General features: G+C 41.7%; 1 protein-coding gene and 1 pseudogene across 1 annotated transcript; one reads left to right on the top strand and one right to left on the bottom strand.

Moving 5' to 3' along the window:
- Window positions 1-6106: 6106 nt before the first annotated feature.
- LOC125169554 (gametocyte-specific factor 1-like) lies at window positions 6107-6605 on the bottom strand (annotated as a pseudogene).
- A 20089-nt stretch (window positions 6606-26694) lies between these two features.
- On the top strand, window positions 26695-126747 carry PRTFDC1 (phosphoribosyl transferase domain containing 1). The gene is made up of 9 exons (XM_047868616.1): window positions 26695-26870; window positions 36539-36645; window positions 42666-42849; window positions 107428-107493; window positions 119273-119290; window positions 120647-120729; window positions 121190-121236; window positions 124230-124306; window positions 125469-126747. The coding sequence occupies exons 1-9, from the start codon at window positions 26823-26825 to the stop codon at window positions 125514-125516; spliced, it is 678 nt and encodes a 225-aa protein (XP_047724572.1). The 5' UTR covers window positions 26695-26822; the 3' UTR covers window positions 125517-126747.
- The last annotated feature ends 1228 nt before the right edge of the window (window positions 126748-127975 follow it).

The raw sequence follows: 127975 nt of genomic DNA, 5'->3' as shown, positions 1-127975 counted from the left end.
ATCTTTTTAAGCTATGTTTTTCTGGGGCACCTGGGTGGCTCAGAGAGTTGAGCACCCAACTCTTGATCTCAGCTCAGGTCATGATCTCACGGTTCATGAGATGGGGCCCTGTGCTGGGCTTTGCACTGACAATGTGGAGCCTGCATGGGATTCTCTCTCTCCTCCTCTCTCTTCCCATCTCCCCTTCTCTCTCAAAATAAATAAATAAACTTAAAGGAAAAGATACCGTTTCCTAATCTATACGATGGGGTCGATAACCCATAGCCATGCTTTGCGGAGTTGTGATGAGAACAGAATGAAACAATACGTGTATAAAAGCATAGTCCCTGGCATGTAGAAGGATAATACATTTATTGCTAAGATTTATTATTAAGAATCCTTAAATTCTGTAGTACTTCTGTCCAATTGGTTCTGGGTCCATTAGTATACTGTCAATAGCATTTCCCAAGCTTATAAAATCCAGTTGCTGGGAAGGACCTGACTGAACATTTTAGAAGTCCTGAAATTAGCCTAGTCTGGCTAATCTCTTTAGTGGCACATGCAGATGATAACTGTATTTGGAAACTGCTATCTTTAATAACTGGCAAAATTTGGCAATACTTCCTGAATTACTCAGCACAGATATTCCCCCTCAAAAAGATAAGCTTAAATCGTAAGGCTGCCAAGCATCACTAAGGAAAAAGATTTGCAAGGCTATCTCTAACAAAGCCTCATGGGTTATATTTATTAGTGAATTAATGTGACCCAGGGCCTGACCCCAAGTCTGAGGTCCCACAGGTTCACTCTTCTCAGGACCTCAGAGACTGATGCACATGAATGAAAAGGTACATGAGTCTGAGTTGTCATCTGAAAATCAATTTTTTTTACTGGAATCAAACACATAACAAAATTCACCATCTTAACCATTTTGAAGCATACAGTTCAGTTGTATTAAGTACATTCAATATGTTGTACACCCATCACCAGCATCCTTCTCCATTAATATTTTCATCTTATGAAACAAACTCTGTAGCCATTAAAGAAGAACTCCCCATTCAGTCCCTTTCCCCCACCCCCTGACAACCGCCATTCTACTTTCTGTCTCTATGACACTTAAAAATAGTCTGAAGAATTAATAGAAGTTGGGAGAGGTGGGGAAGAGAAAGGTTGTAGGAGGAAAAGAATTCCAAGCAGAGAGAATAAAATGTGTAAAGAATCTGGGGCAGGAAACCCTCAACCCTTAGGAGGAAGGCAGCCATTGGAGCTGGAGTGTACAGAGAAGGGAGAAAGATTCAAGCTGAAGATGAAGAGGGAAGTGATGGGCATTAGTGTGTTCTAAGCAGGGAAGTGGCATGATCCAGTCCATTTTTTTAAATTTATTTTATTTATTTTTTTTTAAATTTTTTTTTTCAACATTTATTTATTTTTGGGACAGAGAGAGACAGAGCATGAACGGGGGAGGGGCAGAGAGAGAGGGAGACACAGAATCCGAAACAGGCTCCAGGCTCTGAGCCATCAGCCCAGAGCCTGACGCGGGGCTCGAACTCACGGGCCGCGAGATCGTGACCCGGCTGAAGTCGGACGCTTAACCGACTGCGCCACCCAGGCGCCCCGATCCAGTCCATTTTTAAATGATCATTTGCTACATGGATTAAAGTAGAATGAATGAATGAATGAATGAATGAATGAATGAATGAGGGAAACTAGGAGATTATCCTAATCCTGCAGGTAAAGAAAATTGTGGTATAAAATCAGTGCTGTGGTAGTGAAGACAAAGCGTAGCTGTTGGCTTCAAAGAAATATATAACAAATAAAAATATAACTTTGTGATGGGTTGAAAGAGGAGGAAGAGGGAGATTTCAAGGACGACCACCAAATTTATGGTTTTAGCAGCCAGTCAGTGGAGGTGCCATTTTCTGAGTTGGGGAAATGCAAAGGTGAACCGGATTGGGGAGAATAGGTAAAGAGATCATGAATATAATTTTAGACCTCTGGTATTTATGTCAATCTTGTGATTTCTAGTTGGAGATAAATGATGACAACGGTGATGATAGACAGAATTTTACACATGTATTTGTGACAATCCTGTGACATCTAGTTGGAGATAGATTAGATAGATAGATAGATGATAGATAGATAGATAGATAGATAGATAGATAGATAGATAGATAGATAATTTGAGTCAGAAAAGAGATCTGGGACAGAACTATAAATCTGGGGATTCATCAGCATGAATGAAATCACCTTGGGGCAAAGTATTGAGTGAGAAGACAAATACATGTCAATGACTCTACCATGTAGAAGTCAGATGGGAGAGCAGGAAGGAGCAAGTAGATGACAGAATGAGTGGCCTGTGAGGTTAGAAGAAAACCAGGAAGCCAAGAAAATCCAAAAAAGGAGCACCCTTTTAGTAAGGGAGAGCCTTGACAATGGGAATGAAACTCTCAACATCCCAGCTGAGAGGCTTCCCTCTCCTCTGCTCTGAGCAGGATACCGCTCAACTCCTACATTGGCTCCTCTCTTTCTCTTTTATATTTGCAGTTCAAGCTCTTATGCTGAAATCCTTTTATCTCTCTAGATACGTTAATGTCATTGGCCAATGTCACAACATTAGCAGGTGACTTACGTGTCTATTAATACAACCCACATTAATAGTTTGACCACCAAAGCAAAGGATACTTTCCAACAGCTCAAGGAAATTTTTCAGGAGGTAAGAAGGCCAATGCTAGTTAATATCATAATCAACTCTTAAGAGGGCAATCTAACTTCTCTCATTTCCACATTCCTAGGAACCCATAGAATATGATTTGTTCATAAACACTGGTGATTCCAAGCAGAAGACAAGCATAGAAGGGACAAAAAAAGGGCAAGATAATTTTTCTGGAGGGTTTGTTTCTTCCTGACTGAGATGTGTTATGGTGAAAAAAAAAAATCAGCAAGTTTGGCTCTGACAGTAAGTTATGCAATCTTTGGGAAATCACTTAGTGTCCCTCAACTTTAGTCTTCTCATCTGTAAAGCAACGAAACTGAAGTCGATTTTGTTCAACCCTCCCTCTGGTTCTAATGGTCTGTCATTCTAAAAATACATGACGATTAAAAAAAAAGTAAATGACCGTTTTCAATTTAGCTTAAGCAGAAGTTTGGTCTCTAAATTCATCAGGACACAAAAAAGCACTAGAAGACCCAGAGCCAATGATTTGCAACAACACTTATCAGCCCAATCTGCCATTTGCCATACTGGAAAGAGTGTTAAGTAAAGCAAAACTCTCACTAGTTTTTTGGTCTTTTTAGATGTAAGCTTTCTTAATAATAGTCATTTGAGGTTTTCAACCACAGAGTGTTCATCCCTCTAAGGATTTTAAATAGACGGTCTCTCTAGGACACTAGTGCAGCAAGAAAGAAGAAAAGGAGGGGAGAACAAAAAGAAGGAGGGAGGGGAACAGGGACAGAAGGAAAAAATTTTTAAAAGAAATGGAGTATGTCCTATTAACTAGAAAGAGTGGTTCCCATTAGAAAAGAACATTCTCTTTGACTGTATCACCGACTCTGTGCTCTTAGAACAATGTGGCAAAAAAATTTTAAAAAGGAATTTTGTCTTCATGATAAAAGATTGATTGATTCATTCATTGGTGAGTGACATCAAAGGTGGCAGCATTTTTTCTTCATAATGTACTTGGTGAGAAATAACTGAAATTAGCAACAGACTAAGTTAATGCTAATTATCCCTGGAAACTGAGCATACTTTTTTTTTTTTTAATTTTTTTTTCCAACGTTTTATTTTATTTTTGGGACAGAGAGAGACACAGCATGAACGGGGGAGGGGCAGGGAGACAGGGGGAGACACAGAATCGGAAACAGGCTCCAGGCTCTGAGCCATCAGCTCAGAGCCTGACGCGGGACTCGAACTCACGGACCGCGAGATCGCGACCTGGCTGAAGTCGGACGCTTAACCGACTGCGCCACCCAGGCGCCCCAGAAACTGAGCATACTTTTAACAAGCCATGTAAAACAAGCCATGTAAAAAAGCCATGAGCATATTAATTTTTTTAAGTTGCATATGCAGATATGGCCTTTAGAATCAGACTTATTATTCCACAGGATGCTGCCTATATAAAGAAATGAGGATGGATGGGTGATATATATATGATACATACATTTCATATATATATATATGATATATATACACACATATGCAAACACACACACACACACATAGACTTTTTATTTTTATTTTTTTAATTTTTTTTCAACGTTGTTAATTTATTTTTGGGACAGAGAGAGACAGAGCATGAACGGGGGAGGGGCAGTGAGAGAGAGGGAGACACAGAATCGGAAACAGGCTCCAGGCTCTGAGCCATCAGCCCAGAGCCTGACGTGGGTCTCGAACTCACGGGCCGCGAGATCGTGACCTGGCTGAAGTCGGACGCTTAACCGACTGCGCCACCCAGGCGCCCCCACATAGACTTTTTATTTTTTAAAAAATTTTTTTTTTCAACGTTTATTTATTTTTGGGACAGAGAGAGACAGAGCATGAACGGGGGAGGGGCAGAGAGAGAGGGAGACACAGAATCGGAAACAGGCTCCAGGCTCCGAGCCATCAGCCCAGAGCCTGACGCGGGGCTCGAACCCACGGACCGCGAGATCGTGACCTGGCTGAAGTCGGACGCTTAACCAACTGCGCCACCCAGGCGCCCCCCACATAGACTTTTTAAATGCCTTAACTTCAGGCACTCAAATGTAGTCTATGAAGCAAGCATATACACTTATCTAAATGTTATTGATATGGAAATTTTACTATCTATGGAATTCTTTTTTTTAAATTTTTTTCCAATGTTTATTTATTTTTGAGAGACAGAGAAAGAGTGTGAGTGGGGAGGGGCAGAGAGAGAAGGAGACACAGAATCTGAAGCAGGATCCAGGCTCTGAGGTGTCAGCACAGAGCCCGATGTGGGGTTTGAACTCACGAACCATGAGCTCATGACCTGAGCCGAAGTGGGACACCCAACTGACTGACACACCCAGGCGCCCCTCTATGGAATTCTTTTGGAATAAAAACTATCTATCCCACCCATGAACCTCTGCCACCAAATTCTCTTTTCCTGAAACAGCCAATGTTATCAGTTTTTATGTACCTTTCAGAAATATTTTATAAAAAGAAGTGAATATATGTATGTATATGTATACATAAGACATACATAACTTACATACATATAGACATATGTGTATATATGTATAAACATATATATATATATATATATATATATATATTCCTTTCATTTTGTTACCTCAAAGGAGAGGATGAAATACTTACCCTCTTCAGTTAGTAATATTGTAGAGCTCATTTTTTATCAATACATAATGTTCTTCATTTATTTTTTGTGGATGTGTGGTATTAAATTGTATGGGTCTATATAATTTGTTTCATCAGGGCTCTATTGACAGACATTTAATATTTCACTTAAGCTGTTTTCAATATTTGCTATTAAAAGCAATGCTGCAGTGAATGACTTTGAACATATATCATTTCACACATTTGGCTATATTTTCAGGGAATCATTCCCAGGAGAGAAATAAGGAGGTCAAAAGGTATGTACACTTGTAATTTTACTAGGAACTATTTTCTACTTTGCTGTGTGTGTGTGTGTGTGTGTGTGTGTGTGTGTGTGTGTGAGAGAGAGAGAGAGAGAGAGAGAGAGAGAGAATAAGCGATGTATATACAAGGACCAATGATTTACCCAAATGGAAGTTGGGGAAAATAAGTCTCCCACATACCTATTTCTCACAGTCACTGAATCCCCCAGAAGAAACCATTGTGACCAGTGTCTTGTGTAAGTTTCCAAATAATATTCTATGCAGATATATATCTATAATATAAAAACAATCATATATGTATCTATAGGAGAATTATGACAATTTGACAGATATGCACTTTTCTTCTGTTAGTTTGTGGGGATCAGAAGACTCTTGCCAAGAGAGGTTTTTGTTTTTGTTTTTGTTTTTGTTTTTTAAAGTCACAGACAGTTAATCTTTCTACAATGAGATTAGGAAGGGAAAAAAATGAACCCACTGGTAGCAGTAGGAAGCAAGAGCCTTCTAGGGTCTGGCTTTTGATGAGATAGATATTCAGTTATTGTGCATTTCCGTTGATTTTACATGGCGGAACATATGGCAGAGATTTGGGAACATGCATGCCTGAAACCAGGTTACTGTTACGCTCCCTAACTATGTTGCTTGCAGGGCTGTTGTTGCCACAGTAGTTGGCTGTGCCCACGAAAAATGGGGTGCTGGTCTGTTCCCACAGATTGTTATCCTACTCCTCATGGTAAGGAGGGCACTGCCATGTGTTCTCAGCCAGAGTCTCTTGTCCAAGGTTCCTGGTTTGGTTGACAACATCCTCCTGTTCGATACAACTTTTATCATCACAGTTTGAGATATGGTGGCCAATTTCAGCCTGAGCAACAAGCATTGAAGGGAGAAGTGGCCAATTTGTTTGCGACATCGGGTTATTTCTTTCTGCACTTGATAAGATGATAAGGAAACCTGCAGGCCCTGATCTGGTGGTTTTTGTCATAGGGACATTGTAATAGCTTTTCAGGGTCCAGGCAATCGATGTAAGTTTCTTCCATGTTGGAAATGGAGGAGCTAAATCCAAGTGCTTTTCCCTAGAACTAGACCGCGATGAAATGGACAAATTACATGAAGCAGTCAAGTTTGGGGGCTGGATGTATCTCCTAAAGCAACTGGTTAAACACTTAACAGAGCTGAGGTATCCGTAAAACAATTGTTTTTCTTCCTCCGTGGAGACGCGCTCTCCTTACAGTCGCTTTCTCCCCACACTGGCGACCCTGCTTCTGGCTTCAGACATTAAGGGGCGGAGACACCCCACTTCCTGTGACGCTGGTCTTGGCTTTGCGGGAGCCTGGGCCTCCTGGAGCCTCCTTCCCCTTCGAGGGGCACACCACCCTAGGCCCTTCCCACTCTTTAGGTTTCTGTTTGTTTGTTTGTTTGTTTGTTTGTTTGTTTAATGTTTATTTATACCTTTTAGAGAAGCGGGGGGGCGGAGGGGGGGCGGGGAGTGGTGGCGGGCACAGTGAATCCCAAGCAGGCTCCATGCTATCAAAACAGAGCCCAACCTGGGGCTTGAACTCAGTAAGCATTAAATCACCTGAGCCGAGATCAAGAGTCGATGCTTAATGGACTGAGCCACCCAGGTTCTCCAGGAATAACTTTTTTGTTGTCTTGTCATTCTTTATCAGCCCACACACCAACAACATTGTGGATTCCATCAGGAAAGCTATGGTTCTACTGACCTTTACTATGCCTATATGTACATTCTGGATGGAAGAGGGGCCATGGATAAGGGTTGAATTTTCTAATCTGTATTCGCTGCAAACATCTGAGATCTTTCGTCTTCCCAGTGGTAGAGGCTGCGATGGGTCTACTGCTCCCTTTGTTTTGTGTTTTTCTCTTTCTTTACTGGTTTGTTTTTTTTTTTTTTAACACTAGAAGGCTACACATTTGGATTTTAAATTGCAACCTGCATTGGAAGAATCTCTCCTTAACACAACTCTGTTCACTTCCATCTCTCTGTGCAAACTGCATGGCCCTTGCCAGAGCTCTTTTCTCCCATTATGTCTTGCTAAAAGCAACCAAGAGCAGTCAACCCACTGTAATATTCTCAGTTTATCCAAACAGTTCCCTTCGAGGGGGTAGATAAGCAGATGATTTCTTCTCTATGACAGTTCAAGTGACAATTTTACCAAATACTTTAGCCATGGAATAACAAGGTCAACAGCTTTCCAGTCTGCCCAAGAATCTTGCCTATAATGTGTATGTCATAAAGTTCAATCACTATTAAGAGGAATCAGACCTTTGTAAGGTACAGAAAGCCTGTCAAGTCTTACCTTTCATAGAATTCTGTTCCAATGATGTGGCTGTATCACCTAAGTGCCCATAAGCACCAGAGTTTGCTATCACATGCTCAAGGACCCCTGTTCACCAATAGAGTTAATCAAGACAAAGGTAACTGTCCAAAGCTTCTCATCAGCAAGGAAACCAACAGAACAGAGGCACTCAGCAGCTGTCTACTTTCCTTTCTATTCCCTGGCTTTTGTGAGGCCAATACAGAGGACAAACCCTAATCTTGTGCAATTCCCACACATGAACTGTGCTGGTTTGGACTAATGCAGGTTTCTTTTATCTTTCCTGGCTTTGAGGAGACATCGAATTTTCTTCTGGATGAGCTCTGTGGCTCTGCATAGCCAGCAGGCTTAGGCGTCAGGCCCAGAGCACCCTGGAGGCCACATGTGGCTTCATCTGGATAAATACTTTAAAACAAATTCCCTGGCTTTTCTTCAGAGTTATAGAGATGACAGGCAAGTGCCACCCACGTAGTAAGACGGTGTCCAGCACTAACCTGAGGGCCTTCTAGGGTATGGGTAGTATAAACAAGTGAGATGGGTGAGTTAAGCCTGAAATTATAACATTATCGTAGAATTTGGATCACCATCTTACTATAGCATTGAACTGCTGTAGTTCTTTTGTAACGCATCTAGAGTTTGGTTTTTTTTTTATCACTTTGACACACCCTTTGGAGAATTAAAATACGGTAGTAAAGCCTAAAAGACTCCGTTTCTTCTAAGTATATTTCATAAAATAAAAAGTAAAATAAAGAATGTGCCAAGATTCTAAGTGTTCAAAATTTCTAATTACTTTAGTACGAGCCAGGAAATTGATGGAAACTGACCCTTATGCTTTTAAAACTTTAAATAAAATGGAGAATTCTAAAAAAGTAAAATGTAAGCCAAGGGCTTTAAGCAGAATATGCTCTTTGTAAAAGACGCATTATTCTATCAGCATTTACTCTTATGTTTCTAGTATTATCTCATAAGTTTAAGTATATTTTAAGTAATAACCTGGCATTGATTCATCATCTGGTATTTGAGGATTTTTTTTAGACTTTAAATGTCATGTAAATTCAATTCAATTCAGTTATAATGAGTCTTTAGATTGATACTTTATTATTACAATCATTTTAGTACACACATTGAGACCTATTTTCTGAAAAATGTTAGATTTTAAAACTATTTTAATTTGTTAGATTCTTTCACAGCTCACATCAGAATTCATGTGTGCTAGATAGTTTATTCAAATGTTTAAGAGAAAACTAAATCTAAAGTTATTATATTTGCTAACTAGTATTTTTCTGGGGGTCTTATGTTGTATGATCTTTCACTCCACCGCCACCTCACATATTGAACTTCTGATTTTTTAAAATATTTATCGGGGCGCCTGGGTGGCGCAGTCGGTTAAGCGTCCAACTTCAGCCAGGTCACGATCTCGCGGTCCGTGAGTTCGAGCCCCGCATCAGGCTCTGGGCTGATGGCTCAGAGCCTGGAGCCTGTTTCCGATTCTGTGTCTCCCTCTCTCTCTGCCCCTCCCCCATTCATGCTCTGTCTCTCTCTGTCCCAAAAAATAAATAAACGTTGAAAAAAAAAAAAAAAAATTTAAAAAAAAAAAAAAATATTTATTTATTTATTTATTTATTTATTTAGAGCCAGACTGCATGGGGAAGGGTTAGGGAGAGAGGGAGAGAGAGAGAATCCCAGTGCAGAGCCTGATGTGGGGCCCGATCCCACAAACCATGAGATCAGGTTATCATGATCTGAGCTGAACTCAAGAGTCAGATGCTTAACCAACGGCCACCCAGGTGCCCCTGAACTTCTGCTTTTCTACCGCGTATTCTCAAGATCAGATTTTCCTTATTCATCCTTCTCCCATGCCCATATCTCATTAAATCTATCATCATAGATATATCATTTTACATACCATTAAGAAAAAAAACCTTAACATACTGTCACAATGCTTTCTTATCACTCAGAATTTTTGTTTAATAGGAAAAGAACCCTTTTCAACTTAAGATGCATATTTCTCCATGTAGCCTTATGTGAAATAGAAAGATCAAGGTTAAGGTAACCCTAAAATGTCTTTGCCTTCAGAGCTGCACTCCAATCCAGCTCATTTTGGAAGCATCCAGAACTGTAACCCCATTGGACACTTCCCATTGCTCACGGAACCCTATGAAGCTGCTTACGTGGTGCTATTACGTTTGCCCTCTTTTTCAGGATAAATTCTTATGAACCATGCTGTAAGAATCCTCTCTGATATTGGTTAGCACAGCTGCCAGCTGAGAGTTGGGGTGATGCCCTTCTGGGAAATTAGAGCAGAATATAAAAGCGATGGGCACTAAGGTGCCTATTTTGATGGTCTGTTTATCAAACCTGGTTTGATCATTGGATGTGCAAAAATTTTTCCTTATAGTACAGTTCGTATCCTTTCCCTCTAATGTCAGTCTAGTAAATCCACAATCTGTTGGATTTGACTCCCAACTGATGCTCAATTGATGTAGCTCAGACATTTGTGTGGAAATTTACTACAGTGACTCCTCTTCCATCTAATAGGGAAAAAGTTTTGTTCCTATGGTAACTGTTTCAGAGCAACGCATACTTACTATACTTATAAAATATGCAGCCCATCCTTATGGGAGTACACATCATCTTGAAAGATTTTTTACCCCTTCAACAAACATTGATTTTTTTTTCCTTTTCACCTGATTTCAGAATAACATAAAGCTTTGTTTGTAAGAACTGCTAAGGAAGAGCTTCAGGAAATAAGAACTACGGATGAGACTGGCCCCTGGCAGCTGTTGTGGGAGAGCAGAAACACAGTCCTCAAGTGATTTCTGGGAACCCACGACCAGTCCCTCCATAGCTGTATTTCTACCAGACTCTTTCTATTTTCCATGCATCATCATGTTTGCTGTGTTTGGGATGTTGCTATGCAAAACGATATAAAAGAGTGGATTTTTTTTCCTGAGGCAATTAAGTTTAGCAAATGCTACTTTAGCATGATGCAAAAGTTCCTTAGAAAAATTTTAGAACTCCTTGGGGAATGATCTAAGAATGTTCATGATAAGAAAGGATAAATTTCAATAATGGCCTAAAATGTCATTCTGCGTGATAAAATTCATCAGTTCCAGGGGCTTTGTGACAACTGACATCACTTAAGCCACAGTTTTCAAAAGGGTTCTAATTTGTATTTTGCAAACAAAAGGCCCTTGCCATCTTTTTCTTCAAATTCATTGGCCTCTATCAATTTTTCCCTTTAAAAATTATATACTACAATCCTGTTATACCCAAAAAATAAAAAATAAAAAAAAAGGGAAGAAAGAAAGAAAGAAAAAAGAAAGAAAGAAAGAAAGAAAGAAAGAAAGAAAGAAAACACCAAAACTACAACTTATAGCATTTGTTAGGAAAGTTTGCATCATGGGGTGCCTGGGTGGCTTCAGGCAGTCAAACTGACTCTTGGTTTCGGCTCAGGTCATGATCTCATGGTTTGTGAGTTCGAGCTCCACATCAGGCTCTGTGCTTACAGCACAGAGCTTGCTTGGGATTCTCTCTCTCTCTCTCTCTCTCTCTCTCTCTCTCTCTGTCTCTCTCTCAAAATAAATAAACATTAAAGAAAAACTTTTTAAAAAGTGTGCATCATGGTCTCCTTTTCATTTTATCTTTCTTTTGTGGGTGTGTGTGTGAATCGTTTTCAGAGCTCACTCACAGAAAGAGGGGTGTGGATTCTGTAGTTCTGTGATAGAACATGTAGAAGAGGAGTCATAAAGCATGTTCATAGTATCTTAAGCCTGTAACCACCCCCCCCATCCTCAGCAAACATGGCATATGGACTCTAAAATAGTGAGTCTTCATAACTAAAGGGGCAGCATGAACTTACCCAAGGTTTGGCAGCATCATCTTGCTGCTTATAAAGAAGCCAAAATACAAGGGTTGGGAGAGTAGAGAGTGAGTGCTTCTACATGATCCAGCTTTGGGGCCTCCATAGACAGCAGTGCTTATGTGCAGGTCAACCCAGAGTAAGATACAGAATTCCTAGGTAGATACTATGGGTTTCCAGACATCCTGCCTGCCCTCATCGACATGCTACAGTACTGGAAAAGTCTTATCAGGTCCTCTGGAATTAGATTATCCAAATAGGTAGAAAGGCCCCAATGGAAGGAGTCAGAGGGCACGTAAGGGAGTAGGGGCAGTGCAGGGACTGAAAAAAAAGCCATGGGCATGCAGTAATATTGTCAAGGCAGGTCTAGGGGGCAGGACCCTGGGGGAGCTTGGACAGCAAAGGATATTGTGAAGGACAGTGGCTGCTTAATGAGTGAGGGAGTGTCAACACCTGTAAGAGGAGATTGCTGAAAGACCTAGAAGCCTTTCCTTCTTGCTAAGTTTGCCTTGCAAGACACTAAATTGGTGTCATCTCATACCTCGTGGGCAGGAGTGCCTCAGCATGACTAGGCTTACATTTTTTTTTTTTGCCTTGTTCATCAGCCCTGGAAAGGATTGTTGTTAGGGAGAAAGCAAACAGAATTCTTCTTCTTGGGCCTAGGAAAACCTCACTTCCTGTATCGAGATCAGAAGGAAGAAGCAATGGTACAGCGAACATCTTACTTGCTGATAGGCTTTTAAAAAATCTACCAGGTAATGACATTTCCTACCATTATTTTCCAGTCCTTTGGTGTCCCAATGATGATTTTGTTGATAACCAGAAACACCAGAAGCCTAGACTGTGGAAATCTGTTAAAATATTCTTTAAAAATTATGCATTGCGTTACTACATTTCCTTTTATTTTTAAGATGAGTAACTTCTTAAAAATTACTTTTTTTTATGCTTATTTATTTTTAGAGAGAGAGAGGGAGAGGGTAAGTGGGGGAGGGGAAGAGAGAGAGAGAGAGAGAGAGAGAGGGAGAGGAAGATACAGAATCTGCAGCAGGCTCCAGGCTCTGAGCTGTCAGCGCAGAGCCTGATGTGGAGCTCGAACCCACAAACGGTGAGATCATGACCTGAGCTGAAATCGAGAGCTGGACACCTAACTGACTGAGCCACCCAGGCACCCCGAAGATGACCAATTTCTTTCAGTGTTGGGTGTGTTAGGCCAAAACTATTTGGTCAAAATAAATATATATCTATACTTTTTACACACATATATACATATAGGTGTCACCACTGTCCAAGTAAGGACATAAAGAAAGGTCAGGATCATGGTGAGACTACTGGAAAGTCTCTTGTAGAATTTCTATTCAAGGATATAAATATTGAATTAAGCAAAGAATCATGCAATGAGAAATACTAGGGCTTAACTGAATGAGAAAAAAAAAATACAATTTGTCAGCTTTCCTGCCCTACCTCCATGGTGAGTATTCAGCTCATTTGGAGGGACATTCTCATTTGTGAGAGCCAAAGCTTTTCATCATTTCTGGGCATGGCATCCATTAAAAGCAGGCCAGGCGGTGCCAGCTGCGTGTGCTGAAAGAAATCACACGGTTTCATTATGTAGAGTAATGACAGAAGAAAGGACAGTCTGGACCAGCTGGACCCATCTCTGCCACTCTCTCAGTGTGTGTGAGCACACACACATGCTCACACATGCACATACTACAGAAAAAGAAGGCTCTGAAGCTCTGAATTTGTGGAGGCAGAAATTGAACCTGGTACTCATGGAGTCTAAAATCTTGTGATCTTGGGGCGTCTGGGTGGCTTAGTGGGTTATGCCTCCGGCTTCCGGTCAGGTCATGATTTCACAGTTGGTGAGCTCAAGCCCCATGCAGGGCTCGCTGCTGTTAGCATGGACCCCGCTTTGGATCCTCTCTCTCTGCCCCTCCCCTGCTCATGATCTCTCTCTCTCAAAGATAAACATTAAAATAATTTTTAAAAAATACAATCTTGTGGTCTGTTATGATGAGCAAAGCAGTGGGTCTTGCTCATAGTGGGGACTAAATCTGTTTACTAAATTAAAGAAAAAATAACTGAATTGTTATATAACTTTTTGAAGCCACAAATAGCCAATAAAATGATAAACAGAGACATTGCCACATTTTCTTCTCCGTGACAGTAATAATATCAAACATCTACAGTAGTTACAGCATCTGTACTGTTCTAAGTGCTTGACTTAAATAAACTCACTTAGCCTTCATAAAAACCTTATGATGTAAGTTTGATTATCACCCTCTCTTACCAATAGGGAAACTGAGGTGTAGATAGGTGGTTAGGTAATTGTCCAAGATCCCACCATTAATGGTTGGTTCCGTAAGGGTTGATATCAGAGTGTGGATGTCCATAAATAAAGGTATATATTCGAGCAACTGAAGGAGGCTAACTGAAGGACATCTTACAAAGCTTTCACTTCATCTCGAGCATTCTTCCCGTACCATATTCCATTGACTTCAATGCCTACGGATGCAGAGTGGCACGTTCTAACAGAGCGAGATTGCAGAATGGAAAAGGCATTTGGGAACCGGGCTGGCAGCACGGGCTGCTCAATTGACACTGGAAAGTGACTCAGAGGAAGATGTTTTGGGTGTCTAGAAAAAACCCTAGAACATTGGGAGAAAGGATGAAAGGAAACTGGCCAGGGGGCTGGGGGGAGGCGGCAGGCATGGGATCAGGAAGGGGTGTTATGGTCCCAGAGAATGTCAGCACTGCTTTCAAATTCAGTGAGAACGTTGCACACACTACATGTAATGGGGTCTTTCCTTGATTAGCCGCATTACTGTTAAGGCCTTTTCACATTATTTTTTTAAGAGTGTTTTTATTTGAATATAGTTCACACACAACGTTACGTTAGTTTCAGGTGTACAACACAGTGATTCGACGTCTCCATACATTATGCGATGCTCACTACAACTGCAGCTACCGTGTGTCACCCTTACGGTGTCATTGCAATATCATTGGCTATGTTTGCACATATTTCATTTTTCTTCTCCAATTACAAGGGTGACATACATGCAAATTGCATAAAAGACATGTTCTAGTTTCTTTTGCTATTTTCTAGACATCCCTGGGGAGGGGGGGTGTTCATTCATACTCCCTTGGGAGTGTGTTTGAAACTTATTCTGGAGAAAGAACGGTGAATCTGCATGTGTTCTGTAAACCTTTTATCTGAAGGTTCCGATCACTAGGAGTTCGGGCACCTTCCAGTTGATACAATTCCCACTAAATGCAAGAAAGGAGACTAGGTTTCAGATGGTCGGGTGGCTGAGGAATTAGTTTCTTTATTTTGTATCTGGTATGTTCACATATAAAGCCATTAAATGCAGCAAACGTATACGCCCATAACTTGCCAGTGGGCACGCAGCTCATCAGTGAAGGAGGAAGAAGATGAGGAAGATTCATTAGTGAAGGAGGAAGAAGGGTTGTTCCAGAAGAAAACCCAAAATGTACAAGGTAGGGCAGTAGCAATAATTAGAACTTATCTAGATGGGTCTGAGCACCTCTCGGTGGAAGTATCCTGACCACCTGTCAGGAACCTGCCCCATCCTAGATTAATTTCACAGAGAACCTAATTGTTTATATGCGTAGACATCTAAGCACTTGGCAATTTAATGAAACCACTTCAAGTAGTGATAAATTGAAAGACCACTCTTAATTTTTTGGAAACATGTGAACTTGGTTTTCTAAAAACCTGCAAGGTGGTGGTGATCTTTCCGTAGTGCTGGGACTCAGCATTGGGGCTAAGCAAGTATGCGAGGGCTGTGGCTCCAAAGAGCCTGGGCGTGTACAAGGAATAGACACAGCAGAGGGAAAGAAAAGGGAGGGAGGAAAATGAGAGTAACGTGAGTGACAGTGATCACGATGCTAATGTAACCATCACAACAATCCCATCAGTAAATCATGGTAATTCTCATTTTTCACTGGGAGGAACGGAGTCTTGGGCTCATGAGTCCAAAGGTCAACGTAAATTGGCAGAGGCAGGGCACAGGCTTCAGAGCTGTGACTCCTGATTCCAGGTTTGCCTGTGAGAACAGGTGGGCTCACCCATGCAGGGGCTTGTTCAACATGGCCTGCACAGCTCTATATTAAAGACAGGTGTAAGAAAAGAAGATCATTTCAAGATTCTGCTGTAAGCCTTGTGAATTCAAAGTATTGGTACTTTGGGAGTGTCTGGTGGCTCAGTCGGTTAAGCCTCTGGCTCTTGGTTTTGGCTCAGGTCACGATCTTGCAGTTCATGAGTTTGAGCCCCGCATTGGGCTCTGCACTGACAGCCCAGAGCCTACTTAGGATTCTCTCTCTCCCTCTCTCTCTTCCCCTACTCTGTTTGCTCTCTCTCAAAATAAATACATGAATTTTAAAAAGTTAAAATATTAGTACTTTGGGGGCACCTGGGTGGCTTAGTTAGTTAAGCATCTGACTCCTGATTTCTGCTCAGGTCATGATCCCGAGGTTCGTGAGGTCAAGTCCCGCGTAGGGCTCTGCGCTGGTGGTGTGGAGCCTGCTTGGGATTCTCTCTCTCCCTCTCCTTCTGCCCCTCTCCTGCTTGTGCATGCAGGCTTTCTTGTTCTTTCTCAAAAATAAATAAATAAGCTTAAAAACATTAATACTTTGGACAGTCTTGAGTGTATGGGTCATCCTCCCCCTGAGACTCATCTTTCTTTATATTAAATGGAAAGAATTCTTTAAAAACTTTTTTAATGTTTATTTTTGAGAGAGAGAGACAGAGAGAGAGAGACAGAGTTCAAGAAGCACAAACTGCGAGATCATGACCTGAGCCGAAGTTGGATGCTTAACCAACTGAGCCACCCAGGTGCCCCTCAAGTGGAAAGCATCTTAATGAACCTTAGGGCTCTATTAATATTATAAACTCAAATTCCTATTTTGAAGGACTAGGAGAAAATGAAAACTGATTGAGTCAATGAGAAAAATTGTAGAAACCAAGTTTTGGTTTTGCTTTTTGGCCCAAACTTTGATGTGTTTCTCTGTGTTGGAGACATAGTCAGTGTTTTCTTGATGTCTGGTTATGTTTCTCTATTCCAGGAAGCATGAAAGAGAAAAAACTCTCCCTCAAACTTTTCTCACATTATGCCACAGCCAAGAGGACTATTAACATCCATGGGTCTGTTGGCTATCGGCTACCCATTTTCCTTTACCTCTTCAAAATAGAGTAGGAGACAGTTGAGGCCAGTATAAGAGCAGTTCTTCTAGGACATTCCTCACCGGGAACAATTGGGCTCCCACCCACTGGGAGGGGTGTTTGTTACTCTCTGGAAATATTTTTAACTACCACAACTGGGACTACTACATCCTACACGACGCAGACTGATTCCTCCTCAATGTCAATATTGCTAACGTTGAGAAACCCTGGTCTAAGTCCAGATAAAATGCATGAGAGTTGACCCACCAGGACACTGCCACTGGTGGAATCTTTTAGGCCTTCAAACCTAAGGAATCTCACTGCAGTGGAGTTGCCTAGAGCTTTCTGACAGGTGGAGAAGGAACATCTTTCCTGCATTCGCCATTAGTTTTCAAAGTTCATCGAATGAGTTTAGATCATTACTTCTACCATCTCCTTTCTGGTTTTCTCATTACACGAAAGTAACCTGGCTTTTGAGAAATTTCGCTACTCTGTTGTACATCGCTTTTCGTAGTCTGATTGTAAAGCCAGAGTTTCCCTTTTATATATATATATAAGAAGGAGAAAATGTGGAAGAAGATTTGGAGAAACTTTTCCAAAAATGTCCCATCTCTCTAAGAATGGGAGAAATCATTGAAAACCTATGTTTTAGGTTTTCTGTATTAATACAAAGAGGGTTTCTAAATAAATGCCCAAATGACAACTTCTGTACCAATTCTCAACATTTATCATTTTTAAGAGTCTACTATTTTTAAAAACAATGCAATCCAGGGGCACCTGGGTGGCTCAGTCGGTTAAACGTCTGACTCTGGCTCAGGTCATGATCTCGCAGTTCCTGAGTTCGAGCCCCTCATCGGACTCTGTGTTGACAGCTCAGAGCCTGGAGCCTGCTTCAATTTCTGTGTCTCCCCATCTCTCTACCCTCACCCCCTGCCTCAAAGATAAATAAACATTAAAAAAAATGCAATCCAGTTGATTAGACCACTGCACCAGGCCCAGGATATGTGCCTAAATCGAGAACTTAGAAACACAGATTACTTTTAAGACTTAAAAAAAAATAGTGAAAAAGAAGGCAAAAAGGTCCCAGATAACAAACAAGTCATAACATACAAGGTAACACGACGTGGCTGTCAAGGTGAAAAGGTAATGAGTACAGAGTTCAGGTGTGACATTTATCACATTGAAGACTGTCTACACCACTTAAGATTTGGCAGAATCCCCAGACGGTCAGAAAAGCCTGACTCACTTATCTCTCCTTCCTGTATTCTCTGTAAAAGGTGACCTGGTTGTATATTTTGTGGCCAAATGTGCAGAACGCACTGAGGAATCTGGGCTTGAAAGGCCAGTGACGTCAATCCTAGGTTGAGAAGGAAATTATTTCTCAGGTAAGCATTTGGCCTTTAGCATACAAACTAGATTCTTCTGATCTCCAATTCCTTGGAATGGCCCTAAGTTAAAGGTGTGTTAAAATGTTTCACCTTTGTGACTTTGAGGACTTGTTGGCATTTCTGTGTTTCGTATGAACCGAAGAGAACCTGAAGGTTATTTCTCCAGCCAGGAACAAAGTCTGATAATGTCCATGTTGGCCTGAGCTTTGAGTTTAAGAGGCTCCTGATCGTTTGGCTGAGCCAAGAAATAGTGGAGAATTTGGGGTAAAGTGAGGACCAAACCAAGAAAGCCACTGGCCGCAGTAACTGAATAGCATCTCAAATGGCCTACAAAAACAGAGCTCTGCTTCACCCAAGTACTAAATGCAAATGCCCACTTCTGCACCAAGGGACACCTTTTCACTATGAGACCTTCCCGGTTGTTCCTTACAGAAACACTGTGAAAAATGGTGAAGATTTTTTTTTTTAATTAAATAGGCTCCACACCCAACATGGGGCTTGAGCTCACAACCCTGACATCAAGAGTCACATGCTCTACTGACTGAGCCAGTCAGGCATCCCTAAATGATTTTTTAATTTGGTCCATTTATACTTATTCTTTAGATATAAACTATAGATATTGAGATTAGTGATGCATTTATGTGTGAGAAAAGCTTATTCGAAGTATATTAATACACTTTGAAGTTCACTTTTACTGTTATCCTTCATATTCCAAAGATTAAAATCATTAAATCAAGCTAATTGTTTTCTTTCTAATGTAAAATTTAAAAATATAAAAAATAGGCTTCTTAATTAAGAATCCATCATTCTTGGTGCTCATTAAACAGAAGCTTTTCCTGTAGGTTATTTTTGCTTCACACACACACACACACACACACACACATGCACGCACACACACACAATACATATGTAGAACAAATTGATAACACAGTTTTGAAGGAAAATGTTAGCTCATTTACATGAAGAAACTTTTATAGATTGTAGGTTTATTAATTCAAAACTCTTCAACTGATCCATTTATTAATGTAGAAGTTCCACTGACTAGAAATTCCATTTAAAATTATTCTATTTTGATAATAGATGAAATGTCCTAGGCACTCCTGAGGTACTCAGTATTTTGAATACCTTATTTTATCCAAGCTTCACAATGACGTTAAGAAGTAGGAACTAACATTATCTTCAATGAACAGATGCAGAAACTAAGGCAAAGAAGTTAAGAAACTTGCCCAAGGTCAGCCGGTAGGTGGTGAGGTATGATTTTAAAGCTGACTTTGCCTGACTGGGAGCCAAAAGCCTGAAACAGAGCACCATAAACTTTTCATTAGTCTAGGTATTACTTTATGGACTATGACAATAAAAGCACCTTGTTTTAAAGTAATCTTTAGTTAAAAATTAATCACAAATTCAAACTGACTTTTCTCATTAGTTCTCATTGCTAAGCTTCTAACATATGTTAACTAACACCCTTTTCCTCAAACCTCAAAGCGTTTTTGCAGTAAAATTTTACTCAATTTCAGTTAAAAATTGTATAAAGCTTACTATAATTTTCCATCGAAGAGAGACATTAATATTGGAAGCTAAATTTAGCAATATATGTCAAGAGCCTTAAAATATTTATACCTTCTAACTTAGAAACTCCATTTCTGGAGAATTTATCCTCCAGAAATAGTTAAAATGCATATAAATGTTTTATTACAAACATATTTATTTGTATATACTTATGAAATCAAAATTTGGAAGTGATAAAAACATATTGGAGAATGGCTAAATAAATGTTGGCATTGCTGTTTCAAGTGATGTTTACACAGCATTTGTTAGACCATGGAAAAATACTTGTGTTATGTGTTTATTTTGCTTCGAGTGTAAAACAGAGAAGTGAAGTGTAGAAATACAGAGCAAACATTTAGCCACAACTATGTCAGATACTTTCTAGAGTCACAAATTGGAAGACCCCAGAACATGTTTAAAATGCCTTCATGTTTTACTTCTATTCTTCCAAATGTTCTGATTTAAAATTACTTGCACATACTAAATTTGAAATGGAAGAATGTATTTGAATATTCTTTTTAAAAAGTTACAGGTCAGCAAGATGGCAGACTGGGAGGTCTCTTGCTCATAACCCCCACAACGACAATAATTTGGCAGATATCCTGGGATACAAACGCCTCTGTGGAAGCTCTGGATCCAGGCTGGAGGTTATGAAGCCCTGGTGGAGCCCAAGACCATTTGGAGAAAGCAGGCCGACACCCACAGGGCAGACTCAACAGCCATGTACCTGGCTACAGACCCAGAAACAGCCCTGTGGACTTGCTACAGCCCTGTTTGGGGCTCGTCCTGCCACCAGCGCCATGCCAAGGGACACGGGAAGAGTCACACCCTCTGGGAATCAGATTCAGCTTGCCATGAATCCTACAGGTACAGCTGAGGCAGTGAGTATAGTAAAGAGATTCCTAGTGAGAAAACAAAAAGAACTCAGTGCCTTCAAGTACAAACCACAGGACTATTAATGTGAGTGCTGCAGTAGATGTCCATTGTCCTGGATACGATAGAGACCTCCTCGGAAATACCAAGAGCCCAGCATGCCCACATCCAGTGTAACTTGCTATATCCCATGCCAACTTTGCTTACTGGTTCATCTGGATAGTCTCTATGCTGGCAATGTCAAAAACAATTGTCTTTGAAACCCACCACACTATCGTTAAGAGAGACCAAAGGGAATTGATGCGGTGAGATGGCGTTCTCTTTTCGCTACTCAGAAAGTTGATCTTGTTCATAAGCTGGGGGGAAGAAAGAAGGCATGAATGGGGTGGGGTAAGTTCCTTGTCTTGTAGGACTATGCAGGGTTTCGTGTCAACCTGAAAGGCAGTACAGAGAGGCAGCCTTGCGAAAGGCCTCAGCCATGTCTATTTAAGTTTTTATTGCATATTTTAAAAAAGAAAAACATAGCAATAAATAGTTTCAAAACAATGCTGTACTGAAATACTTCGTTCTTTCAGTGTATCTTTAAGACCACATAAAACCTCTTACTGAGAGATAATATTAAACGTATCAATTTGGGGCACCTGGGTGACTCAGTCGGTTGTGCTTCCAACTTCAGCTCAGGTCATGATCTCGTGGATTGTGGGTTTGAGCCCCCAGTCAGGCTCTGTGCTGACAGCTCTGAGCCTGGAGCCTGCTTCGGATTCTGTGTCTCCCCGTCTCTCCTCCCCTCCCCTGCTTGCGCTCTGTCTCTCTCTGTCTCTCAAAAATAAATAAATCTTCAAAAAAAATTTTTTAAAGCATGAATTTAAATATTTCATGATAGTGTAATTTTAAAAACCTTTTATAAAACACCCCTGCTAAGGTTTCCATGGTCAAAAAAGTTAGGGAAACACTGCATTTTGCTAAAGTCTTCTTGAATATTGACAGTACGTGTTGGCATATTACAAGCTCTGAGAAGTTCCACAAGATAGAAGTATGTTTAACTTTACTTGTCTCATTATTTCTCCAGCCTAATGAATTACAACCTCATCTTTTTCAAATATAAAGACAAGCGACACAAAACACACCTTGGGAGGTATTGCTCTAGGTACGCCGGTGTCCAATCTCTTTTTCTTTCTCAGTCTCCTCCCTCCCATGAGAGAACTCCAGGCCTCAAGCCACACCTTCCCAACCTCTTTCCCAAGCTCCCCCTACTTCCTTTCTAAAATACAATCCAGAAACTGGCGATAACTGGAGTAGTTCCTGGGATCTTGCCCGTGAGTATAAGACATCTATGCTGATCAAAAGAGGGTCTACGTACAGTTAAGAGAATAAACAGCTTGGTTCCAATTCCAGGTGGTCTTCAGCCTCCCCACATGAGCCAAAGTTTAAGGAGATCTCCTTGGTCTGGGGTTTTTTATTTATTTATTTTTATTTTTTTTGAAGTGGACTTCTTTTCATCAGAAACTCAGCACTGGCTGAGGCACCAATTAATTTTGCATAAACTGCCACGGCACCATCAGATGCTAATCCGTTCATTCATAACCACAAGGTATTGTGTTAGGGTCATGTACATGACTTGTGCCTCCAGCCCTGTGGATTTATTTAGTGCTTAGCCTCCAGTTCCTGCAGCTGTGTCCTTTCAATGACTGCTTTATGGTGGCCAAGAGAGTTGAGGTCGGCTGCCAGGACTCTGAGATCTGGAAGGACACATGGACACATTATTCTTTTACTCTGAAGCTATCCGATTCCTGTTCCGGTCAGATGGGGAGATAGTGGGAGAATATCTCTGAGGCAGCCCAGCACTTAGTGTTGATGATATTACTCATGCCTGACATTATTGCAAAAAAAGCAGACTTAAATCTACCCATAGTGGGTTCTTCCATGGAAGGTTAGTTACTAATGAAAGTGTAATCATACAAAACATAATTCTGAATGTAGCTCCTGGCTTTCTTTGTAAGAACTACTATGGAGCCATTATTTCCTTTACTCTAAGACTACACATTGGATCCAGTCTGCTTCAAACAAGAGGCCATGAAAGAGGGCTTACTATGCTAATTGAATACTAATGAAGCTCTTGCTTAAGTTGTTTTGTGTTACAATTATTTGCAACTATATTTCTTCTGGATTTATGTAAAGGGGAAAAATAGTCAAAGGTAGCAAGATTCTTAACTTAGCCTGAGTATTTGGGAGAAAGTATCTTGCCACTTTTTCTTCTGTTCTTGCAACATTTATAAAGGGTTTTGTGCAGCACTAAGGAAAAGCAAAATATCATCATCATTATTACTGGCCTTTGTCCACAGTGGATTTCATCCAGATTCTAACCAGTGACTCTGTGACTAACAATCTGAGTCACTAAGTTTCATATGTTTATGTATTTCAACACAATTCCCAGGCTGAGAGTTTTTTTTTTTTAATTTATTTTCATGTTTCAGGGCTCAGAAGAAATAAATGCCATTCTGTATTTTTGAATCCAGGGTTACTGAGCGACAGACTCTAAAGCAACTCAGTGCAAGGATTGAATTGCTCCTTCCGTAACAGATTAGTATTGGCAAAAGTTTAAAAACCACCAAAGTGTCAAAAAATCAGTATGTACTTTTAGGACAAAAGTCTTCTAGCCTAGTGGAGAATTCAGGTGCCTATAAATATTTGTGTGTTTACCATGGTAGCGGTACAAGATAATCTCAGAATTTAAAATGCAGGGAACATACAACTAAAAGGTGATACAGAGAATGACAGGCAAACTCAAGTTTGGTCACTGGTTGTTAACTTCGCAAAGATGTACCTCTTTAATCTTACAGCTCCTTCAAGGAAATACCAGAAAATGGACAGTCCGAGCTAAAAATACCCTTTTTGTGTGGAAAATTCCATTATTTTAATAATTTTCTCATTCCCTTATCCATTCGCACACCAGCCCCAACTTCTCCGGATTGGTCATGTCACACCCCTCTAAAAAAGGCAAGTACCTTGCCATTTCCAGATCAACCGACTTTACAAGCATTTGCTCATACATTTTCACAGCATCTCAGATCAATGACACCTTACAGGCTCATAAGATTTGTCTAAGATTCTCTTCATGTCATCTTAGGTTAATCTCATCATTATATGCAATAGAGCAAATGATGCATCGCCCTCTCCTATAGATGAGCATATTAAGGCATATTATATTGATGTCATTGGCTCAGCCTCACTGGCTAAGATCATAGGGCTTATTAGTAAAAAAACAGAATCTTATTCCAAAGCTCTTCCACTCGACATGCAGCAGAAATTTGAGATTTAAAAAGAATTTTTGCCTTCAAATTCTCATAATGCAAGATTGAGAATTAAGCCTGGACGGATGAGCTGTTATTCTTGGATATCGGTCCTTGCAATTACTATTTATGATATCACATATTGTATCTTATTACATTAAGGCTGTCCAAAGTACCAAAGTATAATTAGATCACACAAAATGTTATCAAAATATAACAAGATAATAAATTTACTTTTTGAAATGATTTGTTAAAAAAATGGTACATTTAAAAACCGGAAGAAAGAAATCTAACCAGTTTGTGTCAATTTTTATATTGCTTATTATAATTTCTCCCAAGTTCTTCCTGGAAAGTTCATTAATCAATTATATTTGAAATCTCATCCTCTTCTTTTCTACTCCCTTTCACTTTAAGTCAATGCAATACATCCTGGAATACTCTTGATTTGCAATAACCAAGTCTGGAAACCACTAACCACATGTGGCCATTGAAAACTTTAAATGTGGCTACTTCAAACTGAGATGTGCTGTAAGCACAACATACACACTGGAGTTCAAATATGAAAAAGTGAATAAACATGTCGCAATAAAGGTTGAAGTGATGTTTTTTCTATTGATTTAAATAAAATGACTTGTTAAAATTAAAAAACAATGATTTGTTCCTCATGCCTCAAAAAAATAATTTGGTCTTCTTAGAATGGTCCTATACAGGTCTATACAGCAAGTTCTTGAGCGTACATTCATAAGGTTCCTGTTGTCATTCAAGCAAGTTATATTTTTTTCACTGTGATCCTCTTTGGTTTTACATCTGAATTAATGGTCTTTGTAAGGAAAGATTTATGGACAGTTTTTCTTCCATCTTCCACAGTGTCTGAGCTGGGCTCAGAGTTGTTCCTTCTTGATTTCTGTCTAGCAGCTACACCTATCATTTGTTTTCAGGTTCTTGCCCCTAATCTGGCCCGTGCACCCACACTGAGCCTCTTATGGGTGAATTTGATTTTGACTTTGCAGCAGTAAGAGACCAAGTGGGATACTTTAAAGCATGCTTGGAGAACCACCTGCATTACATTCATCTGACAGCCTTAGTAAGCATGGATTCTCACCCACGGCTTCTCCAGATAACTTGCCTGGTGGCGGTGGGGGCGCTGGGGGCGGGGGGGGGGGGGGCGGAGAAAGCGGGGGAGTGCTGGTGTGAAATTGCCTTAACTTGCTCCCCAAGGGAGTGTTGTGAACCCTGAAGTTTGACCACACCGTAATGATAGTACCTTTCAGTTTCCTGAAAGGTTTAGTGACGTTGGTTGTGTAGATACTTCCTGGGTTTGGTTTTCGACAATGCCAATGCAAGGTAGACTTTCACCTTTGGGAAAAGAGGTGAGAGGCACACTATAAAAAACGGCCCTGAACCAGGACCGCTGACAAGTACTGAGCGGAAAATGGTTACCCATGCGCTAGGAAAAGGTATCACCCAGTTCATAGGGGCCAGTGGGCAAGCCTGGTGCCCAGTCTTGGGGACCCAGGGTGCTGTCTTCCTTCCTCTGCGCTGGCATCTGGGAAAGCCTAACAAACAGTGCTCAGCACGGCCACGTCTGAATGACTAATAGTTTTCCAACCTAGAGCGACATCAACTGATAATTATTTTCCCCTCAAACCAGGCAAAATCAGCATTCCTCTCCCTGCCGTGTGCCAGAACCCGAGCATGAGCAAAATAGTCTTTTGGAGAGAGAGGGCTGAGTCTGAGAACTGTGTCCAGCTCAGGGCTTCAAACCCAAAGAGGGGCTGCAAAGCACGCGACGGGACTGCTGAGACCAGGGGAATGAATATATATATGCAAGGAAAGCGGAGACTCTGAGGAATGGACAAAGAACCGGCACATTCGGTTGTGGGGAGGCTGGAATCAGGGGTTCAATTAACAAAAGATTCATAAAAGAGGCTGTCGAATCTGAGAGCGATTGCTGTTAACCGCAAGCCGAAAGCGTTAGAATCTGATCAGATGGTCTCACAAAAGTGGCAAAGTGGATAATCTGTCAAGAATCTCTCTTTTCCGCATGAATGCGGTGAAGGAAAGACCCTACTTGGAATTCCAGATCCCAAACTTTGGGCTCTGGCCGGGGTGAAAACAATCACAGGGCTCTTGCAAACTCCGGGCTTGGCGGTTCGAGGATTTAAAAACACACATTTGGGTTAGTTTCGTCCACAGCCATGCTTGGAGAACATCCCACATCGCAGACTCTTTGACGGATTCGCTTGGGATGAAGAGCGCGTAAAAAATTAGCAGGAACGATTCAACGACATTGTTCGCTTGAAAGCTGGGACCGCAGCCTTGGGGAGCCGGGGGCCATGAGAACACTTTCTCTTCCTGTAAAATTCCAGCCGCGGGCAGCCGGGTCCGCCCGAGTCCCAGCGGGGAGCAGGCGGCAGGGCTCCGGGGCTCGCAGACGGGCGGCGGCCGCGAGGGACGCGCCCTGGGCCCGCGCTCAGGTGGAGCGCGCGCGGCTCCGCAGCTGCGCCCCGCGCCGCCGCCCTGCGCTCCCCGCCGCCGCCCGCGCCCCGGGACCCGCCGGGGAGGGGCCGGGCGGGGGGGACGCGGCGGCCGAGGCGCTGGAGCCGCGCCAGACGCGGGGTCCGCGGCGCGCGGTCCTTCTCCGCCGGATGGCCCGGGGCGGGGCGGCCTCGTCCCCGTCCCCAGCCGGGTCCCTAGTCCCATCCCCCTCCCAGCCCTCGGCTCTCCCAGATCCTTCCCCCGCGCCCTTCTTTGCTTCCCGCTTTCCCCGGGAGAAACATGGCCGGGAGCAGCGAGGAGGCGCCAGACTACGGGCGAGGCGTCGTGGTAAATGCAAACTCCCGATTTCTGGGCTGAGTCGTGAGCTCCCCGCTCTCTCCCCTCCCCTCCCCTCCCCTCCCCTCCCCTCCCCTCCTCTCCCCTCCCCTCCCCTTCCTTCTTGGCTCCCTCCTTTTAGATTAAATGCTTGAAATGCATTCGGGTGAAATGCAAGCGGGCCACGGCTTTGTTCTCCCGTCCCGGCTCGGATCGCTTCCATACTCTCCTCCCAGCCGCCCCTCCCCGCGCCCGACCTGACCCCACACTTAACAGCCCTTCACCCCGCGTTCTCAGTGTCCCCCCTCCGCGTCCCCTCCCCTCCACCCCCCAACTCGGGCCAGGAATCCAATACTCTAGCGCTAAGGCTGTGCGGTGCCGGGTTCCCACTCCTGCTAGCCACCAGGAGTCACCTTTGGGAGCAGGGCGGGTCTGTGAAGACCCCCGCGTGCTGCCCTTGTGGGCCCCCTTCCCTTTGTGCTTCCTCCTGACCCTTCCACGGCAGGCTTTAGGTTTTGTTTTCCAAAAGGATACCGAGGATTCTCGAGGGCAGCTAGGAAATAAAGTAGCTCAAATGGACGGAATTTGAACTTTGAAACGTGGGCTGGGACGCTGGGGTCTTTGCAGGAGCTTGACACAGGCTAGTGCCTCTGGAGCGTCAGTTGCCTTGTCTACAAACGGGAGACAGGGCATGCTGGACCTTTGAGCGAATTGGAGAGGTTGTATGCAAAATATCTATCTAGTAGTGTGTCCGTATGGGAGGATGTGGGATGATGGGTTCCCAGACTAGAGCCTCTTTATGCCTGGGAATCCCTCCAAAAGTCCATCAGAGGGTACCCATCTCTCAGCGCCCTGGAATCAAATCTGGTCTTACCCTGAGGCCACTGGCCTCCACTCCCACATCCTGTCCAGAATGGTTTCTATAGAAGGTGGTGGGTTTTACTGTATCAGGTTTAACAATGGTGAGGGTGGAGAGTGGGCCTAACTTGCTACATTAACATTCCCTTTTCCCCAGAAATCTGTGGTAGTCACAGATAAGGCATCTGTGACTATGCATGGATCCTTGGAGTAAAGGGGGTTGGGGAAGGAAACCCCACATGCTCACATAGAACTTACCAGGCTGAAATGTGTTGCTCAGTTCTTAATTTAGCAGCAGGACTTTTCCATCTTATTTTTATTTTTTATGTTTTTCAAGTAGGCTCCATGCCCAACATGGGGTTTGAACTCACAGACCCTGAGATCAAGAGTAAGATGTTCTACTGACTGAGCCAGCCAGGTGCTCCAGGACCTTTCCATCTAAGGATGAGGAGTTCATTTATTTAATCACTCTACACCTGTTGACTGTCCTGCAGGATTCCAGCCGGTGTTCTAGGCTCTAGGGATACAGCAGGGAACCACACAAAGCCCTGTCTTCCTGGGGCTCACATTCTAGAGAAGGGACATAAGTAAGCAAATACGTAAAGAAGATGAGCTCACCTAGTGACTTGTGCGATGAAAAGAAGAGCGGGTAATGAGACACAGAGTGATTGGAGGAGAGCTGGGGAGCACTGCTTTTGCTCAGGTGGTCAGGATGGCCTCTTGGCAGTGATAGTTGAGCCATGACCTGAAGGGTGAATAGGAGGTAACCATGTGAAAACTCAGAAGAAGAGATACAGGGCATACTGGTTGCAAAGAAACCATTGTGTCCTGACAAGAAATCATCACACCCAATTTATGCTTTAAAAAAAAAAAATCACTCTGGTTGCCATGGAGAGAACAGTCAAGCCTGGGGTGTGGGGAAGGAATGAAAATATAAAAAAGGAAATAAGTTCAATTCTGGACAAATTGAGTCTGTAAGACCTACAGGTCAAGATGCACTGCAGGCAATTTAAAATTCATTTTTACAATTGAAGAGAGTGATTGGATAGACTTGGAAATCATCAGAAAATAGAAAAATATCTGATGCTTGGAGTGGATAGGGAAGCCCCCAGAAAATAGAAAAAACATCTGATACTTGGAGTGGATAGGGATGCCCCTTGAAAATGGGGGGAAAAATCATAAACTGTTGTTACGGGTAGAAATCTGGAAAGCCCCCAATGTAAGAGGCAGAGTGTCCAGGAGAAGTCCGATAAAGAGACCAAGAATGAATAGCAAAGTCCGAGAGAACAGAGAGGGTGGTAGGTGTCTAGGGAACAGAGTTTTTTTTGGGGGGGGGGCAGGTAGGGGGGCCATTAAGAGTGTCAGATACTGCCGAGAGAGCAAATGGGATAAAGACAGAAAGAGGCCATTGTGTTTAACAATGACAAAGCCATTAGCAGTGAGGATCATTTAAACAACCATCCCATCAGTTAGAATGGCTACAATATAGTACTTCTATTTAATAACATATACTCTTAAAAAGGAATTAGGTAAATTTATATGACTAATAAGATAGGCAGATTGTTTAAATGTAAAAAGCAAATGATGGAACAGTATAAAGAGCCCATTCTCTTAGTATCAGAAGAAGCTCTCTGGGAAGCAAGATAATCTTGTGAAAGCTGGAGGGAGGCAGTGAGAGGGTCTCACGAGAGGTTGGAAACGACATGTAATGGGGATAGCCCTGGCATTGATGCCATTTTCTCCAGTAGAACTCGGGATAGTTAGATTAACTCAAGTTGGAAACAGGTAGGGAAGGCAAATTCAGAGTGAGTTCAATGTGCTGATGAAGCCCATGATATCTAGGGTAGAGAGGAAAGGCAAAGCTCAGAAGAGTATAGATACAGGAAAAAGAGAGCCCTCAGGATGATTGCAAAAAATAAAAGGGAAGATTTAGTACTAGTGAAAGAAGAGGGGGCAGGTATTAGTAGCAAGAATTTATTGACTTTATAAACTTACTTATTGACTTTATAAACTTATAAATTTATTGAATTTATAAACTTACTTTGTAGTTTTCCTGTGTTATTTGTTTGCTCCTTGACGATCTGTGACATAGGAGTATAATCTCTGTTTACAGAGGAGGAAATGGAGGCACAGAGATTAGGTAAATCAGTCACGTAACTCGCAAATGACAGAAGCAAGATTTGAAGTCAGGTTTTACTCACTGTGCTTCATAAAAAGCTGTGATTTCAGTGAAGTGCTTCAGAGGTGGGATTGGTCTGGAAGACTGGATTATGCTAATCTGGAATAAAGGTGTAGTAATTTGGGTTAAGGCAGGTGAAGGAGCCACAAGACAGAGTGGCTAGTAGGATGATCAAGGCAGGTTTGGGGGCTGTCTGGAAATGAGGTGGACGAGAAAATTCTCAGTTGGTAGAAACTGTGATAAAGATGACAAGGGGCATAGAGCCAGATGACTTAAGCGTAAAAGAAGTATGGTTTGTGCAAGAGAAGGGAATATTAAGAGATTTAAGATGCCTTTTGCCTACAGATGACTTTCAGGTGAATTGGGGAGATAGGACGTTAGTAGATTATTAACAATAAGTGGTAGTGGGGCGCCTGGGTGGCTCAGTCGGTTAAGTGTCCAACTTCGGCTCAGGTCATGACCTCAGGGTTCGTAAATTCAAGTCCCGCATCCAGCTGTCTGCTGTCCGCACAGAGCCCGCTTCAGATCCTCTCTCTCCCTCTTTCCCTGCCCTTCCCCCATTCACTTGCAATCTCTCTCAGAAAATAAACAAACATTAAAAAACAACAACAATTAGTGGTAGCATATGTGAAGCCAAATAAACAATATAGACCCTGAGTTCAGAAACTTTACTCAGGAGTGACTGGTCGCTTGATCTGGACCTAGTAAGGTCACCCGCCCATGGTTGGTACATCCTTGTTACTTCGCAGGGAGAGATAAAGATCTCTACCCATCTGGCCTTTTGAGATCAGGTTCTTAGATAGGTTTTGTTTTTTACCAAAGCATTATTGAGAGAATCATAGTACCTACACAGTGAGTTTGGAAGGAATAAGGAGAAGAGAAAAATCCAAAATGATTGTGGTATTTCTGTCATGGGTGGCTCCCACCTACCCCACCCCACCAAAGAATGGGGGCAGTATTGGAGATAAGTAATCAGATAATCCATCTACAACACAACTTGACTAGGTCGGGGCCAAACCCCCCACAGAAGAGGAAGGCAATGCGTGTGATATAAGGTATGAAGGTATTATTTGGTCTGTCGAGTCCCGTTTATTCTTCTGGTAGCAGAACCTGGAGCTCTTCTTTTAGGAAACTGCTTTCACACATTTTCTCCGTGTGTGTTGTGATGCCTCCATCACTGCCCGACTCCTTCCCTGGACCGGTCAACGTTTGTGTGTGAGATTCTTGGAAGCAGAGCGGAGGGATGAGACTCCTTTCCTCTCTGACAGTCGAGGGGTAGATGTGAGCCTAAAAATTGGCAGCAACCATGGTCACTGCCTGAAGGAGAGAGTGGGGCCTAGGGTGTGGGGCTCAGAGGCCGAGAGGAGCAGGGATTTGCTTTTTGTATATGTTTCCAAACTATTTTTCTCCCTGGGGGAGAAACTTGAAAAATGGTGCAAGGCATGTTTTCGGCAAAAAGTTATTTTTATTGATTTAGAAGTTTCTCAATATATCTTCAGATGAGAAAAAAGAGAACCCAAGTGAGTTCCGGGTTTAAATTTTGTATAAAATGGCTCAGTTAGTGTGTTTGTCGCTTCCCCAGCTTAGCCATGTTTTCTGCCTTTGAACAGAGAAAGCATTGTTCTGAATAAACTTAGAGCATATTATCTGCGATACTGAAACTATTTAAAGATTTCTTGTTTTGATTTTTTGAAAAGCAGATGAATAACATAATTATCTGCAGTTCGTAGCAGTCTCCATTCCTTCAGATTTAGGACTTCTTTGCAATGCAATTTGCATGCACCATTAAGAATTACAAGGGATAAGCCAGTAGTTTCTCTCTCTCTCTCTTTGTAAACAGCATATTACTTTTTTTTCCCCATCATAAGTGTAGTCTTTAATCCCCATCACCTATTTCACCCATTCTCCCCACCCACCTCCCGTCTGTTAACCATCAGTTTGTTCTCTATAATTAAGAATCTGTTTCTTGATTTCTCTCTCTCTCTTTTCCCTTTGCTTGTTTGTTTCTTAAAGTCCATACATGAATGAGATCATATGGTTATTTGTCTTTCTCTGACTTATTTTGCTTAGTGTTATACTCTCTAGCTCCATCCATGTTGTTGCAAATGGTAAGATTTCTTTTTTTTTTTTTTTTTACGGCGGAATAACATTCGTTTGTATATGTATATATACCTCATCTTCTTTATCCACTCATCTATTGATACATACTTGGGATGCTTCCATAGTTTGGCTATTGTAGATAATGCTGCTATGAACATCGGGGTGCACGTATCCCTTTGTTTTTGTACTTTTTTGGTAAATACCCTGTAGAATGATTCCTGGATCCTATAGTATTTTTAATACTTTTAATATTTTGAGGAACTTCCATACTGTTTTGCACAATGGCTGCTCCAGTTTGCGTTCCCACCAGCAGTGCACGAGGGTTCCTCTTTTTCCACATCCTTGCCAACATCTGTTGTTTGTACACCAGTAATTTCTTTATCTCTAGTTGCCTTTTATCTCAACAAGGAAAACACACTGAGACGCAGAATTAAAGCCCCCAAGGTCTCACAGCTATACACCCGTCCTCACATGTACAGGACTTCTAAGTCCATATGCTTGACCACTACTCCATGCTGCCTCTGAGCTACGAATTATCATGACAGCTCTTATGAAAAGGTTGGTTTTGTCATTTGCTTATCATTATTTTCTCCTCCTCCTCCTCCTCCTTCTTCTTCATCTTCTTCTTCTTCTTCTTCTTCTTCTTCTTCTTCTTCTTCTTCTCCCTCTCCTCCTCCCCGTCTTTCTCTCCCTCCTCCTCCTTCCCTTTCCCCTTCCTCCTCCTCTCCTTCTCCTCCTCCCCCTCGTCCCCCTCCTCCTCCTCCTTCTTCTTCTTCTTCTTCACCACCTCCTCCTCCTCCCCACCTCTTTCTCCCCCTCCTCCTCCTTCCCTTACCCCTTTCCCCTTCCTCCTCCTCCTCCTCCTCCTCCCCACCTTTCTCCCCCTCCTCCTCCTCCTTCCCTTTCCCCTTCCTCCTCTTCTTCTTCTTCTTCTTCTTCTTCTTCTTCTTCTTCTTCTTCTCCTCATCTTTCTTCTCCTTCTTCTTCTTAAGTAGGCTTCAGGCCCAGCACAGAGCTTACTGCAGGGCTTGAACTCACAACCCTGATATCAGGACCTGAGCTGAGATCAAAAGTTGGATGCTGAACTGACTGAGCCACCCAGGCACCCCTTTTTTGATCTTTTTGGTATCATTTATTAGGCACTTATTCACCAGGAAATGTCCTAGGAACTCTAAGATCTGTTCTATCTTTCTTTCTCTCTCTCTCTCTCTTTTGTTTTTCTTTATTTGCTTTAAACAATAGACATGTATTTCTCATAGTTCTGGAGGCTACAAGTCCAACATCAAGGTGCTGCCTGATTTCATTCCTGGTTAAGACAGTCTTGCTGACTTGTATGTGGCTGCCTTCCTATTCATCTCTTTGTGTCCACACATGGCAGAGAGAGAGAGGTAGAGGGAGGGTGGGAGGGAGAGAGAGAGAGAAAAAAAAAAAACAGAGAGAAGAAGATCACTAGAGATCTCATTATTTTTCTCTTATAAGAGCACTGATTCCATCACAAAGGCTCCACCCTCATGACCTAATGGCTTCCAAAAGGCCCCACCTCCTAATGTCATCGTAATGCTTCAACATATGACTTTTAGGGGGGCATAATTCAGTCCATCGTCTCGTAGAGGCAGCTTCTTTGCAGTAACCTTCCAATGGGGTTGTTCCTACCTGCTTTGGAGACTCTCCGTTCTCTGTTAATCCTCACCCCAGCCCCGTCCAGAGGTTTTATTGTGTCTTATTTAAAGGAAGCGGCAACAGAGTCTCAGACAGGGTGAGTACTTTCTCTAGCATCACAGCCGAGTAAGCGTCAGAGCTAAGGTCTAGAACACAGAGAGGAATGTAGGCTCTGAGATGCAGCCAGACCAGGGGGCAGTAAAGGGTTTGCATGGTCGGAAGAATGGGCTCTGAAGACCACTAGTGAATGATGCCACCACCTGGAAGGGTTCCAGGGAGTGGAGTGGGTAAGCATGTGTGGTCTGGAAGGGGAGCCGGAAAATGCCGTGCACTTGAATGATCACCCTGGGGCCTCATGCTGGTTGGGGTTCTTTCCTGGCCTTTACTGTGGCTTGCCAGAGGATCTTCTGGAGGCTCCTCGCATACAGCTGGTGTTTAGGCTCTGACAGGGACCTGTGGTGTTAGCGGTTACAGCAGGCCCAGGGAGTTCTCAGGGCTGGAAAACAGAGCTGCTGTGTGCAAATTCAACAGTTGCACGCAGCCAATTTGCTGATAGAAGCAGAGCAAATGTGATACTTTTCAAATATGCAGATGACACACACCATTTGGCTAACAATCTGCCGGTGGTAGATGTGAATTCCCAGAGCCTTGAATAGTGGTGCTCTGTATTACAAGGAGACAAACCAAGACAAATCAGTTTGGGCTGGAGCTCAGGTAGGATTGGGTAGTCTGCGGGTGGAGAATGTGTCATTCGTTAACTCGTTGAACATTTTTGAGCACGTACTATATTCCAGATCCGTGTCCTGAGCACTGGGGTGCCAACAGTGAATCAGACAGAGTCTCTGTCAGAAGGCACTAACGTTCTAGTCGGGGGAGATAAGACAGAACACAGAGAGACATCCATGTGTCACATCCAGTGGGAATATGTGCTGTGAAGGAAAGTAAAGCTGGGTAAAAGGGATACAGCGATGAGTAGGAAGGAAGGGGGTGCTATTTTATGTAGGTGATCAGGTAAGGCCTCTCTGTGAAGGTGACATTTAAATGGAGACTGGAAGGAAGTGAAGTGTAAACCACGTAGAAATCTGGGGGAAGAGTACTGTAGGCAAGAGAAATAGCAGGTGTTGGTGCAGGAGCATGTTTGGCATTTTCAAGGATCAGCAAGAAGAATGTGGCTGAAGCAGAGAGAAGGAGGAAGGGAATCCCTGCAGACGAGTCAGAGAGGTAGCTCCTGTGGGCCACAGTGAAGACTCTGGATTGTGCTCAGAGGGAAATGGGAAGCCCTTGGGAGAAGATTAGCAGAAGACAGCCATGATATGATGTGCATTTTTAAATGAGCGCTCCAGCTGCCATGTTGGAATGGGGTGGAGGTGCCAACGTGGAAGCAGGGAGGCAAGCCTAACAACTATGGCAATGGTCCCGGAGAAATGATGGTGGCGTGGACCGGGAGGCAGCAGTCGGGATGCTGAGAGCTGGTCCTGGTTGAATTTTGAAGGAATTGATCATGGGATTTGCTAATGGGTTTCGTGAGGGAACGAAAGAAAGAAGCCAACAACAACTCCAACATTTTGACCTAAGCAAGTAGGAAAATAAGTTGTCCTTTGCTAAGATAGGGAAGGGATAAATTTGGAAGAAATGCCATGAGTTTGGTTTGGCTGGCATTCGTGAACCCAGAACTGGAGTGGGAGTGGGTGGGGGCTGGACCATAAGTTGCCCTTTCAAAACCTGAGTAAAGTTTTGAGTCTTGGATGAGGAGGATGGAAAGTAGGGGGACATCCCAGCATTAAATGAAGTAAATGAGTTCTATAACAGGTAAGACCGAGTGAGTCAGAGGCTAGAAGAGGCAGGAGTCTTCTCAAGGAGCCTGAGTGAGAGCCTTTAAAAAGACAGAGAGCTACAAGGAGCCCATTTACAAAGAGTTTGGGAGAAAAAATCAGAGAGCAGGCACAGTCAGAAAGGCTTCCAGAAGGAAGTGGGGCCTGACCTGAGCTTCTGTGGAGGAGGCTGAGCTTGAGATACAGAGGAAGAGGGGGAAAGAAAGGGGCATGCGGGTGCAAGACAGACACATGCACAGAACCCAGAGAGCTGCGAAGGGTCACAACTTGATAGAAGACCACTCTGAGGATGGGAAGGCGATGGTTTCAGGCATTGGGCTGGGAAATTAGGATGGCTGTGCATTATGAAAGCTTAAAGCTGAAGAGAGGAGTCTGACAGAAACGTGCAGGAGTCATTCAAGAATACGAACCTGCAATACAGCTATGGAATGAGTTGAGTGCTAACACGTCCCTGTTGCATCCTTTCTCGATGATCTGAAAGTAACAGTAACTCACTCTTCACCTTCATTTTCTCTCCCACATCTTCACTCTTCTAACCATACAACTTGCACAACCAGTGCTCAGCAAGAGTGGGATTTGCTGGCACTCTGGCCACTACATGAATAGGCAGTTTCTGGAGCAGTTTTTCCCGCTAGGACCGGCTGGAGTTCCTTATTAATATAATTCTGAACATAGTGTTACTTATAGTCATACACGATGTAACGTAGACATAAATTATGTATTTACACATATCCGCTCTTACAAACACTGCTATCAGGTGAGCCGTAAGACAGTAAGTTGATACTTCGTCGTATAACCCACCAAAAGTTAGGAATGGAATTCTCCGTTCATTTCAGGACTAGATTCTTTATCAGTTTTCGTGAAACAAATTTCCCACTGATCTTTTCATAGGTTTACAGAATGTAATTTAATGTCATATTGATCGTCAGACCTTTTCTCTGTTTTCAATATTATTCTTTTTGTTCCAAATGATCCTCTTTTTTTTGTTTAGTTATGCTTTAAAAATAAATTTCCAATGAAAAATATTGTAACCGAAGTAATTTGATTTGCAGATTACGGATGACTGGCCAGGATATGACTTGAATTTATTCACGTATCCACAGCACTATTATGGAGATTTGGAGTATGTCCTCATACCTCATGGCATCGTTGTGGACAGGTGAGTGTTATTTCTTGGCGTCAGTCTCGGTCCTGTGCTGGCTGGCCCTCTCTTGTGTGAATCATACAATACACTTTACACCCCTCCTCCTGAGTCTCTCTCACATAGAGGCAGACAGAGCTTTTATAGGACAGAGCATTTGGAATAAAATGAATCTCTACTTTGACTGAACTGTTTACCTGGACATTTCAGGGGAAATGGTAAGAATATATATATTATAAGTAGCAGCCTCAAAATAACAATGTCTTGTGCAAACTGGTAAAAAAAAAAAGGATTTGGGAAAGCATTGCTCTTTTTGGGGGAGGGAAAGCATTGCTCTTTACCTGAGGACCTCTGTCTTACATTTTGTCACAGACTCTTGAGTGAACCTGGAATAATTAACAGGTGAACTTTGCCTTCGTAGGACACACCCTTAAAGCCCAGGCTTTTCCTGCAACTGCATTTAGCTGGGATCAGGCAACGTATCACAGATCGGCCAGTCTGTGCACGATTATGTTTTCCAGCCAGTGGTAATATTTTGGGAATAGGAATATTTTCAGCTTAAAAATATCTGCACAGCACTATTTCTAGAATACTATTTCCAGTTCTTTCTGACCATCCTGTATAGATATCCTTTAGCCCCTTCCTAGCCAGTTGCTTTTCCAAAAGACAACATTTTCTCTCCTGTTCTAAGCCCCTAAGTCACCATTTGTTTCTTGGTTTTCAGAGAGCCTCCTCCACTTGAGTCTGCCCTAAGCATCAGGATTTAAAGGTCATATACGCCGTTTCACAGAACCGCTTAATGCCCAAGCTATTACCTTTCCATGTACCTCTCATTTCTTGTGCAAAGATCAAATACATAAGCCTTCACATGTATATGGAAAGCAAGCTTCATAGATTTCACGGTGCACTCCCAGGAACACAGAGGTTCTTCAGACACCCAGAAATGGGGGTGGGAGAGGCACCAGGGAATAGGAGCAAATTGAAACTTTGGACTCCCCACCCCTTATTTTTCCTTAAACCAGAGTACTTTTGCCTCTATTTTAAAAAATCTGTTCTATTCTTCCGAGTTAATATTTAACTTTATGAAATAAGTCCTTAGCCAAAGTAAAGTATGAAAAACACAAGACAGTCACATTCCCAGGATATTATCTTTCCATCAATTCCTGTCTGTAAGCAAAAGGAAATGTCATTTTTTTCTACAAGATTTTTCCATTGGATAAGACCTGCATATTGCATGTTCTCTCAAACTATAGTATTTTATTAAAATAAGGTCTAGTTTGGAGTTTCTTGTGGCCTAACAGGGCTGTCCGTGGAGTACAAGCCCCAGTCTTCAGAAGGAACAAAATGTTCTGTGATCAAATAAACTTGGGAAATTTTGCATCTCCTGAATGGCCAGATCTCCCTGATGGCAATTCACATTAAAGATATGGAAATTCCTGCAAAAAAAGAAAAAAACAAAAGGGAAGGAAACTTGCTCGACTTTAACAATTACACCAACTTCTGTTGTGCAGTAAAACACTTGTATTCAGTTTCCCTCTTAACAATTCAGAGCCATTTTTCCCTTAACATGGGTTCGAGAACCCTCTGGTTTAAACAAATTCCTGCTTTTCCCACCTTAATTTTGTATCTTTAGTTAATTGCATCCTGATCTAGTACAAGATTGAGTCCTGGTAAGGTTACCCAAAGCCAGTCCCCAGTACAGGAGACTTACCCAGTGAAGTCGTTAGATGCAATTTCTTGAGGCACCTGGGTGTCTCAGTCGGTTAAGCATCCAAGTCTTGGTTTTAGCTCAAGTCATGATCTCGTGGTTCGTGGGATCAAGCCCCGCATCAGGCTCCCCACGGCGGTGCAGATCCTGCTTGGAATTCTCTCTCTCTCCTTCTCTTTCTGCCTTTCCCCAACTCTCTCTCTCTCTCTCTCTCTCTCTCTCTCTCTCTCTCTCAGAATAAATAAACTGAAAAAAAATCTTTTAAAAAAATGCATATTCTTACGTTTTATGTCTGGAAATTTTGCTTCAATGGTTGGGGGTGGAGCCCAGGAATGAATTCATTAAGATTAATTTACATATTGTAAAGTTTACCCATTGTAGATAAATGACTCAATGATGTTTAGTAATTTTTTATAGTTGGGCAAGCACAACTATCATTTTATAATATTTCTAGCATCCCCAAAAGTTTGTTGGCTGTCAATCCCCATTCCTACCTTCAGCATCAGGTGGTCACTAGTCAGATTTCTTTCTCTATAGATTTGTCTTTTCTGAACATTGCATATAAGTTAAATCATACAATACCTAATTATTGATTTACCAGTCGATAGTTATTTGGATTTCTAGTTTGGGGCTTCTAGGAACATGTATCTATGATCATTCACATGTAAGTTTTTGTGTGGATATATCTTTTCATTTCTCTTGGATAGATTCCTTGGAGTGGTATTCTGTGTTTGATAGTTAAGCTTGAGAAACTGCCACTTATTTCCAAAGTGACTGTACCATTTTACATTTCTACCAGCAAGGATGAGGGTTCCAGTTTCTCCACATAGTTGCCAACATTTAGTATTGCCTGTCCTTTTGACTATAGCCATTCTAGTGGATATATAAAAGTATCTCATTGTGATTTTAATTTGCATTTTCCTAAGGATTCATGTGCTTATTTATTTATTTATTTATTTATTTTTTTTTTTTTGGAGAGATGACTATTTAAGTCTTCTGCCATTTTTACACTGTGTGGGTTGTCTTCTGATTGGGTTGTAAGGGTTCTTTATATATTCTGGATACAAGTCCGTTTGCAGATATAGGATTTTTGAATATCCTACCACCTTAGCCCGTGGCTTGTCTTCATTTTCTTACTTATATCTTTTGAGAAGAATGTTAAAATTTTTTTTTAACGTTTATTTATTTTTGAGACAGAGAGAGACAGAGCATGAACGGGGGAGGGTCAGAGAGAGAGGGAGACACAGAATCCGAAACAGGCTCCAGGCTCTGAGCAGTCAGCACAGAGCCCGACGCGGGGCTCGAACTCACGGACTGCGAGATCATGACCCGAGCCAAAGTCGGCCGCCCAACCGACTGAGCCACCCAGGCGCCCCAGTTGAGAGAAGAATGTTAGATGCAGTACTCTATAAGTGCTAGTTAGGTCCAGTTGATCTATGGCACTGTGTGGTTTAACTATATCCTTACTGGTTTTCTGACTGCTAGATCTATCAATTACTGAGAGAGGGGTATTGAGGTCTCCGACTGCAAGAGTGGATTCATCTATTTTCCATTGTAGTTCTGTCAGTGTTTGACATTCTGTTGTTGGATGCATGCACATTAAGGATTGCTCTGCCTTCTTGGAAAATTGACCTCTTTATTGTTATATAATGCCCCTCTTTATTCCTGATAATCTCCTTGCTCTGAAATCTGCTTTATTTGAAATCAGTAAGTTGCTCCTGATTTCTTTTGATTAATGTTAGTATAGTATGTCTCTCTCCATCTTTTTACTTTTCATTTATGAGAGTCTTTGTATTTATAGACAACATATGTTAGGGTCTTTTTTTTTTAATCCACTCTAACAGTCTCTGTCTTTTAACTGGTGTATTTAGATCACTCACATTTAAAGTGATTATTGATATAGTTGGTTTAATATCCACCATATTTGTGATGATTTTCTGTTCACTGCCCTTGTTCTTTGTTTTTTGTTTTCATCTTCTACTCTGTGGAAACTGTCTCCCCCACAGTGTGTGGACTCTGATGACATGCAATTTATTTTTCTTGTTTTTACTTGTAAGTCTCACTTACTAAGGCTTAACCCCTGTGTCTGAATAGCCTAGTCTTCAGTCTAAGATTGGTTAGAGATTGTACTCAAATACCTCAAGCCAGTAAAGCTTCTGCTTTCTGCTGATGAATGTGTGTGGAGGCTGGCAAGTACGTTCAAATTGCCAGCATTTTTCAAGTTTTCCCTGGTTCTTATTTTTCACCGTCCTTTCTTGTACCTCTTCTGCCCATACTTATAGGCTCCATCTTTCAGGAATGTATGGGTAGCCTGGTCCTATGCTTGTTTCTGCTGTGCTTATGTATAGCTTCTGGTCAACTTGGGATATGTGAAGAGTTTATTGTCTACCCCTCTCCCATGACCCTAACCTTCCAAAACTCCCTATCAAATCCTTGACTAGACTAGTCTGCCAGTTAGTTGCTCAAAAAGGAAACTTTGTGATAATGGGGCCATTGGCTTTCTCTGGTCACATGCTACCAAGATGGCTGCACTAACTGATAATGCTCCCGGCCAGGTGAGCTCCCTCTGGCAGTGCCCCACCCTGACTGAACTACCTGGTTGAACAACAGAGCTAACATGGGGCTCAGGGAGATGGAAACATTATTTATACCCATTGTTCAATGTTTTCATGAATAAATGATTCTCAGTTTGTTATATGCCTCTAGTTAACTTCCAGAGTGGAGAAATGGTTGTTTTTGACAGTTTCATCCAGCTTCACAATTGCTTTTTTGTAGAGAGGATGTGTTGACCACCTTACTCCATTATGCTGAAGACAAATGTCCCTTTGAATATCTGGCATGCTGATATACATTTTCTTGATGATCATATTTTGAGAAACATTGCCTGAAGCCTGGTTGCCATTTTATATGTATATGTGTGTACATATGTAAGCACACACACATACATATAAGTTATATAATATAAACAATATATAATATATTAGATATGTAGAACATATGTAATGTAATGCTTTCTGCACACACACACATATATATATGTGTATATATATATTCATATATATATATATTCAGATCATTCAGTTAACTCATTTTATTTTATTTTTTTAATTTTTTTTAATGTTTATTATTTTTGAGAGAGAGACAGAGACAGAGACAGAGAGCAAGCAGGGGAGGGGCAGAGAGAGAGGGAGACACAGAATTGGAAGCAGGCTCCAGGCTCTGAGCCATCAGCCCAGAGCCTGACGCGGGGCTCGAACTCACAGACCGCGAGATCGTGACCTGAGCCGAAGGCAGCCGCTCAACCGACTGAGCCACCCAGGAGCCCCCAGTTAACTCATTTTAAATCTAATTCTGTCTGAAGTGTCAGTAGGAGTTTTTTGTTTGTTTGTTTGTTTGTTTGTTTGTTTTCAAGAGAGTGCACATGTGCATGAGAGTAGGAGAGGGGCAGAGAGAGAGGGAGAGAGAGAGAATCTCAAGCAGGCTCCACACTCAGCACAGAGCCTGATGCAGCGCTCAATCTCACAACCCTGAGATCATGGTCTGAGCCGAAATCAAGAGTCAGACACTTAACCGACTGAGCCAGCCAGGCACCCCAGGAATTTGTTTTTTTAATATGCACCTTAGATCCTGCCTCCATTCAAGGTTTTAATGTTGTATGCATGTATTGGTAATGGACTTATAGACATGAAACAATTAGAAAAAATACAGTGACCGTTCCAAATTAGGCATTGGGCGCCAGCCCAAGGCTGCATCACTGCATAGCTCCAGAGAAACCTCATTCACATGGTGCTCCATGGAAATGATGTCTACTGGAAATTGCACTCCGGGCACCCTTCACATAGGTAATGTGCCACCTTTGTGAAATAGGAGACAGATGTTATTCTTTTGATAGTTTCTATGGGCTTGACTTTTCTTCCCGTGTCCTCTAGTGTTATAAGGTGGGTGAGTCATTCTCCATTTCCTCTCTCTCTGCTATAACATCACCAGATACTTTCACAGCATTGTTGTTAAGGTTATCAACCAGGGTCTGGAGTGATAAAATAATAGCATTCATGATCTTTGACATATATTTTACATCTTACTAATTTTTGTGACACAGAGAAGCAAAAATGTACTATTGATGATGCAGTTATCAGAAATGTGTTTTGAATACTCTCTCTTTGTCCAGCTTTCACAAAGCTTCTTTATCTGTAGCCTTCTGTCTCCCAACGTCTTCCACCTTCTCCTGCATAATCTAATGTGTGTAGTGCATCGTGCATTTTTTTTTTGAAAGGAACAAAAACACTCAGAAGTACTTATGCTTTAATATATCTTGTAATCCCTCTTTCAGAACTGAGCGGCTGGCTAAGGATATTATGAAAGACATAGGAAACTGTGACATTATGGTCCTGTGTGTGCTTAAAGGAGGTTACAAGTTCTGCGCGGATCTTGTAGAACATCTTAAGAACATCAGTAGAAATTCGGATCAATTTGTCTCTATGAAGGTTGATTTCATCAGACTGAAAAGTTACAAGGTAAGTATATTTATTCCATTTTCATTATACAATGTTTAGAATAGAGAATTTTCTAGAATAAAAGAATTGACAGTGTGATGAAAATGAAGAATAATTTTTTTTTAATTTGCTGTATGCAATCTGTAGTTCAAACAATAATGTCTGTGGGGAGAAAAACCCTCTTTCTGTTTTCACATATATGGAAAGTTGCTTGAGGAATGATTCATGGTTTCTTTTATGGTTATAAAGCTGAGTGGCCATTTCCTGGTGACTAGCCTCACAAGCGAGTGTGTTAACAATGAGTGTTAAGAAGGTCTGGTGAGCACTGACGTGTTTCCGCTCTGTATGTCACCGTTGGTCCTGGAGTTCTGTGAGAGGGCGTCCAGCCGCAGAGGGGACAGTATTAGTACTTGGGTGACAGCAATCATGGCCTGGAAGTGGAGAAGGGAAGTCTGTAGGGACAGTGGGTTACCAGGTGCAAGGAGACAAGATCAGAGAACCTCCAGCAGAAAGCCCCTCCACCAGTCTATCCTGGGCTCTCTTGGTCAGCACTGGACAGAACCAAGGGAGATTTTTCCCCAAAGGTGTCATCCCTTTCGTGTTCCTCCTTCTATGATGTTACCTTCTGTGATGCTTTTTGATTCAATGGATAGTAAGTCACTAAAACCAGCCTACTATTGGATCACCTGGTGGCTCAGGCAGTTAAGCATCTGACTCTTGATTTCGTCTCAAGTCATGATCTCACAGTTCATGGGATTGAGCTCTGCTGACAGTGTGTTCGAACCTGCTTGGGATTCTCTCTCTTTCCCTCTCTTTCTGCTTCTCTCCCCCACTCATTCTCTCTCTCTCTCTCTCTCTCTCTCTCTCTCTCTCTCTCTCTCTCTCAAAAATAAATAAATAAACTTAAAAAACTAGCCTACTATTTGGTGATGAACTCTTGGAGTCAAAACCATGAAATTATTCTCATTGATTAAACTGGCTTGACACATTTTATTTCACTCTTCAAATTGGTTTCTATTGCTGTGTGACAAATTCACTACAAACTTAGTGGCTTAAGCCAAAATGCATTTATCATCTCAGTTTTTCTAGGTCAGACACCGGGCGTGGGTTCTCTGCTCAAGAGTCTTCCCAAGTCCAAAGTCAAGATGTTAGCCGGGGTGGGATCTCGGCTGAGGTTTGCAGATGAGTGACCTTTCCACAATCACTGGCTGTTGACAGAATTCAGTCTCCACTTCCCTGCTGACTCAAGGCTGGAGATGCTTTCAGCTCCTGCAGGCTACTTTCGGGTCTTTGCCTCATAGTTCCCGGCACAGGAGAACCTTTCCATCTTTTGAGGGCCTGGCCCCTCTTTTAAAAGCTGACCTTGATTAGGTCTGGTTTACCCACGATATGCTCCCTTTGAGGAACTCAAAGTCAACTAACTAATCCCCTAATCACGGGAATGCCTTCCCATGGTTACTAGTCTCACCCACACTCAGTGGAGGAAATGAGGCACAGTGTATACACCAGGGGACAGATAGGCATGTGTCTTGGGTTCTGCCCACCACTCTCTGTGATTCAGTTGCTTCAGCTCTTGAGCAGCTGGCAAATTGTTTCTCATTTCTTAAGACGCTCTGTATTCTCCCGATGACCTCTCAGGCCAGAATAAAGCGGTTTTTGAGGCGCCTGGGTGGCTCAGTCGGTTAAGCGTCCAACTCAGGCTCAGGTCATGATCTCGTGGTTCCTGAGTTTGAGCCCCATGTTGGGGCTCTGTGCTGACAGCTCAGAACCTGGAGCCTGCTTTGGATTCTGTGTCTCCCTCTCTCTCTTCCCCTCCCCCACTCACACTCTGTCTCTCTCTTTCTCTCTCTGTCTCTCTCTCAAATGATAAAAATAAAAAAAAAATAAAGCTTGTTTTTGCAGACATCTTAACCTTAAATGGTTGGTTTCATCTTCTCCTGGAAACCATTCCTTTAAGTACCTTTCATCTTAGATGAAGTCACTGTGCTTCTTTGAAAAAATTTTTTTTCTCATTTACTTGGCTCTGATACTGTTTTTTTCCCGGGGAAAACAGGTTTTTAAGCTCTTTTAAAAACTTAAAGTCGATTTGTTGAGGTATAATTTATATGCAGGAGATTTTATCTGTTTCAGTTTACAGTTCTGTAAGTTTTGACAATTGCATACAGTCATGTAAGTCGCCACAATCAAGACATAGGTCAGTTCCTCACCGTAAAAAATGCTGTGTCCCTTTGTGACCAACTCTTTCCCCAGATCCTGGAAACCACTGATATAGGTTTTCTGTCCCGAGAGTTTTGCTCTTTCCGGAGTATCATATAATGTAATCATATACCACGTAGCCTTAGTAAATCGTAGCATATTTCATTTGAGATTCATCCATGTTGTTATGTATACCAGTAGTTTATTTCTTCTTATTGTCAATTATGGTTTCATTATATAGATACATCCTAGTTTTTTTTTAATTTTTTTAACATTTATTTATTTTTGAGATAGAGAGAGAACATGAACAGGGGAGGGTCAGAGAAAGAGGGAGACACAGAATCCGAAACAGGCTCCAGGCTCTGAGCTGCCAGCACAGAGCCTGACGCGGGGCTCGAACCCACTGACCGTGAGATCATGACCTGAGCCGAAGTTGGACGCTCAACCGACTGAGCCACCCAGGCGCCCCGATACATCCTAGTTTTAAAATCACTTATCAGCTGAAGGATATTTGGTTTGTCTCCTTTTTGGGGTGATTATGAAAAAGCTGCTCTAAGTATTCACGAAGAAGTTTTTGTCTGTACTTATATCTGCATTTCCCTGGAGATTCCTAAGTCGTATAGTAGTGTATATAAGAAATCGTAATGTATATAAGAAATCACCAAACCATTTTTTAGATGGATTGAATAATTTTGCACCTTCACCTGCAGCAGATGAGAGTTCTAGTTGCTCCATATTTTCAACACCACTTGGTTTTGCAATGATTGTTTGCAATGATTATATATCATTGTGGTTTTAATTTGCATTTGTTTCTGTGGTGAAGTGTTTGTTCAAGTATATTTTCAAAAAATTGGGTATTTTGCTTTCTTATTATTAAGTTGAGAGTTCTTTATCTATTTTGGCCACAAGTCCATTATTAGGTACGTTGTTTCACATATATTTTCCAGCCAGTGGGTTGTTCTTCATTTTCATAACAGTGCTTTTTTTTTTTTTCAAAGAGCATAATTTAAACATTTCTACAAACTCCAATTTATCAGTTTTTTTCTTTTATGGATCATGCCTTTTGTGTATCTAAATAGTCTTTGCCTCGGGATGCCTGGATGGCTTAGTCAGTTGAGTGTCCGACTTCAGCTCAAGTCATGATCTTACAGCTCGTGAGTTCGAGCCCCTCGTCGGGCTCTGTGCTGACAGCTCAGAGCCTGGAGCCTGCTTCAGATTCTGTGTCTCCCTCTCTGTCTGTCCCTAACCCACTCGCATTCTGTCTCTGTCTCTTTCAAAAATAAATAAACATTAAAAAAAAATTTAAATAATCTTAGCCTCATTCAAGTTCACAATTTTCTGTTCTCTTTAAAAAGTTTCACAATTTTAGATTTAAATCTAGATCTATGAGCCATGTTGTGTTAATTTATTAATAAGGCACTCCTTTTTGCAAGGACTATCCACTCGTTTCAGGATCGTCTGATGAGAAGACTGTCTTTTCCAATTGTGAGAGACCTTTGCTCTTTCACTGAACACTTGACTGAGTAATTGTGGGTCTATTCTGGACACTGTATCTAGTTCTATTCATCTGAAGGCTTATCCTTTCATCAATACCACACTGTTCCAATGACTGTGGCTAATTAGTCTGGATATCAGGTAGCATGTACTCTTCCAACTTTGTTCTTTTTCATAAGTGTTTTAGCTATTCTACTTCTTTGCCTTTCCATGGAAATTTTATTTTATTTTTTAAATATTTGTTGTTTTTTTTTTTATTTTGAGAGAGAGAGAGAGAGAGAGAGAGAGAGCACGTGAATGGGAGAAGGGGCAGAGAGAGAAGAAAGACAATCCCAAGCAGGGCTTGATCGAACCCCACATGGGGCTCAGTCCCATGAACTGTGAGATCGTGACCTGAACGAAAATCAGGAGTCGATGCTTAACCAACTGAGCCACCCAGGTGCCCATCCATATAAATTTGAAAATCATATTGTTGATTTCTACAAAGCAACCTGTTAAAAATTTTTTTTTAATTTTTTTTTCAACGTTTATTTATTTTTGGGACAGAGAGAGACAGAGCATGAACGGGGGAAGGGCAGAGAGAGAGGGAGACACAGAATCGGAAACAGGCTCCAGGCTCTGAGCCATCAGCCCAGAGCCCAACGCGGGGCTCGAACTCACGGACCGCAAGATCGTGACCTGGTTGAAGTCGGACGCTTAACCGACTGCGCCACCCAGGCGCCCCAACCTGTTAAAATTTTTATTGGGATTGTTTTGAATCTATAGATCCATTTTTGGGAAAATTAACATCTCAACACTTTTTAGTCTTCCATCCATGAACAGGATATATTTCTTAATTTTTTAGGTCTTATTTTTAATATCCATTTGTCTAGTTTTCAGGAGTCAGATCTTAGACATCATTGGTTAGATTTACACCTAAATGTTTAAAATGTTTTTTGGTCCTATTATATTTGGTAAGTTTTCTTTGAATTTAAATTTCTAATTGTTTACTGTTAGTATATAGAAATACTACTGATTTTGTATATCAAATATTATGACTTTTCAAAACTCTTATTAGTTCTAATGGCTTTTTTATAGATTCTTTTGGAATTTCTATGTTGACAATAATTTTTTTCTGTGAACAGAGATGGTTTCACTGCCTCCTCTCTAATTTGTAGACTTTTTGTTTCTTCTTATTGCCTTATTGCAGTGGCTAGGACTTCCTGTACAATTCTGAATAGCAATGGTGAAGGAAAACATCTTTGCCTTGTTTTCAATCGGTAGGATATTGACTATTGCATCTCCCAATTTTTGATACATTGTTTTCATTTTCATTCAATTCAAACTATTTTCTAATTTCCTTTGTGACTTCCTCTTTCACTCATGAATTGTTTCTTGTTTAATTTCCAAATACTTGGGGATTTTCCGGAGATAGTTGTGTATGGTTTTCAGCTTAATTCTGTTGCAGCAACTATACTTTGGGTGATTTCAATTCTTTTACATTTGTTGAGGCTTGTTTTATGACCCAGAACCTGGTCAATCTTGCTGAAATTAACAGGGTTGTAATCCATGTGAGATTAAACAATATTGCTATCTCGCATTATCCATTTCTCTGAACATCTTATCCTTATTTGACCAATGTTTTAACCTAGAGGCACATATCTTAACACTTACATGGCCTGTTAACTCATATTTATGTGATACTAGTTCAGAACATTTGCATTTCTAAAACTCCAGTAGCGTTGTGGGCATTCTTGCCACATTTAGAAAGATATTTCCAAATCAATATATTTTTCCTAGTGATAGGGATATGGCGGTTCCTGCCCAGGGTTCTGATGAAGGAGGAAAGCAATGGTTTTTTTACATTTTTACATTTTACATCTTCACCATCTTCATCCATTCTCACACACTGTGTATTTTAGCTTGCATCTCACATTTACATCCTGTAGGACCCTAGAACGATTGCCATGTTTCTTTTCTTACTAAATGTTCTTCTTCATATCTATCAACAAGGTGATACAGATCATCTCCTGAGAAATTAACTCACATAAAATGTAAAAGCCTACCTGCTCACTCAGAGCAAGCTTTTCCCCTAATTAGCCTCAGAAATGGATGGAAAAACCATATTCATGGACTGAGGTGTGATATGAATGGTTTTCTGCACGTAAGCTGTCCCCATCCAGTGATGAATTAATTGCTGTGTCATGTTGGGCTTGAGCTGACCATCCCTGTTACATACTTGGGCTCTTTCAACATTCCTGAGGGCAGAGATGTATTTTTAAAGAAACCAAAGACTAATAAACACCACCAAATAAGGGGAACAGGACCAGCTCATTTTCCTCTGAGGGTATTTGGTGTTCTCACATACCTCTAAACCTGTTCGTAGGGAGCAGACATCGTGAAAACATCTCAGCAGAAACAGTGACCACGAAAGTGTTCTTTTTATTCCTTTCGAAATTTCTGGAGGGAGAGCAGGACTTCGTAGAGTTCTGAGTGCTGGTCAAAAGCGTTGTGTAGTTTTACTTCCTTCTAGCCTCTTGCTCTGTGATTCTTTGTAGGTTGCTTATTTGGGGCAGAAAAGTTGAAAGTCCAGTTTGCTCAGAGGCAATGTTTCTTCTCCCTGTTATAACCATTGGCATTCAAAAGTCACTCGAGGGGCTCTCATTGTTTGATGCCCTCCACTCTTTGCTGAGGGACCTTCCTGAGGGGTGGATGTCTCCAAACATCTCAGATTCCAGGCAGTCGGACTTGTGTTTGTTGTTACATGAAACTTTCCATAAGACATGGAATGAATTTGCATGAATGATAGCCATCTAGCCAAAGATTATTTGGAAATTAGCATTAGGCTAATTCATTGGAGAGCAGGGCCAACATAGTCCTGTTCTTCAATGAAATGAGGAGCACTGGCAACCTCCCTTCCTTAACAGTTCAAGTTTTTCCTTCCTTCCTCCCTCCCTTCGTTTTCTCCTTCTGTCCTTCCTTCTGTCTTTCCACCCAATGTTCATTCAGCACCTGCTATATGAATTTATTCTCTCATTGAATTCTGACTGCAGCCCTGCTGGGCATCTCTCATCTCTGCTTTTATTGATGAAGAAAGGGAGGCCCAGAGAGGTTCATTAACTCATGTAATGTTACACAGCCAGTAACTAGTACAGATGGCATCAGAGCCCAGGCCTTTTGGTCTTTCAAGCCTGTGCCCTTTGCAACTTATCAACATTTTCTGCAAAATTTTCCGAGGTTTTCCACAAAACTTTGTTGTTTCATGAAATGTGAATGTATTTGCTAACGTTTATGAAGGAGTTAGCTATCTTTTTCTCCTAAAATATATGTCAGATCCATGCAAAGTATATGTATACAATTATAATCATTATGCAATAATGTGCCTTTAAGAAATGGGGGCCTTGCTTGGTACCATCCGGAAGTTGCATGGGAGAGAGAACTAATTACACATATGACATCCCATATGCACACGGGTGGCTATACTTTGTAGCTTGTCTTGTAAGATCAGCAAAATTTGTGGAAGTATTCAGTGTTTATTTAATCAAGAATCAAATATCAATTATTTCTCACAAGAATTTATTCACCCCGAGGCCTAAGTTTTCAGCAGATCTAATCCAAGGATATACCGCATCTTCACGAGTATCTATTTGTATTATACCACCACATGACACGTTTGAAAAACATATTCTTTGTCTCAAAGTAATACGTTCAAGGAGGTTAACAGACCAAACAGAGAGTTTGGGTGTGACAGTTTTACGGACTAGGCAATCTGAAAATCTCCTTGTTACAACCACTTAAGAATGCTAAATGAGGGGTGCCTGGGTGGCTCAGTCGGTTGAGCTTTGGCTCAGATCACGATCTTGAGGTTTGTGAGTTCAAGCCCCGCATTGGGCTCTGTGCTGACAGCTCAGAGCCTGGAGCCTGCTTCAGATTCTCTGTCTCTGCCCCTCTCTGCACATCTCCGGCTTGCACTCTCTCTCTCTCTCTCTCTCTCTCTCTCCCTCTCAATAATAAATAAACATTAAAAACATAAATTTAAAAATGCTAGATGAAATATAATAATATATACTTTTTAAAGATTTTCAATGTGGGGCATGTGGTGGCTCAGTCAGTTGCGTGGCCAACATTGGCTCAGGTCATGATTTCCCCCTTTGTGAGTTCGATCCCTGCGTCGGGCCCTGTGCTGACAGCTCAGAGTCTGGAACCTGCTTCACATTCTGTGTCTCCCTCTCTTTCCATCCTTCCCTTGCCCACACTCTCTCTCTCTCTCTCTCTCTAAAAATAAGGAAATATTAAAAAAAATTTTTTTTAAAACAAAGATTTTCAATGCTTCCTATAGCTCACAAGAAGGTACAGGGCACCCAAGAGGCAGAAATGAAAAGTCTAAGAATCAAACCAGAGATGAACTGGGAGCTGGGGTGCTGGAAGAGGAGTTATCTCAGCATCTGATTTTCACACCCATGCAGAGACAGATGATAAAGCCTTGGACCAACATGAAGTGGGAAGCTGGATGAAACCCTCCAGCAAAGCCACTGCCCTCAAAGGTGCATACCCTTGGCGAAAAAATCCATCCCTTTTTAAAATTTTTTATTTTGTTAACATTTGTTTATTTTTGAGAGACAGAGAGACAGAACACCAGCGGGGGACCCCGGGCAGAGAGAGAGGGAGACACAGAAGCCAAAGCGGGCTCCAGGTTCTGAGCTGTCAGTACAGAGCCTGACATGGGGCTCGAACCCACGAACCATGAGGTCATGACCTGAGCCAAAGTAGGATGCTTACCTGAGTGAGCCACCCAGGCACCCAGAATCCACCGTTTAGTAATGGGAGATCTGAAGAAACTAGCTTGTCTTTCTTGGCCTGGGCTGGAATGGTAAAGTAAAATGTCCTGTGGGAATTTTTCAGTTCAGATCTGTACCACATGTGAGTTAAAGGTTTTCATTTACTTCACCTGCATTGTCTGGGCAACTCCAGCCAGAGAATTTAATATTAAAATTGGTCCCAGACCGCAATGCCCCCAAGGTGCCTGGTAGATGCAAGCTGAAAACCTCAATGGAGGGAGTGCCTCAGCCTAGGTGGGATTCCTCCAGGTAAGCTGCACTTAACCTGCACAAACCCAAAACACAAAGGATAATAATCCACCACGGGCAAGGTCAGCTGGTAAAAATAAATAGCAGAAGTAGGCACACAAACTGTCTGAAAGAGAAATATAAAAGAATTATACTTAAGATGACTAAAGACGTAAAAGAGGGGTGCCTGGGTAGCTCAGTTGGTTAAGTGTTGGACTTCAGCTCAGGTCTTGATCTCACGGTTCGTGGGTTCGAGCCCCATGTCTGGCTCTATGTTGACAGCTCAGAGCCTAGAGAGCTTGCCTTCGGTTCTGTGTCTTCCTCTCTCTCTGCCCCTCCCCTGCTCATGCTCTGTCTCTAAAAAAAAAAAAAAAAAAAAAAAAAAAAAAAAAAAAAAAAAGACATAAATGAAAGGATTTAAAGAAAAGGTAAGACAGCATGAGAAGGAAAAAAAGAAATGAAGTAACAGGAGGTCTAACAGCGAAAGAGATTGTAACTGAATAAGATAGTAGCTCGGGTGACAAGATAATGTTATTATGGATGTGAATTCTGAACTGGAAGGTGGATCTGAAAATAATTAGCCAGAAGGTAGCATGGGCTAGAGATGGAATATAAGGAGAAGTTAAGAGACCTGAAAGAGTCAATGAAAAGACCCAAAATACATCACGTAGGAATTCCAGAAGGAAAGACTGTTCCTGAGACAGAATTGAGTAGAGGGAATTTCCGATAAGATAATGCCTAATCTTATTCTAGAGCCGTGAAGGAACGTGTCTGTTCAGATGTAGGAAGCACCAGGAGACCACACTTAGCATGCCTAAGTGAAACTGAGAAGCAAAGCACAGGAGACAAAGAATAGATTGTAAAAGCAACTGAAGAGCAAAGAGAAACTGTCACCAAAGGAATCACCACTGTCAGATCAACAGACTTCTCAAAGGCAACAGCAGAAACCATAAGGTCTGGAGTAGTGTCATCTGAGAGAAGATAGATGACTGTCAACCGCGAATTTCATTCCCGGTTAATCTGTAAGTCAAGTGCGAGTGCTGGCCTGAGACATCAGCAGCCACATGCTGGAAGTTTCCGGGTAACAGATGCTGGGCTGAAAGCATCTCTTAAAGGGTATATTCTAGTAAGAAGGAAATCGAACCCAAAAGAATCATTGTCAGGTGAAGAAATTGACAAGGATGTCGGTAAATCAAAAAAGTTACGATTGGTTAAAATAAAAACACTGATGATGACGCGTTTTGGTGCTAAAACAAACAAGATGGACTTCAATGCCAGTCCGCATTCAGTCGTAAATCACCAGTGAAAGCATTCTAATGTTGTGCCTTGTTTAGGAGAAGCATGGAGATATTGATAACTGGCAAACTTTTAAGTTAGCCGTGCCTATTTAAAAGTTAAGGAGAACCATTGAAAGAATAAGAATATTACATATTTTATGTGTAACTTATCCGTAAGTGGAAAGTACGGGAAGGAATAAGAACACTCAAAATTAGACAGAAAATGAGAAAACAATTAGGTAACATTATATCCATTTTTCAGAGGAGGAAACTGAGGCCCGAGATGTTAAGTAACATGTCCAAGGTGAGACAGCTTGTTAGTGGAGACTCTCGTATTCAAAGTCAAGTTTAATTCCAAAGCCCAAGATTGTCATCACTGAAACATCCTGTTCATCTTGAGATGTGTTGATGTGTTGAGATGTAGAAGGCTGAAAATTTCACCCAAAGGAATCAACTTTATTTTTTTCCCAGGTTTATTTTCATACCTACCTAACTAGGTTAAGTCAGCTCCTGTAATTGTTGGAAAACACAGCAATATCTATAAATAGACAATTAACTGCACAGGTTTTGAAATATTTTATACGTGATATTAATGAACCATGAAGAAGTACCCTCCAAGAAAATGAATAATAAATGTTGACTGTTGGTTTTCCTGTAAATTAGAGGAAACTATGCTTTTCTTTTCATCTTCCCCCCTCACACCATGGAGACTTTCCAGAAGATATGAACATTCACTATACCTGCTTGCTCTCTGGGTTCACTTAAAGGTGATGCTCTTAGGAAGCCACATCCAGCAGAACTGCAAAAAAGCCTTGAGTACCAAGCTTCCTACCAACTCCTGAAGGTGCAAAAACTTGAATCACAGAGAAACAGGCATACTTCAGCTGCCTCTTTTTTTTTTTTTTTTTTTGAGAGAGAGAGAGGTGGGGGGGGGGGGAGGGGCAGAGAGAGAGATTGAGAGAGAGAGAGAAGGAGACAAAGGATCTGAAGCTGGCTCTGCCCTGACAGCAGAGAGCCCGATGTGGGCTCGAACTCACGAACCATGAGATCATGACCTGAGCCAAAGTCGGACGCTTAACTGACTGAGCCACCCGGGTGCCGCTCAGCTGCCTCTTGAGCTACCCAATTTAGTGTGTGGGAAAGGGTCGGGATGGAAGAACATCTGGAATATCTGTTCTAAGGGGCTTAGAAATAGAGAAACACAGGAGGATTTGAGAAAAGTTGGAGGGGAGTATCGGTGAGTGCCAGCAAATGACTTTTCAGCCAGCTTTTTTGTATGTGGATGTATTATTTGCCAAGCATTTTTCCTTTATTGCCTCCAAAATGTTGCCCTATTTAAAGGCTCGTTACTTTATATGCAACCCAATGCGAGGGTAAAATGGAATATTCTGATTTCTTTGTTTTCCATCAGTTTGGTTAGCTAAACTGTGAGCAGAGTAAAATCTTCATCAAACTTCAAGGGTTTTTTAAACTGACGAGAACTTTATTTTAGGCGGTCTGGAGTTTCCCGAGATCCTTCCCCCATGCTGTTTGAACATGCACCGCTTTGTATTAATTAATAATTCCTGTGTGTTGGCGGCACCAAGAGAAAGCTTTCTGAAGATAAAATACAATCCCGAGATTTGCCATGCAGGGCATGTGGGCCCCTGGGGAAGCTGGTGTCTTTATTAAAGAGGCTCATTCAAGCTACGGGTTGGCCATAACCCTGTTCCCATGAGGGAAGAGAAAAATTAAGTGTCTTCTCTCTCATTCCTGGACTTCAGAACAAAGAGTTTAGGTCAGTCCTTTATTAGGCATGCTAGTGAGGGATGGAGACTGGATAGATAAACCAGATCCAGCATCCTTAGTGTTAACGAGAAATTTTCACTTTGCCCTACAGCTGGCTTTTCACAGAACTTTTCCTACAGAGTAAGAAGGCTTTGAGTTGAATGCCCCTTTTCTTTTGGAGACAGGAACACCACCTTGGGCTTGGGGTGAGGAAAAGGACTCCAGTTCAGTTCTTTGGAGATGAACAGGTAGAGAAGAGAGGTCCCTAGTTCTTTTGGGGGGTATTGGATGGGTCCAAGCCAGGTGTATATATGTGTGTAGAGTATGTGAATATATATGATTCGTATATATGTACATTTATATCTACATATATTTTCAAGAGAGGAAAGGAGGAAAACTAAAGGAATAGGAAAGTCGAAGAAAACAAAGGAATAGAGAAGGAAAGGTCAGAGAGACAAAAGAAATTCCAATATTTACTATATTTCATTAAATCTAAGACATTTATAGACCGAAAATATGTCACTAATTCATGTACCACTAAGAAAGAAAAATTGTTGTAAATTAAGCCATGACATGGATTGTGTGATGCATCCTGATTTTAGGTATATTAAAATGTGAAAAAAATGTACTACTTGGAATTGATGAATTGGTAGTTCCCCATCCCCCCCCCCCTTTTTTTGCAATACCAGTTTCAAGGGTTAGAATAGCTGAAATGTAGCCTTGTCTTTACTCTTTGATTATTCTTGTCTCTTAGGTCTTGTGATATTATTCCAGTACCATTTTGCAAATGGTGAGATATTCCTCTGAAGCCGCAGATTTTTTTCACCTTTTGTATCTAAAATATTTTTAATATCTTCCAAATACGTTTGCAGACTTCAAAGGGAGAATTATTTACCAAAGAATAAACCAGGGAGAGGCCTGAGTGGGTTGAATCAATCCACCAAAATCCTTAAAATTAATCAAAAGCATTTATGAAAACCACAACATAATTTCTATGTGGCCTCTGGACAGAGACACTGGAACATCTGTCATGTTCATGCGCCTGCTGAAACAGAGTGTTGACATTACCTGTTTTGTCGTTGACCTTTGGTTCTTAGGATGTATTTACTACTGGCTTTCAACATGCATGGATGAAGAAACTTGGCATGAAGCAAATATCTGGTCTGACCTTAAAAGAGATAATTTAGCTTGGCTCTAGGCAAGTTTACTTTGAGATTTCTAATTCTGTCAAGTAAAAGATATTAAAAACAACAACAACAACAACAACGAAACCAAAGCCCATTGTGTAATAAGGTTAATGGTAGGCTTATAGCAACATTTATAGTTATCATTCCTTATGGTCTTCATTTTGTAAATAACTCTGCATTTTATTGGTATACATTCTTTGTATTCAAATTTGGTTTTCTGTAGAGATGCTTTTTAGGGTTTGTCTGTCCTTGTGATAAGCAAACACTGTCAGGGCAAATAAGACAATAATGTGGAAGTAATTACTAAATTACAGAGACAACCAAGTTTTGTAAGACTACTGTGGGACCAAGCTGTGCTTCACTCAGTAACTGCCACAGCCTGGGGTTGAATCCAGGCCAAGAAACAAGACCCTGCAGGGGTGCCTGAGTGGCTCACTTGGTTGAGCGTCTGACTCTTGGTTTTGGCTCAGGTCATGATCTCACGGTTCAAGGGTTCAAACCCCACATCGGGCTCTGCACTGCCCTCTCTCTCTGCCTCTCCCCCACTCATGTGCACCTTCTCTGTCTCTCAAAATAAAGAAAGAAACTTGAAAGAAAGAAAGAAAGAAAGAAAGAAAGAAAGAAAGAAAGAAACAGGAGCCTGGGGTAGGGTGTGCCGAGGAATGGACTGTGCTGTCGGTGGAGTTGAAATCCAGTGCAGCAAGTGTAACAGGTAGTTGAAAAATGGGATGGAGGACCACAGACTTTAGAGCTCTGAACACTAGGCTGCCAGTGTCGGCTGGCTTGTAGTCTACCGTAAGTTCTACTGTTAATAAGACCTGGTATTCACTGAGTACTTATATACTACGGCCAACTGTTCTAAGTACTGTAAGATGTATTAACTATTAAACCCTCACAACATCCCTAGGAAGTTGGTGCTACTAATATCCCCTTTCCACAGGTGAGGACACTGAGGCCAGAGAGGTTAGTTGGACCTCCCAGCTCTGTCCAACCCCTACATTAGGGCTATTAACCACAACACCATGGCTCCCTTTGGGAGGTGTGGGTGAGGAATGTTATGCCCAGAATTCGTGATCCCCAAAGACCACCAGGGAGCCGAGTCCGATGCAAAAGCAAAAGAGCCTTTATTCGAGCTAGCTCGAGCTCAATCCCCTACCTGCACCGACACAGTGGTGGGATACCAGGGAGAGAGAGCGAGTTTCAAAAGGACAAAGTTTTATTGGGGCCTAGGGGCAGTTGGTGAGGTAATGGCTATGGCCTCAGCCGATTGGTTGGGGAAGGGTCTTGGGGAAGGGTCCGAGTCCTGTTAGGCAGGTAAGGGGGTGGGTTACTCAAGGGGAGGAGGTGTGCTCAAGGTGAAGGACACAGAACAAGATGGAGTCGGCCGGCGTAGGCCCGCCCTTTCAAGGAAAAGGACCCCAATGCCTAGCAGGCAGACAGGCAGGAGAAGGGAGCTCCCCAGTCCTTTAGGAGTGCTGGGCGAGTTTCCAGGAAGGGGCTTGGGCACAGAAAACAGGACAAGGCATAAATACAGAACACACGGTGGGTACTGGATCTTGAGAACAAGGCAGAATGCCAAAGCCAGCAAGAGAGACATAATACTGAGTCATGGGGCATTAGGCTCTGGTTGCCTGCCCAGTAGTTGCAGGGTTCCAGTCCATCTAAGGTTGGGTTTGTTCCTGGAGATTCACTTCAGTAGGTGAAGTGGACGTGGGAGTTGAGTGACTTAGGTAATAGGAGAGGGGGCAGCAGAACCTGGGAACTAGGCAAGGCCTGGCCCAGAAGACAGTGTGTGATCTTGGAGAACTGACTGCATCAGGTGCCTCAGGATTCCTGTAGGATCTTAATGTCCCTGCCTTTGCCCCATTTATCTTTCCCGTGCATTCTGGACCCAAGGAATTTAAGCATGCTACATATCCACAGTGAGTCTGCTGTTAATCATTTTAATTTATTTGTACCTGACCTTTCCCAACAAAAATGCAATGTGGTGTTTTGTTAATTAGGTCCAGAGAATGTCTAATTTTCAGCACAAAAATAATTGCCAGCTGCAAAAATCCTTGCCCTGATTTTATTAAGTTAGGCTGTTTTTAACCACATTTTGTAACTGATGTACAATATAAAACCTAGCACTGAGGCCATAAAAGTGTTTATGAAATTACATATTTCATACATATCTTATAAAACACATGGACTTTATATGCTAGATAAGATACCAAGAAATAATTTGGACTTGGAGAGAAAAAAAAAAATAGATAAAATAAAATGACCTGGGGAAATATTCATGAGAAAAGAATCTCTTTAAATATCTTTTATAATGGTCTTGTCCTATAATACAGTTCGAATTTAATGTTTTTATTCTCACTTTAGATTGTAGAATGGGTTACTTCATGGCATGAGTTTGCCGTTACTAAGTGCAATATTATTGTTAACAGTCTAGGTAATTTCAACACGTATAAGAAAATGCTTGAGATCTGCAGCTTTCAAGGCCAGGAATTATTTAACATTTTCTTTATTAAGTTGGCATTCATTTGGAGGATGGTTTCGAAAAGATTTCTTTTTTGTGCGTCTAACATTTTTTTTCTCCTCGAGAACAGACGTGGAATCCAAACAGACATTGACAAATTAGGGAATAATCCACAAAAACAGGATGACTCTCCATGAGCAAAAGGGCACGACAATACGTCAAGGGCCCCGAAGCTCACGCCACAGAAATGACGAGGCACAACTGCCTCAGGAAGAGACTCAGCAGTCATGGCAGACCAGTAGTTGGTGATGAGTCAGCAACGCCTGTGCTAAAAATGCTAATCTAATACAGTAGTGGGAAGTATTGGCGGCCATGTGACCTGTATAATCCCGGAATTACTCCTTCCTCTCTCACGAGCTCTTGCCAAAGCCCTGGCTTGGGCTTTGGTGCCCTACTAACCTCTTGTGTGTTTTGTTGTAGAGCCTCTTCTAATCAGCAAGGGCAGCTGGAAGGGAAGTACTCAGAAGCTACCCCAACTAGAATTCTAGAAAGGGTGCACTTCTGAAGCTCCCCTGGACCTGTGTTTAAGAGATCTAAGAAGTGAAAGTATACAGTGTTATCCTCCCCTATTAAGAAAATGTCTTCAGACGACAATCGGGTTTTCCCTTCTTCCTCTGCTTTCTGAGTCCAGGTCATAGGAAGATATCACTTATGCCTATATTGTTCAATTCTCTAAATCACTTTTCACTGTTGTTGAATTACAGGCCGGGAAATGCCTAACTATGAAAGAAGCATATCCTAGTGTTATTTTGTTATTTAAAGCAGAAGCCACTCCCTTTTAATGCAGATCGGTTGGGACCAGTGTAAAAGGCTAACTTCCGATGTTTTCAGGTAGTATCTTATAAGAATTAGAATTGTTAGTAATTTTAGATGATAAATGAGCATATTTTTTTTTTAATTTAAGTTTATTTATTTCTGAGAGAAGAGAGAGACAGAGTGTGCACAGGGGAGGGGCAGAGAGAGAGGGAGACACAGAATCTGAAACAGGCTCCAGGCCCTGAGCTGTCAGCACAGAGCCCGACGCAGGACTCGAACGCACAAACTGCGAGATAGTGATCTGAGCCGAAGTCAGGCACTTAACTGACTGAATCACCCAGGCGCCCCAATAAAGGAGTATATTTTACCTTGTAACCATCATGTGGTTTAGTTTGTTTCTTTTACTGGATAAATCTAAACATATTTCAAACGGGTGGGTTTATGCAGACTTTTCCAAGGGTGGTTTTTCTGTCAGCAGTCTTGTTAGGCTTATCTCTACATATAGAACACGTATACTAGATTAATTACCGCCAATATTATCTGTACAAATTCTTAGATTAAGATCTCTTTCTATTCTAATAGTATTCTGCACGGGATTTTTAAAAGTTAAGTTAGATGTCTCCAAACTAATAATAGTAATGTTGGTTAATGGACTACTGTGTGAAAGTGCTATTTTAAGTGCTTTACAAATAAAAACATTAATGCCAACCACAACCTGATGAGTTAGGTAACTATTATTATCACCGTTTTACATATGAATAAGGTGAGTGACAGTTTAAGAAACTGTCTTAAGATCACAGAGCTGGTTGACAACGGGGCTGAAATGCAAAACCAGTCAGCCTCAGTTGACAGCATAAAGGCCTGACAATGTCTTCATGCTGTCTTCCAGAAGAACCTCATGACAACAGTTCACTTTAGCAAGGAACCCGGTTCTCGTGGCTTTCCTTTCTTCTTTTGTAAAATGACAAGGTCCGCTTTCAAGATTGGTAGGGTCCTAGCATTTAAAAAAAATTTTTTTTTTCAACGTTTTTATTTATTTTTTTTTGGGACAGAGAGAGAGCATGGACGGGGGAGGGGCAGAGAGAGAGGGAGACCCAGAATCGGAAACAGGCTCCAGGCTCCGAGCCATCAGCCCAGAGCCCGACGCGGGGCTCGAACTCACGGACCGCGAGATCGTGACCCGGCTGAAGTCAGACGCTTAACCGACTGCGCCACCCAGGCGCCCCAGTCCTAGCATTTTTGAATTGATATGACCTTTCACATCTTTGATATCTGTACGAAAATGACAAATTGACCCCACACCTTTGATTTGCATTCGCCACTAAAATGACACTAATATATAAATGTATCCACACGCACACATACACACACCCCACACACACATATACACCCATAAATGAAGCCTCGATTGACAAACTGAACAGGAGGGGCAATAACAGTGCCAGAGATGATGGACCTCATGTCATGGGAGGACAAAGGACCCAAGGGCCTGCACAGAGAGACACCAAAGAACAACAAAGAGCAAGTTTAGCAGGGCCTTGAGAGTGAATCAGGTAGAGCAGACAGTGCTGATGTCCGCACAGACCCTTTGCACGTCCTCCCCTTCCCTACCTCGAGTCCCTTGTTTGAAGTCAGGTGACTGCTCTCCTCCCCTCCCGCCCCACCCTTAGCTCCCTCCTCCACTGTCGCAGGAAAGTAAAGTTTAATTTTGCAAGAACAATTGAACCAAAAAGGGGTCAAAATTGTGGACACCAAGTAAAACAGAAGCCTTGGAGATTTAAGCTTATATTTCCATGTGAGATTCTGGGAATGTCAGCCACCTTTCTTAGCAACCAGGCACACTCCCCACCCCATCAGTGAGGCACTGAGGTTTGAGATGAATGCTCTTTGAAGAAATTGGATGGTCCTAGAGAAAAGACCTCCACCTATTGCTTTTGGGAGTCCCCCCTTCCCCCAAAAGAGGACATCTCTCTCCAAGGGAATCCTCTAGTAAATCCATCTATCATCACTGTCTGCCCCTTGATGCACGCATAACTCTTAATGGTTTGTTTGGTGTCTCTCTTTTAAATATGCAAAGACAGGGGTGCCTGAGTGGCTCAGTTGGTTAAGCGTCTGACTTCGGTTCAGGGCACGATCTCACAGTTTGTGAGTTCGAGCCCCACATGGGGCTCTGTGCCGACAGCTCCGAGCCTGGAGCCTGCCTCGGATTCTGTGTCTCCCTCTCTCTCTACCCCTCCCCTGCTCACACTGTGTGTGTCTCTCTCTCCAATAAACGTTAAAAAAATTTTTTTAATATGAAAAGAAAAGCAAGAGGAACTGTCCTTAACATGGATGAGAAAGACCACACAAAAATAAGACAAAATTAAAGAAAACCTATAAAGGGAACTTTGAGAAAATAGAGGTAAAGCAGGGAACAGAAGAAAACTTCGAAATATTATGTTTAACATTCCTTTGGAGACAACATAAGATATAGTATCTCTAAAGCAAGAACAAGACCCTGTAACGGAGTAAGAGAAGATGAAAAAGAGAGACGTAAAATTTCTCAGAAGTCAAAAATGTGTAGACCGCAACAGACACTCTTGCTTGCTTATCCAACGAGGGTCCTTACTCCTAACGCCACAACTTTTCTGTCTTCCCTGACAGAGGCTGTTCATGCCAGCTGGCCTTCTCAGCCTCTCTTTCGCTTGCAAAATGGGCATGGGACACAGAAAGGAAAGCCTGCTGCAAGTCTTTCCAGAGGCAATGGCTTGTTTCCCTAATGAGGAAATCTCTCTCTTTTTAGTAAGATTTACTTTGTCATAAAGACTGTGGCAGTCATCTCGGGCCCACAAGAAGACAAGTGTTAGGACTCCACTAATGGCTGAGGATGGCAGAGACGACAGAGAGCCTGGGTCTTCCTTGCCACTGCTGAGTCCGGGAACTAACTCTGATCTACAGGGCACTCAGAAGACCTGAATATACGGCAACTGGGCCATAAGGGGAGGCCTAAAGTTTAGGTGGCGAAGACAGTCTTGTCAGGAAGTAAGAGATGATGCGATCGGGGGTTCTGCGAACACAAAATTGCCACAGCGCCGTCATTCAACAAATGGTTATACTACGAGTCAGGCCCTGTGCTAGGTGCTAGGGATACCGGCGAGGACAAAACAAATTCTTGGCCATTCTGGAGCTTCCATTCTAGGTAAAATGGGCGGGAAATAAAAAGTGAGAAAAAAAAACAAACAAGCAAATATGAAATGTGTTAAATAGTGAGAATTACTGTAGAGAAGAATAAAGCTGGGTCCGAGAGAGGGGGTGGGCTGAAGGGGGGTGCGGGAGGAGTGGTCAGCGAAGGTGGTCAGAAACAAAGACTTGGAGGAAACAAGGGAGCAAACAGTGGGGATAGGGGAAGTAGGTTGTGGCAGAGGAAGCAAGTGTAACAGCCTTTGTGTGAGATTATGCTTGTTTGGCACATTTGAAGAAAAGCAAAGTGGGGCAGAGAAGAGTAAGTGAGGGGAGATTAATAAGAGCTGAAGTCAGAAGTGATGAGAGGGAAAATCATACAGAATCTGGCAGGCTGTGGGAGGGCCTTCGCCTTTTGCTCTCAGTAAGCGGGAAGTCCTGGTCGGGTTTTGAGCAGAGTGACATGACCTTCCTTATGTTTTCAAGAGTAAGTCTGTCTGTTGTGTTGAGAATAGAATGGAAGGGGTAGGTTGACGCAGGGAGATGTTTGGAAGGCCCCTGCGGTAATCACAGTGAGAAGTAATCACAGGCGGCGGTGGTGGTTACAGAGGAGGTGGTGAGAAGTATTTAGATTCCGTATTTATCTCAGAGTCAAGCCAAGACCGTCAACCAGATTTGCTCATGGGTTTGACACTGCTTCTTAAGAATGACTCCAAGGCTTGGGGCCTGAGCGACAGTACGAACTGAGTTGCTCTTTACTAAAATGAGGAAGAATGTGAAAAAAGGAGATTTGGAAGGGGAAACGAGGACTTTGGTTTTGAACTGTGTTGCCCCTTGAACATCCAAGATGAGCAGACCGTTGGCCATACCAGTCTGGAGTTTAGGGAGGAGGCTGAGGATGAAGACGTTAATCTGAAAGTGGCCAATATGTGTAAAGCCATTATAAAGGATGAGGTCACCCAGGGAGTTGGGATAGATGGGGAAGAGATCTAAGGACTGAACCCTGGGTTCATTTAGAAATGAGGAGGACAAAAAGAAACTAGTAAAGGAGTCTGAGGAAGAACAGCCAGGGAATCATGTCCTGGAAGCTAAGTAGTGAAGGAAAAGCTGATCAACCATCAAATGCGGTTGATAGATCAAGTGAGAAGAAGACTGAAAACTGACCACCAAATTTTGCAAGATGGAGCTCATTAGTGGCCTTGACAAGAATCGCATGTCTTTGTGAACAAAGAGAGAAGGACAGGTTCAGCAAATGATGATCTGTCAGCAATAGCCCCTAATCTAGACAACCAGTTATAGGAAGTGGAGTGAGGCATTCACAATGACTCCTTGCCTAGGATGTGTGTGGAATTCTGACATTGCCTGTAGGGGTATGGAAACCAAATGTGGGGAAAGGTCTTTAAAAAGAAAATAAGAGGGGCGCCTGGGTGGCTTGGTCGGTTAAGCGTCCGACTTCGGCTCAGGTCATGATCTCACGGTCTGTGACTTCAAGACCCGCGTCAGGCTCTGTGCTGACAGCTCAGAGCCTGGAGCCTGTTTCAAATTCTGTGTCTCCCTCTCTCTCTGCTCCTCCCCTGTTCATGCTCTGTCTCTCTCTGTCTCAAAAATAAATAAATGTCAAAAAAAATTTTTTAAAAAAGAAAATAAGAGGCTCTGGTTTCGCCATTTAAGTTATGCTCTTTGCAACTTTTATTTATTTGCAATCATTGTAAAGGAAGCAAATGATCCATTTCCCTGTCCGAATGGCAGAGTCTTTGGAAAGAAATACGGAAGCTATACGCACAAACTTGCAAATAAAGAGGTAACCAGTACACATTCCAATATCATATACTAATTTGTGATACCAAGTTACTGAGCCTTTCTGCATCTTAGTGTTCTCATCTGTAAAATAAGGCTGTTCACGTCTATCTCCTGAGAAGATTTTATGAGCAATAAATTGGGTAACATATGGAAGAGTCCTCGTATAGAATCATGCGAACAGATAATTAATAAATAAAAACTATGACGATGATGATGATGATTTTTATTACATCCTAGCTAGGCCTGAGACAAGAGGCCACTCACTTTGAATGTGGAAAAGATGAAGCATTTGTTGACATGAACCTAGTTGGAAAACGGGTTGGCTGTGCCTACAGTTTTAACAAAATTCTTTGAAAGGCATTTATTATGGCCTAGACCTTGTCAGAAGCAGAGCAGGGCTCAAGGCCATATTTTCTTGATGGATTCCAAAATAAATTTCACTGACTTTTCTTAAACTCCACTCTTTAAACTAGATCATAGCATGTGTAAGGTTAAGATAATCCCACACCCCTGGGATGTTGAGGGCAGAAAAGAGAACACCTTGCTGTCTAAGAATGTCGCCAGGTCAGGAAGTACATCTTTGTGAAGCACTAAATGGCCCTGAGCTTACCTTCATCCTATATTTTTCTTCTCGTTCTTACATATTTTTACTTCAGAACACTACGTACACATGGGTGTTGGTTTTATTCTCTCACTGGTTCACAAAATAGAAAGCAGATAGCAAATGCCTAAGAAATAATTTTGTGAAAGTACATTATGGCTTTCTTTTTATTGTTGTAGTAACTCGAACCAAATTGAAATATTTCTAGTAGAAATAGACACATTCCTCACACTTGAATAAAATATTTGGAAATTTAGCAAATGGGCTCTATGTCCTAAAACAATGTTTACTTGTAGCTATTATTAACTTCATTTTCTTATTTAAATATGTAATTTTGAGTCCTAGTCCTCTGATTTATTTTCTCTAGCTGACTTGACTGTGAAACTTCATGGCATTGAAGCACTTCAGCCAAGGGATTCATAGGGCAGTGTTAGTTTTGGATTTTGTTTATGCATTACAGTCCATGGGCATTCAGTGTATCAACATAAAAAAATTCAAACAAAATGGGCATTCCCAGAAGTCAAGCTCAGACAGTGCCTGACTTCAGATTGTTTTTTGAATTTATGATGAGGCGAAAGCAATATGTATTCAGAAGAAACCGTACTTTGAACTTTGAGTCTAGATCTCTTCCCGGGGCTAGTGGCATACAGTCCCATCCACTCTCGTGATGCTGGGTCTGAGCGAGCCACTGCCCACCATCAGCCCCTCGCTCACGAGGGTAAACAGCCGATAACGTTTACAACCATTCTGCACTCATACATACAACCACTCTGTTTTTCACTTTCAGTATAGTAGCCAATAAATTACATGAGATATTCGACATTTTCTTATAAAACACTCTCTGTGTTAGATGATTTTGCCCAACCGTAGGCTAATGCAATTGATCTGAGCACTTTTAAGTTAGGCGAGGTTAAGCTGTGGTGTTCGGTAGAGTAAGGGTATTACATGCATTTTTGACTTAACGGTATTTTCTGTTTACGATGGGTTTATCAGTGCATGAGCCCATCGTAAGTCAAGGAAGATCTGTAATTTCCCCAGAGGGAAACTAAAACTTCATTGGTTCCCAAACTTAAAAATCCTAACCCTATTTAAAAATAACCATGAAAATTCTATTTCTTCACATGTGACTCAAAGAAAGATTTGCTTGTGCATCTTGAATGTATAGCTGCTTTGTGTATTTCCTGACCTTCACTTATATGAGTTCTAGTCCCTGTGTTAGAGGTAAATGGATTCTAAAAATTGCTTTCAAATCATTGCCTGAGTTGCCCTTGTACTTCTTAGCCTCTGACTATAATCTGAATGAAAATACATTCTAATAGGGGCGTTGAAAACCACTTAGGCTAACTTGGAAGGGACATTTCTGGCAGAAAAGCCAATTCCTAAACACCCAGATTCAGTAAAGTAAGACTAATTTGACTCTGATGTCTCTTTGTTGTGAAGATCGTAGGAGAATTTTATTAACAAATTTCTGGGCATAAAGAATGGTCAGTTCCGGCCTGACATAGGTTAAAGTATCTGGAGTCACGGAACAATCATGTCAATGATAGTAGCCAACGGACAACTTTATTATAATTAAAAACTGCATAATTAATCATCTCATACGTCTAACATATACACATGAAGTTCCTTAAAGTGTCAAGCTAAAAGGAACAATAAGATTGCTTGACATTCCCTGACTGCATACTCTTTTAACTAACCTAATTTTGAACCAACGGGAGGAAACCAATGACAGGGTTATCTCTTTTTCAGCATAAAGTTACTCTACTAGGTGACTCTGCCTTGGAAGCTGGGAAGCCCTAGAAAAGTTAGTGTTTTCTCCAAGAAGTGGTTGAAATTTCAGTGACCAATGGTATTAGAACTAGTTGCCGTACTTGAAATTCTTTATATTTGATTCAGTGAAAAGATTTTATTGTGCTGCATTGTCAAAGCTAGTTTCAAAAAGCGAAATGACGTTTTCTCCGTTTTAATAACCATCTGTAATTTTTGACTTAGTAGAAAGGAGCCTTCGGTAGGTTTTGAATGGAAAGGTAATATGTTGTGATGTATGGTTTAAAAGGATCACTCAGGATGCTGTTTAGAATAGAATGAAGTGGCAAGGGGGACCCGTTAAGAGGTCACTGTTAGGAGGTCCTGGCCGTAATCCAGGTGAGAGGAGATGGAGCCTCGCGGCAACAACGGAGGTGGTGAGAAAGGTCAGATTCTGGATACATTTTAAGGTACCGCCAGGGGGATTGGATTAGCAAGCAAGTGGGAATAAGGGATGTCAGGATACACTCTAAAGTTTCGGACTTGGGCACCATTTAGAAGAAAATATTTGCAAAACATACCTGATAAAGGTCTTGTATCTAGCCATATAAAGAATTCTTGTAAGTCATTAATAAGAGGGCACATAACCCAATTTTTACAAGTAGGCAAAAGATTTCAATAGGCAGTGCACCAAAGAGATACATGAAAGGCAAATGAGAACAGAAGAAGATTCCCAACATCTTGAGCCATCAGGGAAACACAAATCAAAACCACAATGAGATCCTACTTTGCACCTACTAGGATGCCTATAATCAAACAGCCAGATAGTAACAAGTGTTGGAGAAAATGTTGAGAAATTGGACCCTTTATACACTGCTGGTGGGCACGTAAAATGGTACAGCCAGTGTGAAAAGTTCTTTGGCAGTTTCTTATAAAGTTAAATATGATTGACCACTGGACAAGGTATTGCTTAGGGACATTGACCCTCCTCAAAGCCAAAAACCCAGCTGTACCTTTTGAACTGGAGAAGGGATAATCAAACTGGGGTGTATTCACGAGTAAGATTCTGCTCAGCAATAAAAAGGATTGGACTCCGTGAAAGGAATGATAACATGCAACAACATGGACGAATTTCACATGCCTTATGCTAAGTGAAAATCCAGACTCGGAAAGCTAAATGTAAATGAAATTCTAGGAAAAAAAAAAACAAAAACAAAAAAATATCAGAGTACAAAGCAGAGCACTGTTTGCCAGAGCCTGCAGATAGAGGCCAGGGAAACAACTTAAAGGGGCCCAGCGGAGCTTTTTGGGGTGATAAACATATTCTACATCATGATTGTATTGATGGAGACGTTACTGTCTCATTTGTCAAAACTCATTGAATTATATGCTCAAATTTGGCATATGCAAATTAAACCTCAAAAGAGCTGAATTTTTAAAGTAGTGCTAAATATTACTGGTTTTCCTTTTGAGGTTAGCACATGTTAATGGGAACTCGATAAATAAATGCACAGGTGTGCCGTGTGTAAGCAGTCTTGAAAAATCTACCTACCTCTGTAGCCATCTGTCTCCTCAGCTGTAAGTTGGAGGCCCCGTAGTTCCTGATTTAGTGATTTTTTTTTTCAATCTGAAAAGTCAGGTATAATAACTATTTTTATAAATTGTATGGAATTTTAATTGCCTCAAGTTTAGCTTTAATTTATTGGAATCCGGTGGTGATTTATTTTGTAAAGTATCCTTTTGTCGTAAAGTAAGTGGGCTTGAATTACTTTTGTAGTCTGGTATTTTTGAATACTAGATTTTATTAAAGCTGGTTGGATCTGTAATTACATATTCCTGAGAGGGGGAAGTGCTTGCTGTCATATGGACAAGCAGAAATTCTTGGTTCTTAGCTGATTCACACTCAACTGACATTGATTACTGTATTCAATGCGATCACATGCTGCATTTTCACATACGTTATCTTAATCTTCCATAGCCTTTTGAAATAGGTGTAATTATCCTCACTGTGCCCAGAATGAGGTAAAAATCTGTGAGTTGCTAGATGCCTTACTCATGGGCGCTCAGCTTGTAATTGGTAAAACTAGAATTAAATCTCAAGTTTTCTGGCTTTACGCTCTTCCGTCAACCAGAGCTAACTTCCAGCTCTAGTTCTTAAAATAGATGTGAGTTGTCAGGGTCATCATTGACCTTAACGTACTGAATCCCCAGCCTCCACCATTATTCAGCATATGGGCCAAATGTATGCATCTTCTTAGAATATATCTGCATAGGAACCCAGTCATGTCGGTAAGGTCTGGTGATAGGCCCCCTGTGCTGTTAAGTTAGCCCTTCACCTAATTTCACTGAGGTGCTAAATGCTTGACAGACTTTCAAAAGGAGGCGAGATGAAACACAGTGGCATTTTTCAATGCAGAGGGTAAAATATGGAGCCAGAACATTCGAAATCTAAATGTAATGCCAGGTGCAGCATATTAGTCTTTCACTTTTGGAAGAAAAGGACATTTTTTTCCTTATACAAAGCTATAAAAATTAAGAAGAAATACATGCAATATTTTAATATCCAGCCATTCAAGTGATTTGCTGAAAGTCTGCATCAGTGATTCTGCTAGATCCTGCAAATTTGGGAAAGCATTCCATAATCAGACACAATCCCTGTCCTTAAATGGACCCACAGCCTCGTAAGGGAAACAGATGTTCCAACAAATGAATGCTGAACAGCGAGATAATGGGTAATGGATACTTTTATATAATAAAAAGGGAACTTGCATCCTAGCTACTTACTAAAAGTCCTGCAATGTCTTTCTCTAATCTTTGTGGTAGACCTTCCTTATCTCTACTTAACATATGAGGTGACTGAGGCTCAAGAAGGTTAGATGCCCTGTTTAAGGCTGATCATCCCAGTATGGGAGTGTATGTTTAAAATGCCTGCTCCCTTTCCTGCATATACTCACCCAGCCAGAGATACTCTGGTGTTTTTTTTTCCCCCACAGGAGCTAGAACCAAAGGGGCTATTTAGAAGAGGGGTTAACTCCAAATGTTCAACTCCTGCCTCCAAACCCCACCTGAGTTACCAGGGCCAGAGTGGAAATAGGTCTAGGTCCAGTGAGAAGGACAGTAGCACATGGAAAAGTCCAGCATTCAAGCCCTTTCTAGCTCCCTCAAGCCCTGGCTCTGCCTGTGGTCCTCGGGTGGGGAGGGGAGAGAATGGGACACTTTGTTACTTGGTGGTATAGTTCTTCCTGCATGAGATTGTGAAAAACATCAAAATGTGTAAAGAAACATTGTTTAGGGATTAGAAATACCGCCTTGAAATAGAATAGGGTGGTCTTCCAGTTCTTTCTTTGATGAAAGATAGAAGGCGTGCCCAATTAAGTGCAATTCAACAAAAATGTATTGAGGGTCTTCTGTACCACATTGGTCGTGATACAAGCATGTGACGTAGCCGTGGGCCTCTGGGGACTTTGTTGCAGCTCAAGCAAGAGTCAGTGAAACTATTCTAAAAGGCCCTATTCAACGTTCACTTTCAATGTCTTGGACCAAATCCTAGAAAGCAGTGCTGCCCTCAAGTAAAATTTTCCCACATTCAGCGTTCGAAACACTTGGTTGCTAGAAAACTCTATAAAGAAATTTTACTGAAAATCAAACTCTTAGGGCAAAGGTGATGACATTTTGTTGCCCGACTCCAGAATGAAATAGGCTTTTATTCCATGTCCTCTATTTATACTGGGTTAGAATACTTCACTTTGAAATGCATTTGCATGTAGTTTTAAAATGAAAGAGGACAGAAAGAAAAAGAAAGAAAACAATCGTTCCAATTTTTTTTTTTATTGTTAGACATTATATTTGAAAAAGTAGAACTTCCTCAGTGGTGTTGGTGAAGACTTCGCAGGAATTTCAGAACCCAAGTGAAATGTAGTAACTACCCAAAATGATTATGTTGCTATTTTCATAGAAATTATTTTTTTCCCCCAAAGAATTTGCCTTGAAGTGATTTAAGTCAGATACTTTTATCCTGTGGAAAGTCTAACTCAGACAACTCACTATCTCTCAGTCTCCATTTCCCGGGTAATTTTCCATTTTTATACTTATCTACACTATCTCATTTTTCTGTAATGCGTTCATGTGACTTTTATATTCAGGAAAGTAAGACACAAGCTGCTTTATGTCCTCAACGGATATAATTATAACATAACTGTATGCCTATATTCCAGAAAAATCCACTTAAGAAAAAATAAGCCAGCAGCAAAACCAGAAGGCCTCCCAAGATTTCCTGACATGTCGATTTCCCTATTCCTTTGACCCCACGCCTTTCAGAACCAGAGCCTGTGGTTCTCAGATGGGAGCAGGCAGCTAGAAGCCCTCAAGACAGCTGTCAAGAGCAGCTGAGGAAAACCTCTTATGTGAGGGCCTTGGGGCCACAGTTGCTCCCATGAAATGAGGTCTTGTAGCAATCCCACTTTCATTTCCCTGATAAATAAAAATGTTCCAGTTCACTGGCCTCTTAGCAGAAATGCCAAGGATATAAAAAAAAAAATTAAAGACAGCCTTTTGTGTGCCTTCTGTGTGGTCTATATTCTGACCATTTACCAAGGGAGATATTATTCTCTTTGTTCCACATGGGAAGACACATTCATTCATTCATTCATTCAATCATATGAGTCATTTGTTCCAAGGTTCAGTGTAGTCCACCTGCCTCCAGCAGTGTGTGTGTGTGCGCATGTGTGTGTTACGCAAGCATTCAAATATGCACATTTTAAAAATTCTTCATATTTCTTCATATTCTGTATCTTCGGACCTCATAAGATGAGTGGCCCAGGCCTCTCTTGGCTTTAGAGAGGAGCTAGCAGTCACAGTGTAATCAGAACTATAATGGGGCATATATGCAAAGGATGGGAGCAGAGAGAAGGTAGGGGAGGCTCCCTCAGCTGAGTCCTGGATGTGTAGTGAGGCTCTCCCGACAGACCAGAGGAGCTAAGGAGTTAGAAGCTGAGGAAGCAGCATCTGTAAGTGCACAGGGAAAAGAGGAAGCCTGATCTGGAATAGGTGGAGGACCACGTGGATGGGACATGAGAGGAAGCAGATCAGCAGAGACGAGCCTGGTCCTACCTCTGCAGTTGACCCTGACCCTCTGGTCTAGAAGTTGGGAAATCATGGGAGGATTTTAAACAGGGAAGTGATACACTCAACTATGTCATAGAAAGTCATTCTGAGCATGGTGTGGAGCATTCGAGGCGGAAGAGAGGGAACAGGAAGGCCAGTTAGGAGCCTATAAGCAGTAGTCCAAGCAAGACGGGAAGAGGGTCTGAACTAAAGCAAAGACCGAGGAAAAGCAGCAGATAGAACAGGCTTAGTTTACTTTGTGGACGTACTTTGAAGGCCGTTGGGCAAATAATTGAATATTTATGAGCCTCAAGTGTCTAATCTGTGAGGTCAATATAGTAACACTTTGAAGAATTCTATCAGGATAAGATGAGATCACCACCCCCACCATTGAGCCCTTCTTCTTTCTACTTTCTATGCCAGTCATACGGGCCTCCTGGTGTTTCCTGAAATACACTTTGTACCCTCACACTCAGAGCCATCCCCCTCCACTTCTCTCCCTGCTCAGATGCCTCTTAAATGTTACTACACCGGAGGTGTTATTCTGACTTCCCTATCTAAAATAGTGTCCCCCGCTTCCTTTGTTCCCCTATCCTGCTTTATTTTTTTGGTAGAACTTACCACCGCATGATACATTATTTGTGTATTCATGTATGTGCATAATCCCTGTCTCTGTTCACTAAAATGTAAGGTCCATAAGAGTAGATACTTGTTTTGCTCGCTAGTGTCCCCAAAGCCTAGAAGAGTTTCTAGCATATAGTAGCTGTGACATTGTGATTTATAATAAGAAATATACAGGGGCGCCTGGCTGGCTCAGTCGGTTAAGCGGCCGACTTCGGCTCGGGTCACAATCTCTCACAGTCCGTGGGTTCGAGCCCCGCGTCGGGCTCTGTGCTGACAGCTCAGAGCCTGGAGCCTATTTCAGATTCTGTGTCTCCCTCTCTCTCTGACCCTCCCCTATTCATGCTCTGTCTCTCTCTGTCTCAAAAATAAATAAACGTTAAAAAAAAATTAAAAAAAAAAAAGAAATATACATTTGGTTTTCATCCAGTTCCTGACACAGAGCTCCTAAAACCCTTGGAATTTCCTGTGATGAGAGTGATAAAGATGTCTTTTATTGTTTAATGAGTAACTTGTGGAAAACACCTACGCATGGGGGCTGGTTGCCAGTGGAGCCCACCATGTAATGAGAGGATTGGAACTTTCAGTCTCATTCAATCCCAACCCACACCCTGACTTTCTGGGAGGGGAGAGGGGTGGGAGATTGAGTTCAGTCACTGATGGCCAATGATTTAATCAACCATGCCTATGTAATGAAGCCTCCCCCAAAACCCAAAAGGATAGGCTTTGGAGAACTTCCAGGTTGGTGAACCAGAAATCGTCTATGTGTTGCTGTGTTAAACTCCAGACTCCAACAGGGACATAAGTTCCTGTATTCAGGGACTCGCCCTGTGTATCTCATCTGGCTGTTGATTCATATCCTTTGTAACAAACCAGTAATCTAGTGAGTAAACTGGTTTCCTTAGTTCTACAAGCCACTCTGGCAAATGAATTGAACCCAAGGAGGGGGTTGTAGGAACCTCTCCGATTTATAAATAGATGGTCCGAGCACAAGTAACAACCTAAACTTGAAATTGGCATCTGAAATGGAGAGTAGTCTTATTAGACTGAGCTCTCAACCCGTGGAATCTGATGGCATCTCCAGGTAGACAGTGTCAGAATTAAGTTGAATTGGAAGACACCCGGCAGGTGTCCGAAAATTGGTGTGGAGAAACAACCCACACATCAGAACTGGTGTCAGCATTCTACAAATATTTTGAATGAATAAGTAATGAATGTAAAGTGTCAGATACCTGAATTCTGTCGCTTTTTGTATCCATCTATCTTTCTGTCCATCTACCCACCCATCTTGCTGATCAAAGCATCTATAATAGTGGTGATAATACTACAGGAGTAATAATCATAATTCATTGGATATTTGTTACTCAGGCACTAGGAAAGTGATTTACATGGACTTTCTCATTTAATTCTTAAAAAAATATGAAACAGGTAATCAATAGCAACCAATTCTTCTAAGTGATTCAATTAATAGATAAGTGATTGAATATGGTTGATACAATGAAGAGAAGAGAATTTTATGGCTCTTGGCTTCTGGCTTGTGTATCTGTTGGATAATGTATCCTCACTGAGACACAGGAAAAAGAAATCATTCAGCAGGAAAGACAACAGGCACTTCTGTACAGACTGACTTTGAAGGGCCCGTGGAACACCATTGTAGAGATTTCCAGTAGACTATTAGAAATATGAAGTTTGGTGCTATAAAGATACCTTAGCAAGAGGTAAAAATAAAACGGAGTCATTGGTATACCAGTGGAAGTTGAGACTGTGGAAGAGATTGCCTACCGAATGTAAATGTGTGTTGGAAGTGGGTGATAAGATCTTGGATAATATCCATGTAACAAGTGGGGAGAGGAAAAGGAGCCCATGCTAGGAAGGGTCAGTAGTACAGGTAAAGGACCCAGTAAGAGTGGGCTCTGTAAACTAGTGTTTAGTCTTCTGTAGGTGCTTCTGGGATAATTAGGGGTCCCTAGGAGTTCAGATGTATTCCTAGGGTTTCCAGAAGAGATGGCCCTGGAATGTTAAGTCAGGGAGAGAGGACCCAAGAGATGGCATAGAAGATGACCGGCGCCATGGGTCTGAGGTGCGCCAAGCCTTCCAGACAGCTGACTGGCATGCCCCCTGACTTGTTCTCACAATTACTGGCATGCCTGCAGGAGCCCCTCGGTACCACTCACTCTTGATGTGGAGGCACAGTTGATTGGGCAGATGTCCTTAGGAAGCGATATCTCAATGAAGGTATGTCATAGTGTGACTGGTTCCTCAAAAGTGGCTAATTGATACATACTGGTTTTTGTCAACTTTGGAAATGGTAAGAAAAATCTCAGACTTGCACATGTCAAAAAGGAAACATTTCCGACGAAAGAGAATCTTAGTGGTTTAAGTTTGCAGCCCACTTGGGGGTACAGAGGCAACCTTCTTTGTTTCTATCAAATAAACTTCATCGAAAGGAGGTACCTGCATCAAATTTCAGAAATTTACAGTTTAGTATTTCAGAATAAAGACTCAAAATTTCAGCTTAAAGTTAAGGAAGACTAGAATAAGGCAAAGAAGAAATGAAATGATACATTTTTCTGAGTGACCCTCTTCAAACATGGCCCTTAAAACAGAAAGTCATACTGGTGAAGAGAGGAAGTACAGTGTGGGACAATATCAACCAGGAAAACCAGCTCCTACCCCTGCCTCTACCAAAACCAGCCATGTGACCTTCTTAGGCTCCAGTATTTTCCTTTGTAAAATGAAAGAGGAGGACTTCTTTTTTTGTTTTCTATAAATATAGTAGTCCTCAGTTATCTATGGGGAATTGCATTCCAAGATCTCCAGTGAATGCCTAAAATCATGGATAGTACTGAAACCCATAAATATTATATTTTTTCCTATACCTATATACCTATGATAAAGTTTAATTTATAAATTAGGCACTGTAAGAGATTAACAACAATAATAGAATAAAACAATTATAATACTGTGCAGTAATGAAAGTTATGTGAATGTGGTCTCTCTCAAAAAATCTCAGTGTACTATATTCACCCTTCTTTTTTTTATATTTTTAAACGTTTATTCATTTTTTGAGAGACAGAGGAAGACAGAGGGTGAGCAGAGGAGGGGCAGAGAGAGAAGGAGACACAGAATCCAAACCAGGCGCCAGGCTCCAAACTGACAGCACAGAGCCTGACGCGGGGCTCGAACTCGTGGACCATGAGATCATGACCTGAGGTGAAGTCGGACTTTTAACCGACTGAGCCACCCAGGTGCCCCATATATTCACCCTTCTTTTTATAATAATATGAGATGATAAAATGCCTGTACGGTGAAATGAAGTGAGGTGAGTGACATAAGGTGACATAGCCTAACGCTACACTTCGGATAGATCAGAAGTAGGTTCATCTGCTTCCAGACCACAGTTGACTGCAGAAAACAAAACTACAGGTAAGGGGGGACTATTGCATCATAGGATAACTGTATTGAAATATGTGCTCCTTGGGGTGCCTGGGTGGCTCAGTCTGTTGAGCATCTGACTTCAGCTCAGGTCATGATCTCAGTTTGTGGGTCTGAGCCCCACACTGGGCGTTGAGCTGACAGTGCAGAGTCTGCTTCAGATTCTGTCTCCCTCTCTCTCTGCCCCTCCCCTACTTGTTTTCTTCCTCTCTCTCTCTCTCTCTCTCTTAGTCCTTCTCAAAAATAAATAAACATTAAAAAAATTAAAAATTATGAGCTCCTTGAGAACTGGGATTGTGTCTATTAATTGCTTCCTATTGTTTGCATGTTTTGAACATGTTTTATTGAAGGGTAACTACATACAGAAAAGTGTTCAAATTGTAAGTGTTCAGCTTAATGAATTTTTCACCAGGAGACTATGAATGCACTCATGTAATCATTACCAGCTAACCACAAATAGAACGTTACCGCCTGTTTGCTTTATTAGTTTTCTACTTAGCAGGGAGTGCTCAGCAAATAACAAGTTAGTCTATGAAGAGGACCCAATCATCTTTTCTCACAACAGTCTCTATACCATGTTATTCCATTCCATAGTGGGGAATTTGTGCTGAATAGACTACTCAGTCTTTTCTGGTCTTAGGAGAACAGCAGATATTTGTTGAAAGAATAAATGAGTGATTATAGAAGCAAACAATTATGATGAAGCACCTAGACAAGGAAAACGAAAGAAATCTAACTGTAATCTTGTTTTAGACTGTATCTTGCTTGCTTTGCTGCCTCTTGTCAACATGTCACTGTGTGGTGACAGAAGAAAGCCCTTTAAGCACCACTGTCACTCCTTTGATTCAAAATGTGAAGAAAAATGTAAAGGTCAACTTTCCCCGGTGTTTCTAGGAAGAGTCTCCTTTCTTAAGAGAGGCAGTTTTCACTAGACCAGAATTTATGAAGATGGGATTCCAGTCCCGGTTCTGATATGTCCTATTAAATCACAAGGTCTTGGATGCAGGTAGACCGGGTCTCTCATCTGCGAAAACAGAGACCCGGACAATTGCTAGAATTCATCCCTGCTCTAACATTCCAATGACTGGAATCTTTACAGTGACTGGCTGTAGCTAAGGGTGTCATCTCTGCCCACAGAGCAGATAAAAATGAACTGGGGCCTCGCAATAGTTAGCCATTGGCATAGGTCCACGGCTCTATGAGTTGGCTGATCAGACTAACCAGGTAGAGATGAATGCCTAACTAGAATGTGAATTGTTGTCTTGCAAAAGAGCAATTTAAAGATTCAGGAAAAAAAAAAAAAATCCTGGGCAGTCACATTCCTCTACCTTCCAGCTAAAGGGGCAGCTTTGATGAGTAATGCGTCCCCTGCTGCAAGCCTTCAGCTTTCTTCTTTCGCCCACCTTGCTGCATCAGAGTTTTCGTCACCAAAGCAACCCCAGCTGTGCAGATTCACCTACCTAACACTCACGCTGGGGAGAGGTGGAGCAAGGATTGTAGTGATAGTCATGGAGAAGACACTGGGGCTTTGGCCCTTGTGGACGGATACCCATGACCAGTCACCACACCTTTAGACCATCTCTGGTGAGGGAGTTGGGCATTCATAGATGCTCAGGGAGAGAAATTCACTGCAGGTGCAGAGTGATTCAATACATCAGTAAGACACTCTGCGTGTGCCTGTTATACAGCATGGGGACATTAGAAATGTTCTGTTTCAGCCTTTTGAAACACATATTTCAGCATGTATGAAAGAGGGTAGGCCATGATAGTCCTTTCTCTTTAAAAGCAAATTTCTGTCTTAACTTCTATTTTTTAGCTCACGATTACAACGTGGGCAAACGTTCACCCCCGCCGGTTTCCCTTCCCCTTCTGATTGCTGACGTGATGCCAGCAAAGAAGTTCTCAGTTTCTTTCTCACACGGTTGCAGGTTCCTTTTTCCTTGCTGACTGATGTTACCCTGCTCGGCCATTCAAGAAACAAGAGCCCAACGACTGAGGGATTTTAATTGTGGCCTTGTGATCAACTACACATAAACAAAGGAACTGAGATACAGTTGTCTATTAAATAATGTTATGGTGTCTGAGGCATATGATTCTAAAACACGTTAGAATCCTAGACAGATACTTTGCTGATGCTAAAATGTGACTTCCAGGTTATAATCACTTGGTAAGAGGTTTGACTTTCAGACCAAAGATTTCAGGCTCTAATTTCAAACACCAAGGAGTGACTGGTGGCCATGAAATAATCTCCTTTCCTAAAGACATGCACAGGAAGCAGCATTTCTCCTGCTTAAATACAGTCTTTATGCATAGATTTGATTCATATAAAATGCTTGTCTGGAGCCCTTGTAAATGGCACTTACCCTAGTTGTTTGGTTTTTAATTCTGGAAATAAACATGCACAGAATTTAGCAACTAGAACTCAAACTCCCGGGGCTTGCAAGTTATGTTATACAGATATGTTGATTTGATTTGTGGGAGAAACAATTGATTTTTTTTTAAATCCAATTTCTGGATTTGATGAGAATATTTAAAAGACTAAAGAGCTATGTATCCCAAAGAGCATTTTTATTTCACCCAATTTCTCTTTCACAAATTGATGAGCACATTCTTCTCTATCTCCACTTAAGATTCTGGAAGGGTCTGAGGTATTGCCTTTCTGTTAATTGGCCAGAATAAGAGGGCAACTTCTCTAGAGAGCTGCAGAAGTTGATGGGAAAAACTCAGTTACAAAAATACCAGGTTACATAAGGTTATATAAAATGTCAGCTACAAAACCAAGGCCTCAGACTTTCTGGCTTTTTGGTTCCTGCTTCTCTTTGAGCCTTGGCATGAAATGGTGTGTGAACTACCAGCGTTTGAAGAGTAGTTGGTCTCTGGACCAACACCCCTGCCGTGTTCTGTTTCTCACATCTCCACAATACTGGTTTAGGTGTTCACAAGAATTTATATTTGGAAAGAAAGTCTAAAGAGGCAAATATTTCCGTTCTCTCAATTTAACAATATGAGAAATTATATAAGCGGTGTTATTTTCAAAAAGAAAGCTAGGTTACATCGGTCAATTAGGTGAGCTGTGGAGTTCTGCCTCTTGATGGACAAAAAGCAACAACTAAAGTTTCTTTCAACTGATTTTCAAACCTTCACACATTTATTACTTTCTCCATTTAAAGAAATCTGTGAGTTCACTTGCAATCCATATTCTACTTGCTTGCTAAATCCCCCAGTTCTATTAGATGAGAATCCACAGATATCTCTGTCCGTATAATAAAGAAAATCTGTAAAAGCAGCATTGCTGTTTAATTCAGAATACCTCTTGCAGTGTTGTCGGCTATTCTCAAACAGAATTAGAGAATTTCACTGCTATGGCAACATGTTTAAAATAACCATCATTTGCCATAGTCATTTGTCTCTGTTATCTTGAAATACCGGTTATTTATTTATTTATTCTTTTTTAATGTTTTACTTATTTTTTAACGTGTTACTTATTTTTTTTAGAGAGACAGACAGAGCATGAGCAGGGAAGGGACAGAGGGAGAGAGGGGGGACACAGAATCTAAAGGAGGCTCCAGGCTCTGAGCTGTCATCACAAAGCCCCTGATGCGGGGCTTGAACTGACTGAACTGTGCCATCATGACCTGAGCCGAAGTTGGAAGCTTAACCAACTGAGCCACTGAGTTGTCCCGAAATATTGGATTTTTAAAGGCTCACGAGTGTGTTTCTCTTTCTCTTTCTCTCTCAAGTATATGGTTCAAATACAGCATCTCTAATGATAGCATGATAGAGTTCATTTCTGATTCGTTACATGTCAGTATGTTTCAGAAATACTGTAGTGGATTTCTGTGTAACAGATAAATGGCTGTATCCCATGACCAGTCTTTACCCACTAAGTATTGTGCAGGATGTGATGTCTTTTGTCAGCGGTCGCAGCTCATGTGTCCGATCCCACCCAAACAGTGTGGCTAGGGATAGATCCACACAGTTCTGACAGTGCACACCCTACCCAATGCCCTTTATCCCAGGACCCTTCCCAACCACACAGTCAAAAGGAATCCCTTTCCTTGAAATAAAGTAAGACAAAGGTACTCTTTAACCTCACAAAAAGACTAGGACCAACTACTGTGGAAAGCACTGACAAATAATATTATCAACTACAGTTGTGGGAGACAAATTAGGATGGCTCCCCAGGTCTCTGCAATTGCCCTAGTGGCCCTGACTGTGCTATTCTGTCCACTCCACTACTCTCATGGAAGGTCCAAATTGCCTCATTGATCACAGCTGTTCCCTAAGGGTAGCTATCTGACACAAGGCAGGCCGATTGCTGCCGCTCGGGGTACTTGACCATGAGGATTGGTCCAAGAGGCAGTCATGTGATCCAAGCCAGATCAGTTAAATCTACTGTGGAATTTTTCACACTCAAGTTTAGAAGGAAAGATCTTTTTCTCTTGGGTGGTGAGGTTGTTAGGATGGGAAGCTAGAAATGGAGTGGAAGCCGAGACAAGAGAAAGAGTCTTGGAGGCCATCTGAGGTCCTGGTTCTAGATCCTCCCCGTTCCTCAAACTGCCCTGTATCCTGCCTTCTTAAACTTGGCTGTTCAGCTCTTCCTTTGAATCAATCACCTTTCTGTTTAAATGAGTTCAAATGAAGTACCTGTCCCTTGCACTTGAGAAAATCCAGAGTGGGACACATATCAAAAAGAGTACTTTACAGTATCACTTTTAATGGCAGGGAAGCACTCCACCACCCGCCTGTATTTACAGATTTTTTAAGTAATCCCTCATTCTTGGACATTTACATACTTAAAGTCTTTCTACATCATAAATAATGATGTGATGAACCTCCTTATTCATAAAATGTTGTGCACATGTCTAATTGTCTCATCAGGCTTGCTCCTAAAACTGTGTGTACTTTGAAAGCTTTTGATATGTTGTCACCAGATCTTCCTAAAAGCTTTGTTTTTTTTTTTTTTTTTTTTTTTTTTTTAATTTTTTTTTCAATGTTTTTATTTATTTTTGGGACAGAGAGAGACAGAGCATGAACGGGGGAGGGGCAGAGAGAGAGGGAGACACGGAATCGGAAACAGGCTCCAGGCTCCGAGCCATCTGCCCAGAGCCTGACGCGGGGCTCGAACTCACGGACCGCGAGATCGTGACCTGGCTGAAGTCGGACGCTTAACCGACTGCGCCACCCAGGCGCCCCTGTTTTTTTTTTTTAATTCAAGTATTGTTAGCATATAGTGTCATAGTAGTTTCGAGTGGACAATATAGTGACTCAACAATTCTATGTGTTCCTCAGTGCTCATCACGATGAATGTGCCCTTAATCCCCTAGGTCGATTTCACCCATCTACCCATCCACCTCCCTTGATAATCACCAGTTTGTTCTCTATAGATTTCCCTGAAAGCTTTTGATATAGCAGCACCAGATTTCCCCAACAAACAATTGTATTTCACGTGTATCTCCAACAGCAGTCTATGCAAGTGTCTGGGTTTTGTTTTTTTTTTCCACGTTGTCACCACCTCAGGATTCGATCATTCTGTTTCTTTAATATGTTTCTCATTTTTACAAACAGAAAGTGCTCTTTGTTTTTTTAGTTTGCACTTCTTGGGAAAAGCAGGTCATTCTTATAAAGAAGCCCTGGATTTCCATCACATTTTATTCTTTTGTTGTTTTTATTTTATATTTGAGAGAGAGAGAGAGCACACGCGTGAGCACAAGCAGGGGAGGGACAGAGACAGAGACAGAATCTGAAGCAGGCTCTAAGCTCCGAGCTGCCAGCACAGAGCCCAATGTGGGGCTTGAAATCACAATCAGTGGGATCATGACCTGAACTGAAGTCCCAAAGTCGGACACTAAACTGACTGAGCCACCCAGGCACCCTTCCATTACATTAAAAAAATTTTTTTAATGTTAATTTTGTTTATTTATTTTATTTTATTTTATTTTATTTTTTGAGAGAGAGAGAGAGACAGAGCACGAGCAGGGGAGGGACAGAAAGAGAGGGAAACACAGAAACCAAAGCAGGGTCAAGGCTCTCAGCTGTCAGCACAGAACTTAACACAGGGCTTGAACTCACAAACCATGAGATCATGAGCTGAGCCTAAGTCCAATGCTTAACTGACTGAGCCACCCAGGCGCCCCTCCATCACATTTTAGAGCATCGTGCCGGTGGTGCTCTTATCACTCAGTTGCTGCCTGACTCACTCTATCAAAATGCTAACAGAGTTTCCTGCCATCAGAGGGTTTTGTCAAAACATCACATTGCCTAATTTTGATCCAAAATACCAACAGCCTTCTTCATGCCAAGAGGAAGAGAAGAGACATATCAAGTAAACATCCTAAAAGGTGATAGCAGGTAGCAGGAGCACTTTTGCTTTGTTTTGTTGAGTTTTGGGACGTTTAGATGTAGTGATTGAGGGGGATGGGAAGGCCCTCTAACTGGCAGAGAAACTGACCTAAGGGACTTTCTTTTGACTCATATTGCTCTCAATTTTTTTTTTTATGCACTTACAATAGTTTGTTCTTTTGCTATGGAGCTGGAATAACCTTGGATCTCACAGAGGCACTTTTCAGGACTCTTTCACGCCATCCTTTTCCAAAGCATTTGCAATGTTTGACCACCCAGTGCTCCTCACAACGGACTGAATGACACATTTTCTCTTTCCTTTGCAGCGATTCCAAATAGGGTGCATTTGCACTCCCTTCCATTAGCAGCAGACTAAAACGAGCGTTACATTGTCAGAAGCTGAACTTCGTGAACTCTGGGATTCTCAGGAAGAGGCTCCAAGTGAAGACAGGCCATGTTTCACAATTAAAAATGTGGGGAAGCATCCCTTAGAGCTCACGCCATTGACTTCTGTGCTGCTGTTGTCCCGGACTAAAAGTCCCTATGTGCATACATGGCATGAGTATGATGTGGCCAGAGAGTTAGCTGATGCTTGAGATTTTCACTGTGTCAGTGCAGTAAAGGAAAGAAAGAATGGGCGCCTTGGTGGTTCAGTTGGTTCAGCGTCCAACCTTGGCTCAGGTCATGAACTCCGAGTTCGTGAGTTCGAGCCCCGCATCTGGCTCTCTGCTGGCAGTGCAGAGCCTGCTTCGTATCCTCTGTCTCTATCTCTTTCTGCCCCTTGCTCTCTCTCTTTCTCTCTCTCTCTGAAAAATAAATAAACATTTAAAAACAAAAAAGAAAGAAAGGGGGAGACTATTTTCATTTTATCTTTCTATATAGGTGTTGACCTAGCTTCCAGTGGTCTGAAAATTATTATATGAAAAAAATGTTTAATATAGTTGAATCTGTCCTGATATAGCAAAAGGTTTCACTAAGGCATTTGATTTTCATTTTTAATCACTTTGTATTTTTATATATATGAAAAAATATATGCATATATGTATATGTTTATACACATCTATGAAAAGCACAGACTGATTTAAAAGCGAAAATCAATATGCCTTAATGCAATCTTATTTTAACCTATTACTTCAATTATACAGTGGGGGGCAGCCCCAACTCAACTGTTTACCTCCTTAGTTTTAAGGTTTTGTCTTACTTGTACTGCTCCTATCAGCACCACCCTAGCCCAGAGTTTGAAAACTACTTTACTGGGGCACCTGGGGGGGCTCAGTAGGTTAAGCGTGAAACTCTTGGTGGTGGTTCAGGTCATAATCTCACGGTTTATGGGTTCGAGCCCTGCATCGGGCTCTGCGCTGACAGCATGGAGCCTGCTTGGGATTCTCTCTCTCCCTCTCTCTCTGTCCCTCTTCTGCTCATATTCTTTCTCTCTCTCGAAATAAATAAACGAACCTTAAAAAAAAAAAAAAACTACCGTTCCCTGATGCTTATTCTGGGCCAGGATGTATTTGAGGTTCGGCAAGTTGGTTCATTTGCTCCGTGAGGCACACGGTCCAGAAATGATAGAACCTGGACTCAAACCTGCATTGTCAAGCTCCAAAGCCACGGTCTTTACCACTCTGCCATGTCGTGTCCCATCAGGCTGGTGGTTTTCAAATGTGTTTTCACCACTGAAACATTTTAAGTGATGTCTTCCATAGAACCTTGAAAGCGGAGCTGCCCTGCATGGCGTAGAGCGGGAACCTGGCTGTCGGCCCCTTTGCCCCATCTGCAAGCCTAGGCTGGCCCCACTGTGCCTCCACAGAGCCTGGACTGCGTGAAGTAGAAAAAGAAACCACTACACTCCCATGACTATACGAGGCTGCGATGGAGTCGAGCCCACCTCGCCTCCTCCCCAGAGTCTCTGGGTGAAGATCGAGCAGTCAGTGTCCACGGAGGCAGAGGCCCACTCACAGCTTAAGCAGCACATCCAACGGCCAAAGGGCCAACAGAGCTGCCCTATTTTAATACTTCCTTTGGGGGCCACAGTAACATCATCAGGGGACAAGCAGTGTCGCATTTCCTCTGTCCCGGCCCCATCACATTTTTAAAAAGTTTTTTATTTAGCTATTTTGAGAGAGGGAGAGGGAGAGGGAGAGGGAGAGAGAGAGCACAAGTAGAGTAGGGACACAGAGAGAGGGAGAGAGAGAATTCCAAGCAGGCTCCACACTGACACAGTGCAGAGCCCGACATGGGGCTCGAACTCACAAACTGTGAGATCATGACCTGAGCAAGGGTCAAACGCTTAACCCACTGAGCCACCCAGGCACCCCGGCCCCATCACTTTTTTAAGAATTTCTTTTTTTTTTTTAATTTTTTTTTTCAACGTTTTTTATTTATTTTTGGGACAGAGAGAGACAGAGCATGAACGGGGAAGGGGCAGAGAGAGAGGGAGACACAGAATCGGAAACAGGCTCCAGGCTCCGAGCCATCAGCCCAGAGCCTGACGCGGAGCTCGAACTCACGGACCGCGAGATCGTGACCTGACTGAAGTCGGACGCTTAACCGACTGCGCCACCCAGGCGCCCCAAGAATTTCTTTTTAATGTTTATTTGAGAGAGAAAGAGGGGGTGGGGAGGTGGGGGACAGAGAGGGAGACACAGAATCTGAAGCAGGCTCCAGGCTCTGAGCTGTCAGCACAGAGCCTGGTCAGCACAGAACCCGATGTGGGGCTTGAGCTCACAGACCGCGAGATCATGATGTGAGCTGAAGTCAGACGCTTAACCGACTGAGCCACCCAGGCGCCCCTCCCCATCACATTTTTAATAGATAGGATAAGTGGGGACCTTCAGGCCCTCATTTTTGAGTACTGCTGCCCCTAGCATTGCCAGTGTGATTAGTATCAATGTGTATCATTTTTCTGAAGTTCAACATAATGAAGTGTGAGGACTGCCATGGGCAGGCCTGGGTTCCCATTCTGGCCGTGAAGACTACTGAGTAGGTTTGGACCAGCTATTTAATTAAGACTCCATTTTCTCATCTAGAAAATGACATCAAGTAAGGAAAGCCCAGCACTGTATCTATCACAATGAAGATTAGCTATTAATATTAATATTGTCAGTTAATGAAACAGTTCCTTCTAGTTATAAGAAAATGAGAAGAATCAGTATTTCCAGAAACTTTGCTAACATATATGGCAGTCTAGTTATTAAAAGATGGACGCCTCTCTTTAAAAACTTTTTTTTTTTAGTTTGGATACTCTCCTGAATTGTATCTGAAATTTTTTTTGTTTATATGATTGCACAATAATAACCATAACTAATGTAACAATAATAATTGCCACAATAATTAGCACCAGCAGCACGTAGTTATAAATTTTTTTTCTTACGATGGGAACTTTGAAGATCTACTCTCTTAGCATGATGCGATGTACAACATGGTGACCGTAGTTAATAATATACTGTATTGTATATTTGAAAGTTGCATTAGGATTTTTTTCAATTTTTTTTTAACATTTATTTATTTTTGAGAGACAGAAACAGAGTGAGAATGGGGGAGGGGCAGAGAAAGAAGGAGACACAGAATCCGAAGCAGGCTCCAGGCTCTGAGCTGTCAGCACAGAGCCCAACGCAGGACTCAAACCCATGAACAATGAGATCATGACCTTGAGTGGGAGTTGGACACTTAACTGACTGAGCCACCAGGCTCCCTGCATTTGGATTTGAAATGAGGTTTCTTTCTCAAACGCATAACATCATATAATATAGGATGTGTTACTTCCAAGTTCCTGGTGGACAGGTGTGCCATTAGAAGGACAGATGCGATAATGATCAGAGTGTAGGTGGAATTTATTATCTCTTGATGGCTAAATCCCAGGGTTTTAAGAGAATTTTTTAAAACATTTTCAAGTACTTAAACCTGATGTGAAATCTTCCTTGAAAATGGCCAATCAATAAGCATTGTTACAGGTACATGTGGGCATAGCACCCTTAGCACAGAGGTCTTTCCTGGGCATTCATTCATCCAGTTGCCAGTGTGAGTCATTTCCATTTTCTGTGTTTAGCGCTACCCCCCACCCCCATCCTGCCCAGCCCACCTACCTGGCACCGGTTGATGAACATGTGGGTAATTTCCAGTTTGGGGCTATTACAGATACCGTTGCTATGAATATCTGTAACAGGTCTTTCTATGGACATACGCTTTCTTTTCTCTTGGGTAAATAAATACCTGGGGGTGAATGGCTGGACTTTATAGTAGACATGTGTTTCATTTTCTAAAAGACTATTCAACTGTTTTCCAAAGTGGCTGTACCATTTTACATGCCCTCCAGGAAAGTGAGAGTTCCAGTTCCCCTACGTCCTCACCAACATTGAGTATGGTTTTTGACTTTAGCCATTGAAAGGAATAGAGGTATCTCACTGTGTTTTACTTTGTATTTCCTTAATGAATACTGATGTTATATGTTTTTCTGTTTTTTTTTTTCCTTTAACCTGTTTGTTTCTTAATAGAGAGAGCTGGTATCTTGAAGGCAGCATATAGCCAATCTGATACAGTTTGCCTTTTACCTAGGATGTGGAAACTATATATATATTTTTTTAATTTTTAAAAATTTTTAAATTTATTTTTGAGAGAAAGACAGAGAGTGAGCAGGAGAGGGGCAGAGAGAGATGGAGACACACAATCTGAAGCAGACTCCAGGCTCTGAGCTGTCAGCACAGAGCCCTGCACAGGGCTCAAACCATGAACTATGAGATCATGATCTGAGCCAAAGTGGGATACTTAACCAACTGAGCCACCCAGGTGCCCCCCATATATATATTCAATGTGATTATCAATATGGTTCAATTTTTTCATCTTGTTATTTGTTTTATGTTTGTCCCATAGGTTCTCCCCCATTGTTTCCTAGTTTTTGCCTTCTTTTCAATTAATTATTTTTTGTGACTCCGTTATATCTTTTTTGTTTGCTTACTAGCTATAGCTCTGTTCTTTTCTTTAATTTAATGGTTGTTCTGGCATTTATGAAAACATCTTTAACTTACCACAGTCTACCTTGAAGTTGTAATATACCATTTCACCTATAGTATAAGAACCTTATAATAGTACATTTCCATTTTTACTCTTCTGGACTTTATACTATTGTCATGCATTTTACTAAAACATATGTCATAAATGCCACAACACATTATTACTCTTTTTTGTTACTTTTGTTTAAAGAGAATTATCTTTTAAAAGGATATAAATAATAATAAACTGAGTCTTCGTGTGCCCTCATGTAGTTACAGTTACTATTTCTAGTGCAGTTCCTTTATGCACTTCCGTATTTGCACAAATAAGATGGATTCCAAGAATTCTAAGTCATTTATGCAGATACTCTTTTCCCAAGAGGAGGGAGAGCAACTCCCCATCCCTGGAGTGTAGGCTGTGCTTAGTGACCTAGTAGAGTATGGAAAGCAGGGGAAAAAAGAGGCACTGTATAGTGGAGAGAACTGGCAAACTGACCAGGTGGAGACCAGGTGGTGATCAAGGTCAATATCATGAGAGACAAGTCATGTTTATAGCAGGTACCCTTGGTAGGATGTAATGAAAATGGCACTTCACCACTGTGATCATCTTGTCAAGCACCCATAACCCAGTCTAACTATGAGAAAACTATCACACAAACCTAAATCGAGGAACCTTCTATAAAATACCTAACTCGCACTTTTCAAGGCTGTCAAGGTCATCAAAAAAGGAAAGTCTGAGAAATAGTTCCAGACCAGAGTAAGCTAGAGACATGATGACCAAATGTAATGTGGTATTCTCGATGGAATCTTGGGACAGAAATAGAACATTACAGATATCCAAAAAAATCTTCAGAGTTTAGTCAATGTAATGTGTTAATACTGGTTCCTTAGTTGAGGCAGATTGCCCCCGCCCCTCTGAGATGTTAACAATAGAAGAAACTTGGTAGAGGGTATACGGGAAATCTTGCTACTAACTTTGCAACTTTACTGTAAATCTGCAATTATTCCAGAATTGACAGCTTATTTTTTAAAAAGATCTCAATACCAAGATTTTAGTACCAAATATAAAACTATCTTTTCTATTTTTTTATGTAGTGACCATTTCTGGTCATGTTCATTCCTTTGTGCAAATCTGTATTTCCTTCTCAGATCATCTTTCTCCTGCCTGAAGTTTTCCCATTAACTGTTTTTGTAGTGTAGTCTGCTGATGATGAATTATTTCAGCTTCTGTATGTCTGTAACCATCTTTATTTCACCCCCGTTTCTTTAAAAAAATTTTTTAATGTTCATTTATTTTTGAGAGAGAGAGTGCAAGTAAGGGAGGGGCAGAAAGAGAGGGAGACACAGAATCCGAAGCAGGCTCCAGGCTCTGAGCTGTCAGCACAGAGGCCAACGCAGGGCTTGAACTCACAAATGGTGAGATCATGACCTGGGCTGAGTCGGACGCTTAACTGACTGAGCCACTCAGGCGCCCCTCACCCCCCTTTATGAATAATAATTTTGCTGGGTACAGAAGTCTAGGTTGACAGTTTCTCTTCAGTACTTTAAATGTGTTGTTCCATTATCTACACACTTGAACTGTTTCTAACCAGAAATACAGTGATGTTATTTTTATGCTTTGGCATCAGTTTCTTCACATTACCTGTACCTGGGTTTCCTTAAGCTTCTTGGATCTGTGGATATATACATTTCATCAGACTTGGACATTTTCAGACATTATTTCTTCTAATAATTTTTCCCCACCTCCCCTTGTCAGGAACTCTACTTACATGTTGATTAGGCCATATCGTAAAGTGGCTTCACAGCTCACTGATGATCTTTTTACTTGTCAAAAATTGTTTTTTTGTCCGTGCATTTCATTTGTTGTCATCAAACTCATTAATCATTTCTGCTGCAACGTCTCATCTGCCATTTATCTTGTTCGCTTTCATGACTTCTCTATTGCCATATGACAAATCACCACGGCTAACAGAGGAAAACAACATACATGCATTATCTCACATTTTCGTGGGTCAGGAAGTCTGGTGCCAGAATGCTGGATCCACTGCTTAGGCTCTCACAAGATTGTCAGCTGGATGCGTCCTTATTTATACTCTTCCAAGCTTCTCCAGGTTGTTGGGAGAATTCGTTTCCTCCAGGCTGTGAGTGGAGGTCCCCACTTTCTTTCTGGCTGTCAGCTGTGGGAAGTTCTCAGCTCCTGGAGGCTGCCCACCATTCCCTGCCACTCAGCTCTCTGCACAGCATGGCAGTTCACAACACGTGTATCTGCTTCCCTAAAGCCAGCAGGCAGGTGTCTGCTTCTTCTTCTTCTTCTTCTTCTCCTTTTTTTTTTTTTTTTTTTTTTTTTAAGGACTCTCCTGAGCTGTAAGGCCTACCTGGGTCATCTCCATTTTGGTTAGCTAAAATGAACTGATTTGGGACTTTAATTGCATCTGGACAATTCCTTCTGCCATATATGGTAACATAATTGTGGGAGTGATAGCCCATCATATTCATGGTCCCTTTCATACTCAAAGATGTGTACGCCACAGAGGATGGGGAGTCCTGGGGCCATCTTGGAATTCTGCCCACCACACACATGTATTTTTCATCTCAGATATTTCACCTTTCATCTTTAGAAGCTCCATTTGTGTCTTTTTAAAATTTTATATCATTCCATGTCTCTATTTAACTCTTGAGAACATAGAATACAACTCTAAGAACTGTTTTAATGTCCTTGTTTTCAAATATTGGTGTTCTTTCTTCATCAGTTTTGATTGATTTTTATTTTCTTCATTTTCCTGCCTCTTTCTGTGCCTGATAATCTCTAATTAGATATCAAGCATTATGATTGTATCTTACTCTGTGATGGACTTAATAGGTGAAATTATTTAAATAAATAAAAAACACATGACTTTTGCATGTGTTTGACTTATTTTGCACTTTTATTTTTTTTGTATTTTTATTTCATTTATTTTTTTAAATTTACATCCAAGTAAGTTAGCATATAGTGCAACAATGATTTCAGGAGTAGATTCCTTAATGCCCCTTACCCATTTAGCCCATCCCCCCTCCCACAATCCCTCCACTAACTCTCTGTTTGTTCTCCATATTTAGGAGTCTATTATGTTTTGTCCCCTCCCTGTTTTTATATTATTTTTGCTTCCCTTCCCCTATGTTCATCTGTTTTGTATCTTAAAGTCCTCATATAAGTGAAGTCATATGATATTTGTCTTTATCTGACTAATTTTGCTTATCATAATACCCTCTAGTTCCATCCACATAGTTGCAAATGGCAAGATTTCATTATTTTTTATTGCTGAGTAATACTCCATTGTATATATGTACCACATATTCTTTATCCATTCATCCATTGATGGACATTTGGGCTCTTTCCATACTTTGGCTATTGTCGATAGTGCTGCTATAAACATTGGGGTGCATGTGCCCCTTCGAAACAGCATACCTGTATCTCTTGGATAAATACCTAGTAGTGCATTTGCTGGGTCATAGGGTAATTCTATTTTTAGTTTTTTGAGGAACATCCATACTGTTTTCCTGAGTGGCTGCACCAGTTTGCACTCCCACCAGCAGTGCAAAAGAGATCCTCTTCTCCTCATCCTCACCAACATATGTTATTGCCTGAGTTGTTAATATTAGCCATTCTGACAGGTGGTGAGGTGGTATCTCACTGTGGTTTTGATTTGTATTTCCCTGATGATGAGTGATGTGGAGCACTTTTTCATGTGTCGCTTGGTCATCTGGATGTCTTCTTTGGAGAAGTGTCTATTCATGTCTTTTGCCCATTTCTTCACTGGATTATTTGTTTTTTGGGTGTTGAGTTTGATAAGTTCTTTGTAGATTTTGGATACTAACCCTTTATCTGATATGTTGTTTGCAAATATCTTCTCCCATTCTGTTGGTTGCCTTTCAGTTTTGCTGATTGTTTCCTTCGCTGTGCAGAAGCTTTTTATCTTGATGAGGTCCCAATAGTTCATTTTTGCTTTTGTTCCCCTTGCCATCTTAATCATTTTTAAGTGCACAGTTCAGTGGGATTAAGTATTCCACATTGTTGTGAAAGAGATCTTTAGGACTTTTTGTCTTGCAGAATTGAAACTCTATGAAACTGAATGACTCCCCATTTCCCCCTCTCCCCAGTCTCTGGCAGCCAGCAGTCTACTTCTTGTTCCTATGAGTGTAACTACTTTAGACGTTTCAAATAAGTGGAATCATACCAGTATCTGTCTTTTTGTGACTGCCTTATTTCACTTAGCATAATGTCCTCAAGTTTCATTCATGTTGTAACCTGTGACAAAATTTCCTTCTTTTTGAGGATGAATAATATTCCATTATATGCATATACCACATTTTGTATATCTGTCCATCTGTTGAATGTTTGGGTTGTTTCTACCTCTTGGCTGTTGTGAATAATGCTGCAGTGAACCTGGGTGTACAAATATCTCTTCAACATTCTGTTTTCAGATCTTTCGGATATATACCCAGTAATAGAATTGCTGGATCACATGGTAATCCTATTTTAAATATTTTGAGGAACCACCACCCTGTTTTCTATGGAGGGTGCACCATTTTACATTTGCACTAACAGAGCACAAGGGGTTCTGGTTTCTCTCCATCCTCATCAACACTTGTTATTGTCTGGTTTTTTTCATTTTTTAAAAAATTTTTTGAGAGAGACAGAGTATGAGCTGGGCAGGGGCAGAAAGAGAGGGAGACAGAATCCACAAGCAGACTCCAGGCTGTGAGCTGTCAGCACAGAGCCCAACATGGGGCTCGAACCCGTGAACCATGAGATGATGACTTGAGCTGAAGTCAGACGCCCAACTGACTGAGCCACCCAGGCGCCCCTGTGTGTTTTTTTGATACTAGCCATTCTAATGGGTGTGAGGTGACATCTCATTGTAGTTTTGATTTGCATTTCTCTTAGGATTAGTGATGGTGAGCATCTTTTCATTTGCCTGTGGATGGGTATTTTTTTTTTTTTATTCCTACATGTATTCTTAAGCCTTGTTCTGAGGCTCATTTGTTATTTGGAAGCAGCTTGATCGTTACAGATATTGCTTTTATGATCTGTCGGGTAGGTCCAAAGCAAAACTCATGCTAAGGCTAAGATTCTTCACCAGTGAGGCCAGACCCTCCAGAGTACTGGATGCAACTCCCTGTGGATCATGGGATTTTCCATTCAAGTGGGAACAGGCACTACAGTTGGCTCTGCTTATGTTGGGTACTGTTCCTTCTATTCCTTTTGGATAGTTCTTTCCTTGGTGTCAGGTAGTTTCTTCATCTGCATCTGCAGATCTGCCTCGTGCTCTGCTGATTCTGCTTCTGAGCAACGCTTCTCTCCAGTATCCTGTTCTGAGAACTAGCTTTCAGGTTCTCCCCGGGCGCTCAGCTCCATCCCCTGCACTCAGAGTCTCCCAGGCTCCACCAGGGTTCTCCTTCCCTACCCTGTGGCCTGAAAACTCAACCAAGACTTCAGCGGGCAGTCAGAGGGTCCACTTCATTGGTTCCTATCTCTCAGGGATTGTGGGTTGCTCTTTGTTGCCTGGCATCCAGTGTCTTGAAACTGTTGCCGCCTATATTGTGCTTTTTTTTTTTTTTTTAAAGGAAAGGAGATAAATCTGGTCTTGGTTATTCCATCTTGGCACGAGGCAGAAGTCACAGGGACTTATCAAAATATAATGAAATTTTAAAACTACAACAACAACAAAAAGTCATTCCCTTAACAATGTTTTCAAATTAAAAACCGAAGCGGCAGGGTGCTCGAGTGGCTCAATTAGATGAGCATCCGACTCTTGGTTTCAGCTTAGGTCATAATCTCCCAGTTCATGGGTTTGAGCCCGCATTGGGCTCCATGTGGAGCCTGCTGGGGATTCTCTCTCCCCCTCTCTCTGTCTATCCCCTCCTTGCACGCTCTGTCTCCCTCAGAATAAATAAATAAACTTAAAAAATAAATGAAGTGCCATTACAGGAAATCGTTTCATGAACTCTGTTATGTTAAGGACATCATGAAGTTTACAGCAAATGAATTTGATGTAATCGGAGTAGTTGATGTATTCAAAATTTCTGAAACCCAAATGTCATTTGCTGTACAGCCCTCACCTTTGGCATTACCCATCGGTGACTACAGAAGTAGATCTGTGTAGGGGCGCCTGGGTGGCTCAGTCGGTTAAGCATCCAACTTCGGCTTGGGTCATGATCTCGCAGTTCATGGGTTCGAGCCCCGCATCGGGCTCTGTGCGACAGCTCAGAGCCTAGAGCCTGCTTCGGATTCTGTGTCTCTGCCTCTCTCTATCCCCCCCATGCTCATGCTCTGTCTCTCTCTGTCTCTCAATAATAAACATTAAAAAAAAAAAAAAAAAGAGAAGTAGATCCATGTAGGAGTCTGCCAAAGTAAGCTGATTTAGGCTTCCACTTTTCCCACCCGCCCAATCAAGAATTGATCCTTCACGTATTTCTGAGAGCCCCGCAGTGGGTCCTCACATGTGTCCACAAGTCAGTCTGTCAGCTGCGGTTACCACAAAGTATCTGTCACCTCCTCCACCAGCCCCTGCTCCGGTTCCTGCATTTCATTTTTCTGCTAGAGAAGCCTCTCCTAGGATCCTTTGTGAGGCCATTGCTGACACTCTGTTGTGAGCGTGCCAGTGCCTCTGCCAGGGGAGCTCCGAAGACTGGCAACCCTGCGGGTACCAGGACACGGCCAGGTTTCTCACAGGGGCAGGGGCCCCAGAGGGTTGTGAACATGGCCCTGCCTCGGACCTTCGACCCGTCCCAGAATCTTAGTCGTTAAGGAAAGCAGGCCTCTCACATCAGGGCTCAGGTGCAGTGAAAGGGACCAGACAGGGAACAGTGGTCGTCTCAGCCGCCAGCCTGCTCTCCTCTCTTCCCTGCCCCCTCTGGCTCAAACAACTTCCGCCACCCTTACAACACAAACGCCCTTGTGCTCATCGGCCAACGACAACGAATCCTTGACGGGGCTAAAGAGAGAAGAGCAGGTATTTACGCATTCGCAATACGTGGATGCACAATCAGACGGCCCAAGGGGCCTGTCCCGTAGCTGCTGGCCCTCTGAGGCCAGCTCGTGTGGACGTTCTGACTTTCAGCGCCCAAAGGGGGTTGGCCCTACAGTTGATTGTGTCATTGAGGGGTTGTTCTTAGATCATGCGGCAGAGACTAAGAGCGAAAGCCACCCTTCCTGGGTGATTTGGTGCTCCTCATTGGCAGTCTAGACTAGGGTGCTCCCCGTACCTAAGTCTGTATTGAACCCCACCTCTCCCATGTCGCAGAAGGCACGGCTGCTCCAAGTCAGACACAGCTGTGGAGCGCTTCCTCTCCTGCTCCTCTTCCAAGCTTCCACCAACAAATTGGTACTGCAGCGTCTCATTTCCTTTGCTGTCCCGGACCTTCCTTTCCACTGTGATTATAAAAACATTTATTAGAGAATAATTTATTCCTCGGGCACATTAATGGAGTCCAGATTCTGTTTGTATAATATGGACAGACAGATGCACAGTGTGTTGTGGTCCTTTCAGATGAGCAAACGCTGTTTACTCAGAATTTTCCCGAGACCACCCAGCTCAGTTCACATGTAGTCTTCAGCTACTTCCAAGCCCTGGCCTCCAGAGGGAGAGAAAAAATTTAATAACTCAGCGCCCCACCCAGTTTTGAAGACATGACTTAATACTGAAGGAATTTGCAAGCCTGCACTGCCAATCAACATGCCTACATCATATAAACCATCTTTTCTTATTCTGAACAATAAAAGGTGGCTCTAGAAGCATTCTGCTCTCCGACCTTCTCACGTAATGCTCAAGTCCCATGAGACACCTGGAGACGTCGGAGCAACACCGTAAACCTAAAAAACAGTAACAGTAGATGAAACACCTGACATTTGCCACCCCCCACGTATTCCACTTTCTTTGTATTTTATATAAATTGCCTTTTCCCCTCTAGCTTTGTATTATGGCTGAAGATATTATATTAAGACGTTTCCGCATACGAAAAGTTTGCTCTATTGTTCAGAGCGTTTGCATGTATTGGAAAATCTGTTTGCTCTTTGCGAGAACTCTGAGAAGCAAGTAAGGCAGGTAGTAGTATCCCCATTTTCCAGATGAAGTAAATGAGAAATCGAGGGCTTGCCAAGGAGTACCAGTGAGTGACTGGTTAAGGCAATCATTGTGCCTGACGATAATCATTCATTTCTTCTTGTGCGGTCATGTTACCTGGAAAGCATTACCTAATTGTAAATTTGGCTGTTTTGAGTTGCATAGGCATACCACTAGGTTAGAGATGTGTATTAAATACATGTTACATTACCTTATAGTTTACTGACACATTTATTCCTTCTAATCGTAAGCCCTAATTGAATCTTAATCAGTGATTTGTACAGAAAATGTGAACCAGGAAATACTACTCCAGGTTTTTTTCTGTAAATGCTGACAAACTGTAGTTACATGAATGACTGATAAATTTAGAGTTACTCACATAAGCAAAACAAAGTGAAGCAGAGCTTGATAGAGTGGGAAAATCACATGAATCAAAGTTAAGCTACCTTGAGGGTAGGCCTGGCTTTGTCCTTAATTCACTCCCACACCCTCCCCCTTCCCTTTTATGGATAACAGGAAAGGAAAGTCCAATTCAATAAGTATTTATCAGGGGCCTAGTGTGGGCAAAGCATTCTACGTATGATGTTTCATTTAAACCTCACAACAGTCCAAACTAGTAGGTGTTATTGTCCCCACTTAACAGAAAAGGGGATCACATCACGTTCCCTTCCGTATGCAAGGCTCTGCTCAGTGTTAGGAACCACAGATGCAGGCTCTAAAGTCCCTATCCTCAGGGTGCTCTCGGAATAGCGGGAGTGAACAGATACGTAGACAACGAGCGAGAAGTAGCCAGTGAAACAAGGACGAAACGAGGGCTGCAGAATTGGCGCTAAATGCAAAGGAAACACGTTGGCAGGAGAAATCAATTCTGGCTGACGGTGGTGATAGGATGAGGATCAGACGATGATTTATTATGCAAGTAGATTTTAGTCTCCATGTGCAGGGAAGTTATAATTCTGACAAGCAGAGACATGGCAGAAAGAAATTCCGGGTGGAGGGAACTTCCATAAGGGACGCAATGATAAAATGCAGGGTGTTGCGCTGGACTTAGCAGGGTGGAACAGACATCCCGACGACTCAGAGTGTGGCCTATGGTCCTGCCCCATCGCTGTCACCTGGGAGCTCGCTAGAAATACAGGCTCTCAGGCCCCTGTCCACACAGGGTAAACAGTCCACACGGGGGATTCGAGAGCACATCACCTACGAAACACTGGCCAAAAGGAAGTGTAGTGCCAAGTCACACAGAAAGGTAGATTCTGATCAGATGTGACAGAAAAGCTGTAGAATGTGTTGATTACATGGAGGCTTTGGAGCAAGACAGAGGGTTACCCTGTTTTCAGCTCCCTCACTTTCCAGCTGTGGGACCTTGGGCGACGTTACTTAGCCAAGTTACTTGAATTGGAGTGATAACAGCACCTGTTACCTCATAGGATTGTTTTTTAATGGACTTTATTTTTTAGAGCAAGCAGTTTTAGGTTCCCATCAAAACTGAGGGGAAAGTACAAGAGAGTTCCCATGTACCCCCTGACCCCATACACCCACAGCCTCCCCCACTATCAGCATCCGACACCAGAGTGTGACGTGTTACAACTGATGAACTTACATCGGTGCATCATAACTATGTGTTTGGACAAATGTGTAATGACATGTATCCATCGTTAGGATATCCTAGAGTGTTCTCACTACCCTAAAAATCACCTGTGTTCCACCTATTCGTCCCTCCCCCACCAACCCCTGGTGAAAACTGATTTTTTTTAATGTTTATTTATTGATTTTGAGAGAGAGAGAGAGAGAGAGAGAGCACATACGTGCACACACAAGTGGGGGAGGGCCAGAGAGAGAGAGAAGGGGAGAGACAGAATCCCAAACAAGCTCTGTGATGTCAGTGCAGAGCCCGATGCAGGGCTTGATCCCATGAACCATGAGATCATAACCTGAGCCAAAATGAAGAGTCAGATGCTCAACTGACTGAGCCACCCAAGCGCCCCAAACACTGATCTTTTATTGTCTCCATAGTTTTGCCTTTCCCAGAAGGTCACGTGTTGGACATATACCACTACAGTATATACACTCTCATCAGATTGCCATCTTCCCTTAATGAGTAATATGCACTTAACCATCCCTCCATGTCTTTTCGTGGCTTGATAGTTCATTTCTTTTTAGCACTGAATGGTATCCACTGTCTGGGTGTTACCACCATTTATTTATCCTCTCACCTGCTGAAGGACATCTCAGTTGCTTCCAAGTTTTGCTAATCATGAATAAAACTGCTATAAACACTCAGATGCAAGTTTTTGTGTGGACGTAAATGTTCAACTCCTTGGGTAAATACCAAGGGTATGGTTGCTGGCTGGTAGAGATCCCTAATGGGATTTTGTCAGGATCCATATAAATAATGCGCTTAGCGTAGTGCCTGGCACTTAGTAAATGTTCAATAAATGCTTCTCAAAGTCAGGCTTGCCTCTAATATTTATGGGACCCAAGGCAAAATTGCAAATGCAGATCCACACACTATTTCCCTAAATATTTAAGGTTTTGAAACTTTATAGCTTGGTCCATGGTCGGGCTCATGTTTCTACCCAGATCACCTGAGCTGGAGACCAAAGGAGCTGGGCTCATCCCTGCAGCCTGCAAGCCTGAGCAGAGTCGTGTGTCTGCGGGGCAGGGCAGGGCAGGGCATAAGCTGGGCCCAGGCGCAGCTCCTGGGTGGTGACTGAGCCTGCCAAAAACCCGGATGAGACTGACCCACTTAAGCTTTTCTTAAGGGAGTTGGGGCAGCTGGGTTTTTCTCCCTCATGCCTCTTTCTCTTCATTCAGGTGCCTCTAAGACTCTCCCATCTGAGCAGAGAGGCAGGAGGGAACACGGTTATCTGGGGAGTTTGGCCTCTGAGACACCTGCTTTGGGTGATTTTAGGGTGGCCAACTTGAAAAAAATACCAGCCTCTCTTTTTCTGGTTTCCCAAGATAAGGCTGTGTTTTTCTCTACCACCATCCTCCCCTGCACAGACTTGACCCTGCAAGGGGGGAGGGGGCAGGGCCCAGCTCAGCACACGTGTCCCTGTTACATAATTCTCATAGCTCAAACTGTTAGAGAATTGTCAAAAAAAACTTCCTTATAAGACCAAAAAGAAAAAAAAAATCAAACGTCTTTGTGTTTTGGTGTTTGTGAATATGCAGGGCCCCTCTTGCCTGGCTCTGAGGGTGGCAAAAAAAGAAGAAGAAGAAGACAAAATCAGACTTCATTTTGCAGGCCTGGGAATTTTCAGAAATATTTTGAGCTGAGAAGTGACACAAGATAGCAGAACTTTTTGGACCCAGAGTACAATTGGATGGGAAAAAAGATAGATCCAGCCGAATGCCGAAAAGTGATGTGTGTTCTGGAGGTTTCTCTGGCATGCTATCTGCTGCCAGTTCTCTCCCTTGGTCCTTCCTGTTCACCGTTCCTTCTCCTGGCAATCTTAAAACCAGTTCATGAGAGCTGGTTTAAGATTTCATTACTGTTGAACAACTGTTGTCAATTGGTGTGTGTGTGTGTGTGTGTGTTAAGATATAATTATAAATCTTCCCTGGGTTACTTAGGAGAAAAAAATTATACGGAGAAAATGGTCTTCTGAGTAATATCACCACCGGGGATATGAGTGTCCCCATTTTAAAACAAAGATTTTGGGGCGCCTGGGTGGTGCAGTCGGTTGGGCGTCCGACTTCAGCCAGGTCACGATCTCGCAGTCCGTGAGTTCGAGCCCCGCGTCAGGCTCTGGGCTGATGGCTCGGAGCCTGGAGCCTGTTTCCGATTCTGTGTCTCCCTCTTTCTCTGCCCCTCCCCCATTCATGCTCTGTCTCTCTCTGTCCCAAAAATAAATAAACGTTGAAAAAAAAAAATAAAAAATTTAAAAAAAAAATAAAAAAATAAAAAAATAAAAAATAAAAACAAAGATTTTACTGAAGTCTTTCAGGGTCACTCAGATGTTTCAAGAGCCTCCACCGGCGTGTCCGTCTGACCCAAAATGTAAAAACAAAACTTAAACCAAAACAACAGTCCATACCAGGATTCAAAACAGAAGGATATCCTGCTTCAAGGTTTCAAACAGAGTTCACGTAAAGCAAAGCCACTGAACCCATTTTTAAACTGTTTCCTCCTTTCCTGGGGTCTCTTATAACTAAATTAAAATAAAGGTCCATTTTCTTCTCCCTCCTCCTTTTTTCTTTCTTTCTTCTTCTTCTTCTTTTTTTTTTCTGATGACCCCTCATTATTCCTACCAGCCTATAGATTCTTCACATGATTGTGTCCCTTCTTCTAACCCAGCGCCCCTTTATTTCTCATAAAGAAAAGAGCCTTTCTCTGTCGGGTGGAGATTACTCTTAGCTAACCAGTACCCCTCTTAGAGACTGGGTGGAGTAGAATACCGATCACAATAGAGTAATAAATCATTGTCATTAAACAGAAAGCCATTTTGTCTTCGAATAAAGTCACATCATGTTTGCAAAGTTAGACACACGAAATTCAGGAAGTGCGAAATACATGTGTACTTTCAAATGAGTGAAATTGTACATCGTAACCTATATACTTCTTTCCTGGCTAAAATACTAGTTTGGCTTTCAAATATATCTTTTGCTAATTATGAAATGAATTCCTGACACTAAAATATCTTAATAAATCAGATTTTCATATTTTGAGTATTCAGAATTTGCATGGATGTTTGCATTTAGGTTTGTAAAAATATTGAGGAGACTGGGAACTGGGATAATAAAAGCATGAAAATAAAGAAAATATAATTTGGGTGTGAACCGAACATAATGGGGGAAAGGTCTATATTTTTCCAGTCTTTCTGTCTTCTAAGTTATTCAAGTCAACTTTATCTAAGTCCTTCTCAGTTGAGCTTTACAGCTATTTTCTCATATGTTTGCTTATAGTTTTCATTTTTCTCTGACTCCCATTAAGTAATAAGTTCCTCTAGGCTTCTGGACAGCCGGAGAAAGAACTTAAAGGAATAGAAATGAAGTGCTTACCTGAGAACACTTTTCTAAGTGGGTAGGAGAAGAAGTATTAAAAATCAGGGCTCCTGGGTGGCTCAGTCAGTTAAGCATCCAACTTCAGCTCAGGTCATGATCTCGCGGTCCGTGAGTTCGAGCCCCACATCAGGTTCTGTGCTGACAGCTCAGAGCCTGGAGCCTACTTCAGATTCTGTGTCTCCCTCAATCTCTTCTCCTCCCCCACTCATGCTCTATCTCTCTCTATCTCTCAAAGATAAATAAACATTACAAAAAGCATTATATATATATATATATATATATAGCTAACACAGGGCACCTGGGTGGCTAACATAGGGTGCCTGGGTTAGGCACCTGACTCTTGATTTGGGCTCAGGTCATGATCTCACGGTTTATGGGCTCAAGCCCCACGTCGGGCTAACACATGTACTCAGATGCATCAGTTATGGCTCCACAAACACTAGATGCCACAATGTGCTAGCAACAGAGGGTTCAATTAAGATGAAAATAAGACTGCAATGCTGAAGGGGTTTTTCACTCCATTGGCAATTACTACGTTCACAAAAAAATCCAGCTGGACATGGTCTATTAACATGCAGATCTGTGTAGAGTGTTATTGGGACACATATAAAGTCCAGAGAACTCGAGGAAAACTTCCTGGAAGAGATGGTGCCCGAACTGGGTCTTGATGAAAGAGTACGAGTTGCCCACGTGAAGAAAGATGGAAAAGTATGGTGTGAGCAACCACGAGCTAAGATATGGAGGATTCAACAGTAGATTGTGTGCCGGAAACTCCTGAGGTCTCAGTGTAGCATAGCACTGTTTATTAGTAACGATGAGGTGCGTCACAAGTAATTTATCACTAATACTATTTATCAAAATTTGCAAATAGGGACTTTTCCTGTAAATTAGCATGATCTCTTAGGAGTTGAGGTTCTTTTGTTTACAAGTAGTTGTATAGTTGTATACAAGTAGTTGTATAGTTGAGGTTCTTTTGTTTACAAGTAGTCTATAAATCAATTTTAGATGACTTTAAGCTAAAATGGTGGATTTACAGGAAGGCATTGGGCTATCTCATGACCCACCCCCCCCCAAGATAAAAATGCATCCAGGCCTAGAAAGATATCAGAAATCCAGACATCCATTCTCATGTTCTGCCACAGATCTGCTGCTGCCATCTTGTAAAGCAATTTCAAGGTTAACAACCCCTTGCTCTACTGACTGTAAATGGCTCCCTCAAGGATCTAATGAGAGCTAAGTGGGTCCAAGCACAGTCTCCAAGTGGCTTCTACCTAGTGGGAAGAAGGATGAAAACAGCAAAGTAGATTGATAGAAACTATGCCCACCAAACAGTCCACTGTAAAGCTTCAGACCCTCCAGGGTGGGAGTTGGGAGGTCACAGAGAAATCCCAAAGGAAAGCGCATTATGAGGTCGTTTTTAAGCAAAGCTCCAGTCATGATACAGACTAGCAGTGCAAGGACACGAGTCTTCCTTACACACAGGCCTCATGGGCAGCGGTCAGCCTCATGAACGCTAACCACAGAATGTATGGCATAGTAATGTGCTGAGTGAACCGAGCAAAGAATACATCACAAAGTCAGTGTTAGGACACCAGGGAGCCTTGCAAGTTTCTTAGGAGAATACAGGGCTTACTTTATGTACTGCTAATTATTACATTCCAGGCACTTTTCTAAGTCCTTAAAGCACATGATTTCATTTAGTCCTCCAATAATCCTAAGAGGTAGGAACTATTAATATACCCTTTTTATAGATAGGGAAGTTGAGGCACTGAGAGTTTAAGTAACTTCCTCAAGGTCACACAACTAATGGAAGGTGGAGCTTTGACCAGAACCCAGGCAGTCTGGTCCTTAAGGGGACCTGGGGACCCCGGGTGCCTGGTCACTTAATCTCCACATTCAACTTTCCACAGCATACCCCCCGTAGGTTGTAAGAATGAGTTACTAAACAAATGATGTCAGAAGCAGATGGATATTTAAATGAACAGAAAACCAAAACGTAAGTCCATTTCAAAGGAGAAAACCTTAACATGATGGTTTTCAAACTTTTTTGCCAGCACCATCTTTCTTGGAATCCAGTCGATATAAGAGGGACAAGTGGAATTGCTCTGCTTGAACCAAGGGGCACAGAAGCCACACAGGCTCTCACCCCACTGCCCCCTCCACCCTGACACAGGCAGCTTAAAGGACTGAAGGGCCCAGTTAAGAGCCCTGTCCTACATCAACTGCTGGTTGAAGAGAAAACTGGGGATACTGAAAGAAATTCACCTGCCCTCGTTCTCTGACTTGGCATCAAATGTTAGAGCTTAAAAAAAAAACATTAGGGGGCTTCTGGATGGCTCTGTTGGTTAAGCCAATGGCTCTGGGTTTGGGTTCAGGTCATGATTTCACAGTTGGTGAGTTTGAGATCTGCCTCAGGCTCTGTGTTGACGGCACAGAGCCTGCTTGGGATTTCTCTCTCCCTCTCTCTCTGCCCTTCTCTGGCTTGCTATAAATAAATAAATAAACAAACAAACAAATAAATAAGGGCATTTGGGTGGTTCAGTTGGTTGAACATCCTGTTCTTGATTTTGGCTCAGGTCATGATCTCACATCAGGGAGATCAGGGGATCAAAACCCCATGTCTGGCTCTGCGTTGTCAGCATGGGGCCTGTTTGAGATTCCCACTCTCCCCACGCCCTGCCCCTCCCCTGCTCATGTACACATGCATGCACACACTCTCTTAAATAAATAAACTTAAAAAAGTTTTTTTTAGTGGTTTGCACCATTTTAATAAGAAACTTTCCAGTTTGGTCGCTAAAACTCCTTATAATGAACTCTTTCTGTTTTTTGTTTTGCATCTCAATCCATTTAATATAGGGCACAGAAGAGCTGAGAGGAAAGATCAGGCTAATACCGGGGGAAAGCAAAGTTAAGGGATTGATGGCAGCTGAGAATATTGAGAAAGCTTTTGTCTGCACAGAATTTGAAGCAAGTGTCTCTGACTTTGGAAATGAATGGTTTAGAGAGTGGTTCTTTTGTTTATTTATTTTCCTTACTTTTCCGCTTCCTGTTCCTCAAAAGGGCAGGAATTCAGGATATTTATTCTTCAGTAATGCTTTTTTTCTAAAGGTTATCTAAGCAGCGACAAGTCTCCATTGGCATTGTGGCACGAAGAATCACCACACCTGCAGGGCTGTGTGGGTGTGCTCTTGTGCCTGGAGATCAGGCCAACCTGATTTCCAGAATATTTCTTCCAAGGAACCCTGGACTAAATGTCAGAGATTTCCTTGGCTCTTTAAAGGTATATAACCGCTGCTGGCATTTTTACCAAGATGTCGGCTTCCCTTGGCCATGTCAGCTTATGTATTTCACTTCACTAGTATAAGCGGGACCCACCCCTTCTCAGGTTCCTCTCAAAGACCAATTATGTGCTTCTCTCTTCTAGGGATACTGGGGTGTGGGGCAGGGATAGGTTACACCAGAGTAATATGGAGCCAGGCAATCTAGGATTGAACTGGGTCCCTTTACCTATTAGCAGCTCCTCTCGGGCAAGTTACCTAAACAGTGCTCAGATTCCCTGTTTGTAAGTTGGGGATTAAATAATACCCACACTGAGCTCCACAGAACCTCAGCAAAACAAATCAATCCATTGGTATACAAACTTTACTAGAGCATAGACAAAAGATAAAGAACCACCCAGTGCATTATATGAGGCTAGTATAAATTTGCCTTAAAACTATAAACCAGGGGCGCCTGGGTGGCGCAGTCGGTTAAGCGTCCGACTTCAGCCAGGTCACGATCTCGCGGTCCGTGAGTTCGAGCCCTGCGTCGGGCTCTGGGCTGATGGCTCAGAGCCTGGAGCCTGTTTCTGATTCTGTGTCTCCCTCTCTCTCTGCCCCTCCCCCGTTCATGCTCTGTCTCTCTCTGTCCCAAAAATAAATAAACGTTGAAAAAAAAATTAAAAAAAAAAAAAAAACCAAAGACATTTTTAAAAAGTACATCAATCCTAGGAATATAAGGATGCTTTTGAACTGCTAGAAAAATATCATGGTTAAACACAGTGGATTAGATGCATACAATTAGCTCTATTCCTTCCTGAAACCCCACCAAAATGCCAGTAAAGAAATGAATGAAGTATTTCCCCACAAGGACAAAGAAAGGGGGAGAAAACCTCAGTAGGCAAGAGATGTCAGTGGTTTTTAGGAGGCAAAACTGATTAAGGAAGGGCACTGACTCAGCTGAAGAGTGAAAGTGAAAATCCAAATGCCTATAGAGGGAATTGTCAATGAGAAGTACAAGATTCATGCCACAGAATTCTTGAAAGGCTTACAAGTTAGTAGCTAGGTTCTTAGAAGATAGAGTGAAGAAGGAATGCCCTACAAGCACCAGGATGCTGGGGAGCTTATGAATGGAGAGGATGGTCCTCTAGGCTGCCTTCTTCATCCCAGCAAGACACAAAAGCCTTCTTTGCTGGAGTCATTAAACCAGGAGAGCTCCAGACTCCAGTGTACCAGAGAGGACTGAGGAGTGACCATTTCCTGGGAAAGAAGGAGGGGAGGGAGGGAGGGAGAGAGGGAGGGAGGAAATGAATCACATCCAGCATTTACTGAGCCAGGCTCTGTTCTAAATGTTCAGTTTATATTAATTCATTTGATCTTCATAACAACCCAGCAGATAGGCAAATAAATAAAGGTACAGGGGCGTCTGGGTGGCTCAGTCAGTTAGGCATCAACTTCGACTCAGGTCATGATCTCACGGTTTGTGGTTTCGAGCCCCGCGTCAGGCTCTGTGCTGACAGCCCAGAGCCTGGAGCCTGCTTTGGATTCTGTGTACCGCTCTCTCTCTCTGCCCCTTCCCCGCACGCTTTCTCTCTCTCTCAAAAATGAATAAACATTTTTCAAAAGTTAAAAAAATAAAAGTATTAAAGTAGCTGAGACAAAAAAAAAAAGTAGCCAAGACAATTTTTTTTAAAAGAACACAAAAATGAAACTTTCTTTACCACGTATCAAAACATAATAAAAAGCCATAATAATTTAACAGCATGGTTTAGATGTTAAAATAGGCATTTTAGGCTAATGAAACAGAAGAGCATAGAAACTGACCCTCACATAGGAGAATGAAGGATATGATAAAAATGACATTCCAACCAGTTGGGGAAAAACAATTGGTATTGGGACAATTGACTATACACATACTTGGAAGACCTAAGTTCCAGATGAGTTAAGGATAGATCTAATAATAAAAACATGTTATAAAAGTGGACTCTGATTAAGGCCTTCTGAAATTAAAACAAAAAATACATCAATCTGAAATAAGATTTTCTTGGCAACATGCTGAATATGTGACTTATAGCATAGTATTTAGCTTTCTGATATATTGTGGGGGTTTTGTTTTTAATCAATAGAATGAAGATGATAATAGAATTATTATGAAGTTTGCTCCAATCTGGCAGAGTGTAAATCTCATTTGTTACATTAAACTTTGTGGTTTAGTAGTTGGGTCCAGTTCTGCATATCTCAGTCCCCTAGGGATACAGAAATTTTTATTTTTCCTGCTGCTATTAACAACATATTTGAGCCTGTTATGCAGAAATTCCACCTACGTTTACTCCTATATCTCAGCACCTCTAGAAGTGACAAGAGAATCTTCTCCTTTGACATTCTTTTAATTTTTTTTAAATGTTTATTCATTTTTGAGAGAGATGGAGAGAGAGAGACAGAGCGTGAGTAGGGGAGGGGCAGAGAGAGAGAGAGAGGGAGACACAGAATCCAAAGCAGGCTCCAGGCTCTAAGCTGTCAGCACAGAGCCCGATGCAGGGCTCAAACCCATGAACCGCGAGATCATGACCCGAGCTGAAGTCGGGCGCTCAACCGACTGAGCCACCCAGACGCACCCTCCTTTGACATTTTTGACAAGTTCCTAACCTACTGTGTGACTGCTTATGAATACATGGTTATATATGCCTGTTCGAAACCAGCAGAAGATCAGTAAATTCTGGATGTTCTTTGACTTTCTCCTTTTGAGATCAGTTCCCATAAGAAGAAAATTATTGGATTTATCTACTTAGTGGGCTTCCTCTTTACTTCTTTGCAGTACAGAGTGAATGCTTTACCGAGTGGAAGTAAAAACATTCTAAGGTTATTTTCCCCCCTCTTGAGCAGTAAGGTGAAAAGACAAACCTGCTTCATTGGTAAAACTGTTATATTGGTTATTTGGCTGCTTTCCCCCTTCCCAGGTGACCGATGTCTATGCCTAGATAGAGACTCTGTTGCAAGTGACAGAATCCAACTCAAACCAACCCCAGAAAATTCCTAAGGGAACAGAATTGGCTTCGGTAGCTGGCATGTAGCACCAGGCATAGCTGGTTTACATAGGAAAGGCCTAGCCCCACCTGAGCCATAAGGAATGAATGATGCCCCCCACCCTCCGTGAAAGAGGCAGAATAAGGGAGGAAAACCCTGAACTGGCAAAAGTCACAACGGTTCACAGCAGCGACCTGAGATGTTTCCTGGTTCGGCACATCATGCACAAGGTACCTGCACCATCGTCTTCTCCCTTAGATTGCTGTTGGAAGGGATTGCAACATTACAGCATTCTTGCTTGGTCATGAAGCCACTGTCTGTAGGGTGTTTTTGCAGTGAGGCCAGAAGACAAGCGGCCTGCTCTATTTCCTGTTTGGCTTCTGTGTTATTTGGTTGTGATATGCACTCTGTAACAATCCATATTTAGTTTAGTGTGTGTGTGTGAGAGAGAGAGAGGTTTAAGTAGCACAGGACAATGTGTGATATATATATAAACCTCATGAAAGTGAATACTCATAACCTCTGAAGGAATTGGAGTGAAAGTCTCCTAAACATATTCCTGGGACTGTAGAAATTTCCTGAGGCTTCTTCGTTCATGTGTGAAGGTCTAAATGCAAGAGTGCTTGATCTGTGAGCTTTTAGAATTGCCCTCAACGTCAGCAGAGAGGCTGGATCTGTGTGGTAGGAGGCGAGGAGGCCTCAACTGATTGCTCAGCCACTGTCTGATTGCTCCCCGCTGAGGGCTAGGACTGGGACTTGTTGGCACAGCAGACAAATGTGCGGCCCACTTCTGGGGATCCCGTAGCCCCCTCGGCCCAGGGAGGTCCAGGAGCATGACTGCCTTCGCCAATTCCATCTGCCTCAGTATAGGCTCAAGCACCTTCCATCATTTTTGTATTCCAAAATTAGGTTTATTTGTTTTCTCTCCACTCCTTTTATCATCCCCTCTCCACAGAGTCTGTCCCCTCCCCGAGCCATTAGAATGCTTTGTCCCCAGCACAGTAGCAGGAGAGTGGCTCTCGGTAACCACGGGCAACCAGGAATCTGGACCAGCTATTTGTGCTGTGTTTGTAAGGCGCAGTCTAGCCGCTAGCTGGGTAGACGGCGGGGGGAAATGTGCTGTAAAGGTTTTTCTTGTACAGTGAAATATTATCTTCCCTTTTTTTAGAACGACCAGTCCATGGGCGAGATGCAGATAATTGGAGGCAATGATCTTTCAACACTGGCTGGAAAGGTTTGTTAATGTAACTCTGCTCCCTAAGCACTGATGTCATGGGGAAATCAGTGACCTTCATTTCAGGTCAGCACTTGCAATGCATTTCAGACACTCTCCCGGGTTTGCTAATTCATGCAAATGGATGTGTGAATCCTTTTAATGATTTCTCCCTTATAAAACACTCTTTTTATAATGCTTCCAGGACCCGATGCCCACCAGATCTCCAACCTTCCTTCCAATCTTATTTCAGACAACCTCCTATTACAAAATAAATCCCTGGGCACTCCCGCCTGCTTCCTTTTCTCCTCTTGCCGGTCCCTCCTGAAAAGGAAGCTTTTTCCTTTATTCGTCTGCTTTTTGTCTCATCTATGCCTCAGCATCTCGGCATTGCAGTAAGACATTTAAACAGGTTTGCCAAAATGTTTAAAATTTAAGGAGGGAATAAAAGAAAGGTTTCTAGAGAGCACATTTTCCAGCCCCATGCCTTTTTCCTCCCATGCAAAAGAATGTAATCCATTAGATCATGGGTCAGACACCGCCACTTTGAACTTGGAGTTCCAAACATGCCAATGCTTAATAATTAAGTGAAAATCTGTTTGGATTCTGACATAAATACATACATTGGAAGGAAGAGTTGTTTCCTTTGTGGAATGGATGTCCTTTGTGGAAATGTGACCTGAGATTCGAGTTTTGCTCTGAAAAGCAGGCAGCGGCTGCTGCCTGACGTATCTTGTATTCATTATCCCTGAACAACTTCAGCCTTCCGAATAAAATGGATCAGTCTCTTACACAAGTTTAATCTCTCATTTTGGTGGTTGCTACTGTTTGTTATGCAATGCCCGGATAGGGAAAAGGAATAGCAGGCACATTTAATAAAAATGTGTTTAATAACATTGGGAACATTAGAGAGCTACAGGAACTCTAACTCCAAACCAGCTTACTTCCCTCTACTCTGAAGATAGCATAGTAGCCATCCAAGTGTGACACGACTATCTAGAGGGAGATTATGTTGCACAGAAATTGGAATTAACTTGTTGATGTTAATGCATCACTAGGCCACCATTTGATGGCCTTACTACATCAGTGCCTGAAATAACATCCTGGAAAGCTAAAATGCTCCGAGCAATTTCCAGAAATTCACAACTTTTCACAACTGTGGAGTGGCCTTTAAATGAGAAGTCATTTTAGTACTTTGTTGTAGGACATCGCCTTACAGGTGTACGACACAAGAGAAATACCGTGCCTTGTGCGACGTTACACAAGCATCTTGCCTTGGGGAATTACCATGGGGTCTGTCAAAGTAGCAATTCTAAGAATCCCAAATGAATACCAAGAAAATGTTGTGCATAAAACTGTGACTTTTCTCTCCTGCTTTCTAAAGTCATCTTCTTTTTCATTTTTTTTTCATTTTTTTTAACATTTATTTATTTTTGAGACAGAGAGAGAGAGAGAGAGAGAGAGCATGAACAGGGGAGGGTCAGAGAAAGAAGGAGACACAGAATCTGAAACAGGCTCCAGGCTCCGAGCTGTCAGCACAGAGCCCGACGCGGGGCTTGAACCCACGGACTGCGAGATCATGACCTGAGCCGAAGTCGGACGCTTAACCGACTGAGCCACCCAGGCACCCCTTCTTTTTCATTTTAAAGTAATCTCCCTCTTAGGTGAGCACCAGATACTCTGTTCCTTTAAAAAATAGAGAGGAGGATGGGCAAAGTTTCTTACTAGGGGTGGAATCAATAAGAGGGGTGGTAGTGCTGTGCCTCAGTATCCCCTCCCAGAATTACTACAAAGACCCACCCCTCCCCATGAGAAAGTAGGGATTATGGAAGTTCGGGTAAGAGAGATGGAAAACCAGCCGGCACTAAGGACAAGCAGGAGTCAGCTTGTTTTTTGCTCGTGTGACAAATGATCCTTCCGGCTTACCAGGTGCTATTTCATGGTATCTTTTTACTTGCATTTATGTGTGCATAGATGGATTCTATATATGTTTAAATGTATGCCACGTAGAATCCTTTGAGCTTAGAACGCACTGAGTAAATATTTCTAAGATGAATCAACATTGATTAGCCAAGTTCTCAACTGTCACAACAGCTTACGTTGAAAGATTATGCATCTTTATGCAGTTCAGGGCACCTACGCTCACATCAGAAGAAGGGAGTGCTTAATGAACCAGTGTAGACCATGCTCAGTGCTCTCAAATGAATCTTAAATCTGTCCACGTCTCTCTGTCTTCATGGTAATCACCCGACTCTAGACTCTTGCAGTAGCAAAGTGTGGTCTAGGGCAGGGGTTAGTGAACTTTTTAGGTAAAGGCCAGGCCATACATGTTTTTAGATTTTGTGGGCTATACCCTCTCCATTGCAACTACTTAACCCTCTATCATAGCATGAATCCAGCAAGCAGCCACAGATAAAATGGAAACAAATGGACATGGCTGTTTCAATAAAACTTTATTGACAAATATAGGCAGCAGGCCAGATTTGGCTGATGAGCCGTAGTTTGCTGACCTTTGGTCTGGGAACCAGCAAGGTCAGCACCACCTGCAAACTAGAAATGCAATATCTCAGATCCCACCCCAGATCTTCCGAATGAAGTACCCACTTTAAAAACATCCTTAGATGGTTCCTTTGCACACTAAAGTTTGAGAAGCACTGGTCTTCTAGGGCCAGACTGCTACTATCCCTCCTCCAGGAAGCTATGGTAGCCTAACTAGTCTCCCTGAACTTCCACCTTCACTTAATTCTTGCCACCCTCCAAATCATTCTCCAAGAAACAACAGCCAAAGGGATCTTTTTAAGATACAAATTGGGTCACACCCCTTGCCTACTGAAAACCTTTCAGTGGCCTCTCAGGGTTGTCAGACTTAGCAAAAAACAAAATGGAGAACAGAATGCCAAGTTAAATTTGAATTTCAAATAAACAATGAATACACTTTTAGTATAAGCATGTTACATGCAATATTTGGAACATACTTAAGCTCAAAAGTCATTTGTTATTTATCCGAAATTCAAATTTCACTGGGTGTTCTGTATTTTATCTGGGAATCCTACTCCCAAGGTTCGGAGAATACAATCCAACCTCCTTCTCCCAGCCTGTAAGACCTGTGTGATCTGGCCCTGCTTCCCTCCCAACATCATCATATACCACTCAGCCCTCCTTATGGTGTGATAGCCACACTGGTTAAGCTCCTTCCTGCCAAGACTTCGGATAAGCTGTGGCCTCCAACCCGAAATCTATTTTCCTCCTATCCTTCAGGCTTCAGCCTAATGGCTCTTATATAAGTGAGGCCTGCCCTGAGTCTGTCTAAAATGAGCACATACTCTTCCCTTACACAGTTCCCACCTTACCCATTATAGCTCTATATTAGTACTCTGTTTCAGGTCAAGCCCTTTCCAACATTTGCTGTGTTTACTTTAAGGCTAATTTTCTGATGTGTGTATTTCCCCCACCAGAATGTCAGCGTAAGATGGGCAGAGACCCTGCTTATCTTACTCACCATCCTGTCTCTTGCATTGTGCACAGTGCCTAGCCAACAGGTCGGCATAAGTATTTGGTGACTGAGTGAGTGAAGGCTCCTCTTTCTCTTAGAAAGAAACCAGAAATCTTTTCAATGAAGTCTGGGAAAGGGAGGACATGGCAGAAGCACAGGTAAAAAGAAGCCCATCCAACCACACCAAAGGACACATCAGCCAGCTAGTTTGATTTAGGTTGGATGAGAAAAGTGTTGAGTGAGGGCACCTTGTTTTCGAGAAGCAGAAGGGCTTTGGTGTCACAAAAGATTCAAGATGGGGGGACTGGGTTGGTGAATGCTGTCCCCCTGAGCATGGAGGAGGGAAAACAATATCACTTAACTTTTGGAATTTCCTTTTCCTTAAACAGATGATGGCTGATCTACTCACCCATTCTTCAGCTCTTCAGAGAAAGGCTATGCATCAAGGGTTTGAGAGAACTTTAAAAATAAGTCTCAGAGGCCCTCCAGAATCTTTCCAACATGCAGAATGTATGCCAGCTGAGGGCAGAAAACAAACTTAAAAAGAAAAGGCACCCAACAATTAGTGCTTACGTTTTTCGTGGTTGTAGAAGGAAGTCAAGCTGTTGTAAACACCTGCATAGGGTGGAGGGCTCTTGTAGATCATCATCTGACTTTGCCCTTGTATAGTAATCATGTGATTTCTTCAGTCAATAAATTTATATTTAAGCTGAATTTTCCATTAATATTACTACTCTGCCATGAATTTGAGCACTTCTCTTTTTTTAATGCTTGGCACTCAGAGAAGAGCTGTGGGGATCTTTCCCCACGGGACTCTTTCCTTGAGCTTAAGGAAATCCAAAGAAGGAATGGTTCCTTGGGACTGTGACTGTCTTCACAAGGGGAGTCTGAGGTTTTACTCTGGACTAGATAGCCTGGGAATAACACAGGAAAGGGAGAAGAGCATCATGAAATGAAGGATGAAGGAGGGAAATGGGAGAGCCAGAGGACAAGAGCAGACCAATGTGACTGGAGGAAATCAGTCCAAAATAGAGAAACAATTTTAAGACACTGAAAATGCAAATTGGATTTGGTTTGTAGAATATGTTGAATATCTCAACAAAGAATTTAGCTTGCAGAAAAGCAAGGAGGAGTTGCAAAGGTTTTTGAGCAGAAGTGACATCAAGAAGTTGTGTTTTGCAGGACACCTGAGCGGCTCAGTCGGTTGAGAATCTGACTCTTGATTTCAGCTTGGGTCATGATCTCACTGTTCATGAGATCAAGTCCTAGGTCGGGCTCTGCATTGACAGTGCAGAGCCTACTTGGGATTCTCTGTCTCCCTCTCTCTCTGCCCCTCCCTGATGTGTGCTTTCTCTCTCTCTTTTTTCCTTTCTTTCTTGTCTCCATTCTTTCTTTTCTTTAAAGCATTGACAGTGCTTTCTCTCTTCTCTTTTTTCCTTTCTTTCTTGTCTCCATTCTTTCTTTTCTTTAAAGCATTGACAGTGCAGAGCCTACTTGGGATTCTCTGTCTCCCTCTCTCTCTGCCCCTCCCTGATGTGTGCTTTCTCTCTCTCTCTCTCTCTCTCTCTCTCTCTCTCCTTCTCTCTCTCTCTCTCTCTCCTCAAAATAAATAAATAAACTTAAAAAAAAAAGAAGTTGTGTTTTGAGAAAATTACCTTGATAGAGGATAGAATAACTGAGAAAGGGAATGAGACTTCAGGCAAAGAAACTAGTCAGGAGGCTGTGTGGGTTGAGCAGACATGAGCACTAGAACCATAGGAGCAAAGTAGGAACACTGCAGAAGACACAGCGCTGTCCAAGGGAGCAGCAGCAGAACTAAATGATGAATGAAGAAGGGAGGGTTAGAAGAGATTTAAAAAAAAACAAATTTCTTTATAAAAGAACTTTTAAAAACGCAGGGACATAGCTCACCTGTATGATTCTCCACACATTATAAGCATCATAACTGTACTACGTAACCTCTTAAATTTTCTAAAGATGTGTGAGTTAAAATATTTGGAAAAGAGACACTGTACAGCCCCCATGGACCTTTCTCTTTCATGGCTTCTTTCTTTCTTTCTTTCTTTCTTTCCTTCCTTCCTTCCTGCCTTCCTTCTTTCTTTTTTCCTTTCTTTCTTGTCTCCATTCTTTCTTTTCTTTAAAGCAAAGAAAAGGAAGCTCATAAGGGAAGCTGGCTGAGTCATGGTTCTAAATAGGTCATGGCTCTTGAATAAAGGAAACACTCAATGATTAAGTTAAATGGCCTCAACTTACAGTGTTTAAAAGCATTTTCCTCGGTGTGCGCAAGCTGTCTGCACAACGTGCTCTCTAGCTGATTTTTTTTCAAAGTTGATTTAATCCTGGCACTTCATAAAATGTGTGTATCCATTAAAGCAAGAAGATTTTATTCATGTTCAAGAGAAATCTCTGAAAGGGGTGGAATAAAACCAAATGCATGGAAACAGACCCAGATCTGGCAACAGGAAAACACAGATGTGCAGGTTAAGTGCAAGATTTCAGGAGACGTGCCACCTTCCCCCACCAAATAAGTTTCTAATCAAATGCCAGAATGAAGCATCAGAACCTGCCAAATTTCCTCCTTGGCTGCCTTAACTATTTAAATCATTCCTTTTTATTGCATCTGACTAGGCTGAGAACAATAGTGGAAATGCCCACCAACTGATGATTCTGGCAATTTTGGGAATTATCACATAGAGTGAAATGCTGAACTACATTCCTTTCTCCCTGGGGTTCATATTCACACTTGTACCCATGCTCAGCACCCACAATGAGCCCATCATCATTACTGCAATCCCTCCGCTCAGCGTGACCATAGCCACAAAACTATGCTGCCGAAGATTAGACTGTGCTGTGCTAATAATTTTGCACTTTAAAAGACTGAAAGTGGGAATAATCTATCTACAAAAACCACTGAAATTTGTATAATGTCTTCCTCCTTTCTTTTCTTCTTTTTCTTCTTCCCTTTCTTTTTCTTCAAGGAACTTGAGGTGATAAGCTTCCCCTGGGATGGCACCATAGCAAAGAAAGGATGCACTCCAGAGACTCCGCATAGAATTTTTGCCCACGGTCCCCAGTTTGCAAACTTTACTTACTTTCTGGGAAGAGATGAGCTAGGTGTGATGAGATGGCCTAGGCAGCAAGTGGTTCAGTAATCAGAGGTATCAGATTGGAAGTGCTTAGGAGCCACAGTGTGCTCTGAAAAAATGTCCAAGGCAGGGTGCCTGGGTGGCTCAGGTAGTTAAGTGTCCAACTTCGGTTCAGATCATGATCTCCTGGGGTGTGGGTTCAAGCCCAGTGTTGGGCTTTGTACTGACGGCTCAAAGCCTGGAGCCTGCTTTGGATTCCTTGTCTCCCTTTCTTTCTGCCCCTCCCCCACGTGCTTTCTCTCTCTCTCTCTCTCTCTCTCTCTCTCTCTCTCTCTCAATAATAAATAAACTTAAAAAGTTATTTTAAAAAATTTCCAAGGTTGCCACTCAAAAAAAACAGATGGGGGGAAATTTAGAAGATTTCTTAGTGCAAAATTAAAAGCAGTACACATTAATGATAGGTCAGTTAAGGAGGAATTGTACATCGTTGAGGGGGGAAAAATGGAGGAGATGTGTCAAAAGAATAATAAACCAGAGAAAGAAATGAGGTCAAAATTGTTCATTTGTTCCACAGGCATTCCTTCAGCACCTGCACATACTGGTCTCCATGCTATAAAGATGAATTTGTCTTTGTCCTTTAGCTTGTGGAGCCTATCCTGACATATTAAAGTTTAAAGAGATTGCTTCTTGGGGAGCCTAGGTGGCTCAGTCAGTTGAGCGCCCGACTTCGGCTCAGGTCATGATCTCACAGTTTGTGAGGTTGAGCCCCACATTGGGCTCCATGCTCTCGGTTCAGAGCCTGGAGCCTGCTTTGGATTCTGTGTCTCCTTCTCTCTCCACCCCTCCCCCATTCACGCTATGTCTCTATCTCTCAAAAAATGAACAAATGTTAAAAAAAATTTTAAAGAGCTTAGTTCTCTTAGACACTAGTGAAAATGCTTCCAAAGTTGGGGTCACTTTCTCTGTACTCTTGGGCTACTTGTTTTGTATGGCAATCTTCCAAAATGGTACTAAACACATTGCTTTTTTGGAGGTGAGCTTTTCATACAACAGGTAGGCCACTAACAATCCAGACAGTAAACCCACATATTACTAAGGAAAGAATTTGAAAACACAGTGTGGTGTTTTGTAAAAGAAAATAAATATATATGTAATGACTGCTCTATTTAAGTCACTAAAGAATTCTAAATTTCTACTGAGCTCCCTTTCAATAGGAATTTTTTTATATCAGTATTCCACTGCCCATCACTTGTGAACCCACTAAATAACTTTACTATTTAAACACTGTACACAACTCAGAAAGTTTTTGTGTTGTTACAGATGTTATCAACACACTTAGCCTCCTTAATCCTCCAAGATCCTTTGAGAAATATAGTTAAACCATAATTAACCAATGTTTTCCTCATAATAATCATCGAAAGAAAGAAAGAAAGAAAGAAAGAAAGAAAGAAGAGGAGGGAGGGAGGGAGAGAGGAAGGAAGGAAGGAAAGAGAAGAGAAGGGAAGAGAAGAAAAGGGAAGAGAAGAGAAGAGAAGAGAAGAGAAGAGAAGAGAAGAAGGGAAGGGAAGGGAAGGGAAGGGAAGGGAAGGGAAGGGAACGGAAGGGAAGGGAAAGGAAGAGAAGAGAAGAGAAGAGAAGAGAAGAGAAGAGAAGAGAAGAGAAGAGAAGGAGGGTTATTGTAGTTTAAGACACTGGATGATGACTAGGAAAACCATTGAAAGAAAAGAAACTTTAAAAGGAAACGTAGTACTCTACTTGACTCTGCAGTGGGGAGAAAGTGTGAGCAGTACAAAAAGATACAGTCATAACAAAGCATCTGCATTGGGAGATGGAAAAAAGAAGTGAAATAGTGTATAAGAACTAAATTCTCAGGGCTCCTGGGTGGCTCAGTTGGTTGGGTGTCCAACTTTGGCTCAGGTCATGATCTCGCAGTTTGTGGGTTCAAGCCCCATGTCAGGCTCTGTGCTGACAGCTCAGAGCCTGGAAGCTGCTCTGGATTCTGTCTCCCTTTCTCTCTGCCCCTCCCATGCTCACACTCTGTCTCTGTCTCTCTCAAAAATAAATAAATGTTAAAAAAATTTTAAGAACTAAATTCTCATCATTATATAATATAATAAATAGATGATGTCTAAAATTTTTAAATTTAGAAATAGAAGTACAGTAAGAAAGACTATTTTTAATTAAAAGAGAATTAAAGACCCAATGCATGGACTTCAATTAGACAAAGCAGCTACAAAGGCCATTTTAAAGACAACTGGAGAGAGGCACCTGGGTGGCTCAGTTGGTTAAGCATCCAACTCTTGATTTCAGTTAGGTCCTGATCTTACAGTTTGTGAGGTGGAGCCCAGCATCAGGCTCCATGCTGTCAGTGCAGAACCTGCTTGAGATTCTCTCTCTCTCTCTCTCTCTCTCTCTCTCCTTCTCTCTCTGCCTCCCCCCACTTGTGCTTGCTCTCCTTCAAAATAAATAAACTTATAAAAATAAAGACAACTGGGGAAATTTAAATATGTACTAGGTTTTATATAATATTAAGAAATTATTTCCAGGGGCGCCTGAGTGGCTCAGTAGGTTAAGTATCCGACTTCGGTTCAGGTCACAATTTCATGGTTCATGCGTTTGAGCCCCGTGTTGGACTCTGTGCTGACAGCTCAGAGCCTGGAGCCTGCTTCAGATTCTGTGCCTCCCTCTTTCTCTCTCTCTCTCTCTGCCCCTCCCCCCTCAAAAATAAATAAACGTTTAAAAAAATTATTGCCAGGTAAAGAAGTTATCACACACGCGTACACACACACACACACACACACACACACACACACACTGGAATAACAAACTAGGAAATCCTGCCATTTACAACAACATGGATGGACCTTGAGAGCATTATGCCAAGTGAAGTAAATCAGACTGAGAAAGACAAATACTGTATGATCCTACTTTCATGTGGGATCTAAAACAAAACAACACAAAACCAAACTCATAGAAAAAGAGATCAGATTTGTGGTTACCTGAGGTAGGGGTGGGGGGCAAGGAAATCAGGGGAAGGTGGTGAAAAGGTAAAAACTTTTAGTTATAAGATAAATAAGTACTAGGGATGAAATGTACAATATCATGACTGTAGCTGACATTGCTCTGTGATAATACGGGAAAGTTGTTAAGAGAATAAATCCTGAGAGTTTTCATCATAAGGAAAAAAATGTTTCCCTTTTTTGCTTTCTTCTTTTATTGTATCTATATGAGATGACGCGTGCTAACTAAATTTGTTTAGGTAATTATTTAGTAATAGTATATAAGTCAAAGCATTATACTATACAGCTTAAAGTTATACAGTGTATGTCACTGGATCAAATGTATAAAACTGTATAAAACTGGATCAAATGAAAAAACAAAATAGATTATTGTCATTTTTGTTAGATGTGACAGTACTGTGGCTATGCATTACACAGAATGCCATGATAACTTTAACATAAAGTGCATAAGCATTTTAAATACTTTACAGTTAGATGCACATCAACATTTAGAAAACCTTTGACTTTTCTATTTGATTTGAACACATATATGCATTACCTTGCTTTTAAAATATGTTTAAGTAATTTTGACAATATATTTCTGGATTAGTACATACATTCAAGTCTCACTTCCCAGCCACCACTGTATCTTATAGTTATAGCTAAATATTTTCAAAGATGACTCTTGTTTTGCAAGGTTCTAAGCTTTTAAAAAACAGATTTAATTATGTTCAGTGCACTTTATTTAATTAGGCAAGAATGCAGACTAACAGAGTTTTAAAAGGCCTTTCCTTATTAGATTGAAACAAAAAAAGATTATGAGCTAAGGAATCAAATTAACCAAGTATTCTCCAAGTATTCAGGTTGGTTAATAGGCATGGTTGGTAAGCGTCAATCAAACTAAAAATGCACATCCTAACTAACTGTTACGGGTTAATTGTTAAGAACACAGCAAATGTGCTCAGAATACCAAGGGGATTTCTCTGTTCCTGTGATCCTTAGGCTAGGGGATATGGACACGATAACTTTACATTTTAATGATAAAACCAAGATTTTGTAATGCATTTAATGACTAAAAATACTATACCTGGGAGAAAATCACTTCTAGAAAGATACTTCCTTCTAAGAAGCGTTGGACACATAAAGTAATGTGATTTGGGTTGGTTGATTAACATTTTCATTACTTAAATCTCTCTGGCATTAGACATAAGTAAGATTTCTAAGGTGGAAGGCTTGATAGGATTTTTAAAGTCTTATATGAATCACAGGGATAAATGAAGAGTTATGTAAAGAAAGACAACATTACGTTGAGGGAATATCCACACCATTTAGTTCATTGCAATGTCATATTAGCACAGTCACATTTTAATTTGGTGAGATAGTACTGACATGTAACTACAAATCCATTTCATTGGTCAGTTTTAATTAATTAACCAGTATAATTGGTTATTATTCCTCCACTCAATAAATTACTGAGCATCTATATGCAGGTATATATGCTAGGGGCTGCGAATATAATAGTAAGCAAGACAAACATGATTCCTACCCTCATGGAGTTTATATCTAGTGGGAAGGCAGGTGTCAAACAGGAATTGAAATGAAACATAATGTTTTTAGGGGAAAAGGAGCGGTATGCCTCGAGAGCACATAACAAGCAACCCAACCATGTTTCTAAAAACATCAGTCAGGCACTTCACAGCACTCTCTCTGGCCCACCCCTTCCTCAAGGTTGAAAATTTGAGAATAAACACAGAATCCTCAATGACTGGTGGCGACGCAGGGTTAGGACTGCCCCCGGCAGAGTCCATGATTCTTCTGCAGAGTACTGTCTCCATTAACAATGTAGTTTATGTGACTTGTTTTCCTGGTAAACTCTTAGTACACTTTGTATGCCAAAGAATTCTGGATGGGGCTGCTTGCCAGAATTATGGACCTGGGATGACCTTGTGGGTAGCTCTTCAGACAGGGCATAGGGCCTGAGATGACCTTGCTGCTCCCTTGAATGTAGACACCAATATTGCAGCATCAGGTAATGGCCGAGAGAGTGTTCGAATGAATCTGGAATACCCAGATTACCTCCAAGCATTTGGGTTAGATGGATGGTGGAGGGCCAGCTCAGCAAATCGTGAAACTCCTAACTTTAAGCAAAAATGTGTGTTTCTCTTGTGAGCCAGATTTGCATCATATTCTAAATAACTGTTTTGTTTCGTTTTTAATTTCAGAATGTCCTCATTGTTGAGGTAAGCTGACTTTTCCTTACCCGTATTTGTTAGATGAAAGAATCTAATGGTGAGTTTCGAAGTATAGAACTTATTATCAAATTGGTCAAGGATTTGTTGAATTTCCGCTGTGCACATGGCTCTCCAAATTTACTGCCTACGAACCAACTAGAATCAGTGGCTTGAAACAATTTAGAAAAAGAGCTTTGCGGTAATAGTTGTGTAGTACTTTATCCGTTTTTATGTCTGAATTGGTTCTTATACTTACTAGCAAGTCAGGCATTTTTACAGAAGAGGAAACAAGCCCAACACAATCAAATGGGTTTAATAGTAAAACCAGGATTTGAACTCTTTTCACCCTTGATTCATTGTTTGTGCTAATGACCTCCGATGACTTCAAACAATTCTGCCTTCAGCAACCAAAGGATAAATACAATCAATTTTAAAATGGCAATCCAAGAGAAAGTGAGAATTTAATTTTTCTGCTAAAAAAAAAAAAAAAAAAAAGGAGAATGGGCCCCATAGCAGCAGTGGACTAATTCAGCAAATGGCCACTTTTCCTTCAAGAGCACGCCTGTCTTATCAGCTGGCAAAAATTCAAGGGAGCTGTTTTCAAGCTTTTGTTACACAATCGCCTGTGCGTGCCATATGTATCTGCAGTCGTCCTGGCTCGGGCATCACCCGTGAAGTAGACCCTCTAGCCAAACGAATTGCCCAACCCTGGCTAAATTCAGACCTGTTGTTTTGATAATCAGCTCCTGACAGCTGATTTCTGTCCCAAGGACAATGCATTTCTGCTGCCCATTCTCCTCTAATTGTGTAGCAGCTCATCAGCAGAGATGAGCTGAGGCTCACTGCAGCCTTGCACCCTCAGAATTCACAGGCTGTCACCAGCTGCCGTCCAGACACATCTCACTTCCCAGGCATAGAATCCCCTATTGACTGGGGAGGGCAAGGGGGAGGTGTTTATCCATTCAGTGTATTCAGATGTACATCCCATGTCCATGAAAATTCATGCGTCCCGTATTGTGTTGCGCATAACCTCAGGGCCAAATTTAGTCCTTGAATGTGCATGCACGAGTCCAAATGTACTCAGTAAGGAGTCCCACATGCTCTCCAAAGGCCGGACTTAGCTTTCAACACAGCTGAAGGATTCCAAGAGGAAATAATTCACCAATATATTCCCCTAAACCCAGCTTCACAGAGAGGCACCTGTCTAAAAAATATAACCAACCCTGCTTCCTACTTTTACTCCATTTGATGGCAGTTCTAATTGTGATGCATTATTAATAAGGACTACAGTCATCTGTCTGGATGAAAAATCTATTATGCTGCCCAAATGCATTCAGGTTGAATTTGTCTGTCCTCTTTGCAAAGGATGTTGTTGGAACGGGGAGGACCATGAAGGCGCTGCTCAGTAGCATAGAGAAATACAAGCCCAACATGATTAAAGTAGCCAGGTGAGTAGGACATTCACATCATTGTTGCTTCTGTCTTTCTAAATCAGCCGCAGAAGGATGCTAACACAGGATGCTGTTTCCAAAGAGAGCAGTCTATTCCAAACCAGTGACCCTTTGCCCTGGCATGTTATGGTTTGACCACACTGAACAAATAGCCCATTTGACCACTAGCCTGAGAGAGAGGAAGGGGAAGAAGGCAGGCTTTGCTGGGTGTCTGTGCCTCCATTAGCTGCTTCCAGGAGCAGCTGGCTGAGCCTGGTGCCAGTGTCCCTCTCCCTTTTATCTAGAATCACTGATGTGGTGCCGTGGTAGCAGGAGCATGAATTAGAAGGCTGTGACGATGCTCCACACGCTCAGGGGGGGCGGGGAATACATATTTTAATGATGTTCAGTTTTGAATTTGGAATTCACAGAAGTTATATCTGGATCACTAAACACCTTCTTTTCTTTTTCATGGTAGTTTGTTGGTGAAGAGAAGACCTAGAAGTGATGGCTTTAGACCTGACTGTAAGTCCTTCTGGGTTTTGTTGGTTGATTGGCTGGTGGGTGGTGGTGTTTCATGTTTAAGAATCTCTGTTTCCTATTCAGCAGCATTCCACATAAAGCTGAAGCTATGAAGGTTTGATAGTCCCACGAGTCTCCCGACGTCTCCCCAGCCTTGCCAAGAGGAAAGAACCCTTTACAACAAGGGTTTTTAATTTTCCAGTTTGCGTTTTTCACAGAAACTCTGTGCATTGGATATTTTTAGTTTTAGGTTTTCCATAGCACCTTAAAATCAAAGGACTTAGCTAATTGGTTGCGAGGGATAGAGGGAGACTTGACCCCACGGGACTGGCTGGCACACGGGATCCCAACCTCCGCCACTGCCCCTATCGGTCAGACATGAGGAAGGCACTGTAAAGGCTTAGAAGGATTCCCTTTCTGCCTCCAAGAACTGTCACCAGACAATGCACAATGCCTCCCTTCAGCAAGCCTGAATTTTAGAACACAGAAGGGGAAATCTGAGACACCTCCCATCACCTCCAAAGAAAAGTTCAATAACACAGAGAATTAGCACAGCAAATAGCTCCAGATATCATCTTCACACTTGACTTCAAACATGTGTTTTGGAGGACTTTCCTCAGCTAGGACACTTTGCTACCCTCCTCCCCATAATACGATTAATTCCAATGCCAGGAAGAATAAGCAAGCAGCTTGATTATTTATTATTCTAACATGAGAGGCAATTTTTTTTTCACTTGCATAGGCAGACTTCAGCTTGACTTTTATAACTTACATTTGCTCTAAAGCCCCTGGGATAATCTGGCTACAGTCCTCATCAGCAAGCTGAAAAAACACCAGAGCAAGAGAGGCACACTATGGATGGGTAGTGTGCCAATGACATTTTGCCAGTGACTCTTTTTTCTAAAAACAAATTTCATTCCTATGCTGGATGTATTAAATCTAGACATCGGTTCTGGGCAGGTAGACCCAACGTCAGTTCTTGCCAGATGTTTCCGTCCTATTACTGGTTTAAGGAATATAATCTGGATGCAGTAAGGGTAGGCAAAGTGAGTAAACAGAAATCTTCTAAGGATGTCATGTAAGATACCGTATAGATAAGATTTTAACTGAAGTTGAAAGACATTCACTTCAGACATATCCAAATAATTACAGATTTTTTGTGTGTCATTTATGGCGGCCACATTAATAAAATACTAGCAGGTAACACTAGTGAGAGGTTATGGTGTGACCTACACTCTTCCAAGAGCTACTCAGAGATTAACCCCTGTAATCCTCACAGCATTCCTCTAAAGGAGATGCTATTGTTATGCCCATTTTATGGATGAGGCAATCGGACAAGTTTAACAAGGTTAAACAGCTTTCAAGGGTCACACTGCTGTAAGGGTAGAGTCAGTATTGAGCCCGGGCCGTCTGGTTCCAGTCACTGCCCTTACTCTTACACTACATCTGTAAGTAACGATTGCAGATAGAAGTGTAGGGACTGCACCCATTTACCAACTAGAGACAGGTCACTCTGACTCCTAACCGGTCCCCTGATCTACTGATCCAGGGGATCCGGGTCCTTCTTTCACCCCATGATAGCTCTGAAGGTTGGGCCTTTTGAACCGGCTTGTCCCAGTCCCAGTTGCAATGCCTGTTGTAGAGATTGCATTAGTCACTGTAAAGTCATTATTGTAGTTACAACCAGGGTTCTTTGGGATTTTCTGATATCCTTTTAGCTGGTTCCGAATCTCTGTTTCTTCTTCCTGGATTTCTGAGGCTTGGTACTTTTCCTCCTTTCTCATAATGGACTCTTTCCCATAGGCTCAATGACATCTTTCATATGTTCAATGACATCTTTTATATGCTCTGACATCTTTTCTTCCACTCTTGCTTCTCCTCTTTGATTATTTTTCTCAAGCAACCTTGGCAGTTTGGAAGGACCAACTGGGCTTTCTATCAGTGACACATAATGCAATCTGCTAGAAAGTAAGTCCCTCCCCTCTAGCACTTTCTGCAAGCAGGAACCAGTTGCTTTCTCCATAGAAAAGCATCTCTGGTCAATAGGGATAAAAATGTTGGGAGTAGTCGCCAGAAAGATAACTTTCTCCGTGCTGTAAGACCATTGGCTATACCAAAGTACGGCTTCGTAAAAGTAAGCAAGTACATCTTTCATCTGCAATGCTGTAATTAAAAAAAAAGATTAAAAAAAAACTGGAAAGAGTTTGAAAACTCATTGGACCAGAGGCACATTTATTCTGTTTCAAGACCTCTGAGGAAGGAGAGCTATTCTCTGTTCCATAAGGATCCTTCTCAATAAAAATCATCTCCCTTTCAATAAAGGTTTCCCTTGGTTAGCCTAAGTACCTCATATTGCATTTAAATCCACTGCTATTCTTCCCTCAATACAGATAGAAAGTTAATTAGTATCATCTGCATCCTGGATTCAAAGACTCGGGTTAGAATAACCCTTAGCGTTCTCTTTCTCAAACGGAACAATCCTACTTCATCTTGTCTCCCACGTTTTGCTTTCCAGCCCTTTGTCACGCTGAGGACATTGGGCACAGTGGGAGGAGCGCTTCCCAGTTGCAACAGTCCATGCACTTAGTCACATATCACAGTGTTGGAATACCTTCTGCTTGAACTGCACTTTATGCTTCCAAAGTGTTTCCTTTGGCATTGTGTCATTGGATACCGCTCACTTGGAAACAGTGGGGCTACATGACTAAGTCATGCATACTTCTTGTTATCCACTGGGCTGGCTGAGCCCTTACTCAGCTCGGTAGGGTAGGCGTGCAGCCATCCTTCCTGGTGTATTTGCTTGTTTACCTTGTCTCCCTGGCTGGTCACTCTGGTCCAGGTCCCAGTGGGCTCATCCTATGCATTGCTTATCATTTTTCCCACTTGCGTCTGCCTAAATGAAAGGTCTTCACGGTTTAAGTACCAACAATAGCTTATGGTGGCTTATCTACTTATGTTGTCTAAATTTTATTCCTCCCTCCCCCCTCTCTACTCAGATGTTGGATTTGAGATTCCAGATCTGTTTGTGGTGGGTTATGCCTTAGATTACAATGAATACTTCAGAGATCTGAATGTAAGTCATGCATGCAAATCCCTACCCTCCTTTGCACAAGAATTTAACAGCATCAATTTAACACATTATTGAAATAGTAGTAATGATGGCTGCCACTTATTGAGTAGCTTCTGTGTCAGAAATGTGTCAGGAATATCTTGGGCACTTTGCATTAAGAATCCCAATCACAGTTGCATGCAGTTTGTAACTATCCCCCTTTTGGAGAAGTGGCTTCAACACATATACCCAGCGTAGACCCCCAGCTGTGTGACCCCGACCCACGTTGAATGATCTAGAAGTAGGCATCCTAGTCAAAGTGGACCAATCGTGTCTCTCCCTCCTCAGAATGAGAAATTTAAACCAAAATTCACAGAAATCAAGGGGTTTGGGCCTTCTACCACTGACTAGCAGGGCCCCAGAGAGCATATCCACAAGCACCACGGGCTGGAGTCAGGAGTTACCCTGCTCCCTCCTTCCAGTTGCATCATTGCTTAGCTCTTCCTTTGATTCTGTGAGCTACTTCCTTATCCTACCAATAAATCCCCCCTTTTTTTTGCTTAATTCGTCCGATCCCCCCTCTATTCCTTGCAATCAAAATATTCCTGACACATTTCTTGTTACCTAAAAAGGATCAAGTAAGAGTCAATGTTGTGTTTACCATGGCTGTTTCTCCATTCTCCCTGGAGGCTGTAATTTGACCAGGTGGAGACTTCTATCTCCACCATGGCTAACCATACCACTTCTCCAGCATTTCTGGTTGTTATAGACCTGGGGAGCCATGTTCAGAACAGGGCTCAACAACCAGAACAATGAGGAAATTTTCCAAGCATTCAAATGGGTCTCTTTTACATATGTACATATATACATATATGTACATGTACATATATACATATATACATATATACATATACATATACACATATATGTGTACACATATATACATATATACATATATGTACATATATACATATATGTACATATATATGTACGTGTATATATGTGTGTGTATACACACCCATAGCATATATGTGTGTATACGCACACACATACATACACGTAAATGGACACATATATTTGAATGAAAAATAACCAATTACAAGATGACATTCTGTTATCACCGCATTACATTTTCTGCACCTCATATTTTAAGAAACCGATGCATTTAAATCCTTTATTGTTTCAGCACATATGTGTGATCAATGAACACGGCAAAGAAAAGTATCGAGTCTAAAGAAGTAAACTCTCACCATCGAATCTCCGGATAACATCATACTTACGGACTACAGTCAGAAAGCCAGCATGTGAAGTTTGTCTCCCCAGGCACCTTCACTCAGCAGGATATATATATATATAAAAAAAAAAAAAAAAAAAAAAGATGTTTTAATGAGAGAGCTTTCTTTTCAGAGGTATAACATAGAGTACCAAAGGTTCTTAAGAAAAAAAAAGCAATGCTCTTATTTGACTTGTTCCAAATTAAATATTCCGTGTTGTGACTCATGAATTCTATCTACCTTCACACTCCTGAACTTTCCCCCTTTTTTTTTTATTTCAATGCAGTCATTATGCTTGATTACTATACCCCCACCTAGTTACTCAAATATTTTTCACCTAATTTTTTTTCAATATTCCATTTTGGTAATGTTTTGCAATCTGAAAACTGAAAACCTTTTAAGTTAAGCTCTGAACCCATATACTGGGAATGCAGCTAGATTCCCATCCTTTAAAAAGGAGGGAAAGGACAATTTAATATAAATTTGTTTGTGCATTTCTGGCAGGCCATTACTATTTGCTTTGACAAACCCTTTTTGAACTGTAGCGTATAATGAATCTTAATGATGTTATGAAATGAGCCTTTGCTCAGTGCTCTTGATCGGAGCTTCCGGTATGTGATAACGGTATGTCATGTATGCATGGATGTACTCAACTGTGTTTAATACTCTGAATTTTAATTAGAAAAAATACAATGACAGCAAGGCTCTCGTTTCTAAGCTGCATCCTTTTATTGATGTGGGACATGAGCAAATGGCAGAATTGGCGGGGGGTGAAGGGGTTGAATTCTCGACACTATGAGTTTTTCCTCTTATTTGCATCAAAGGACAAGACGCTATTATACATTATCATCAACATGAACACAGAGGTTGAATTTTTTTTTTTGGAGTGGTCTCATAAGACTTATCAAATGACCCATGGCATTACAGAAAACAAGCACACTTAAAGTTTTTGCTCAGTAACGTTTTTTTTCCATTGCCATTGTTTTATGAGATGTTTTCTAATTTATGGGGATTCTAATTGAAAATAAACTCGAGTGCCAATAGAACTGTTTTTTCTCATTCCTAAAAGGATAAAATGCAAAATAAATAACTAAGCAGGCTTTGTTTGGTTCTGAACCATATGTGGCATATTGTTATCAGGTTCTAGCTTCCTTTGAACTAATAAAGAATAAGAAACCTTGTTACATTTCATAACTGCTGTTTTTCTTCTGCCTTCATTTCTTTTATATACTTTCAGCCCTTAGAATGTGTGTGAGCCAGTAGCTTAAATATGTCACTGCGTATGTCTTTCCTGTGGCTTTATTTTGGGGAAGCTGGAAAAAATCCAATATATGCACCAGTATAAGCAAATGATTAAGGCAGACTTGATCTACTGTTTTTTTTTTTTTTCCCCCTCCTTAAGCTTGTTTGTGAGACAAAGAATTTTAGATGTAAGAGATTTTCCTGAATATCTTTGTTTCAGTCAGAGAAGAAAATAAACCACACCCAGATATCCCAAGTGAGAAACCAGCAAAGGGAATTCCTTTTAGCTTTGTTGTATAGAAGAATCGGTATCCAAGTTAGAGATTAAAAATTCTAATTGGCCAGTTTCTTGAACTATCAAATTTGTGTTCTAAATACAATTTCCACTATACCACATCTATATTGGAAGACCCAGAAAAACCCAGATACATTAGATTGTGAAGGTAAAATTAACCATAATATTTATTAAACTATTTTCTTTGGAATGTTGAATTTTAATAAACATCAGTATAATTCTGGAGGCTTGTATGTTTATTCAAATTAAAAGGAAATCGATCTACTTCACAAGATTTTGAGAAGGACTGAGGCTAGTTAATGCTAAAAAAGAAACATCCATTAAATACACAAGAAGTTTAATCATTCTTGTAATTTTTTCCTATCAGACAATATTTTGACAGTGATATCCAAGAATGTCATCTTGGGAAAAATAGTATTTCCTTTTCTCTTGCAAAATTCTATTTAATACCACTGAGTTTTTTCAACCTAGACCAAAAATGTGAAAGCTTATAACTTGATTAGCGACCAGAGCATTTATTAATTTACTGTTCCAAAGCTGATTAGTAGGGAGAGAAGAAGTATGTGACATGGTTTATGTGGATTCAGTTACAATAATTAGTAATACTTTTACTATAGTAATACGACAACATAATCAGTAATATTTGGGATATTGCAAACAAATTAGAACCCTTCATTATATATTGATTCTTTCTTCCTGGACTGGAATATATCACATATTGAACTATGCATTCCCAGTGTGAACTGCAAATAGTCAAACCTTGATGTACCTTATTTAACCTTTGGATGTATTTGGATACAACGTGGTTTGCCATGTTTCAGACCTTCTGAGACTATTAAAATATACACACACACACACAACTTTCAGAGCACAAGGACACAT

The sequence above is a fragment of the Prionailurus viverrinus genome, chromosome B4, assembly GCF_022837055.1.
Source record: "Prionailurus viverrinus isolate Anna chromosome B4, UM_Priviv_1.0, whole genome shotgun sequence".
In the NCBI taxonomy this organism is placed as follows: Eukaryota; Metazoa; Chordata; class Mammalia; order Carnivora; family Felidae; genus Prionailurus; species Prionailurus viverrinus.
This window is presented reverse-complemented; position numbering and strand designations above follow the sequence as displayed.

Excerpts from the sequence above, each read along its gene's own strand:
- PRTFDC1 (XM_047868616.1), top strand. The coding sequence starts at position 26,823 with ATGGCCGGGAGCAGCGAGGAGGCGCCAGACTACGGGCGAGGCGTCGTG. Across the intron at positions 26,871-36,538 it reads ACTACGGGCGAGGCGTCGTG|ATTACGGATGACTGGCCAGG; the intron begins GTAAATGCAAAC and ends TTTGATTTGCAG. Across the intron at positions 120,730-121,189 it reads AACATGATTAAAGTAGCCAG|TTTGTTGGTGAAGAGAAGAC; the intron begins GTGAGTAGGACA and ends TTTTCATGGTAG.